Source organism: Pongo pygmaeus, chromosome 16 (assembly GCF_028885625.2).
Source record: "Pongo pygmaeus isolate AG05252 chromosome 16, NHGRI_mPonPyg2-v2.0_pri, whole genome shotgun sequence".
Taxonomy (NCBI): domain Eukaryota; kingdom Metazoa; phylum Chordata; class Mammalia; order Primates; family Hominidae; genus Pongo; species Pongo pygmaeus.
Genome location: NC_072389.2, coordinates 14,040,851 through 14,185,029, shown reverse-complemented (window position 1 = coordinate 14,185,029; position 144,179 = coordinate 14,040,851).

The window sequence follows — 144,179 nt, the reverse complement described above, 5'->3', positions numbered from 1 at the left end:
GGAACGGAAAGGAACGTGGAAAGGGAAGGAATGTAATGTAGAATGGAACCTGGATTGGAATGGAATGCAACGAGGAATGGAACATGGAATGGAACGTGGAATGGAATGGAATGGAATTGAATGGAACGGATTGTGGAATGGAAAGTGGAATGGTATGTGGAATGGAAAGTGGAATGGAACGTGGAATGGAATAGAATGGAACGTGGAAAGGGAGGGAACGGAATGTGGAATGGAACTTGGAGTGGAATGGAATGGAACGTGGAATGGAATGTGCAATGGAATGTGGAATGGAACGTGTAATGGAATGGAATGGAAAGTGGGGTGGAACGTGTAATGGAGTGGAATGGAATGTGAAATAGAATGTGGAATGTATTGAGGAAAGGAACTTGAAATGGAACATTGAATGGATTGGATTGGAATGTGGAATGGAATGTGGAATGTAATGCAAGGCAATGTGGAAAGGAAAGTGGAATGGAATAGCAAGGAATTTGGAAGGCAATGTGAAATTCAATGGAATGGAATGTGGAATGGAATGTGGTATGGAATGTAATGGAAAGTGGAATGGAACAGAATGGAATGTGGAAAGTAATGCAAGGCAATGTGGAATGGAATGTTGAATGGAACGGAATGGAATTTGGAATGGAATGCGAAATTGAATGGAATGGAATGTGGAATGGAATGTGGAATGGAATGGAATGGAATGTGGAATGGAACGGAACAGAATGTGGAATAGAAAGTGTAATGGAATGGAATGGAATGTGCAACTGAACGTGGAATGGAATGGAGTGGAACGTGGAATGGAATTTTGAATGGAAATTAGAGTGGAATGTGGAATGGAATGTGGAATGCAACATGGAATGAAATGTGAAATGGAATGTGGAATGGAATGGAATGGAATGTGGAATGGAATGAAATTGAATGAGGAATGGAATTTGTAATAGAATGTGGAATGGAAGAGAATGGAACGGAATGGATTGTGGAATGGACTGTGGAATAGAATGTGGAATGGAATGTGGAATGTATTGGAATGGACCTTGGAATGGAAAGAGGAATGGAAAGTGAAATTGAATGTGGCATGGAACGGGGAGAGGCATGGGCAATGGAATGTGGAATGGAACGTGGAATGTCATGCAATGGAAAGGGGAATGGAATGTGGAATGGAATGGAATGGAACGTGTAATGGAACGTGGAATGGAATGTGGAATGGAATGTCGAATATAATGGCATGTGGAATGGAATGCAATGGAATGCACTAAATGAATGGAATGGAATGCGGTATGGAATGGAATGGAATGTGTAATGGAATGAAATGGGGAATGGAATGGCATGGAATGGAATGTGGAATGGAATGGAATAGAATACAGTGGAATGGAATGTGGAATGGAATGGAATGTGGAATGGAATAGAATGAGGAATGGAATGAAATGGAATGGAATGAAGTGGAATGGAACGGAATGTGGAAAGGAATGGAATGGAATGGAGTGGAATGTGAAATGGAAGAGAATGGAATGTGGAATGCAATAGAATGTGGAATGGAATGGAATGGAATGGAATGGGGAATGTTATGGAATGGAAAATGGAATGGATTAGAATGGAAATTGGAATGCAATGGAAAGGAATGTGGAAAGGAATGGAATGTCCAATGGAATGTGGAATGGAAAGGAGTTGAATGTGGAAATGAACGTGGAATGGAATGGAAAGGAATGTGAAATGGAAAGAAATGGAATGTTAAATGGAATGTGTAATGGAATGTGGAATGGAACGTGGAATGTAATGGAATTGAATGTGGAATGGAACTTGGAATGCAATGGAATGGAACCTGGAATGGAATGTGGAATGGCAAGTGGAATGGAATGTAGAATGGAACTTGGAATGCAATGTACAATGGAAAGTGGAATGGAACGTGGAATGGAATGGAATGGAGGGTGGAATGGAATGTGCAATGGAATGGAACGGAACGTGGAATTTATCATGGAATGGAATGTGGAATAGAACGTGAAATGAAACGTGGAATGGAATGGAATGGAATGTGGAATGCAATGTGGAATGCAAAGCGGAATGGGATTTGGAATGGAATGGAATGGAATGGAATGTGGAATGGAAAGTGGAATTCAATGTGGAATGGAACGTGGAATGGAACGTGGAATGAAATTGAACGAAATGTGGAATGGAAAGTGGAATGGAATGGAATGGAATTTGGAATGGAATTTCTAATGGAATGGAAGGTGAAATCGAATGTGGAACACAATGGAATGGAAAGTTTAAAAGGAATGGAAGGCAATGATGAATGGAATGTGGACTGCAATGGAATACAATGTGAAATGGAATGGAATGGAATGGGGAATGCAATGAAACGGAATTTGCAATGGAATGTGGAAAGGAATGTGGAATGGGATGTGGAATGGAATGCAATGGAAAGGAATGCGGAATGGAAAGTTTAAAGGAATGTGGAATGGAACGGAAGGGAATTTGGAATGGGTGTGGAATGTAATGCGGAATGGAACGTGGAATGGAATGGAATGAAAGGTGGAATGGCATGTGGAATGGAATGTGGAATCGAATGTGGAAAGGAATGGAATGGAATGCGGAATGGAATGTGGAATGCACTGCAATGGAATGTAGAAGGGAATGTGGAATGGAATGAGGAATTGAAAGTTGAATGGAACCTGGAATAGAACGTGGAATGGAATCGAATGGAATGGAACGTGGAATGGAAAGTGGAATGGAACATGGAATACGGAATGCAACGTAGAATGCGATGTGCAATGGAATGTGGAACGGAACGTGGAATGGAATGTGGAATGGAACGTTAAAAGGAATGGAATAGGATGTGGAATGGAGCTTGGAATGGAATGGAATGGAACCTGGAATCGAATGTGGAATGGAAAGTGGAATGGAATGTGGAATGGAACTTAGAATGGAATGTACAATGGAATGTGTAATGGAACGTGGAATGGAATGGAATGGAAAGGGGAATGGAACGTGGAATGGAATGGAATGGAACATGGAATGGAACGTGGAGTGGAATGGAATGGAACGTGGAATGGAACTTGGTATGGAATGGAATGGAACGTGGAATGGAACGTGGAATAGAGCGCGGAATGGAAGAGAATCGAATGTGGAATGCAATGTGGAATGTAAAGTGGAATGGATTGTGGAATGGAATGGAATGGAATGTGGAATGAAATGTTAAATTGAATGTGGAATGGAACGTGGAATGGAACGTGGAATGGAACATGGAATGGAAGGTGGAATGGAATGGAACAGATTGGGGAATGGAATGTGGAATGGAATTGAATGCAGTGTGGAATGGAATTTGGAATGGAATGGAAGGTGAAATCGAATGCGGAACGGAATGGAATGGAAAGTTTAAATGGAATGGAATGGAATGTTGAATGGAATGGGTTCTGCAACGGAATGCAATCTGGAATGGATTGGAATCGAATGTGGAATGGAATGGGGAATGCAATGGAATGGTATTTGGAATGGAATGTGGAATGGAATGTGGAATGGAATGAGTAATGGAATGGAATGGAATTTGGAATGGAAAGTGGAAAGGAATGTGGAATGGAATGGAACGTAATGTGGAATGGAATGTGGAATGGAATGCGGAATGGAAAGTGGAATGGAACGTGGAATGGAACGGAAAGGAACGTGGAAAGGGAAGGAATGTAATGTAGAATGGAACCTGGATTGGAATGGAATGCAACGAGGAATGGAACATGGAATGGAACGTGGAATGGAATGGAATGGAATTGAATGGAACGGATTGTGGAATGGCAAGTGGAATGGTATGTGGAATGGAAAGTGGAATGGAACGTGGAATGGAATAGAATGGAACGTGGAAAGGGAGGGAACGGAATGTGGAATGGAACTTGGAGTGGAATGGAATGGAACGTGGAATGGAATGTGCAATGGAATGTGGAATGGAACGTGGAATGGAATGGAATGCAAAGTGGGGTGGAACGTGTAATGGAGTGGAATGGAATGTGAAATAGAATGTGGAATGTATTGAGGAAAGGAACTTGAAATGGAACATTGAATGGATTGGATTGGAATGTGGAATGGAATGTGGAATGTAATGCAAGGCAATGTGGAAAGGAAAGTGGAATGGAATAGCAAGGAATTTGGAAGGCAATGTGAAATTCAATGGAATGGAATGTGGAATGGAATGTGGTATGGAATGTAATGGAAAGTGGAATGGAACAGAATGGAATGTGGAAAGTAATGCAAGGCAATGTGGAATGGAATGTTGAATGGAACGGAATGGAATTTGGAATGGAATGCGAAATTGAATGGAATGGAATGTGGAATGGAATGTGGAATGGAATGGAATGGAATGTGGAATGGAACGGAACGGAATGTGGAATAGAAAGTGTAATGGAATGGAATGGAATGTGCAACTGAACGTGGAATGGAATGGAGTGGAACGTGGAATGGAATTTTGAATGGAAATTAGAGTGGAATGTGGAATGGAATGTGGAATGCAACATGGAATGAAATGTGAAATGGAATGTGGAATGGAATGGAATGGAATGTGGAATGGAATGAAATTGAATGAGGAATGGAATTTGTAATAGAATGTGGAATGGAAGAGAATGGAACGGAATGGATTGTGGAATGGACTGTGGAATAGAATGTGGAATGGAATGTGGAATGTATTGGAATGGACCTTGGAATGGAAAGAGGAATGGAAAGTGAAATTGAATGTGGCATGGAACGGGGAGAGGCATGGGCAATGGAATGTGGAATGGAACGTGGAATGTCATGCAATGGAAAGGGGAATGGAATGTGGAATGGAATGGAATGGAACGTGTAATGGAACGTGGAATGGAATGTGGAATGGAATGTCGAATATAATGGCATGTGGAATGGAATGCAATGGAATGCACTAAATGAATGGAATGGAATGCGGTATGGAATGGAATGGAATGTGTAATGGAATGAAATGGGGAATGGAATGGCATGGAATGGAATGTGGAATGGAATGGAATAGAATACAGTGGAATGGAATGTGGAATGGAATGGAATGTGGAATGGAATAGAATGAGGAATGGAATGAAATGGAATGGAATGAAGTGGAATGGAACGGAATGTGGAAAGGAATGGAATGGAATGGAGTGGAATGTGAAATGGAAGAGAATGGAATGTGGAATGCAATAGAATGTGGAATGGAATGGAATGGAATGGAATGGGGAATGTTATGGAATGGAAAATGGAATGGATTAGAATGGAAATTGGAATGCAATGGAAAGGAATGTGGAAAGGAATGGAATGGAATGTCCAATGGAATGTGGAATGGAAAGGAGTTGAATGTGGAAATGAACGTGGAATGGAATGGAAAGGAATGTGAAATGGAAAGAAATGGAATGTTAAATGGAATGTGTAATGGAATGTGGAATGGAACGTGGAATGTAATGGAATTGAATGTGGAATGGAACTTGGAATGCAATGGAATGGAACCTGGAATGGAATGTGGAATGGCAAGTGGAATGGAATGTAGAATGGAACTTGGAATGCAATGTACAATGGAAAGTGGAATGGAACGTGGAATGGAATGGAATGGAGGGTGGAATGGAATGTGCAATGGAATGGAACGGAACGTGGAATTTATCATGGAATGGAATGTGGAATAGAACGTGAAATGAAACGTGGAATGGAATGGAATGGAATGTGGAATGCAATGTGGAATGCAAAGCGGAATGGGATTTGGAATGGAATGGAATGGAATGGAATGTGGAATGGAAAGTGGAATTCAATGTGGAATGGAACGTGGAATGGAACGTGGAATGAAATTGAACGAAATGTGGAATGGAAAGTGGAATGGAATGGAATGGAATTTGGAATGGAATTTCTAATGGAATGGAAGGTGAAATCGAATGTGGAACACAATGGAATGGAAAGTTTAAAAGGAATGGAAGGCAATGATGAATGGAATGTGGACTGCAATGGAATACAATGTGAAATGGAATGGAATGGAATGGGGAATGCAATGAAACGGAATTTGCAATGGAATGTGGAAAGGAATGTGGAATGGGATGTGGAATGGAATGCAATGGAAAGGAATGCGGAATGGAAAGTTTAAAGGAATGTGGAATGGAACGGAAGGGAATTTGGAATGGGTGTGGAATGTAATGCGGAATGGAACGTGGAATGGAATGGAATGAAAGGTGGAATGGCATGTGGAATGGAATGTGGAATCGAATGTGGAAAGGAATGGAATGGAATGCGGAATGGAATGTGGAATGCACTGCAATGGAATGTAGAAGGGAATGTGGAATGGAATGAGGAATTGAAAGTTGAATGGAACCTGGAATAGAACGTGGAATGGAATCGAATGGAATGGAACGTGGAATGGAAAGTGGAATGGAACATGGAATACGGAATGCAACGTAGAATGCGATGTGCAATGGAATGTGGAATGGAACGTGGAATGGAATGTGGAATGGAACGTTAAAAGGAATGGAATAGAATGTGGAATGGAGCTTGGAATGGAATGGAAGGGAACCTGGAATCGAATGTGGAATGGAAAGTGGAATGGAATGTGGAATGGAACTTAGAATGGAATGTACAATGGAATGTGTAATGGAACGTGGAATGGAATGGAATGGAAAGGGGAATGGAAAGTGGAATGGAATGGAATGGAACATGGAATGGAACGTGGAATGGAATGGAATGGATCGTGGAATGGAACTTGGTATGGAATGGAATGGAACGTGGAATGGAACGTGGAATAGAGCGCGGAATGGAAGAGAATCGAATGTGGAATGCAATGTGGAATGTAAAGTGGAATGGATTGTGGAATGGAATGGAATGGAATGTGGAATGAAATGTTTAATTGAATGTGGAATGGAACGTGGAATGGAACGTGGAATGGAACATGGAATGGAAGGTGGAATGGAATGGAACAGATTGGGGAATGGAATGTGGAATGGAATTGAATGCAGTGTGGAATGGAATTTGGAATGGAATGGAAGGTGAAATCGAATGCAGAACGGAATGGAATGGAAAGTTTAAATGGAATGGAATGGAATGTTGAATGGAATGGTTTCTGCAACGGAATGCAATCTGGAATGGTTTGGAATCGAATGTGGAATGGAATGGGGAATGCAATGGAATGGTATTTGGAATGGAATGTGAAATGGAATGTGGAATGGAATGAGTAATGGAATGGAATGGAATTTGGAATGGAAAGTGGAAAGGAATGTGGAATGGAATGGAAGGTAATGTGGAATGGAATGTGGAATGGAATGCGGAATGGAAAGTGGAATGGAACGTAGAATGGAACGGAAAGGAACGTGGAAAGGGAAGGAATGTAATGTAGAATGGAACCTGGATTGGAATGGAATGCAACGAGGAATGGAACATGGAATGGAATGTGGAATGGAATGGAATGGAATTGAATGGAATGGATTGTGGAATGGAAAGTGGAATGGTATGTGGAATGGAAAGTGGAATGGAACGTGGAATGGAATAGAATGGAACGTGGAAAGGGAGGGAACGGAATGTGGAATGGAACTTGGAGTGGAATGGAATGGAACGTGGAATGGAATGTGCAATGGAATGTGGAATGGAACGTGGAATGGAATGGAATGGAAAGTGGGGTGGAACGTGTAATGGAGTGGAATGGAATGTGAAATAGAATGTGGAATGTATTGAGGAAAGGAACTTGAAATGGAACATTGAATGGATTGGATTGGAATGTGGAATGGAATGTGGAATGTAATGCAAGGCAATGTGGAAAGGAAAGTGGAATGGAATAGCAAGGAATTTGGAAGGCAATGTGAAATTCAATGGAATGGAATGTGGAATGGAATGTGGTATGGAATGTAATGGAAAGTGGAATGGAACAGAATGGAATGTGGAATGTAATGCAAGGCAATGTGGAATGGAATGTTGAATGGAACGGAATGGAATTTGGAATGGAATGCGAAATTGAATGGAATGGAATGTGGAATGGAATGTGGAATGGAATGTAATGGAATGTGGAATGGAACGGAACGGAATGTGGAATAGAAAGTGTAATGGAATGGAATGGAATGTGCAACTGAACGTGGAATGGAATGGAGTGGAACGTGGAATGGAATTTTGAATGGAAATTAGAGTGGAATGTGGAATGGAATGTGGAATGCAACATGGAATGAAATGTGAAATGGAATGTGGAATGGAATGGAATGGAATGTGGAATGGAATGAAATTGAATGAGGAATGGAATTTGTAATAAAATGTGGAATGGAAGAGAATGGAACGGAATGGATTGTGGAATGGACTGTGGAATAGAATGTGGAATGGAATGTGGAATGTATTGGAATGGACCTTGGAATGGAAAGAGGAATGGAAAGTGAAATTGAATGTGGCATGGAACGGGGAGAGGCATGGGCAATGGAATGTGGAATGGAACGTGGAATGTCATGCAATGGAAAGTGGAATGGAATGTGGAATGGAATGGAATGGAACGTGTAATGGAACGTGGAATGGAATGTGGAATGGAATGTCGAATATAATGGCATGTGGAATGGAATGCAATGGAATGCACTAAATGAATGGAATGGAATGCGGTATGGAATGGAATGGAATGTGTAATGGAATGAAATGGGGAATGGAATGGCATGGAATGGAATGTGGAATGGAATGGAATAGAATACAGTGGAATGGAATGTGGAATGGAATAGAATGAGGAATGGAATGAAATGGAATGGAATGAAGTGGAATGGAACGGAATGTGGAAAGGAATGGAATGGAATGGAGTGGAATGTGAAATGGAAGAGAATGGAATGTGGAATGCAATAGAATGTGGAATGGAATGGAATGGAATGGAATGGGGAATGTTATGGAATGGAAAATGGAATGGATTAGAATGGAAATTGGAATGCAATGGAAAGGAATGTGGAAAGGAATGGAATGGAATGTCCAATGGAATGTGGAATGGAAAGGAGTTGAATGTGGAAATGAACGTGGAATGGAATGGAAAGGAATGTGAAATGGAAAGAAATGGAATGTTGAATGGAATGTGGAATGGAATGTGGAATGGAACGTGGAATGTAATGGAATTGAATGTGGAATGGAACTTGGAATGCAATGGAATGGAACCTGGAATGGAATGTGGAATGGAAAGTGGAATGGAATGTGGAATGGAACTTGGAATGCAATGTACAATGGAAAGTGGAATGGAACGTGGAATGGAATGGAATGGAGGGTGGAATGGAATGTGCAATGGAATGGAACGAAACGTGGAATTTATCATGGAATGGAATGTGGAATGGAACGTGAAATGAAACGTGGAATGGAATGGAATGGAATGTGGAATGCAATGGGGAATGCAAAGCGGAATGGAATTTGGAATGGAATGGAATGGAATGTGGAATGGAAAGTGGAATTCAATGTGGAATGGAACGTGGAATGGAACGTGGAATGAAATTGAACGAAATGTGAATGGAAAGTGGAATGGAATGGAATGGAATTTGGAATGGAATTTCTAATGGAATGGAAGGTGAAATCGAATGTGGAACACAATGGAATGGAAAGTTTAAAAGGAATGGAAGGCAATGATGAATGGAATGTGGACTGCAATGGAATACAATGTGAAATGGAATGGAAAGGAATGGGGCATGCAATGAAACGGAATTTGCAAAGGAATGTGGAAAGGAATGTGGAATGGGATGTGGAATGCAATGCAATGGAAAGGAATGTGGAATGGAAAGTGGAAAGGAATGTGGAATGGAACGGAAGGGAATTTGGAATGGGTGTGGAATGTAATGCGGAATGGAACGTGGAATGGAATGGAATAAAAGGTGGAATGGCATGTGGAATGGAATGTGGAATCGAATGTGGAAAGGAATGGAATGGAATGCGGAATGGAATGTGGAATGCACTGCAATGGAATGTAGAAGGGAATGTGGAATGGAATGAGGAATTGAAAGTTGAATGGAACCAGGAATAGAACGTGGAATGGAATCGAATGGAATGGAACGTGGAATGGAAAGTGGAATGGAACATGGAATATGGAATGCAACGTAGAATGCGATGTGCAATGGAATGTGGAATGGAACGTGGAATGGAATGTGGAATGGAACATTAAAAGGAATGGAATAGAATGTGGAGTGGAGCTTGGAATGGAATGGAATGGAACCCGGAATCGAATGTGGAATGGAAAGTGGAATGGAATGTGGAATGGAACTTAGAATGGAATGTACAATGGAATGTGTAATGGAACGTGGAATGGAATGGAATGGAAGGAGGAATGGAACGTGGAATGGAATGGAATGGAACAAGGAATGGAACGTGGAATGGAATGGAATGGAACATGGAATGGAACGTGGAGTGGAATGGAATGGAACGTGGAACGGAACGTGGCATGGAATGGAATGGAACGTGGAATGGAACGTAGAATAGAGCGCGGAATGGAATAGAATCGAATGTGGAATGCAATGTGGAATGTAAAGTGGAATGGATTGTGGAATGGAATGGAATGGAATGTGGAATGAAATGTTTAATTGAATGTGGAATGGAACGTGGACTGGAACGTGGAATGGAACGTGGAATGGAAGGTGGAATGGGATGGAACAGATTGTGGAATGGAATGTGGAATGGAATTGAATGCAGTGTGGAATGGAATTTAGAATGGAATGAAAGGTGAAATCGAATGCGGAACGGAATGGAATGGAAAGTTTAAATGGAATGGAATGGAATGTTGAATGGAATGTGTTCTGCAACGGAATGCAAACTGGAATGGTTTGGAATCGAATGTGGAATGGAATGGGGAATGCAATGGAATGGTATTTGGAATGGAATGTGGAATGGAATGTGGAATGGAATGAGTAATGGAATGGAATGGAATTTGGAATGGAAAGTGGAAAGGAATGTGGAATGGAATGGAACGTAATGTGGAATGGAATGTGGAATGGAATGCGGAATGGAAAGTGGAATGGAACGTGGAATGGAACGGAAAGGAACGTGGAAAGGGAAGGAATGTAATGTAGAATGGAACCTGGAGTGGAATGGAATGCAACGAGGAATGGAACATGGAATGGAACGTGGAATGGAATGGAATGGAATTGAATGGAATGGATTGTGGAATTGAAAGTGGAATGGAATGTGGAATGGAAAGTGGAATGGAACGTGGAATGGAATAGAATGGAACGTGGAAAGGGAGGGAACGGAATGTGGAATGGAACTTGGAGTGGAATGGAATGGAACGTGGAATGGAATGTGCAATGGAATGTGGAATGGAACGTGGAATGGAATGGAATGGAAAGTGGGGTGGAACGTGTAATGGAGTGGAATGGAACGTGAAATAGAATGTGGAATGGACTGTGGAAAGGAACTTGAAATGGAACATTGAATGGATTGGATTGGAATGTGGAATGGAATGTGGAATGTAATGCAAGGCAATGTGGAAAGGAAAGTGGAATGGAATGGGATGGAATTTGGAAAGCAATGTGAAATTCAATGGAATGGAATGTGGAATGGAATGGGGAATGCAATGAAACGGAATTTGCAATGGAATGTGGAAAGGAATGTGGAATGGGATGTGGAATGGAATGCAATGGAAAGGAATGCGGAATGGAAAGTTTAAAGGAATGTGGAATGGAACGGAAGGGAATTTGGAATGGGTGTGGAATGTAATGCGGAATGGAACGTGGAATGGAATGGAATGAAAGGTGGAATGGCATGTGGAATGGAATGTGGAATCGAATGTGGAAAGGAATGGAATGGAATGCGGAATGGAATGTGGAATGCACTGCAATGGAATGTAGAAGGGAATGTGGAATGGAATGAGGAATTGAAAGTTGAATGGAACCTGGAATAGAACGTGGAATGGAATCGAATGGAATGGAACGTGGAATGGAAAGTGGAATGGAACATGGAATACGGAATGCAACGTAGAATGCGATGTGCAATGGAATGTGGAACGGAACGTGGAATGGAATGTGGAATGGAACGTTAAAAGGAATGGAATAGGATGTGGAATGGAGCTTGGAATGGAATGGAATGGAACCTGGAATCGAATGTGGAATGGAAAGTGGAATGGAATGTGGAATGGAACTTAGAATGGAATGTACAATGGAATGTGTAATGGAACGTGGAATGGAATGGAATGGAAAGGGGAATGGAACGTGGAATGGAATGGAATGGAACATGGAATGGAACGTGGAGTGGAATGGAATGGAACGTGGAATGGAACTTGGTATGGAATGGAATGGAACGTGGAATGGAACGTGGAATAGAGCGCGGAATGGAAGAGAATCGAATGTGGAATGCAATGTGGAATGTAAAGTGGAATGGATTGTGGAATGGAATGGAATGGAATGTGGAATGAAATGTTTAATTGAATGTGGAATGGAACGTGGAATGGAACGTGGAATGGAACATGGAATGGAAGGTGGAATGGAATGGAACAGATTGGGGAATGGAATGTGGAATGGAATTGAATGCAGTGTGGAATGGAATTTGGAATGGAATGGAAGGTGAAATCGAATGCGGAACGGAATGGAATGGAAAGTTTAAATGGAATGGAATGGAATGTTGAATGGAATGGGTTCTGCAACGGAATGCAATCTGGAATGGATTGGAATCGAATGTGGAATGGAATGGGGAATGCAATGGAATGGTATTTGGAATGGAATGTGGAATGGAATGTGGAATGGAATGAGTAATGGAATGGAATGGAATTTGGAATGGAAAGTGGAAAGGAATGTGGAATGGAATGGAACGTAATGTGGAATGGAATGTGGAATGGAATGCGTAATGGAAAGTGGAATGGAACGTGGAATGGAACGGAAAGGAACGTGGAAAGGGAAGGAATGTAATGTAGAATGGAACCTGGATTGGAATGGAATGCAACGAGGAATGGAACATGGAATGGAACGTGGAATGGAATGGAATGGAATTGAATGGAACGGATTGTGGAATGGCAAGTGGAATGGTATGTGGAATGGAAAGTGGAATGGAACGTGGAATGGAATAGAATGGAACGTGGAAAGGGAGGGAACGGAATGTGGAATGGAACTTGGAGTGGAATGGAATGGAACGTGGAATGGAATGTGCAATGGAATGTGGAATGGAACGTGGAATGGAATGGAATGCAAAGTGGGGTGGAACGTGTAATGGAGTGGAATGGAATGTGAAATAGAATGTGGAATGTATTGAGGAAAGGAACTTGAAATGGAACATTGAATGGATTGGATTGGAATGTGGAATGGAATGTGGAATGTAATGCAAGGCAATGTGGAAAGGAAAGTGGAATGGAATAGCAAGGAATTTGGAAGGCAATGTGAAATTCAATGGAATGGAATGTGGAATGGAATGTGGTATGGAATGTAATGGAAAGTGGAATGGAACAGAATGGAATGTGGAAAGTAATGCAAGGCAATGTGGAATGGAATGTTGAATGGAACGGAATGGAATTTGGAATGGAATGCGAAATTGAATGGAATGGAATGTGGAATGGAATGTGGAATGGAATGGAATGGAATGTGGAATGGAACGGAACGGAATGTGGAATAGAAAGTGTAATGGAATGGAATGGAATGTGCAACTGAACGTGGAATGGAATGGAGTGGAACGTGGAATGGAATTTTGAATGGAAATTAGAGTGGAATGTGGAATGGAATGTGGAATGCAACATGGAATGAAATGTGAAATGGAATGTGGAATGGAATGGAATGGAATGTGGAATGGAATGAAATTGAATGAGGAATGGAATTTGTAATAGAATGTGGAATGGAAGAGAATGGAACGGAATGGATTGTGGAATGGACTGTGGAATAGAATGTGGAATGGAATGTGGAATGTATTGGAATGGACCTTGGAATGGAAAGAGGAATGGAAAGTGAAATTGAATGTGGCATGGAACGGGGAGAGGCATGGGCAATGGAATGTGGAATGGAACGTGGAATGTCATGCAATGGAAAGGGGAATGGAATGTGGAATGGAATGGAATGGAACGTGTAATGGAACGTGGAATGGAATGTGGAATGGAATGTCGAATATAATGGCATGTGGAATGGAATGCAATGGAATGCACTAAATGAATGGAATGGAATGCGGTATGGAATGGAATGGAATGTGTAATGGAATGAAATGGGGAATGGAATGGCATGGAATGGAATGTGGAATGGAATGGAATAGAATACAGTGGAATGGAATGTGGAATGGAATGGAATGTGGAATGGAATAGAATGAGGAATGGAATGAAATGGAATGGAATGAAGTGGAATGGAACGGAATGTGGAAAGGAATGGAATGGAATGGAGTGGAATGTGAAATGGAAGAGAATGGAATGTGGAATGCAATAGAATGTGGAATGGAATGGAATGGAATGGAATGGGGAATGTTATGGAATGGAAAATGGAATGGATTAGAATGGAAATTGGAATGCAATGGAAAGGAATGTGGAAAGGAATGGAATGGAATGTCCAATGGAATGTGGAATGGAAAGGAGTTGAATGTGGAAATGAACGTGGAATGGAATGGAAAGGAATGTGAAATGGAAAGAAATGGAATGTTAAATGGAATGTGTAATGGAATGTGGAATGGAACGTGGAATGTAATGGAATTGAATGTGGAATGGAACTTGGAATGCAATGGAATGGAACCTGGAATGGAATGTGGAATGGCAAGTGGAATGGAATGTAGAATGGAACTTGGAATGCAATGTACAATGGAAAGTGGAATGGAACGTGGAATGGAATGGAATGGAGGGTGGAATGGAATGTGCAATGGAATGGAACGGAACGTGGAATTTATCATGGAATGGAATGTGGAATAGAACGTGAAATGAAACGTGGAATGGAATGGAATGGAATGTGGAATGCAATGTGGAATGCAAAGCGGAATGGGATTTGGAATGGAATGGAATGGAATGGAATGTGGAATGGAAAGTGGAATTCAATGTGGAATGGAACGTGGAATGGAACGTGGAATGAAATTGAACGAAATGTGGAATGGAAAGTGGAATGGAATGGAATGGAATTTGGAATGGAATTTCTAATGGAATGGAAGGTGAAATCGAATGTGGAACACAATGGAATGGAAAGTTTAAAAGGAATGGAAGGCAATGATGAATGGAATGTGGACTGCAATGGAATACAATGTGAAATGGAATGGAATGGAATGGGGAATGCAATGAAACGGAATTTGCAATGGAATGTGGAAAGGAATGTGGAATGGGATGTGGAATGGAATGCAATGGAAAGGAATGCGGAATGGAAAGTTTAAAGGAATGTGGAATGGAACGGAAGGGAATTTGGAATGGGTGTGGAATGTAATGCGGAATGGAACGTGGAATGGAATGGAATGAAAGGTGGAATGGCATGTGGAATGGAATGTGGAATCGAATGTGGAAAGGAATGGAATGGAATGCGGAATGGAATGTGGAATGCACTGCAATGGAATGTAGAAGGGAATGTGGAATGGAATGAGGAATTGAAAGTTGAATGGAACCTGGAATAGAACGTGGAATGGAATCGAATGGAATGGAACGTGGAATGGAAAGTGGAATGGAACATGGAATACGGAATGCAACGTAGAATGCGATGTGCAATGGAATGTGGAATGGAACGTGGAATGGAATGTGGAATGGAACGTTAAAAGGAATGGAATAGAATGTGGAATGGAGCTTGGAATGGAATGGAAGGGAACCTGGAATCGAATGTGGAATGGAAAGTGGAATGGAATGTGGAATGGAACTTAGAATGGAATGTACAATGGAATGTGTAATGGAACGTGGAATGGAATGGAATGGAAAGGGGAATGGAACGTGGAATGGAATGGAATGGAACATGGAATGGAACGTGGAATGGAATGGAATGGATCGTGGAATGGAACTTGGTATGGAATGGAATGGAACGTGGAATGGAACGTGGAATAGAGCGCGGAATGGAAGAGAATCGAATGTGGAATGCAATGTGGAATGTAAAGTGGAATGGATTGTGGAATGGAATGGAATGGAATGTGGAATGAAATGTTTAATTGAATGTGGAATGGAACGTGGAATGGAACGTGGAATGGAACATGGAATGGAAGGTGGAATGGAATGGAACAGATTGGGGAATGGAATGTGGAATGGAATTGAATGCAGTGTGGAATGGAATTTGGAATGGAATGGAAGGTGAAATCGAATGCAGAACGGAATGGAATGGAAAGTTTAAATGGAATGGAATGGAATGTTGAATGGAATGGTTTCTGCAACGGAATGCAATCTGGAATGGTTTGGAATCGAATGTGGAATGGAATGGGGAATGCAATGGAATGGTATTTGGAATGGAATGTGAAATGGAATGTGGAATGGAATGAGTAATGGAATGGAATGGAATTTGGAATGGAAAGTGGAAAGGAATGTGGAATGGAATGGAAGGTAATGTGGAATGGAATGTGGAATGGAATGCGGAATGGAAAGTGGAATGGAACGTAGAATGGAACGGAAAGGAACGTGGAAAGGGAAGGAATGTAATGTAGAATGGAACCTGGATTGGAATGGAATGCAACGAGGAATGGAACATGGAATGGAATGTGGAATGGAATGGAATGGAATTGAATGGAATGGATTGTGGAATGGAAAGTGGAATGGTATGTGGAATGGAAAGTGGAATGGAACGTGGAATGGAATAGAATGGAACGTGGAAAGGGAGGGAACGGAATGTGGAATGGAACTTGGAGTGGAATGGAATGGAACGTGGAATGGAATGTGCAATGGAATGTGGAATGGAACGTGGAATGGAATGGAATGGAAAGTGGGGTGGAACGTGTAATGGAGTGGAATGGAATGTGAAATAGAATGTGGAATGTATTGAGGAAAGGAACTTGAAATGGAACATTGAATGGATTGGATTGGAATGTGGAATGGAATGTGGAATGTAATGCAAGGCAATGTGGAAAGGAAAGTGGAATGGAATAGCAAGGAATTTGGAAGGCAATGTGAAATTCAATGGAATGGAATGTGGAATGGAATGTGGTATGGAATGTAATGGAAAGTGGAATGGAACAGAATGGAATGTGGAATGTAATGCAAGGCAATGTGGAATGGAATGTTGAATGGAACGGAATGGAATTTGGAATGGAATGCGAAATTGAATGGAATGGAATGTGGAATGGAATGTGGAATGGAATGGAATGGAATGTGGAATGGAACGGAACGGAATGTGGAATAGAAAGTGTAATGGAATGGAATGGAATGTGCAACTGAACGTGGAATGGAATGGAGTGGAACGTGGAATGGAATTTTGAATGGAAATTAGAGTGGAATGTGGAATGGAATGTGGAATGCAACATGGAATGAAATGTGAAATGGAATGTGGAATGGAATGGAATGGAATGTGGAATGGAATGAAATTGAATGAGGAATGGAATTTGTAATAAAATGTGGAATGGAAGAGAATGGAACGGAATGGATTGTGGAATGGACTGTGGAATAGAATGTGGAATGGAATGTGGAATGTATTGGAATGGACCTTGGAATGGAAAGAGGAATGGAAAGTGAAATTGAATGTGGCATGGAACGGGGAGAGGCATGGGCAATGGAATGTGGAATGGAACGTGGAATGTCATGCAATGGAAAGTGGAATGGAATGTGGAATGGAATGGAATGGAACGTGTAATGGAACGTGGAATGGAATGTGGAATGGAATGTCGAATATAATGGCATGTGGAATGGAATGCAATGGAATGCACTAAATGAATGGAATGGAATGCGGTATGGAATGGAATGGAATGTGTAATGGAATGAAATGGGGAATGGAATGGCATGGAATGGAATGTGGAATGGAATGGAATAGAATACAGTGGAATGGAATGTGGAATGGAATAGAATGAGGAATGGAATGAAATGGAATGGAATGAAGTGGAATGGAACGGAATGTGGAAAGGAATGGAATGGAATGGAGTGGAATGTGAAATGGAAGAGAATGGAATGTGGAATGCAATAGAATGTGGAATGGAATGGAATGGAATGGAATGGGGAATGTTATGGAATGGAAAATGGAATGGATTAGAATGGAAATTGGAATGCAATGGAAAGGAATGTGGAAAGGAATGGAATGGAATGTCCAATGGAATGTGGAATGGAAAGGAGTTGAATGTGGAAATGAACGTGGAATGGAATGGAAAGGAATGTGAAATGGAAAGAAATGGAATGTTGAATGGAATGTGGAATGGAATGTGGAATGGAACGTGGAATGTAATGGAATTGAATGTGGAATGGAACTTGGAATGCAATGGAATGGAACCTGGAATGGAATGTGGAATGGAAAGTGGAATGGAATGTGGAATGGAACTTGGAATGCAATGTACAATGGAAAGTGGAATGGAACGTGGAATGGAATGGAATGGAGGGTGGAATGGAATGTGCAATGGAATGGAACGAAACGTGGAATTTATCATGGAATGGAATGTGGAATGGAACGTGAAATGAAACGTGGAATGGAATGGAATGGAATGTGGAATGCAATGGGGAATGCAAAGCGGAATGGAATTTGGAATGGAATGGAATGGAATGTGGAATGGAAAGTGGAATTCAATGTGGAATGGAACGTGGAATGGAACGTGGAATGAAATTGAACGAAATGTGAATGGAAAGTGGAATGGAATGGAATGGAATTTGGAATGGAATTTCTAATGGAATGGAAGGTGAAATCGAATGTGGAACACAATGGAATGGAAAGTTTAAAAGGAATGGAAGGCAATGATGAATGGAATGTGGACTGCAATGGAATACAATGTGAAATGGAATGGAAAGGAATGGGGCATGCAATGAAACGGAATTTGCAAAGGAATGTGGAAAGGAATGTGGAATGGGATGTGGAATGCAATGCAATGGAAAGGAATGTGGAATGGAAAGTGGAAAGGAATGTGGAATGGAACGGAAGGGAATTTGGAATGGGTGTGGAATGTAATGCGGAATGGAACGTGGAATGGAATGGAATAAAAGGTGGAATGGCATGTGGAATGGAATGTGGAATCGAATGTGGAAAGGAATGGAATGGAATGCGGAATGGAATGTGGAATGCACTGCAATGGAATGTAGAAGGGAATGTGGAATGGAATGAGGAATTGAAAGTTGAATGGAACCAGGAATAGAACGTGGAATGGAATCGAATGGAATGGAACGTGGAATGGAAAGTGGAATGGAACATGGAATATGGAATGCAACGTAGAATGCGATGTGCAATGGAATGTGGAATGGAACGTGGAATGGAATGTGGAATGGAACATTAAAAGGAATGGAATAGAATGTGGAGTGGAGCTTGGAATGGAATGGAATGGAACCCGGAATCGAATGTGGAATGGAAAGTGGAATGGAATGTGGAATGGAACTTAGAATGGAATGTACAATGGAATGTGTAATGGAACGTGGAATGGAATGGAATGGAAGGAGGAATGGAACGTGGAATGGAATGGAATGGAACAAGGAATGGAACGTGGAATGGAATGGAATGGAACATGGAATGGAACGTGGAGTGGAATGGAATGGAACGTGGAACGGAACGTGGCATGGAATGGAATGGAACGTGGAATGGAACGTAGAATAGAGCGCGGAATGGAATAGAATCGAATGTGGAATGCAATGTGGAATGTAAAGTGGAATGGATTGTGGAATGGAATGGAATGGAATGTGGAATGAAATGTTTAATTGAATGTGGAATGGAACGTGGACTGGAACGTGGAATGGAACGTGGAATGGAAGGTGGAATGGGATGGAACAGATTGTGGAATGGAATGTGGAATGGAATTGAATGCAGTGTGGAATGGAATTTAGAATGGAATGAAAGGTGAAATCGAATGCGGAACGGAATGGAATGGAAAGTTTAAATGGAATGGAATGGAATGTTGAATGGAATGTGTTCTGCAACGGAATGCAAACTGGAATGGTTTGGAATCGAATGTGGAATGGAATGGGGAATGCAATGGAATGGTATTTGGAATGGAATGTGGAATGGAATGTGGAATGGAATGAGTAATGGAATGGAATGGAATTTGGAATGGAAAGTGGAAAGGAATGTGGAATGGAATGGAACGTAATGTGGAATGGAATGTGGAATGGAATGCGGAATGGAAAGTGGAATGGAACGTGGAATGGAACGGAAAGGAACGTGGAAAGGGAAGGAATGTAATGTAGAATGGAACCTGGAGTGGAATGGAATGCAACGAGGAATGGAACATGGAATGGAACGTGGAATGGAATGGAATGGAATTGAATGGAATGGATTGTGGAATTGAAAGTGGAATGGAATGTGGAATGGAAAGTGGAATGGAACGTGGAATGGAATAGAATGGAACGTGGAAAGGGAGGGAACGGAATGTGGAATGGAACTTGGAGTGGAATGGAATGGAACGTGGAATGGAATGTGCAATGGAATGTGGAATGGAACGTGGAATGGAATGGAATGGAAAGTGGGGTGGAACGTGTAATGGAGTGGAATGGAACGTGAAATAGAATGTGGAATGGACTGTGGAAAGGAACTTGAAATGGAACATTGAATGGATTGGATTGGAATGTGGAATGGAATGTGGAATGTAATGCAAGGCAATGTGGAAAGGAAAGTGGAATGGAATGGGATGGAATTTGGAAAGCAATGTGAAATTCAATGGAATGGAATGTGGAATGGAATGGGGAATGCAATGAAACGGAATTTGCAATGGAATGTGGAAAGGAATGTGGAATGGGATGTGGAATGGAATGCAATGGAAAGGAATGCGGAATGGAAAGTTTAAAGGAATGTGGAATGGAACGGAAGGGAATTTGGAATGGGTGTGGAATGTAATGCGGAATGGAACGTGGAATGGAATGGAATGAAAGGTGGAATGGCATGTGGAATGGAATGTGGAATCGAATGTGGAAAGGAATGGAATGGAATGCGGAATGGAATGTGGAATGCACTGCAATGGAATGTAGAAGGGAATGTGGAATGGAATGAGGAATTGAAAGTTGAATGGAACCTGGAATAGAACGTGGAATGGAATCGAATGGAATGGAACGTGGAATGGAAAGTGGAATGGAACATGGAATACGGAATGCAACGTAGAATGCGATGTGCAATGGAATGTGGAACGGAACGTGGAATGGAATGTGGAATGGAACGTTAAAAGGAATGGAATAGGATGTGGAATGGAGCTTGGAATGGAATGGAATGGAACCTGGAATCGAATGTGGAATGGAAAGTGGAATGGAATGTGGAATGGAACTTAGAATGGAATGTACAATGGAATGTGTAATGGAACGTGGAATGGAATGGAATGGAAAGGGGAATGGAACGTGGAATGGAATGGAATGGAACATGGAATGGAACGTGGAGTGGAATGGAATGGAACGTGGAATGGAACTTGGTATGGAATGGAATGGAACGTGGAATGGAACGTGGAATAGAGCGCGGAATGGAAGAGAATCGAATGTGGAATGCAATGTGGAATGTAAAGTGGAATGGATTGTGGAATGGAATGGAATGGAATGTGGAATGAAATGTTAAATTGAATGTGGAATGGAACGTGGAATGGAACGTGGAATGGAACATGGAATGGAAGGTGGAATGGAATGGAACAGATTGGGGAATGGAATGTGGAATGGAATTGAATGCAGTGTGGAATGGAATTTGGAATGGAATGGAAGGTGAAATCGAATGCGGAACGGAATGGAATGGAAAGTTTAAATGGAATGGAATGGAATGTTGAATGGAATGGGTTCTGCAACGGAATGCAATCTGGAATGGATTGGAATCGAATGTGGAATGGAATGGGGAATGCAATGGAATGGTATTTGGAATGGAATGTGGAATGGAATGTGGAATGGAATGAGTAATGGAATGGAATGGAATTTGGAATGGAAAGTGGAAAGGAATGTGGAATGGAATGGAACGTAATGTGGAATGGAATGTGGAATGGAATGCGTAATGGAAAGTGGAATGGAACGTGGAATGGAACGGAAAGGAACGTGGAAAGGGAAGGAATGTAATGTAGAATGGAACCTGGATTGGAATGGAATGCAACGAGGAATGGAACATGGAATGGAACGTGGAATGGAATGGAATGGAATTGAATGGAACGGATTGTGGAATGGCAAGTGGAATGGTATGTGGAATGGAAAGTGGAATGGAACGTGGAATGGAATAGAATGGAACGTGGAAAGGGAGGGAACGGAATGTGGAATGGAACTTGGAGTGGAATGGAATGGAACGTGGAATGGAATGTGCAATGGAATGTGGAATGGAACGTGGAATGGAATGGAATGCAAAGTGGGGTGGAACGTGTAATGGAGTGGAATGGAATGTGAAATAGAATGTGGAATGTATTGAGGAAAGGAACTTGAAATGGAACATTGAATGGATTGGATTGGAATGTGGAATGGAATGTGGAATGTAATGCAAGGCAATGTGGAAAGGAAAGTGGAATGGAATAGCAAGGAATTTGGAAGGCAATGTGAAATTCAATGGAATGGAATGTGGAATGGAATGTGGTATGGAATGTAATGGAAAGTGGAATGGAACAGAATGGAATGTGGAAAGTAATGCAAGGCAATGTGGAATGGAATGTTGAATGGAACGGAATGGAATTTGGAATGGAATGCGAAATTGAATGGAATGGAATGTGGAATGGAATGTGGAATGGAATGGAATGGAATGTGGAATGGAACGGAACGGAATGTGGAATAGAAAGTGTAATGGAATGGAATGGAATGTGCAACTGAACGTGGAATGGAATGGAGTGGAACGTGGAATGGAATTTTGAATGGAAATTAGAGTGGAATGTGGAATGGAATGTGGAATGCAACATGGAATGAAATGTGAAATGGAATGTGGAATGGAATGGAATGGAATGTGGAATGGAATGAAATTGAATGAGGAATGGAATTTGTAATAGAATGTGGAATGGAAGAGAATGGAACGGAATGGATTGTGGAATGGACTGTGGAATAGAATGTGGAATGGAATGTGGAATGTATTGGAATGGACCTTGGAATGGAAAGAGGAATGGAAAGTGAAATTGAATGTGGCATGGAACGGGGAGAGGCATGGGCAATGGAATGTGGAATGGAACGTGGAATGTCATGCAATGGAAAGGGGAATGGAATGTGGAATGGAATGGAATGGAACGTGTAATGGAACGTGGAATGGAATGTGGAATGGAATGTCGAATATAATGGCATGTGGAATGGAATGCAATGGAATGCACTAAATGAATGGAATGGAATGCGGTATGGAATGGAATGGAATGTGTAATGGAATGAAATGGGGAATGGAATGGCATGGAATGGAATGTGGAATGGAATGGAATAGAATACAGTGGAATGGAATGTGGAATGGAATGGAATGTGGAATGGAATAGAATGAGGAATGGAATGAAATGGAATGGAATGAAGTGGAATGGAACGGAATGTGGAAAGGAATGGAATGGAATGGAGTGGAATGTGAAATGGAAGAGAATGGAATGTGGAATGCAATAGAATGTGGAATGGAATGGAATGGAATGGAATGGGGAATGTTATGGAATGGAAAATGGAATGGATTAGAATGGAAATTGGAATGCAATGGAAAGGAATGTGGAAAGGAATGGAATGGAATGTCCAATGGAATGTGGAATGGAAAGGAGTTGAATGTGGAAATGAACGTGGAATGGAATGGAAAGGAATGTGAAATGGAAAGAAATGGAATGTTAAATGGAATGTGGAATGGAATGTGGAATGGAACGTGGAATGTAATGGAATTGAATGTGGAATGGAACTTGGAATGCAATGGAATGGAACCTGGAATGGAATGTGGAATGGCAAGTGGAATGGAATGTAGAATGGAACTTGGAATCAATGTACAATGGAAAGTGGAATGGAACGTGGAATGGAATGGAATGGAGGGTGGAATGGAATGTGCAATGGAATGGAACGGAACGTGGAATTTATCATGGAATGGAATGTGGAATAGAACGTGAAATGAAACGTGGAATGGAATGGAATGGAATGTGGAATGCAATGTGGAATGCAAAGCGGAATGGGATTTGGAATGGAATGGAATGGAATGGAATGTGGAATGGAAAGTGGAATTCAATGTGGAATGGAACGTGGAATGGAACGTGGAATGAAATTGAACGAAATGTGGAATGGAAAGTGGAATGGAATGGAATGGAATTTGGAATGGAATTTCTAATGGAATGGAAGGTGAAATCGAATGTGGAACACAATGGAATGGAAAGTTTAAAAGGAATGGAAGGCAATGATGAATGGAATGTGGACTGCAATGGAATACAATGTGAAATGGAATGGAATGGAATGGGGAATGCAATGAAACGGAATTTGCAATGGAATGTGGAAAGGAATGTGGAATGGGATGTGGAATGGAATGCAATGGAAAGGAATGCGGAATGGAAAGTTTAAAGGAATGTGGAATGGAACGGAAGGGAATTTGGAATGGGTGTGGAATGTAATGCGGAATGGAACGTGGAATGGAATGGAATGAAAGGTGGAATGGCATGTGGAATGGAATGTGGAATCGAATGTGGAAAGGAATGGAATGGAATGCGGAATGGAATGTGGAATGCACTGCAATGGAATGTAGAAGGGAATGTGGAATGGAATGAGGAATTGAAAGTTGAATGGAACCTGGAATAGAACGTGGAATGGAATCGAATGGAATGGAACGTGGAATGGAAAGTGGAATGGAACATGGAATACGGAATGCAACGTAGAATGCGATGTGCAATGGAATGTGGAATGGAACGTGGAATGGAATGTGGAATGGAACGTTAAAAGGAATGGAATAGGATGTGGAATGGAGCTTGGAATGGAATGGAATGGAACCTGGAATCGAATGTGGAATGGAAAGTGGAATGGAATGTGGAATGGAACTTAGAATGGAATGTACAATGGAATGTGTAATGGAACGTGGAATGGAATGGAATGGAAAGGGGAATGGAACGTGGAATGGAATGGAATGGAACATGGAATGGAACGTGGAGTGGAATGGAATGGAACGTGGAATGGAACTTGGTATGGAATGGAATGGAACGTGGAATGGAACGTGGAATAGAGCGTGGAATGGAAGAGAATCGAATGTGGAATGCAATGTGGAATGTAAAGTGGAATGGATTGTGGAATGGAATGGAATGGAATGTGGAATGAAATGTTTAATTGAATGTGGAATGGAACGTGGAATGGAACGTGGAATGGAACATGGAATGGAAGGTGGAATGGAATGGAACAGATTGGGGAATGGAATGTGGAATGGAATTGAATGCAGTGTGGAATGGAATTTGGAATGGAATGGAAGGTGAAATCGAATGCGGAACGGAATGGAATGGAAAGTTTAAATGGAATGGAATGGAATGTTGAATGGAATGGGTTCTGCAACGGAATGCAATCTGGAATACATTGGAATCGAATGTGGAATGGAATGGGGAATGCAATGGAATGGTATTTGGAATGGAATGTGGAATGGAATGTGGAATGGAATGAGTAATGGAATGGAATGGAATTTGGAATGGAAAGTGGAAAGGAATGTGGAATGGAATGGAACGTAATGTGGAATGGAATGTGGAATGGAATGCGGAATGGAAAGTGGAATGGAACGTGGAATGGAACGGAAAGGAACGTGGAAAGGGAAGGAATGTAATGTAGAATGGAACCTGGATTGGAATGGAATGCAACGAGGAATGGAACATGGAATGGAACGTGGAATGGAATGGAATGGAATTGAATGGAACGGATTGTGGAATGGAAAGTGGAATGGTATGTGGAATGGAAAGTGGAATGGAACGTGGAATGGAATAGAATGGAACGTGGAAAGGGAGGGAACGGAATGTGGAATGGAACTTGGAGTGGAATGGAATGGAACGTGGAATGGAATGTGCAATGGAATGTGGAATGGAACGTGGAATGGAATGGAATGGAAAGTGGGGTGGAACGTGTAATGGAGTGGAATGGAATGTGAAATAGAATGTGGAATGTATTGAGGAAAGGAACTTGAAATGGAACATTGAATGGATTGGATTGGAATGTGGAATGGAATGTGGAATGTAATGCAAGGCAATGTGGAAAGGAAAGTGGAATGGAATAGCAAGGAATTTGGAAGGCAATGTGAAATTCAATGGAATGGAATGTGGAATGGAATGTGGTATGGAATGTAATGGAAAGTGGAATGGAACAGAATGGAATGTGGAAAGTAATGCAAGGCAATGTGGAATGGAATGTTGAATGGAACGGAATGGAATTTGGAATGGAATGCGAAATTGAATGGAATGGAATGTGGAATGGAATGTGAAATGGAATGGAATGGAATGTGGAATGGAACGGAACAGAATGTGGAATAGAAAGTGTAATGGAATGGAATGGAATGTGCAACTGAACGTGGAATGGAATGGAGTGGAACGTGGAATGGAATTTTGAATGGAAATTAGAGTGGAATGTGGAATGGAATGTGGAATGCAACATGGAATGAAATGTGAAATGGAATGTGGAATGGAATGGAATGGAATGTGGAATGGAATGAAATTGAATGAGGAATGGAATTTGTAATAGAATGTGGAATGGAAGAGAATGGAACGGAATGGATTGTGGAATGGACTGTGGAATAGAATGTGGAATGGAATGTGGAATGTATTGGAATGGACCTTGGAATGGAAAGAGGAATGGAAAGTGAAATTGAATGTGGCATGGAACGGGGAGAGGCATGGGCAATGGAATGTGGAATGGAACGTGGAATGTCATGCAATGGAAAGGGGAATGGAATGTGGAATGGAATGGAATGGAACGTGTAATGGAACGTGGAATGGAATGTGGAATGGAATGTCGAATATAATGGCATGTGGAATGGAATGCAATGGAATGCACTAAATGAATGGAATGGAATGCGGTATGGAATGGAATGGAATGTGTAATGGAATGAAATGGGGAATGGAATGGCATGGAATGGAATGTGGAATGGAATGGAATAGAATACAGTGGAATGGAATGTGGAATGGAATGGAATGTGGAATGGAATAGAATGAGGAATGGAATGAAATGGAATGGAATGAAGTGGAATGGAACGGAATGTGGAAAGGAATGGAATGGAATGGAGTGGAATGTGAAATGGAAGAGAATGGAATGTGGAATGCAATAGAATGTGGAATGGAATGGAATGGAATGGAATGGGGAATGTTATGGAATGGAAAATGGAATGGATTAGAATGGAAATTGGAATGCAATGGAAAGGAATGTGGAAAGGAATGGAATGTCCAATGGAATGTGGAATGGAAAGGAGTTGAATGTGGAAATGAACGTGGAATGGAATGGAAAGGAATGTGAAATGGAAAGAAATGGAATGTTAAATGGAATGTGTAATGGAATGTGGAATGGAACGTGGAATGTAATGGAATTGAATGTGGAATGGAACTTGGAATGCAATGGAATGGAACCTGGAATGGAATGTGGAATGGCAAGTGGAATGGAATGTAGAATGGAACTTGGAATGCAATGTACAATGGAAAGTGGAATGGAACGTGGAATGGAATGGAATGGAGGGTGGAATGGAATGTGCAATGGAATGGAACGGAACGTGGAATTTATCATGGAATGGAATGTGGAATAGAACGTGAAATGAAACGTGGAATGGAATGGAATGGAATGTGGAATGCAATGTGGAATGCAAAGCGGAATGGGATTTGGAATGGAATGGAATGGAATGGAATGTGGAATGGAAAGTGGAATTCAATGTGGAATGGAACGTGGAATGGAACGTGGAATGAAATTGAACGAAATGTGGAATGGAAAGTGGAATGGAATGGAATGGAATTTGGAATGGAATTTCTAATGGAATGGAAGGTGAAATCGAATGTGGAACACAATGGAATGGAAAGTTTAAAAGGAATGGAAGGCAATGATGAATGGAATGTGGACTGCAATGGAATACAATGTGAAATGGAATGGAATGGAATGGGGAATGCAATGAAACGGAATTTGCAATGGAATGTGGAAAGGAATGTGGAATGGGATGTGGAATGGAATGCAATGGAAAGGAATGCGGAATGGAAAGTTTAAAGGAATGTGGAATGGAACGGAAGGGAATTTGGAATGGGTGTGGAATGTAATGCGGAATGGAACGTGGAATGGAATGGAATGAAAGGTGGAATGGCATGTGGAATGGAATGTGGAATCGAATGTGGAAAGGAATGGAATGGAATGCGGAATGGAATGTGGAATGCACTGCAATGGAATGTAGAAGGGAATGTGGAATGGAATGAGGAATTGAAAGTTGAATGGAACCTGGAATAGAACGTGGAATGGAATCGAATGGAATGGAACGTGGAATGGAAAGTGGAATGGAACATGGAATACGGAATGCAACGTAGAATGCGATGTGCAATGGAATGTGGAACGGAACGTGGAATGGAATGTGGAATGGAACGTTAAAAGGAATGGAATAGGATGTGGAATGGAGCTTGGAATGGAATGGAATGGAACCTGGAATCGAATGTGGAATGGAAAGTGGAATGGAATGTGGAATGGAACTTAGAATGGAATGTACAATGGAATGTGTAATGGAACGTGGAATGGAATGGAATGGAAAGGGGAATGGAACGTGGAATGGAATGGAATGGAACATGGAATGGAACGTGGAGTGGAATGGAATGGAACGTGGAATGGAACTTGGTATGGAATGGAATGGAACGTGGAATGGAACGTGGAATAGAGCGCGGAATGGAAGAGAATCGAATGTGGAATGCAATGTGGAATGTAAAGTGGAATGGATTGTGGAATGGAATGGAATGGAATGTGGAATGAAATGTTAAATTGAATGTGGAATGGAACGTGGAATGGAACGTGGAATGGAACATGGAATGGAAGGTGGAATGGAATGGAACAGATTGGGGAATGGAATGTGGAATGGAATTGAATGCAGTGTTGAATGGAATTTGGAATGGAATGGAAGGTGAAATCGAATGCGGAACGGAATGGAATGGAAAGTTTAAATGGAATGGAATGGAATGTTGAATGGAATGGGTTCTGCAACGGAATGCAATCTGGAATGGATTGGAATCGAATGTGGAATGGAATGGGGAATGCAATGGAATGGTATTTGGAATGGAATGTGGAATGGAATGTGGAATGGAATGAGTAATGGAATGGAATGGAATTTGGAATGGAAAGTGGAAAGGAATGTGGAATGGAATGGAACGTAATGTGGAATGGAATGTGGAATGGAATGCGTAATGGAAAGTGGAATGGAACGTGGAATGGAACGGAAAGGAACGTGGAAAGGGAAGGAATGTAATGTAGAATGGAACCTGGATTGGAATGGAATGCAACGAGGAATGGAACATGGAATGGAACGTGGAATGGAATGGAATGGAATTGAATGGAACGGATTGTGGAATGGCAAGTGGAATGGTATGTGGAATGGAAAGTGGAATGGAACGTGGAATGGAATAGAATGGAACGTGGAAAGGGAGGGAACGGAATGTGGAATGGAACTTGGAGTGGAATGGAATGGAACGTGGAATGGAATGTGCAATGGAATGTGGAATGGAACGTGGAATGGAATGGAATGCAAAGTGGGGTGGAACGTGTAATGGAGTGGAATGGAATGTGAAATAGAATGTGGAATGTATTGAGGAAAGGAACTTGAAATGGAACATTGAATGGATTGGATTGGAATGTGGAATGGAATGTGGAATGTAATGCAAGGCAATGTGGAAAGGAAAGTGGAATGGAATAGCAAGGAATTTGGAAGGCAATGTGAAATTCAATGGAATGGAATGTGGAATGGAATGTGGTATGGAATGTAATGGAAAGTGGAATGGAACAGAATGGAATGTGGAAAGTAATGCAAGGCAATGTGGAATGGAATGTTGAATGGAACGGAATGGAATTTGGAATGGAATGCGAAATTGAATGGAATGGAATGTGGAATGGAATGGAATGGAATGTGGAATGGAACGGAACGGAATGTGGAATAGAAAGTGTAATGGAATGGAATGGAATGTGCAACTGAACGTGGAATGGAATGGAGTGGAACGTGGAATGGAATTTTGAATGGAAATTAGAGTGGAATGTGGAATGGAATGTGGAATGCAACATGGAATGAAATGTGAAATGGAATGTGGAATGGAATGGAATGGAATGTGGAATGGAATGAAATTGAATGAGGAATGGAATTTGTAATAGAATGTGGAATGGAAGAGAATGGAACGGAATGGATTGTGGAATGGACTGTGGAATAGAATGTGGAATGGAATGTGGAATGTATTGGAATGGACCTTGGAATGGAAAGAGGAATGGAAAGTGAAATTGAATGTGGCATGGAATGGGGAGAGGCATGGGCAATGGAATGTGGAATGGGATGTGGAATGGAATGCAATGGAAAGAAATGTGGAATGGAAAGAGGAAAGGAATGTGGAATGGAACGGAAGGGAATTTGGAATGGGTGTGGAATGTAATGCGGAATGGAACGTGGAATGGAATGGAATGAAATGTGGGATGGAACGTGGAATGGAATGGAATGAAATGTGGAATGGAATGTGGAATGGAATGTGGAATCGAATGTGGAAAGGAATGGAATGGAATGCGGAATGGAATGTGGAATGCACTGCAATGGAATGTAGAAGGGAATGTGGAATGGAATGAGGAATTGAAAGTTGAATGGAACCTGGAATAGAACGTGGAATGGAATCGAATGGAATGGAACGTGGAATGGAAAGTGGAATGGAACATGGAATACGGAATGCAACGTAGAATGCGATGTGCAATGGAATGTGGAATGGAATGTGGAATGGAATGTGGAATGGAACGTTAAAAGGAATGGAATAGAATGTGGAATGGAGCTTGGAATGGAATGGAATGGAACCTGGAATCGAATGTGGAATGGAAAGTGGAATGGAATGTGGAATGGAACTTAGAATGGAATGTACAAGGGAATGCGTAATGGAACGTGGAATGGAATGCAATGGAAAGGGGAATGGAACGTGGAATGGAATGGAATGGAACATGGAATGGAACGTGGAGTGGAATGGAATGGAACGTGGAATGGAACTTGGTATGGAATGGAATGGAATGTGGAATGGAACGTGGAATAGAGCGCGGAATGGAATAGAATCGAATGTGGAATGCAATGTGGAATGTAAAGTGGAATGGATTGTGGAATGGAATGGAATGGAATGTGGAATGAAATGTTTAATTGAATGTCGAATGGAACGTGGAATGGAACGTGGAATGGAAGGTGGAATGGAATGGAACAGATTGTGGAATGGAATGTGGAATGGAATTGAATGCAGTGTGGAATGGAATTTGGAATGGAATGGAAGGTGAAATCGAATGCGGAACGGAATGGAATGGAAAGTTTAAATGGAATGGAATGGAATGTTGAATGGAATGGGTACTGCAACGGAATGCAATCTGGAATGGATTGGAATCGAATGTGGAATGGAATGGGGAATGCAATGGAATGGTATTTGGAATGGAATGTGTAATGGAAGGTGGAATGGAATGAGTAATGGAATGGAATGGAATTTGGAATGGAAAGTGGAAAGGAATGTGGAATGGAATGGAAAGTAATGTGGAATGGAATGTGGAATGGAACGGAAAGGAACGTGGAAAGGGAAGGAATGTAATGTAGAATGGAACCTGGAGTAGAATGGAATGCAACGAGGAATGGAACATGGAATGGAACGTGGAATGGAATGGAATGGAATTGAATGGAATTTATTGTGGAATGGAGAGTGGAATGGAATGTGGAATGGAAAGTGGAATGGAACGTGGAATGGTATAGAATGGAACGTGGAAAGGGAGGGAACGGAATGTGGAATGGAACTTGGAGTGGAATGGAATGGAACGTGGAATGGAATGTGCAAGGGAATGTGGAATGGAACGTGGAATAGAATGGAATGGAAAGTAGGGTGGAACGTGTAATGGAGTGGAATGGAACGTGAAATAGAATGTGGAATGGACTGTGGAAAGGAACTTGAAATGGAACATTGAATGGATTGGATTGGAATGTGGAATGGAATGTGGAATGTAATGCAAGGCAATGTGGAAAGGAAAGTGGAATGGAATGGGATGGAATTTGGAAAGCAATGTGAAATTCAATGGAATGGAATGTGGAATGGAATGTGGTATGGAATGTAATGGAAAGTGGAATGGAACAGAATGGAATGTGGAATGTAATGCAAGGCAATGTGGAATGGAAAGTAGAATGGAATGGAATGGAATTTGGAATGGAATGTGAAATTGAATGGAATGGAATGTGGAATGGAATGTGGAATGGAATGGAATGGAATGTGGAATGGAACGGAATGGAATGTGGAATAGAAAGTTTAATGGAATGGAATGGAATGTGCTACTGAACGTGGAATGGAATGGAGTGGAACGTGGAATGGAAGGGAGTGGAACGTGGAATAGAATTTTGAATGGAAATTAGAGTGGAATGTGGAATGGAATGTGGAATGCAACATGGAATGAAATGTGAAATGGAATGTGGAATGGAATGGAATGAAATTGAATGAGGAATGGAATTTGTAATAGAATGTGGAATGGAAGAGAATGGAACGGATTGGATTGTGCAATGGAATGTGGAATGGAATGTGGAATGGAAAGTGGAATGTATTGGAATGGACCTTGGAATGGAAAGTGGAATGGAACGTGAAATTGAATGTGGCATGGAACGGGGACAGGCATGGGCAATGGAATGTGGAATGGAACATGGAATGTCATGCAATGGATAGTGGAATGGAATGGAATGGAATGGATCGTGTAATGGAACGTGGAATGGAATGTGGAATGGAATGTCGAATATAATGGCATGTGGAATGGAATGGAATGGAATGCACTAAATGAATGGAATGGAATGCGGTATGGAATGGAATGGAATGTGTAAGGGAATGAAATGGGGAACGGAATGGCATGGAATGGAATGTGGAATGGAATGGAATAGAATACAGTGGAATGGAATGTGGAATGGAATGGAATGTGGAATGGAATAGAATGAGGAATGGAATGAAATGGAATGGAATGAAATGGAGTGGAAGGGAATGTTGAAAGGAATGGAATGGAATGGATTGGAATGTGAAATGGAAGAGAATGGAATGTGGAATGCAATAGAATGTGGAATGGAATGGAATGGAATGGAATGGAATGGAATGGGGAATGTTATGGAATGGAAAATGGAATGGATTAGAATGGAAATTGGAATGCAATGGAAAGGAATGTGGAATGGAATGGAATGGAAAGTCCAATGGAATGTGGAATGGAATGGAGTTGAATGTGGAAATGAATGTGGAATGGAATGGAAAGGAAAGTGAAATGGAAAGAAATGGAACGTTGAACAGAATGTGGAATGGAATGTGGAATGGAACGTGGAATGTAATGGAATTGAATGTGGAATGGAACTTGGAATGCAACGGAATGGAACCTGGAATGGAATGTGGAATGGCAAGTGGAATGGAATGTGGAATGGAACTTGGAATGCAATGTACAATGGAAAGTGGAATGGAACGTGGAATGGAATGGAATGGATTGTGGAATGGAATGTGCAATGGAATGGAACGGAACGTGGAATTTAGCATGGAATGGAATGTGGAATGCAACGTGAAATGAAACGTAGAATGGAATGGAATGGAATGTGGAATGCAATGTGGAATGCAAAGCAGAATGAAATTTGGAATGGAATGGAATGGAATGGAATGTGGAATGGAAAGTGGAATTCAATGTGAAATGGAACGCGGAATGGAACGTGGAATGAAATTGAACGAAATGTGGAAAGGAAAGTGGAATGGAATGGAATCGAATTTGGAATGGAATTTATAATGGAATGGAAGGTGAAATCGAATGTGGAACACAATGGAATGGAAAGTTTAAAAGGAATGGAAGGCAATGTTGAATGGAATGTGGACTGCAATGGAATGCAATGTGAAATGGAATGGAATGGAATGTGGAATGGAATGGGGAATGCAATGAAACGGAATTTGCAATGGAATGTGGAAAGGAATGTGGAATGGGATGTGGAACGGAATGCAGTGGAATGGAATGTGGAATGGAAAGTGGAAAGGAATTTGGAATGGAACGGAAGGGAATTTGGAATGGGTGTGGAATGTAATGCGGAATGGAACATGAAATGGAATGGAATGAAAGGTGGAATGGAATTTGGAATGGAATGTGGAATCGAAAGTGGAAAGGAATGGAATGGAATGCGGAATGGAATGTGGAATGCACTGCAATGGAATGTAGAAGGGAATGTGGAATGGAATGAGGAATTGAAAGTTGAATGGAACCTGGAATAGAACGTGGAATGGAATCGAATGGAATGGAACGTGGAATGGAAAGTGGAATGGAACATGGAATACGGAATGCAAGGTAGAATGCGATGTGCAATGGAATGTGGAATGGAACGTGGAATGGAATGTGGAATGGAACGTTAAAAGGAATGGAATAGAATGTGGAATGGAGCTTGGAATGGAATGGAATGGAACCTGGAATCGAATGTGGAATGGAAAGTGGAATGGAATGTGGAATGGAACTTAGAATGGAATGTACAATGGAATGTGTAATGGAACGTGGAATGGAATGGAATGGAAAGGGGAATGGAACGTGGAATGGAATGGAATGGAACATGGAATGGAACGTGGTGTGGAATGGAATGGAACGTGGAATGGAACTTGGTATGGAATGGAATGGAACGTGGAATAGAGCGCGGAATGAAAGAGAATCGAATGTGGAATGCAATGTGGAATGTAAAGTGGAATGGATTGTGGAATGGAATGGAATGGAATGTGGAATGAAATGTTTAATTGAATGTGGAATGGAACGTGGAATGGAACGTGGAATGGAACATGGAAGGGAAGGTGGAATGGAATGGAACAGATTGGGGAATGGAATGTGGAATGGAATTGAATGCAGTGTGGAATGGAATTTGGAATGGAATGGAAGGTGAAATCGAATGCGGAACGGAATGGAATGGAAAGTTTAAATGGAATGGAATGGAATGTTGAATGGAATGGGTTCTGCAACGGAATGCAATCTGGAATGGATTGGAATCGAATGTGGAATGGAATGGGGAATGAAATGGAATGGTATTTGGAATGGAATGTGGAATGGAAAGTGGAATGGAATGAGTAATGGAATGGAATGGAATTTGGAATGGAAAGTGGAAAGGAATGTGGAATGGAATGCAACGTAATGTGGAATGGAATGTGGAATGGAATGCGGAATGGAAAGTGGAATGGAATTGAATGGAATGGATTGTGGAATGGAAAGTGGAATGGAATGTGGAATGGAAAGTGGAATGGAACGTGGAATGGAATAGAATGGAACGTGGAAAGGGAGGGAACGGAATGTGGAATGGAACTTGGAGTGGAATGGAATGGAACGTGGAATGGAATGTGCAATGGAATGTGGAATGGAACGTGGAGTGGAATGGAATGGAAAGTGGGGTGGAACGTGTAATGGAGTGGAATGGAACGTGAAATAGAATGTGGAATGGACTGTGGAACGGAACTTGAAATGGAACATTGAATGGATTGGATTGGAATGTGGAATGGAATGTGAAATGGAATGCAAGGCAATGTGGAAAGGAAAGTGGAATGGAATGGGATGGAATTTGGAAAGCAATGTGAAATTCAATGGAATGGAATGTGGAATGGAATGTGGTATGGAATATAATGGAAAGTGGAATGGAACAGAATGGAATGTGGAATGTAATGCAAGGCAATGTGGAATGGAAAGTTGAATGGAATGGAATGGAATTTGGAATGGAATGTGAAATTGAATGGAATGGAATGTGGAATGGAATGGAATGGAATGTGGAATGGAACGGAATGGAATGTGGAATAGAAAGTTTAATGCAATGGAATGGAATGTGCAACTGAACGTGCAATGGAATGGAGTGGAACGTGGAATGGAATTTTGAATGGAAATTGGAGTGGAATGTGGAATGGAATGTGGAATGCAACATGGAATGAAATGTGAAATGGAATGTGGAATGGAATGGAATGGAATGTGGAATGGAATGAAATTGAATGAGGAATGGAATTTGTAATAGAATGTGGAATGGAAGAGAATGGAACGGAATGGATTGTGGAATGGAATGTGGAATGGAAAGTGGAATGTATTGGAATGGATCTTGGAATGGAAAGTGGAATGGAACGTGAAATTGAATGTGGCATGGAACGGGGAGAGGCATGGGCAATGGAAAGTGGAATGGAACGTGGAATGTAATGCAATGGAAAGTGGAATGGAATGTGGAATGGAATCGAATGGAATGTGTAATGGAAAGTGGAATGGAAAGTGAAATGGAATGTCGAATATAATGGCATGTGGAATGGAATGGAATGGAATGCACTAAATGAATGGAATGGAATGTGGTATGGAATGGAATGGAATGTGTAATGGAATGAAATGGGGAATGGAATGGCATGGAATGGAATGTGGAATGGAATGGAATAGAATACAGTGGAATGGAATGTGGAATGGAATGGAATGTGGAATGGAACAGAATGAGGAATGGAATGAAATGGAATGGAATGAAATAGAATGGAACGGAATGTGGAAAGGAATGGAATGCAATGGAGTGGAATGTGAAATGGAAGAGAATGGAATGTGGAATGCAATAGAATGTGGAATGGAATGGAATGGAATGGAATGGGGAATGTTATGGAATGGAAAATGGAATGGATTAGAATGGAAATTGGAATGCAATGGAAAGGAATGTGGAAAGGAATGGAATGGAATGTCCAATGGAATGTGGAATGGAAAGGAGTTGAATGTGGAAATGAATGTGGAATGGAATGGAAAGGAATGTGAAATGGAAAGAAATGGAATGTTGAATGGAATGTGGAATGGAATGTGGAATGGAACGTGGAATGTAATGGAATTGAATGTGGAATGGAACTTGGAATGCAATGGAATGGAACCTGGAATGGAATGTGGAATGGAAAGTGGAATGGAATGTGGAATGGAACTTGGAATGCAATGTACAATGGAAAGTGGAATGGAACGTGGAATGGAATGGTATGGAGAGTGGAATGGAGTGTGCAATGGAATGGAACGGAACGTGGAATTTATCATGGAATGGAATGTGCAATGGAACGTGAAATGAAACGTGGAATGGAATGGAATGGAATGTGGAATGCAATGTGGAATGCAAAGCGGAATGGAATTTGGAATGGAATGGAATGGAATGGAATGTGGAATGGAAAGTGGAATTCAATGTGGAATGGAACGTGGAATGGAACGTGGAATGAAATTGAACGAAATGTGGAATGGAAAGTGGAATGGAATGGAATGGAATTTGGAATGGAATTTCTAATGGAATGGAAGGTGAAATCGAATGTGGAACACAATGGAATGGAAAGTTTAAAAGGAATGGAAGGCAATGATGAATGGAATGTGGACTGCAATGGAATACAATGTGAAATGGAAAGGAATGGAATGGGGAATGCAATGAAACGGAATTTGCAGTGGAATGTGGAAAGGAATGTGGAATGGGATGTGGAATGGAATGCAATGGAAAGGAATGTGGAATGGAAAGTGGAAAGGAATGTGGAATGGAACGGAAGGGAATTTGGAATGGGTGTGGAATGGAATGCGGAATGGAACGTGGAATGGAATGGAATAAAAGGTGGAATGGCATGTGGAATGGAATGTGGAATCGAATGTGGAAAGGAATGGAATGGAATGCGGAATGGAATGTGGAATGCACTGCAATGGAATGTAGAAGGGAATGTGGAATGGAATGAGGAATTGAAAGTTGAATGGAACCTGGAATAGAACGTGGAATGGAATCGAATGGAATGGAACGTGGAATGGAAAGTGGAATGGAACATGGAATATGGAATGCAACGTAGAATGCGATGTGCAATGGAATGTGGAATGGAACGTGGAATGGAATGTGGAATGGAACATTAAAAGGAATGGAATAGAATGTGGAATGGAGCTTGGAATGGAATGGAATGGAACCTGGAATCGAATGTGGAATGGAAAGTGGAATGGAATGTGGAATGGAACTTAGAATGGAATGTACAATGGAATGTGTAATGGAACGTGGAATGGAATGGAATGGAAGGAGGAATGGAACGTGGAATGCAATGGAATGGAACATGGAATGGAACGTGGAATGGAATGGAATGGAACATGGAATGGAACGTGGAGTGGAATGGAATGGAACGTGGAATGGAACGTGGCATGGAATGGAATGGAACGTGGAATGGAACGTAGAATAGAGCGCGGAATGGAATAGAATCGAATGTGGAATGCAATGTGGAATGTAAAGTGGAATGGATTGTGGAATGGAATGGAATGGAATGTGGAATGAAATGTTTAATTGAATGTGGAATGGAACGTGAAATGGAACGTGGAATGGAACGTGGAATGGAAGGTGGAATGGAATGGAACAGATTGTGGAATGGAAGGTGGAATGGAATTGAATGCAGTGTGGAATGGAATTTGGAATGGAATGAAAGGTGAAATCGAATGCGGAACGGAATGGAATGGAAAGTTTAAATGGAATGGAATGGAATGTTGAATGGAATGTGTTCTGCAACGGAATGCAATCTGGAATGGATTGGAATCGAATGTGGAATGGAATGGGGATTGCAATGGAATGGTGTTTGGAATGGAATGTGGAATGGAATGTGGAATGGAATGAGTAATGGAATGGAATGGTATTTGGAATGGAAAGTGGAAAGGAATGTGGAATGGAATGGAACGTAATGTGGAATGGAATGTGGAATGGAATGCGGAATGGAAAGTGGAATGGAACGTGGAATGGAACGGAAAGGAACGTGGAAAGGGAAGGAATGTAATGTAGAATGGAACCTGGAGTGGAATGGAATGCAACGAGGAATGGAACATGGAATGGAACGTGGAATGGAATGGAATGGAATTGAATGGAATGGATTGTGGAATGGAAAGTGGAATGGAATGTGGAATGGAAAGTGGAATGGAACGTGGAATGGAATAGAATGGAACGTGGAAAGGGAGGGAACGGAATGTGGAATGGAACTTGGAGTGGAATGGAATGGAACGTGGAATGGAATGTGCAATGGAATGTGGAATGGAACGTGGAATGGAATGGAATGGAAAGTGGGGTGGAACGTGTAATGGAGTGGAATGGAACGTGAAATAGAATGTGGAATGGACTGTGGAAAGGAACTTGAAATGGAACATTGAATGGATTGGATTGGAATGTGGAATGGAATGTGGAATGTAATGCAAGGCAATGTGGAAAGGAAAGTGGAATGGAATGGGATGGAATTTGGAAAGCAATGTGAAATTCAATGGAATGGAATGTGGAATGGAATGGGGAATGCAATGAAACGGAATTTGCAATGGAATGTGGAAAGGAATGTGGAATGGGATGTGGAATGGAATGCAATGGAAAGGAATGCGGAATGGAAAGTTTAAAGGAATGTGGAATTGAACGGAAGGGAATTTGGAATGGGTGTGGAATGTAATGCGGAATGGAACGTGGAATGGAATGGAATGAAAAGTGGAATGGCATGTGGAATGGAATGTGGAATCGAATGTGGAAAGGAATGGAATGGAATGCGGAATGGAATGTGGAATGTACTGCAATGGAATGTAGAAGGGAATGTGGAATGGAATGAGGAATTGAAAGTTGAATGGAACCTGGAATAGAACGTGGAATGGAATCGAATGGAATGGAACGTGGAATGGAAAGTGGAATGGAACATGGAATACGGAATGCAACGTAGAATGCGATGTGCAATGGAATGTGGAATGGAACGTGGAATGGAATGTGGAATGGAACGTTAAAAGGAATGGAATAGGATGTGGAATGGAGCTTGGAATGGAATGGAATGGAACCTGGAATCGAATGTGGAATGGAAAGTGGAATGGAATGTGGAATGGAACTCAGAATGGAATGTACAATGGAATGTGTAATGGAACGTGGAATGGAATGGAATGGAAAGGGGAATGGAACGTGGAATGGAATATAATGGAACATGGAATGGAACATGGAGTGGAATGGAATGGAACGTGGAATGGAACTTTGTATGGAATGGAATGGAACGTGGAATGGAACGTGGAATAGAGCGCGGAATGGAAGAGAATCGAATGTGGAATGCAATGTGGAATGTAAAGTGGAATGGATTGTTGAATGGAATGGAATGGAATGTGGAATGAAATGTTTAATTGAATGTGGAATGGAACGTGGAATGGAACGTGGAATGGAACATGGAATGGAAGGTGGAATGGAATGGAACAGATTGGGGAATGGAATGTGGAATGGAATTGAATGCAGTGTGGAATGGAATTTGGAATGGAATGGAAGGTGAAATCGAATGCGGAACGGAATGGAATGGAAAGTTTAAATGGAATGGAATGGAATGTTGAATGGAATGGGTTCTGCAACGGAATGCAATCTGGAATGGATTGGAATCGAATGTGGAATGGAATGGGGAATTCAATGGAATGGTATTTGGAATGGAATGTGGAATGGAATGTGGAATGGAATGAGTAATGGAATGGAATGGAATTTGGAATGGAAAGTGGAAAGGAATGTGGAATGAAATGGAACGTAATGTGGAATGGAATGTGGAATGGAATGCGGAATGGAAAGTGGAATGGAACGTGGAATGGAACGGAAAGGAACGTGGAAAGGGAAGGAATGTAATGTAGAATGGAACCTGGATTGGAATGGAATGCAACGAGGAATGGAACATGGAATGGAACGTGGAATGGAATGGAATGGAATTGAAGGGAACGGATTGTGGAATGGAAAGTGGAATGGTATGTGGAATGGAAAGTGGAATGGAACGTGGAATGGAATAGAATGGAACGTGGAAAGGGAGGGAACGGAATGTGGAATGGAACTTGGAGTGGAATGGAATGGAACGTGGAATGGAATGTGCAATGGAATGTGGAATGGAACGTGGAATGGAATGGAATGGAAAGTGGGGTGGAACGTGTAATGGAGTGGAATGGAACGTGAAATAGAATGTGGAATGGACTGAGGAAAGGAACTTGAAATGGAACATTGAATGGATTGGATTGGAATGTGGAATGGAATGTGGAATGGAATGCAAGGCAATGTGGAAAGGAAAGTGGAATGGAATGGCAAGGAATTTGGAAGGCAATGTGAAATTCAATGGAATGGAATGTGGAATGGAATGTGGTATGGAATGTAATGGAAAGTGGAATGGAACAGAATGGAATGTGGAATGTAATGCAAGGCAATGTGGAATGGAAAGTTGAATGGAATGGAATGGAAAGGAATTTGGAATGGAATGTGAAATTGAATGGAATGGATTGTGGAATGGAATGTGGAATGGAATGGAATGGAATGTGGAATGGAACGGAATGGAATGTGGAATAGAAAGTTTAATGGAATGGAATGGAATGTGCAACTGAAAGTGGAATGGAATGGAGTGGAACATGGAATGGAATTTTGAATGGAAATTAGAGTGGAATGTGGAATGGAATGTGGAATGCAACATGGAATGAAATGTGAAATGGAATGTGGAATGGAATGGAATGTGGAATGGAATGAAATTGAATGAGGAATGGAATTTGTAATAGAATGTGGAATGGAAGAGAATGGAATGGAATGGATTGTGGAATGGGATGTGGAATGGAATGTGGAATGTATTGGAATGGACCTTGGAATGGAAAGAGGAATGGAAAGTGAAATTCAATGTGGCATGGAACGGGGAGAGGCATGGGCAATGGAATGTGGAATGGAACGTGGAATGTCATGCAATGGAAAGTGGAATGGAATGTGGAATGGAATGGAATGGAACGTGTAATGGAACGTGGAATGGAATGTGGAATGGAATGTCGAATATAATGGCATGTGGAATGGAATGGAATGGAATGCACTAAATGAATGGAATGGAATGCGGTATGGAATGGAATGGAATGTGTAATGGAATGAAATGGGGAATGGAATGGCATGGAATGGAATGTGGAATGGAATGGAATAGAGTACAGTGGAATGGAATGTGGAATGGAATGGAATGTGGAATGGAATAGAATGAGGAATGGAATGAAATGGAATGGAATGAAGTGGAATGGAACGGAATGTGGAAAGGAATGGAATGGAATGGAGTGGAATGTGAAATGGAAGAGAATGGAATGTGGAATGCAATAGAATGTGGAATGGAATGGAATGGAATGGAATGGGGAATGTTATGGAATGGAAAATGGAATGGATTAGAATGGAAATTGGAATGCAATGGAAAGGAATGTGGAAAGGAATGGAATGGAATATCCAATGGAATGTGGAATGGAAAGGAGTTGAATGTGGAAATGAACGTGGAATGGAATGGAAAGGAATGTGAAATGGAAAGAAATGGAATGTTGAATGGAATGTGGAATGGAATGTGGAATGGAACGTGGAATGGAATGGAATTGAATGTGGAATGGAACTTGGAATGCAATGGAATGGAACCTGGAATGGAATGTGGAATGGAAAGTGGAATGGAATGTGGAATGGAACTTGGAATGCAATGTACAATGGAAAGTGGAATGGAACGTGGAATGGAATGGAATGGAGGGTGGAATGGAATGTGCAATGGAATGGAACGGAACGTAGAAATTATCATGGAATGGAATGTGCAATGGAACGTGAAATGAAACGTGGAATGGAATGGAATGGAATGTGCAATGCAATGTGGAATGCAAAGCGGAATGGAATTTGGAATGGAATGGAATGGAATGGAATGTGGAATGGAAAGTGGAATTCAATGTGGAATGGAACGTGGAATGGAACATGGAATGAAATTGAACGAAATGTGGAATGGAAAGTGGAATGGAATGGAATGGAAATTGGAATGGAATTTCTAATGGAATGGAAGGTGAAATCGAATGTGGAACAAAATGGAATGGAAAGTTTAAAAGGAATGGAGGGCAATGATGAATGCAATGTGGACTGCAATGGAATACAATGTGAAATGGAATGGAATGGAATGTGGAATGGAATGGGGAATGCAATGAAACGGAATTTGCAATGGAATGTGGAAAGGAATGTGGAATGGGATGTGGAATGGAATGCAATGGAAAGGAATGTGGAATGGAAAGTGGAAAGGAATGTGGAATGGAACGGAAGGGAATTTGGAATGGGTGTGGAATGTAATGCGGAATGGAACGTGGAATGGAATGGAATGAAATGTGGAATGGAACGTGGAATGGAATGGAATGAAAGGTGGAATGGAATGTGGAATGGAATGTGGAATCGAATGTGGAAAGGAATGGAATGGAATGCGGAATGGAATGTGGAATGCACTGCAATGGAATGTAGAAGGGAACGTGGAATGGAATGAGGAATTGAAAGTTGAATGGAACCTGGAATAGAACGTGGAATGGAATCGAATGGAATGGAACGTGGAATGGAAAGTGGAATGGAACATGGAATATGGAATGCAACGTAGAATGCGATGTGCAATGGAATGTGGAATGGAACGTGGAATGGAATGTGGAATGGAACTTTAAAAGGAATGGAATAGAATGTGGAATGGAGCTTGGAATGGAATGGAATGGAACCTGGAATCGAATGTGGAATGGAAAGTGGAATGGAATGTGGAATGGAACTTAGAATGGAATGTACAATGGAATGTGTAATGGAACGTGGAATGGAATGGAATGGAAAGGGGAATAGTACGTGGAATGGAATGGAATGGAACATGGAATGGAACGTGGAGTGGAATGGAATGGAACGTGGAATGGAACTTGGTATGGAATGGAATGGAATGTGGAATGGAACGTGGAATAGAGCGCGGAATGGAATAGAATCGAATGTGGAATGCAATGTGGAATGTAAAGTGGAATGGATTGTGGAATGGAATGGAATGGAATGTGGAATGAAATGTTTAATTGAATGTGGAATGGAACGTGGAATGGAACGTGGAATGGAACGTGGAATGGAAGGTGGAATGGAATGGAACAGATTGGGGAATGGAAGGTGGAATGGAATTGAATGCAGTGTGGAATGGAATTTGAAATGGAATGGAAGGTGAAATCGAATGCGGAATGGAATGGAATGGAAAGTTTAAATGGAATGGAATGGAATGTTGAATGGAATGGGTTCTGCAACGGAATGCAATCTGGAATGGATTGGAATCGAATGTGGAATGGAATGGGGAATTCAATGGAATGGTATTTGGAATGGAATGTGGAATGGAATGTGGAATGGAATGAGTAATGCAATGAAATGGAATTTGGAATGGAAAGTGGAAAGGAATGTGGAATGGAATGGAACGTAATGTGGAATGGAATGTGGAATGGAATGCGGAATGGAAAGTGGAATGGAACGTAGAATGGAACGGAAAGGAACGCGGAAAGGGAAGGAATGTAATGTAGAATGGAACCTGGATTGGAATGGAATGCAACGAGGAATGGAACATGGAATGGAACGTGGAAAGGAATGGAATGGAATTGAATGGAATGGATTTTGGAATGGAAAGTGGAATGGTATGTGGAATGGAAAGTGGAATGGAACGTGGAATGGAATGTGGAATGGACTGTGGAAAGGAACTTGAAATGGAACATTGAATTGATTGCATTGGAATGTGGAATGGAATGTGGAATGTAATGCAAGGCAATGTGGAAAGGAAAGTGGAATGGAATGGGAACGAATTTGGAAGGCAATGTGAAATTCAATGGAATGGAATGTGGAATGGAATGTGGCATGGAATGTAATGGAAAGTGGAATGGAACAGAATGGAATGTGGAATGTAATGCAAGGCAATGTGGAATGGAAAGTTGAATGGAATGGAATGGAATTTGGAAGGCAATGTGAAATTCAATGGAATGGAATGTAGAATGGAATGTGGTATGGAATGTAATGGAAAGTGGAATGGAACAGAATGGAATGTGGAATGTAATGCAAGGCAATGTGGAATGGAAAGTTGAATGGAATGGAATGGAATTTGGAATGGAATGTGGAATGGAATGGAATGGAATGTGGAATGGAACGGAATGGAATGTGGAATAGAAAGTTTAATGGAATGGAATGGAATGTGCAACTGAACGTGGAAAGGAATGGAGTGGAACGTGGAATGGAATTTTGAATGGAAATTAGAGTGGAATGTGGAATGGTATGTGGAATGCAACATGGAATGAAATGTGAAATGGAATGTGGAATGGAATGGAATGGAATGTGGAATGGAATGAAATTGAATGAGGAATGGAATTTGTAATAGAATGTGGAATGGAAGAGAATGGAACGGAATGGATTGTGGAATGGAATGTGGAATGGAATGTGGAATGTATTGGAATGGACCTTGGAATGGAAAGTGGAATGGAACGTGAAATTGAATGTGGCATGGAACGGGGACAGGCATGGGCAATGGAATGTGGAATGGAACGTGGAATGTCATGCAATGGAAAGTGGAATGGAATGTGGAATGGAATGGAATGGAACGTGTAATGGAACGTGGAATGGAATGTGGAATGGAATGTCGAATATAATGGCATGTGGAATGGAATGGAATGGAATGCACTAAATGAGTGGAATGGAATGCGGTATGGAATGGAATGGAATGTGTAATGGAATGAAATGGGGAATGGAATGGCATGGAATGGAATGTGGAATGGAATGGAATAGAATACAGTGGAATGGAATGTGGAATGGAATGGAATGTGGAATGGAATAGAATGAGGAATGGAATGAAATGGAATGGAATGAAATGGAATGGAACGGAATGTGGAAAGGAATGGAATGGAATGGAGTGGAATGTGAAATGGAAGAGAATGGAATGTGGAATGCAATAGAATGTGGAATTGAATGAAATGGAATGGAATGGGGAATGTTATGGAATGGAAAATGGAATGGATTAGAATGGAAATTGGAATGCAATGGAAAGGAATGTGGAAAGGAATGGAATGGAATGTCCAATGGAATGTGGAATGGAATGGAGTTGAATGTGGAAATGAATGTTGAATGGAATGGAAAGGAATGTGAAATGGAAAGAAATGGAACGTTGAATGGAATGTGGAAAGGAATGTGGAATGGAACGTGGAATGCAATTTAATTGAATGTGGAATGTAACTTGGAATGCAATGGAATGGAACCTGGAATGGAATGTTTAATGGAAAGTGGAATGGAATGTGGAATGGAACTTGGAATGCAATGTACAATGGAAAGTGGAATGGAACGTGGAATGGAATGGAATGGAGGGTGGAATGGAATGTGCAATGGAATGGAACGGAACGTGGAATTTATCATGGAATGGAATGTGGAATGGAACGTGAAATGAAACGTGGAATGGAATGGAATGGAATGTGGAATGCAATGTGGAATGCAAAGCGGAATGGAATTTTGAATGGAATGGAATGGAATGGAATGTGGAATGGAAACTGGAATTCAATGTGGAATGGAACGTGGAATGGAACGTGGAATGAAATTGAACGAAATGTGGAAAGGAAAGTGGAATGGAATGGAATGGAATTTGGAATGGAATTTCTAATGGAATGGAAGGTGAAATCGAATGTGGAACACAATGGAATGGATAGTTTAAATGGAATGGAAGGCAATGTTGAATGGAATGTGGACCTCAATGGAATGCAATGTGAAATGGAATGGAATGGAATGTGGAATGGAATGGGGAATGCAATGAAACGGAATTTGCAATGGAATGTGGAAAGGAATGTGGAATGGGATGTGGAATGGAATGCAATGGAAAGGAATGCGGAATGGAAAGTTTAAAGGAATGTGGAATGGAACGGAAGGGAATTTGGAATGGGTGTGGAATGTAATGCGGAATGGAACGTGGAATGGAATGGAATGAAAGGTGGAATGGCATGTGGAATGGAATGTGGAATCGAATGTGGAAAGGAATGGAATGGAATGCGGAATGGAATGTGGAATGCACTGCAATGGAATGTAGAAGGGAATGTGGAATGGAATGAGGAATTGAAAGTTGAATGGAACCTGGAATAGAACGTGGAATGGAATCGAATGGAATGGAACGTGGAATGGAAAGTGGAATGGAACATGGAATACGGAATGCAACGTAGAATGCGATGTGCAATGGAATGTGGAATGGAACGTGGAATGGAATGTGGAATGGAACGTTAAAAGGAATGGAATAGAATGTGGAATGGAGCTTGGAATGGAATGGAATGGAACCTGGAATCGAATGTGGAATGGAAAGTGGAATGGAATGTGGAATGGAGCTTAGAATGGAATGTACAATGGAATGTGTAATGGAACGTGGAATGGAATGGAATGGAAAGGGGAATGGAACGTGGAATGGAATGGAATGGAACATGGAATGGAACGTGGAGTGGAATGGAATGGAACGTGGAATGGAACTTGGTATGGAATGGAATGGAACGTGGAATGGAACGTGGAATAGAGCGCGGAATGGAAGAGAATCGAATGTGGAATGCAATGTGGAATGTAAAGTGGCATGGATTGTGGAATGGAATGGAATGGAATGTGGAATGAAATGTTTAATTGAATGTGGAATGGAACGTGGAATGGAACGTGGAATGGAACATGGAATGGAAGGTGGAATGGAATGGAACAGATTGGGGTATGGAATGTGGAATGGAATTGAATGCAGTGTGGAATGGAATTTGGAATGGAATGGAAGGTGAAATCGAATGCGGAACGCAATGGAATGGAAAGTTTAAATGGAATGGAATGGAATGTTGAATGGAATGGTTTCTGCAACGGAATGCAATCTGGAAAGGTTTGGAATCGAATGTTGAATGGAATGGTTTCTGCAACGGAATGCAATCTGGAAAGGTTTGGAATCGAATGTGGAATGGAATGGGGAATGCAATGGAATGGTATTTGGAATGGAATGTGGAATGGAATATGGAATGGAATGAGTAATGGAATGGAATGGAATTTGGAATGGAAAGTGGAAAGGAATGTGGAATGGAATGGAAGGTAATGTGGAATGGAATGCGGAATGGAAAGTGGAATGGAACGTAGAATGGAATGGAAAGGAACATGGAAAGGGAAGGAATGTAATGTAGAATGGAACCTGGATTGGAATGGAATGCAACGAGGAATGGAACATGGAATGGAACGTGGAATGGAATGGAATGGAATTGAATGGAATGGATTGTGGAATGGAAAGTGGAATGGTATGTGGAATGGAAAGTGGAATGGAACGTGGAATAGAATAGAATGGAACGTGGAAAGGGAGGGAACGGAATGTGGAATGGAACTTGGAGTGGAATGGAATGGAACGTGGAATGGAATGTGCAATGGAATGTGGAATGGAACGTGGAATGGAATGGAATGGAAAGTGGGGTGGAACGTGTAATGGAGTGGAATGGAATGTGAAATAGAATGTGGAATGTACTGAGGAAAGGAACTTGAAATGGAACATTGAATGGATTGGATTGGAATGTGGAATGGAATGTGGAATGTAATGCAAGGCAATGTGGAAAGGAAAGTGGAATGGAATGGCAAGGAATTTGGAAGGCAAAGTGAAATTCAATGGAATGGAATGTGGAATGGAATGTGGTATGGAATGTAATGGAAAGTGGAATGGAACAGAATGGAATGTGGAATGTAATGCAAGGCAATGTGGAATGGAAAGTTGAATGGAATGGAATGGAATTTGGAATGGAATGCGAAATTGAATGGAATGGAATGTGGAATGGAATGTGGAATGGAATGGAATGGAATGTGGAATGGAACGGAACGGAATGTGGAATAGAAAGTTTAATGGAATGGAATGGAATGTGCAACTGAACGTGGAATGGAATGGAGTGGAACGTGGAATGGAATTTTGAATGGAAATTAGAGTGGAATGTGGAATGGAATGTGGAATGCAACATGGAATGAAATGTGAAATGGAATGTGGAATGGAATGGAATGGAATGTGGAATGGAATGAAATTGAATGAGGAATGGAATTTGTAATAGAATGTGGAATGGAAGAGAATGGAACGGAATGGATTGTGGAATGGAATGTGGAATAGAATGTGGAATGGAATGTGGAATGTATTGGAATGGACCTTGGAATGGAAAGAGGAATGGAAAGTGAAATTGAATGTGGCATGGAACGGGGAGAGGCATGGGCAATGGAATGTGGAATGGAACGTGGAATGTCATGCAATGGAAAGTGGAATGGAATGTGGAATGGAATGGAATGGAACGTGTAATGGAACGTGGAATGGAATGTGGAATGGAATGTCGAATATAATGGCATGTGGAATGGAATGGAATGGAATGCACTAAATAAATGGAATGGAATGCGGTATGGAATGGAATGGAATGTGTAATGGAATGAAATGGGGAATGGAATGGCGTGGAATGGAATGTGGAATGGAATGGAATAGAGTACAGTGGAATGGAATGTGGAATGGAATGGAATGTGGAATGGAATAGAATGAGGAATGGAATGAAATGGAATGGAATGAAGTGGAATGGAACGGAATGTGGAAAGGAATGGAATGGAATGGAGTGGAATGTGAAATGGAAGAGAATGGAATGTGGAATGCAATAGAATGTGGAATGGAATGGAATGGAATGGAATGGGGAATGTTATGGAATGGAAAATGGAATGGATTAGAATGGAAATTGGAATGCAATGGAAAGGAATGTGGAAAGGAATGGAATGGAATGTCCAATGGAATGTGGAATGGAAAGGAGTTGAATGTGGAAATGAATGTGGAATGGAATGGAAAGGAATGTGAAATGGAAAGAAATGGAATGTTGAATGGAATGTGGAATGGAATGTGGAATGGAACGTGGAATGGAATGGAATTGAATGTGGAATGGAACTTGGAATGCAATGGAATGGAACCTGGAATGGAATGTGGAATGGAAAGTGGAATGGAATGTGGAATGGAACTTGGAATGCAATGTACAATGGAAAGTGGAATGGAACGTGGAATGGAATGGAATGGAGAGTGGAATGGAGTGTGCAATGGAATGGAACGGAACGTGGAATTTATCATGGAATGGAATGTGGAATGGAACGTGAAATGAAACGTGGAATGGAATGGAATGGAATGTGGAATGCAATGTGGAACGCAAAGCGGAATGGAATTTGGAATGGAATGGAATGGAATGGAATGTGGAATGGAAAGTGGAATTCAATGTGGAATGGAACGTGGAATGGAACGTGGAATGAAATTGAACGAAATGTGGAATGGAAAGTGGAATGGAATGGAATGGAATTTGGAATGGAATTTCTAATGGAATGGAAGGTGAAATCGAATGTGGAACACAATGGAATGGAAAGTTTAAAAGGAATGGAAGGCAATGATGAATGGAATGTGGACTGCAATGGAATACAATGTGAAATGGAATGGAATGGAATGGGGAATGCAATGAAACGGAATTTGCAATGGAATGTGGAAAGGAATGTGGAATGGGATGTGGAATGGAATGCAATGGAAAGGAATGTGGAATGGAAAGTGGAAAGGAATGTGGAATGGAACGGAAGGGAATTTGGAATGGGTGTGGAATGTAATGCGGAATGGAACGTGGAATGGAATGGAATGAAAGGTGGAATGGCATGTGGAATGGAATGTGGAATCGAATGTGGAAAGGAATGGAATGGAATGCGGAATGGAATGTGGAATGCACTGCAATGGAATGTAGAAGGGAATGTGGAATGGAATGAGGAATTGAAAGTTGAATGGAACCTGGAATAGAACGTGGAATGGAATCGAATGGAATGGAACGTGGAATGGAAAGTGGAATGGAACATGGAATATGGAATGCAACGTAGAATGCGATGTGCAATGGAATGTGGAATGGAACGTGGAATGGAATGTGGAATGGAACATTAAAATTAATGGAATAGAATGTGGAATGGAGCTTGGAATGGAATGGAATGGAACCTGGAATCGAATGTGGAATGGAAAGTGGAATGGAATGTGGAATGGAACATAGAATGGAATGTACAATGGAATGTGTAATGGAACGTGGAATGGAATGGAATGGAAGGAGGAATGGAACGTGGAATGGAATGGAATGGAACATGGAATGGAACGTGGAATGGAATGGAATGGAACATGGAATGGAACATGGAGTGGAATGGAATGGAACGTGGAATGGAACGTGGCATGGAATGGAATGGAACGTGGAGTGGAACGTAGAATAGAGCGCGGAATGGAATAGAATCGAATGTGGAATGCAATGTGGAATGTAAAGTGGAATGGATTGTGGAATGGAATGGAATGGAATGCGGAATGAAATGTTTAATTGAATGTGGAATGGAACGTGGAATGGAACGTGGAATGGAAGGTGGAATGGAATGGAACAGATTGTGGAATGGAAGGTGGAATGGAATTGAATGCAGTGTGGAATGGAATTTGGAATGGAATGAAAGGTGAAATCGAATGCGGAACGGAATGGAATGGAAAGTTTAAACGGAATGGAATGGAATGTTGAATGGAATGTGTTCTGCAACGGAATGCAATCTGGAATGGATTGGAATCGAATGTGGAATGGAATGGGGAATGCAATGGAATGGTATTTGGAATGGAATGTGGAATGGAATGTGGAATGGAATGAGTAATGGAATGGAATGGAATTTGGAATGGAAAGTGGAAAGGAATGTGGAATGGAATGGAACGTAATGTGGAATGGAATGTGGAATGGAATGCGGAATGGAAAGTGGAATGGAACGTGGAATGGAACGGAAAGGAACGTGGAAAGGGAAGGAATGTAATGTAGAATGGAACCTGGAGTGGAATGGAATGCAACGAGGAATGGAACATGGAATGGAACGTGGAATGGAATGGAATGGAATTGAATGGAATGGATTGTGGAATGGAAAGTGGAATGGAATGTGGAATGGAAAGTGGAATGGAACGTGGAATGGAATAGAATGGAACGTGGAAAGGGAGGGAACGGAATGTGGAATGGAACTTGGAGTGGAATGGAATGGAACGTGGAATGGAATGTGCAATGGAATGTGGAATGGAACGTGGAATGGAATGGAATGGAAAGTGGGTTGGAACGTGTAAAGGAGTGGAATGGAACGTGAAATAGAATGTGGAATGGACTGTGGAAAGGAACTTGAAATGGAACATTGAATGGATTGGATTGGAATGTGGAATGGAATGTGGAATGTAATGCAAGGCAATGTGGAAAGGAAAGTGGAATGGAATGGGATGGAATTTGGAAAGCAATGTGAAATTCAATGGAATGGAATGTGGAATGGAATGGGGAATGCAATGAAACGGAATTTGCAATGGAATGTGGAAAGGAATGTGGAATGGGATGTGGAATGGAATGCAATGGAAAGGAATGCGGAATGGAAAGTTTAAAGGAATGTGGAATGGAACGGAAGGGAATTTGGAATGGGTGTGGAATGTAATGCGGAATGGAACGTGGAATGGAATGAAATGAAAGGTGGAATGACATGTGGAATGGAATGTGGAATCGAATGTGGAAAGGAATGGAATGGAATGCGGAATGGAATGTGGAATGCACTGCAATGGAATGTAGAAGGGAATGTGGAATGGAATGAGGAATTGAAAGTTGAATGGAACCTGGAATAGAACATGGAATGGAATCGAATGGATTGGAACGTGGAATGGAAAGTGGAATGGAACATGGAATACGGAATGCAACGTAGAATGCGATGTGCAATGGAATGTGGAATGGAACGTGGAATGGAATGTGGAATGGAACGTTAAAAGGAATGGAATAGAATGTGGAATGGAGCTTGGAATGGAATGGAATGGAACCTGGAATCGAATGTGGAATGGAAAGTGGAATGGAATGTGGAATGGAACTTAGAATGGAATGTACAATGGAATGTGTAATGGAAGGTGGAATGGAATGGAATGGAAAGGGGAATGGAACGTGGAATGGAATGGAATGGAACATGGAATGGAACGTGGAGTGGAATGGAATGGAACGTGGAATGGAACTTGGTATGGAATGGAATGGAACGTGGAATGGAACGTGGAATAGAGCGCGGAATGGAAGAGAATCGAATGTGGAATGCAATGTGGAATGTAAACTGGAATGGATTGTGGAATGGAATGGAATGGAATGTGGAATGAAATGTTTAATTGAATGTGGAATGGAACGTGGAATGGAACGTGGAATGGAACATGGAATGGAAGGTGGAATGGAATGGAACAGATTGGGGAATGGAATGTGGAATGGAATTGAATGCAGTGTGGAATGGAATTTGGAATGGAATGGAAGTTGAAATCGAATGGGGAACGGAATGGAATGGAAAGTTTAAATGGAATGGAATGGAATGTTGAATGGAATGGGTTCTGCAACGGAATGCAATCTGGAATGGATTGGAATCGAAAGTGGAATTGAATGGGGAATGCAATGGAATGGTATTTGGAATGGAATGTGGAATGGAATGTGGAATGGAATGAGTAATGGAATGGAATGGAATTTGGAATGGAAAGTGGAAAGGAATGCGGAATGGAATGGAACGTAATGTGGAATGGAATGTGGAATGGAATGCGGAATGGAAAGTGGAATGGAACGTGGAATGGAACGGAAAGGAACGTGGAAAGGGAAGGAATGTAATGTAGAATGGAACCTGGATTGGAATGGAATGCAACGAGGAATATAACATGGAATGGAACGTGGAATGGAATGGAATGGAATTGAATGGAACGGATTGTGGAATGGAAATTGGAATGGTATGTGGAATGGAAAGTGGAATGGAACGTGGAATGGAATAGAATGGAACGTGGAAAGGGAGGGAACGGAATGTGGAATGGAACTTGGAGTGGAATGGAATGGAACGTGGAATGGAATGTGCAATGGAATGTGGAATGGAACGTGGAATGGAATGGAATGGAAAGTGGGGTGGAACGTGTAATGGAGTGGAATGGAACGTGAAATAGAATGTGGAATGGACTGAGGAAAGGAACTTGAAATGGAACATTGAATGGATTGGATTGGAATGTGGAATGGACTGTGGAATGTAATGCAAGGCAATGTGGAAAGGAAAGTGGAATGGAATGGCAAGGAATTTGGAAGGCAATGTGAAATTCAATGGAATGGAATGTGGAATGGAATGTGGTATGGAATGTAATGGAAAGTGGAATGGAACAGAATGGAATGTGGAATGTAATGCAAGGCAATGTGGAATGGAAAGTTGAATGGAATGGAATGGAATTTGGAATGGAACGTGAAATTGAATGGAATGGAATGTGGAATGGAATGTGGAATGGAATGGAATGGAATGGAATGTGGAATGGAACGGAATGGAATGTGGAATACAAAGTTTAACGGAATGGAATGGAATGTGCAACTGAAAGTGGAATGGAATGGAGTGGAACATGGAATGGAATTTTGAATGGAAATTAGAGTGGAATGTGGAATGGAATGTGGAATGCAACATGGAATGAAATGTGAAATGGAATGTGGAATGGAATGCAATGGAATGTGGAATGGAATGAAATTGAATGAGGAATGGAATTTGTAATATAATGTGGAATGGAAGAGAATGGAATGGAATGGATTGTGGAATGGGATGTGGAATGGAATGTGGAATGTATTGGAATGGACCTTGGAATGGAAAGAGGAATGGAAAGTGAAATTGAATGTGGCATGGAACGGGGAGAGGCATGGGCAATGGAATGTGGAATGGAACGTGGAATGTCATGCAATGGAAAGTGGAATGGAATGTGGAATGGAATGGAATGGAACGTGTAATGGAACGTGGAATGGAATGTGGAATGGAATGTCGAATATAATGGCATGTGGAATGGAATGGAATGGAATGCACTAAATGAATGGAATGGAATGCGGTATGGAATGGAATGGAATGTGTAATGGAATGAAATGGGGAATGGAATGGCATGGAATGGAATGTGGAATGGAATGGAATAGAGTACAGTGGAATGGAATGTGGAATGGAATGGAATGTGGAATGGAATAGAATGAGGAATGGAATGAAATGGAATGGAATGAAGTGGAATGGAACGGAATGTGGAAAGGAATGGAATGGAATGGAGTGGAATGTGAAATGGAAGAGAATGGAATGTGGAATGCAATAGAATGTGGAATGGAATGGAATGGAATGGAATGGGGAATGTTATGGAATGGAAAATGGAATGGATTAGAATGGAAATTGGAATGCAATGGAAAGGAATGTGGAAAGGAATGGAATGGAATGTCCAATGGAATGTGGAATGGAAAGGAGTTGAATGTGGAAATGAATGTGGAATGGAATGGAAAGGAATGTGAAATGGAAAGAAATGGAATGTTGAATGGAATGTGGAATGGAATGTGGAATGGAATGTGGAATGTAATGGAATTGAATGTGGAATGGAACTTGGAATGCAATGGAATGGAACCTGGAATGGAAAGTGGAATGGAAAGTGGAATGGAATGTGGAATGGAACTTGGAATGCAATGTACAATGGAAAGCGGAATGGAACGTGGAATGGAATGGAATGGAGGGTGGAATGGAATGTGCAATGGAATGGAACGGAACGTGGAATTTATCATGGAATGGAACGTGGAATGGAACGTGGAATGGAATGGAATGGAATGTGGAATGCAATGTGGAATGCAAAGCGGAATGGAATTTGGAATGGAATGGAATGGAATGGAATGTGGAATGGAAAGTGGAATTCAATGTGGAATGGAACGTGGAATGGAACGTGGAATGAAATTGAACGAAATGTGGAATGGAAAGTGGAATGGAATGGAATGGAATTTGGAATGGAATTTCTAATGGAATGGAAGGTGAAATCGAATGTGGAACACAATGGAATGGAAAGTTTAAAAGGAATGGAAGGCAATGATGAATGGAATGTGGACTGCAATGGAATACAATGTGAAATGGAATGGAATGGAATGGGGAATGCAATGAAACGGAATTTGCAATGGAATGTGGAAAGGAATGTGGAATGGGATGTGGAATGGAATGCAATGGAAAGGAATGTGGAATGGAAAGTGGAAAGGAATGTGGAATGGAACGGAAGGGAATTTGGAATGGGTGTGGAATGGAATGCGGAATGGAACGTGGAATGGAATGGAATAAAAGGTGGAATGGCATGTGGAATGGAATGTGGAATCGAATGTGGAAAGGAATGGAATGGAATGCGGAATGGAATGTGGAATGCACTGCAATGGAATGTAGAAGGGAATGTGGAATGGAATGAGGAATTGAAAGTTGAATGGAACCTGGAATAGAACGTGGAATGGAATCGAATGGAATGGAACGTGGAATGGAAAGTGGAATGGAACATGGATTATGGAATGCAACGTAGAATGCGATGTGCAATGGAATGTGGAATGGAACGTGGAATGGAATGTGGAATGGAACATTAAAAGGAATGGAATAGAATGTGGAATGGAGCTTGGAATGGAATGGAATGGAACCTGGAATCGAATGTGGAATGGAAAGTGGAATGGAATGTGGAATGGAACTTAGAATGGAATGTACAATGGAATGTGTAATGGAACGTGGAATGGAATGGAATGGAAGGAGGAATGGAACGTGGAATGGAATGGAATGGAACATGGAATGGAACGTGGAATGGAATGGAACATGGAATGGAACGTGGAGTGGAATGGAATGGAACGTGGAATGGAACGTGGCATGGAATGGAAAGGAACGTGGAATGGAACGTAGAATAGAGCGCGGAATGGAATAGAATCGAATGTGGAATGCAATGTGGAATGTAAAGTGGAATGGATTGTGGAATGGAATGGAATGGAATGTGGAATGAAATGTTTAATTGAATGTGGAATGGAACGTGGAATGGAACGTGGAATGGAACGTGGAATGGAAGGTGGAATGGAATGGAACAGATTGTGTAATGGAAGGTGGAATGGAATTGAATGCAGTGTGGAATGGAATTTGGAATGGAATGAAAGGTGAAATCGAATGCGGAACGGAATGGAATGGAAAGTTTAAATGGAATGGAATGGAATGTTGAATGGAATGTGTTCTGCAACGGAATGCAATCTGGAATGGATTGGAATCGAACGTGGAATGGAATGGGGAATGCAATGGAATGGTATTTGGAATGGAATGTGGAATGGAATGTGGAATGGAATGAGTAATGGAATGGAATGGAATTTGGAATGGAAAGTGGAAAGGAATGTGGAATGGATTGGAACGTAATGTGGAATGGAATGTGGAATGGAATGCGGAATGGAAAGTGGAATGGAACGTGGAATGGAACGGAAAGGAACGTGGAAAGGGAAGGAATGTAATGTAGAATGGAACCTGGAGTGGAATGGAATGCAACGAGGAATGGAACATGGAATGGAACGTGGAATGGAATGGAATGGAATTGAATGGAATGGATTGTGGAATGGAAAGTGGAATGGAATGTGGAATGGAAAGTGGAATGGAACGTGGAATGGAACAGAATGGAACGTGGAAAGGGAGGGAACGGAATGTGGAATGGAACTTGGAGTGGAATGGAATGGAACGTGGAATGGAATGTGCAATGGAATGTGGAATGGAACGTGGAATGGAATGGAATGGAAAGTGGGGTGGAACGTGTAATGGAGTGGAATGGAACGTGAAATAGAATGTGGAATGGACTGTGGAAAGGAACTTGAAATGGAACATTGAATGGATTGGATTGGAATGTGGAATGGAATGTGGAATGTAATGCAAGGCAATGTGGAAAGGAAAGTGGAATGGAATGGGATGGAATTTGGAAAGCACTGTGAAATGGAATGGAATGGAATGTGGAATGGAATGGGGAATGCAATGAAACGGAATTTGCAATGGAATGTGGAAAGGAATGTGGAATGGGATGTGGAATGGAATGCAATGGAAAGGAATGCGGAATGGAAAGTTTAAAGGAATGTGGAATGGAACGGAAGGGAATTTGGAGTGAGTGTGGAATGTAATGCGGAATGGAACGTGGAATGGAATGGAATGAAAGGTGGAATGGCATGTGGAATGGAATGTGGAATCGAATGTGGAAAGGAATGGAATGGAATGTGGAATGGAATGTGGAATGCACTGCAATGGAATGTAGAAGGGAATGTGGAATGGAATGAGGAATTGAAAGTTGAATGGAACCTGGAATAGAACGTGGAATGGAATCGAATGGAATGGAACGTGGAATGGAAAGTGGAATGGAACATGGAATACGGAATGCAACGTAGAATGCGATGTGCAATGGAATGTGGAATGGAACGTGGAATGGAATGGAATGGAAAGTGGGGTGGAACGTGTAATGGAGTGGAATGGAATGTGAAATAGAATGTGGAATGTACTGAGGAAAGGAACTTGAAATGGAACATTGAATGGATTGGATTGGAATGTGGAATGGAATGTGGAATGTAATGCAAGGCAATGTGGATAGGAAAGTGGAATGGAATGGCAAGGAATTTGGAAGGCAATGTGAAATTCAATGGAATGGAATGTGGAATGGAATGTGGTATGGAATGTAATGGAAAGTGGAATGGAACAGAATGGAATGTGGAATGTAATGCAAGGCAATGTGGAATGGAAAGTTGAATGGAATGGAATGGAATTTGGAATGGAATGCGAAATTGAATGGAATGGAATGCGGAATGGAATGTGGAATGGAATGGAATGGAATGTGGAATGGAACGGAACGGAATGTGGAATAGAAAGTTTAATGGAATGGAATGGAATGTGCAACTGAACGTGGAATGGAATGGAGTGGAACGTGGAATGGAATTTTGAATGGAAATTAGAGTGGAATGTGGAATGGAATGTGGAATGCCACATGGAATGAAATGTGAAATGGAATGTGGAATGGAATGGAATGGAATGTGGAATGGAATGAAATTGAATGAGGAATGGAATTTGTAATAGAATGTGGAATGGAAGAGAATGGAACGGAATGGATTGTGGAATGGAATGTGGAATAGAATGTGGAATGGAATGTGGAATGTATTGGAATGGACCTTGGAATGGAAAGAGGAATGGAAAGTGAAATTGAATGTGGCATGGAACGGGGAGAGGCATGGGCAATGGAATGTGGAATGGAACGTGGAATGTCATGCAATGGAAAGTGGAATGGAATGTGGAATGGAATGGAATGGAACGTGTAATGGAACGTGGAATGGAATGTGGAATGGAATGTCGAATATAATGGCATGTGGAATGGAATGGAATGGAATGCACTAAATGAATGGAATGGAATGCGGTATGGAATGGAATGGAATGTGTAATGGAATGAAATGGGGAATGGAATGGCATGGAATGGAATGTGGAATGGAATGGAATAGAGTACAGTGGAATGGAATGTGGAATGGAATGGAATGTGGAATGGAATAGAATGAGGAATGGAATGAAATGGAATGGAATGAAGTGGAATGGAACGGAATGTGGAAAGGAATGGAATGGAATGGAGTGGAATGTGAAATGGAAGAGAATGGAATGTGGAATGCAATAGAATGTGGAATGGAATGGAATGGAATGGAATGGGGAATGTTATGGAATGGAAAATGGAATGGATTAGAATGGAAATTGGAATGCAATGGAAAGGAATGTGGAAAGGAATGGAATGGAATGTCCAATGGAATGTGGAATGGAAAGGAGTTGAATGTGGAAATGAATGTGGAATGGAATGGAAAGGAATGTGAAATGGAAAGAAATGGAATGTTGAATGGAATGTGGAATGGAATGTGGAATGGAACGTGGAATGTAATGGAATTGAATGTGGAATGGAACTTGGAATGCAATGGAATGGAACCTGGAATGGAAAGTGGAATGGAAAGTGGAATGGAATGTGGAATGGAACTTGGAATGCAATGTACAATGGAAAGTGGAATGGAACGTGGAATGGAATGGAATGGAGGGTGGAATGGAATGTGCAATGGAATGGAACGGAACGTGGAATTTATCATGGAATGGAATGTGGAATGGAACGTGAAATGAAACGTGGAATGGAATGGAATGGAATGTGGAATGCAATGTGGAATGCAAAGCGGAATGGAATTTGGAATGGAATGGAATGGAATGGAATGTGGAATGGAAAGTGGAATTCAATGTGGAATGGAACGTGGAATGGAACGTGGAATGAAATTGAACGAAATGTGGAATGGAAAGTGGAATGGAATGGAATGGAATTTGGAATGGAATTTCTAATGGAATGGAAGGTGAAATCGAATGTGGAACACAATGGAATGGAAAGTTTAAAAGGAACGGAAGGCAATGATGAATGGAATGTGGACTGCAATGGAATACAATGTGAAATGGAATGGAATGGAATGGGGAATGCAATGAAACGGAATTTGCAATGGAATGTGGAAAGGAATGTGGAATGGGATGTGGAATGGAATGCAATGGAAAGGAATGTGGAATGGAAAGTGGAAAGGAATGTGGAATGGAACGGAAGGGAATTTGGAATGGGTGTGGAATGGAATGCGGAATGGAACGTGGAATGGAATGGAATAAAAGGTGGAATGGCATGTGGAATGGAATGTGGAATCGAATGTGGAAAGGAATGGAATGGAATGCGGAATGGAATGTGGAATGCACTGCAATGGAATGTAGAAGGGAATGTGGAATGGAATGAGGAATTGAAAGTTGAATGGAACCTGGAATAGAACGTGGAATGGAATCGAATGGAATGGAACGTGGAATGGAAAGTGGAATGGAACATGGATTATGGAATGCAACGTAGAATGCGATGTGCAATGGAATGTGGAATGGAACGTGGAATGGAATGTGGAATGGAACATTAAAAGGAATGGAATAGAATGTGGAATGGAGCTTGGAATGGAATGGAATGGAACCTGGAATCGAATGTGGAATGGAAAGTGGAATGGAATGTGGAATGGAACTTAGAATGGAATGTACAATGGAATGTGTAATGGAACGTGGAATGGAATGGAATGGAAGGAGGAATGGAACGTGGAATGGAATGGAATGGAACATGGAATGGAACGTGGAATGGAATGGAACATGGAATGGAACGTGGAGTGGAATGGAATGGAACGTGGAATGGAACGTGGCATGGAATGGAAAGGAACGTGGAATGGAACGTAGAATAGAGCGCGGAATGGAATAGAATCGAATGTGGAATGCAATGTGGAATGTAAAGTGGAATGGATTGTGGAATGGAATGGAATGGAATGTGGAATGAAATGTTTAATTGAATGTGGAATGGAACGTGGAATGGAACGTGGAATGGAACGTGGAATGGAAGGTGGAATGGAATGGAACAGATTGTGTAATGGAAGGTGGAATGGAATTGAATGCAGTGTGGAATGGAATTTGGAATGGAATGAAAGGTGAAATCGAATGCGGAACGGAATGGAATGGAAAGTTTAAATGGAATGGAATGGAATGTTGAATGGAATGTGTTCTGCAACGGAATGCAATCTGGAATGGATTGGAATCGAACGTGGAATGGAATGGGGAATGCAATGGAATGGTATTTGGAATGGAATGTGGAATGGAATGTGGAATGGAATGAGTAATGGAATGGAATGGAATTTGGAATGGAAAGTGGAAAGGAATGTGGAATGGATTGGAACGTAATGTGGAATGGAATGTGGAATGGAATGCGGAATGGAAAGTGGAATGGAACGTGGAATGGAACGGAAAGGAACGTGGAAAGGGAAGGAATGTAATGTAGAATGGAACCTGGAGTGGAATGGAATGCAACGAGGAATGGAACATGGAATGGAACGTGGAATGGAATGGAATGGAATTGAATGGAATGGATTGTGGAATGGAAAGTGGAATGGAATGTGGAATGGAAAGTGGAATGGAACGTGGAATGGAACAGAATGGAACGTGGAAAGGGAGGGAACGGAATGTGGAATGGAACTTGGAGTGGAATGGAATGGAACGTGGAATGGAATGTGCAATGGAATGTGGAATGGAACGTGGAATGGAATGGAATGGAAAGTGGGGTGGAACGTGTAATGGAGTGGAATGGAACGTGAAATAGAATGTGGAATGGACTGTGGAAAGGAACTTGAAATGGAACATTGAATGGATTGGATTGGAATGTGGAATGGAATGTGGAATGTAATGCAAGGCAATGTGGAAAGGAAAGTGGAATGGAATGGGATGGAATTTGGAAAGCACTGTGAAATGGAATGGAATGGAATGTGGAATGGAATGGGGAATGCAATGAAACGGAATTTGCAATGGAATGTGGAAAGGAATGTGGAATGGGATGTGGAATGGAATGCAATGGAAAGGAATGCGGAATGGAAAGTTTAAAGGAATGTGGAATGGAACGGAAGGGAATTTGGAGTGAGTGTGGAATGTAATGCGGAATGGAACGTGGAATGGAATGGAATGAAAGGTGGAATGGCATGTGGAATGGAATGTGGAATCGAATGTGGAAAGGAATGGAATGGAATGTGGAATGGAATGTGGAATGCACTGCAATGGAATGTAGAAGGGAATGTGGAATGGAATGAGGAATTGAAAGTTGAATGGAACCTGGAATAGAACGTGGAATGGAATCGAATGGAATGGAACGTGGAATGGAAAGTGGAATGGAACATGGAATACGGAATGCAACGTAGAATGCGATGTGCAATGGAATGTGGAATGGAACGTGGAATGGAATGGAATGGAAAGTGGGGTGGAACGTGTAATGGAGTGGAATGGAATGTGAAATAGAATGTGGAATGTACTGAGGAAAGGAACTTGAAATGGAACATTGAATGGATTGGATTGGAATGTGGAATGGAATGTGGAATGTAATGCAAGGCAATGTGGATAGGAAAGTGGAATGGAATGGCAAGGAATTTGGAAGGCAATGTGAAATTCAATGGAATGGAATGTGGAATGGAATGTGGTATGGAATGTAATGGAAAGTGGAATGGAACAGAATGGAATGTGGAATGTAATGCAAGGCAATGTGGAATGGAAAGTTGAATGGAATGGAATGGAATTTGGAATGGAATGCGAAATTGAATGGAATGGAATGCGGAATGGAATGTGGAATGGAATGGAATGGAATGTGGAATGGAACGGAACGGAATGTGGAATAGAAAGTTTAATGGAATGGAATGGAATGTGCAACTGAACGTGGAATGGAATGGAGTGGAACGTGGAATGGAATTTTGAATGGAAATTAGAGTGGAATGTGGAATGGAATGTGGAATGCCACATGGAATGAAATGTGAAATGGAATGTGGAATGGAATGGAATGGAATGTGGAATGGAATGAAATTGAATGAGGAATGGAATTTGTAATAGAATGTGGAATGGAAGAGAATGGAACGGAATGGATTGTGGAATGGAATGTGGAATAGAATGTGGAATGGAATGTGGAATGTATTGGAATGGACCTTGGAATGGAAAGAGGAATGGAAAGTGAAATTGAATGTGGCATGGAACGGGGAGAGGCATGGGCAATGGAATGTGGAATGGAACGTGGAATGTCATGCAATGGAAAGTGGAATGGAATGTGGAATGGAATGGAATGGAACGTGTAATGGAACGTGGAATGGAATGTGGAATGGAATGTCGAATATAATGGCATGTGGAATGGAATGGAATGGAATGCACTAAATGAATGGAATGGAATGCGGTATGGAATGGAATGGAATGTGTAATGGAATGAAATGGGGAATGGAATGGCATGGAATGGAATGTGGAATGGAATGGAATAGAGTACAGTGGAATGGAATGTGGAATGGAATGGAATGTGGAATGGAATAGAATGAGGAATGGAATGAAATGGAATGGAATGAAGTGGAATGGAACGGAATGTGGAAAGGAATGGAATGGAATGGAGTGGAATGTGAAATGGAAGAGAATGGAATGTGGAATGCAATAGAATGTGGAATGGAATGGAATGGAATGGAATGGGGAATGTTATGGAATGGAAAATGGAATGGATTAGAATGGAAATTGGAATGCAATGGAAAGGAATGTGGAAAGGAATGGAATGGAATGTCCAATGGAATGTGGAATGGAAAGGAGTTGAATGTGGAAATGAATGTGGAATGGAATGGAAAGGAATGTGAAATGGAAAGAAATGGAATGTTGAATGGAATGTGGAATGGAATGTGGAATGGAACGTGGAATGTAATGGAATTGAATGTGGAATGGAACTTGGAATGCAATGGAATGGAACCTGGAATGGAAAGTGGAATGGAAAGTGGAATGGAATGTGGAATGGAACTTGGAATGCAATGTACAATGGAAAGTGGAATGGAACGTGGAATGGAATGGAATGGAGGGTGGAATGGAATGTGCAATGGAATGGAACGGAACGTGGAATTTATCATGGAATGGAATGTGGAATGGAACGTGAAATGAAACGTGGAATGGAATGGAATGGAATGTGGAATGCAATGTGGAATGCAAAGCGGAATGGAATTTGGAATGGAATGGAATGGAATGGAATGTGGAATGGAAAGTGGAATTCAATGTGGAATGGAACGTGGAATGGAACGTGGAATGAAATTGAACGAAATGTGGAATGGAAAGTGGAATGGAATGGAATGGAATTTGGAATGGAATTTCTAATGGAATGGAAGGTGAAATCGAATGTGGAACACAATGGAATGGAAAGTTTAAAAGGAACGGAAGGCAATGATGAATGGAATGTGGACTGCAATGGAATACAATGTGAAATGGAATGGAATGGAATGGGGAATGCAATGAAACGGAATTTGCAATGGAATGTGGAAAGGAATGTGGAATGGGATGTGGAATGGAATGCAATGGAAAGGAATGTGGAATGGAAAGTGGAAAGGAATGTGGAATGGAACGGAAGGGAATTTGGAATGGGTGTGGAATGGAATGCGGAATGGAACGTGGAATGGAATGGAATAAAAGGTGGAATGGCATGTGGAATGGAATGTGGAATCGAATGTGGAAAGGAATGGAATGGAATGCGGAATGGAATGTGGAATGCACTGCAATGGAATGTAGAAGGGAATGTGGAATGGAATGAGGAATTGAAAGTTGAATGGAACCTGGAATAGAACGTGGAATGGAATCGAATGGAATGGAACGTGGAATGGAAAGTGGAATGGAACATGGATTATGGAATGCAACGTAGAATGCGATGTGCAATGGAATGTGGAATGGAACGTGGAATGGAATGTGGAATGGAACATTAAATGGAATGGAATAGAATGTGGAATGGAGCTTGGAATGGAATGGAATGGAACCTGGAATCGAATGTGGAATGGAAAGTGGAATGGAATGTGGAATGGAACTTAGAATGGAATGTACAATGGAATGTGTAATGGAACGTGGAATGGAATGGAATGGAAGGAGGAATGGAACGTGGAATGGAATGGAATGGAACATGGAATGGAACGTGGAATGGAATGGAATGGAACATGGAATGGAACGTGGAGTGGAATGGAATGGAACGTGGAATGGAACGTGGCATGGAATGGAAAGGAACGTGGAATGGAACGTAGAATAGAGCGCGGAATGGAATAGAATCGAATGTGGAATGCAATGTGGAATGTAAAGTGGAATGGATTGTGGAATGGAATGGAATGGAATGTGGAATGAAATGTTTAATTGAATGTGGAATGGAACGTGGAATGGAACGTGGAATGGAACGTGGAATGGAAGGTGGAATGGAATGGAACAGATTGTGGAATGGAAGGTGGAATGGAATTGAATGCAGTGTGGAATGGAATTTGGAATGGAATGAAAGGTGAAATCGAATGCGGAACGGAATGGAATGGAAAGTTTAAATGGAATGGAATGGAATGTTGAATGGAATGTGTTCTGCAACGGAATGCAATCTGGAATGGATTGGAATCGAACGTGGAATGGAATGGGGAATGCAATGGAATGGTATTTGGAATGGAATGTGGAATGGAATGTGGAATGGAATGAGTAATGGAATGGAATGGAATTTGGAATGGAAAGTGGAAAGGAATGTGGAATGGATTGGAACGTAATGTGGAATGGAATGTGGAATGGAATGCGGAATGGAAAGTGGAATGGAACGTGGAATGGAACGGAAAGGAACGTGGAAAGGGAAGGAATGTAATGTAGAATGGAACCTGGAGTGGAATGGAATGCAATGAGGAATGGAACATGGAATGGAACGTGGAATGGAATGGAATGGAATTGAATGGAATGGATTGTGGAATGGAAAGTGGAATGGAATGTGGAATGGAAAGTGGAATGGAACGTGGAATGGAACAGAATGGAACGTGGAAAGGGAGGGAACGGAATGTGGAATGGAACTTGGAGTGGAATGGAATGGAACGTGGAATGGAATGTGCAATGGAATGTGGAATGGCACGTGGAATGGAATGGAATGGAAAGTGGGGTGGAACGTGTAATGGAGTGGAATGGAACGTGAAATAGAATGTGGAATGGACTGTGGAAAGGAACTTGAAATGGAACATTGAATGGATTGGATTGGAATGTGGAATGGAATGTGGAATGTAATGCAAGGCAATGTGGAAAGGAAAGTGGAATGGAATGGGATGGAATTTGGAAAGCACTGTGAAATGGAATGGAATGGAATGTGGAATGGAATGGGGAATGCAATGAAACGGAATTTGCAATGGAATGTGGAAAGGAATGTGGAATGGGATGTGGAATGGAATGCAATGGAAAGGAATGCGGAATTTAAAGTTTAAAGGAATGTGGAATGGAACGGAAGGGAATTTGGAATGGGTGTGGAATGTAATGCGGAATGGAACGTGGAATGGAATGGAATGAAAGGTGGAATGGCATGTGGAATGGAATGTGGAATCGAATGTGGAAAGGAATGGAATGGAATGTGGAATGGAATGTGGAATGCACTGCAATGGAATGTAGAAGGGAATGTGGAATGGAATGAGGAATTGAAAGTTGAATGGAACCTGGAATAGAACGTGGAATGGAATCGAATGGAATGGAACGTGGAATGGAAAGTGGAATGGAACATGGAATACGGAATGCAACGTAGAATGCGATGTGCAATGGAATGTGGAATGGAACGTGGAATGGAATGGAATGGAAAGTGGGGTGGAACGTGTAATGGAGTGGAATGGAATGTGAAATAGAATGTGGAATGTACTGAGGAAAGGAACTTGAAATGGAACATTGAATGGATTGGATTGGAATGTGGAATGGAATGTGGAATGTAATGCAAGGCAATGTGGATAGGAAAGTGGAATGGAATGGCAAGGAATTTGGAAGGCAATGTGAAATTCAATGGAATGGAATGTGGAATGGAATGTGGTATGGAATGTAATGGAAAGTGGAATGGAACAGAATGGAATGTGGAATGTAATGCAAGGCAATGTGGAATGGAAAGTTGAATGGAATGGAATGGAATTTGGAATGGAATGCGAAATTGAATGGAATGGAATACGGAATGGAATGTGGAATGGAATGGAATGGAATGTGGAATGGAACGGAACGGAATGTGGAATAGAAAGTTTAATGGAATGGAATGGAATGTGCAACTGAACGTGGAATGGAATGGAGTGGAACGTGGAATGGAATTTTGAATGGAAATTAGAGTGGAATGTGGAATGGAATGTGGAATGCCACATGGAATGAAATGTGAAATGGAATGTGGAATGGAATGGAATGGAATGTGGAATGGAATGAAATTGAATGAGGAATGGAATTTGTAATAGAATGTGGAATGGAAGAGAATGGAACGGAATGGATTGTGGAATGGAATGTGGAATAGAATGTGGAATGGAATGTGGAATGTATTGGAATGGACCTTGGAATGGAAAGAGGAATGGAAAGTGAAATTGAATGTGGCATGGAACGGGGAGAGGCATGGGCAATGGAATGTGGAATGGAACGTGGAATGTCATGCAATGGAAAGTGGAATGGAATGTGGAATGGAATGGAATGGAACGTGTAATGGAACGTGGAATGGAATGTGGAATGGAATGTCGAATATAATGGCATGTGGAATGGAATGGAATGGAATGCACTAAATGAATGGAATGGAATGCGTTATGGAATGGAATGGAATGTGTAATGGAATGAAATGGGGAATGGAATGGCATGGAATGGAATGTGGAATGGAATGGAATAGAATACAGTGGAATGGAATGTGGAATGGAATGGAATGTGGAATGGAATAGAATGAGGAATGGAATGAAATGGAATGGAATGAAGTGGAATGGAACAGAATGTGGAAAGGAATGGAATGGAATGGAGTGGAATGTGAAATGGAAGAGAATGGAATGTGGAATGCAATAGAATGTGGAATGGAATGGAATGGAATGGAATGGGGAATGTTATGGAATGGAAAATGGAATGGATTAGAATGGAAATTGGAATGCAATGGAAAGGAATGTGGAAAGGAATGGAATGGAATGCCAATGGAATGTGGAATGGAAAGGAGTTGAATGTGGAAATGAATGTGGAATGGAATGGAAAGGAATGTGAAATGGAAAGAAATGGAATGTTGAATGGAATGTGGAATGGAATGTGGAATGGAACGTGGAATGGAATGGAATTGAATGTGGAATGGAACTTGGAATGCAATGGAATGGAACCTGGAATGGAATGTGGAATGGAAAGTGGAATGGAATGTGGAATGGAACTTGGAATGCAATGTACAATGGAAAGTGGAATGGAACGTGGAATGGAATGGAATGGAGAGTGGAATGGAGTGTGCAATGGAATGGAACGGAACGTGGAATTTATCATGGAATGGAATGTGGAATGGAACGTGAAATGAAACGTGGAATGGAATGGAATGGAATGTGGAATGCAATGTGGAATGCAAAGCGGAATGGAATTTGGAATGGAATGGAATGGAATGGAATGTGGAATGGAAAGTGGAATTCAATGTGGAATGGAACGTGGAATGGAACGTGGAATGAAATTGAACGAAATGTGGAATGGAAAGTGGAATGGAATGGAATGGAATTTGGAATGGAATTTCTAATGGAATGGAAGGTGAAATCGAATGTGGAACACAATGGAATGGAAAGTTTAAAAGGAATGGAAGGCAATGATGAATGGAATGTGGACTGCAATGGAATACAATGTGAAATGGAATGGAATGGAATGGGGAATGAAATGAAACGGAATTTGCAATGGAATGTGGAAAGGAATGTGGAATGGGATGTGGAATGGAATGCAATGGAAAGGAATGTGGAATGGAAAGTGGAAAGGAATGTGGAATGGAACGGAAGGGAATTTGGAATGGGTGTGGAATGGAAAGCGGAATGGAACGTGGAATGGAATGGAATAAAAGGTGGAATGGCATGTGGAATGGAATGTGGAATCGAATGTGGAAAGGAATGGAATGGAATGCAGAATGGAATGTGGAATGCACTGCAATGGAATGTAGAAGGGAATGTGGAATGGAATGAGGAATTGAAAGTTGAATGGAACCTGGAATAGAACGTGGAATGGAATCGAATGGAATGGAACGTGGAATGGAAAGTGGAATGGAACATGAAATATGGAATGCAACGTAGAATGCGATGTGCAATGGAATGTGGAATGGAACGTGGAATGGAATGTGGAATGGAACATTAAAAGGAATGGAATAGAATGTGGAATGGAGCTTGGAATGGAATGGAATGGAACCTGGAATCGAATGTGGAATGGAAAGTGGAATGGAATGTGGAATGGAACTTAGAATGGAATGTACAATGGAATGTGTAATGGAACGTGGAATGGAATGGAATGGAAAGGGGAATGGAACGTGGAATGGAATGGAATGGAACATGGAATGGAACGTGGAGTGGAATGGAATGGAACGTGGAATGGAACTTGGTATGGAATGGAATGGAACGTGGAATGGAACGTGGAATAGAGCGCGGAATGGAAGAGAATCGAATGTGGAATGCAATGTGGAATGTAAAGTGGAATGGATTGTGGAATGGAATGGAATGGAATGTGGAATGAAATGTTAAATTGAATGTGGAATGGAACGTGGAATGGAACGTGGAATGGAACATGGAATGGAAGGTGGAATGGAATGGAACAGATTGGGGAATGGAATGTGGAATGGAATTGAATGCAGTGTTGAATGGAATTTGGAATGGAATGGAAGGTGAAATCGAATGCGGAACGGAATGGAATGGAAAGTTTAAATGGAATGGAATGGAATGTTGAATGGAATGGGTTCTGCAACGGAATGCAATCTGGAATGGATTGGAATCGAATGTGGAATGGAATGGGGAATGCAATGGAATGGTATTTGGAATGGAATGTGGAATGGAATGTGGAATGGAATGAGTAATGGAATGGAATGGAATTTGGAATGGAAAGTGGAAAGGAATGTGGAATGGAATGGAACGTAATGTGGAATGGAATGTGGAATGGAATGCGGAATGGAAAGTGGAATGGAACGTGGAATGGAACGGAAAGGAACGTGGAAAGGGAAGGAATGTAATGTAGAATGGAACCTGGATTGGAATGGAATGCAACGAGGAATGGAACATGGAATGGAACGTGGAATGGAATGGAATGGAATTGAATGGAACGGATTGTGGAATGGCAAGTGGAATGGTATGTGGAATGGAAAGTGGAATGGAACGTGGAATGGAATAGAATGGAACGTGGAAAGGGAGGGAACGGAATGTGGAATGGAACTTGGAGTGGAATGGAATGGAACGTGGAATGGAATGTGCAATGGAATGTGGAATGGAACGTGGAATGGAATGGAATGCAAAGTGGGGTGGAACGTGTAATGGAGTGGAATGGAATGTGAAATAGAATGTGGAATGTATTGAGGAAAGGAACTTGAAATGGAACATTGAATGGATTGGATTGGAATGTGGAATGGAATGTGGAATGTAATGCAAGGCAATGTGGAAAGGAAAGTGGAATGGAATAGCAAGGAATTTGGAAGGCAATGTGAAATTCAATGGAATGGAATGTGGAATGGAATGTGGTATGGAATGTAATGGAAAGTGGAATGGAACAGAATGGAATGTGGAAAGTAATGCAAGGCAATGTGGAATGGAATGTTGAATGGAACGGAATGGAATTTGGAATGGAATGCGAAATTGAATGGAATGGAATGTGGAATGGAATGTGGAATGGAATGGAATGGAATGTGGAATGGAACGGAACGGAATGTGGAATAGAAAGTGTAATGGAATGGAATGGAATGTGCAACTGAACGTGGAATGGAATGGAGTGGAACGTGGAATGGAATTTTGAATGGAAATTAGAGTGGAATGTGGAATGGAATGTGGAATGCAACATGGAATGAAATGTGAAATGGAATGTGGAATGGAATGGAATGGAATGTGGAATGGAATGAAATTGAATGAGGAATGGAATTTGTAATAGAATGTGGAATGGAAGAGAATGGAACGGAATGGATTGTGGAATGGACTGTGGAATAGAATGTGGAATGGAATGTGGAATGTATTGGAATGGACCTTGGAATGGAAAGAGGAATGGAAAGTGAAATTGAATGTGGCATGGAACGGGGAGAGGCATGGGCAATGGAATGTGGAATGGAACGTGGAATGTCATGCAATGGAAAGGGGAATGGAATGTGGAATGGAATGGAATGGAACGTGTAATGGAACGTGGAATGGAATGTGGAATGGAATGTCGAATATAATGGCATGTGGAATGGAATGCAATGGAATGCACTAAATGAATGGAATGGAATGCGGTATGGAATGGAATGGAATGTGTAATGGAATGAAATGGGGAATGGAATGGCATGGAATGGAATGTGGAATGGAATGGAATAGAATACAGTGGAATGGAATGTGGAATGGAATGGAATGTGGAATGGAATAGAATGAGGAATGGAATGAAATGGAATGGAATGAAGTGGAATGGAACGGAATGTGGAAAGGAATGGAATGGAATGGAGTGGAATGTGAAATGGAAGAGAATGGAATGTGGAATGCAATAGAATGTGGAATGGAATGGAATGGAATGGAATGGGGAATGTTATGGAATGGAAAATGGAATGGATTAGAATGGAAATTGGAATGCAATGGAAAGGAATGTGGAAAGGAATGGAATGTCCAATGGAATGTGGAATGGAAAGGAGTTGAATGTGGAAATGAACGTGGAATGGAATGGAAAGGAATGTGAAATGGAAAGAAATGGAATGTTAAATGGAATGTGTAATGGAATGTGGAATGGAACGTGGAATGTAATGGAATTGAATGTGGAATGGAACTTGGAATGCAATGGAATGGAACCTGGAATGGAATGTGGAATGGCAAGTGGAATGGAATGTAGAATGGAACTTGGAATGCAATGTACAATGGAAAGTGGAATGGAACGTGGAATGGAATGGAATGGAGGGTGGAATGGAATGTGCAATGGAATGGAACGGAACGTGGGATTTATCATGGAATGGAATGTGGAATAGAACGTGAAATGAAACGTGGAATGGAATGGAATGGAATGTGGAATGCAATGTGGAATGCAAAGCGGAATGGGATTTGGAATGGAATGGAATGGAATGGAATGTGGAATGGAAAGTGGAATTCAATGTGGAATGGAACGTGGAATGGAACGTGGAATGAAATTGAACGAAATGTGGAATGGAAAGTGGAATGGAATGGAATGGAATTTGGAATGGAATTTCTAATGGAATGGAAGGTGAAATCGAATGTGGAACACAATGGAATGGAAAGTTTAAAAGGAATGGAAGGCAATGATGAATGGAATGTGGACTGCAATGGAATACAATGTGAAATGGAATGGAATGGAATGGGGAATGCAATGAAACGGAATTTGCAATGGAATGTGGAAAGGAATGTGGAATGGGATGTGGAATGGAATGCAATGGAAAGGAATGCGGAATGGAAAGTTTAAAGGAATGTGGAATGGAACGGAAGGGAATTTGGAATGGGTGTGGAATGTAATGCGGAATGGAACGTGGAATGGAATGGAATGAAAGGTGGAATGGCATGTGGAATGGAATGTGGAATCGAATGTGGAAAGGAATGGAATGGAATGCGGAATGGAATGTGGAATGCACTGCAATGGAATGTAGAAGGGAATGTGGAATGGAATGAGGAATTGAAAGTTGAATGGAACCTGGAATAGAACGTGGAATGGAATCGAATGGAATGGAACGTGGAATGGAAAGTGGAATGGAACATGGAATACGGAATGCAACGTAGAATGCGATGTGCAATGGAATGTGGAATGGAACGTGGAATGGAATGTGGAATGGAACGTTAAAAGGAATGGAATAGAATGTGGAATGGAGCTTGGAATGGAATGGAAGGGAACCTGGAATCGAATGTGGAATGGAAAGTGGAATGGAATGTGGAATGGAACTTAGAATGGAATGTACAATGGAATGTGTAATGGAACGTGGAATGGAATGGAATGGAAAGGGGAATGGAAAGTGGAATGGAATGGAATGGAACATGGAATGGAACGTGGAATGGAATGGAATGGATCGTGGAATGGAACTTGGTATGGAATGGAATGGAACGTGGAATGGAACGTGGAATAGAGCGCGGAATGGAAGAGAATCGAATGTGGAATGCAATGTGGAATGTAAAGTGGAATGGATTGTGGAATGGAATGGAATGGAATGTGGAATGAAATGTTTAATTGAATGTGGAATGGAACGTGGAATGGAACGTGGAATGGAACATGGAATGGAAGGTGGAATGGAATGGAACAGATTGGGGAATGGAATGTGGAATGGAATTGAATGCAGTGTGGAATGGAATTTGGAATGGAATGGAAGGTGAAATCGAATGCAGAACGGAATGGAATGGAAAGTTTAAATGGAATGGAATGGAATGTTGAATGGAATGGTTTCTGCAACGGAATGCAATCTGGAATGGTTTGGAATCGAATGTGGAATGGAATGGGGAATGCAATGGAATGGTATTTGGAATGGAATGTGAAATGGAATGTGGAATGGAATGAGTAATGGAATGGAATGGAATTTGGAATGGAAAGTGGAAAGGAATGTGGAATGGAATGGAAGGTAATGTGGAATGGAATGTGGAATGGAATGCGGAATGGAAAGTGGAATGGAACGTAGAATGGAACGGAAAGGAACGTGGAAAGGGAAGGAATGTAATGTAGAATGGAACCTGGATTGGAATGGAATGCAACGAGGAATGGAACATGGAATGGAATGTGGAATGGAATGGAATGGAATTGAATGGAATGGATTGTGGAATGGAAAGTGGAATGGTATGTGGAATGGAAAGTGGAATGGAACGTGGAATGGAATAGAATGGAACGTGGAAAGGGAGGGAACGGAATGTGGAATGGAACTTGGAGTGGAATGGAATGGAACGTGGAATGGAATGTGCAATGGAATGTGGAATGGAACGTGGAATGGAATGGAATGGAAAGTGGGGTGGAACGTGTAATGGAGTGGAATGGAATGTGAAATAGAATGTGGAATGTATTGAGGAAAGGAACTTGAAATGGAACATTGAATGGATTGGATTGGAATGTGGAATGGAATGTGGAATGTAATGCAAGGCAATGTGGAAAGGAAAGTGGAATGGAATAGCAAGGAATTTGGAAGGCAATGTGAAATTCAATGGAATGGAATGTGGAATGGAATGTGGTATGGAATGTAATGGAAAGTGGAATGGAACAGAATGGAATGTGGAATGTAATGCAAGGCAATGTGGAATGGAATGTTGAATGGAACGGAATGGAATTTGGAATGGAATGCGAAATTGAATGGAATGGAATGTGGAATGGAATGTGGAATGGAATGTAATGGAATGTGGAATGGAACGGAACGGAATGTGGAATAGAAAGTGTAATGGAATGGAATGGAATGTGCAACTGAACGTGGAATGGAATGGAGTGGAACGTGGAATGGAATTTTGAATGGAAATTAGAGTGGAATGTGGAATGGAATGTGGAATGCAACATGGAATGAAATGTGAAATGGAATGTGGAATGGAATGGAATGGAATGTGGAATGGAATGAAATTGAATGAGGAATGGAATTTGTAATAAAATGTGGAATGGAAGAGAATGGAACGGAATGGATTGTGGAATGGACTGTGGAATAGAATGTGGAATGGAATGTGGAATGTATTGGAATGGACCTTGGAATGGAAAGAGGAATGGAAAGTGAAATTGAATGTGGCATGGAACGGGGAGAGGCATGGGCAATGGAATGTGGAATGGAACGTGGAATGTCATGCAATGGAAAGTGGAATGGAATGTGGAATGGAATGGAATGGAACGTGTAATGGAACGTGGAATGGAATGTGGAATGGAATGTCGAATATAATGGCATGTGGAATGGAATGCAATGGAATGCACTAAACGAATGGAATGGAATGCGGTATGGAATGGAATGGAATGTGTAATGGAATGAAATGGGGAATGGAATGGCATGGAATGGAATGTGGAATGGAATGGAATAGAATACAGTGGAATGGAATGTGGAATGGAATAGAATGAGGAATGGAATGAAATGGAATGGAATGAAGTGGAATGGAACGGAATGTGGAAAGGAATGGAATGGAATGGAGTGGAATGTGAAATGGAAGAGAATGGAATGTGGAATGCAATAGAATGTGGAATGGAATGGAATGGAATGGAATGGGGAATGTTATGGAATGGAAAATGGAATGGATTAGAATGGAAATTGGAATGCAATGGAAAGGAATGTGGAAAGGAATGGAATGGAATGTCCAATGGAATGTGGAATGGAAAGGAGTTGAATGTGGAAATGAACGTGGAATGGAATGGAAAGGAATGTGAAATGGAAAGAAATGGAATGTTGAATGGAATGTGGAATGGAATGTGGAATGGAACGTGGAATGTAATGGAATTGAATGTGGAATGGAACTTGGAATGCAATGGAATGGAACCTGGAATGGAATGTGGAATGGAAAGTGGAATGGAATGTGGAATGGAACTTGGAATGCAATGTACAATGGAAAGTGGAATGGAACGTGGAATGGAATGGAATGGAGGGTGGAATGGAATGTGCAATGGAATGGAACGAAACGTGGAATTTATCATGGAATGGAATGTGGAATGGAACGTGAAATGAAACGTGGAATGGAATGGAATGGAATGTGGAATGCAATGGGGAATGCAAAGCGGAATGGAATTTGGAATGGAATGGAATGGAATGTGGAATGGAAAGTGGAATTCAATGTGGAATGGAACGTGGAATGGAACGTGGAATGAAATTGAACGAAATGTGAATGGAAAGTGGAATGGAATGGAATGGAATTTGGAATGGAATTTCTAATGGAATGGAAGGTGAAATCGAATGTGGAACACAATGGAATGGAAAGTTTAAAAGGAATGGAAGGCAATGATGAATGGAATGTGGACTGCAATGGAATACAATGTGAAATGGAATGGAAAGGAATGGGGCATGCAATGAAACGGAATTTGCAAAGGAATGTGGAAAGGAATGTGGAATGGGATGTGGAATGCAATGCAATGGAAAGGAATGTGGAATGGAAAGTGGAAAGGAATGTGGAATGGAACGGAAGGGAATTTGGAATGGGTGTGGAATGTAATGCGGAATGGAACGTGGAATGGAATGGAATAAAAGGTGGAATGGCATGTGGAATGGAATGTGGAATCGAATGTGGAAAGGAATGGAATGGAATGCGGAATGGAATGTGGAATGCACTGCAATGGAATGTAGAAGGGAATGTGGAATGGAATGAGGAATTGAAAGTTGAATGGAACCAGGAATAGAACGTGGAATGGAATCGAATGGAATGGAACGTGGAATGGAAAGTGGAATGGAACATGGAATATGGAATGCAACGTAGAATGCGATGTGCAATGGAATGTGGAATGGAACGTGGAATGGAATGTGGAATGGAACATTAAAAGGAATGGAATAGAATGTGGAGTGGAGCTTGGAATGGAATGGAATGGAACCCGGAATCGAATGTGGAATGGAAAGTGGAATGGAATGTGGAATGGAACTTAGAATGGAATGTACAATGGAATGTGTAATGGAACGTGGAATGGAATGGAATGGAAGGAGGAATGGAACGTGGAATGGAATGGAATGGAACAAGGAATGGAACGTGGAATGGAATGGAATGGAACATGGAATGGAACGTGGAGTGGAATGGAATGGAACGTGGAACGGAACGTGGCATGGAATGGAATGGAACGTGGAATGGAACGTAGAATAGAGCGCGGAATGGAATAGAATCGAATGTGGAATGCAATGTGGAATGTAAAGTGGAATGGATTGTGGAATGGAATGGAATGGAATGTGGAATGAAATGTTTAATTGAATGTGGAATGGAACGTGGACTGGAACGTGGAATGGAACGTGGAATGGAAGGTGGAATGGGATGGAACAGATTGTGGAATGGAATGTGGAATGGAATTGAATGCAGTGTGGAATGGAATTTAGAATGGAATGAAAGGTGAAATCGAATGCGGAACGGAATGGAATGGAAAGTTTAAATGGAATGGAATGGAATGTTGAATGGAATGTGTTCTGCAACGGAATGCAAACTGGAATGGATTGGAATCGAATGTGGAATGGAATGGGGAATGCAATGGAATGGTATTTGGAATGGAATGTGGAATGGAATGTGGAATGGAATGAGTAATGGAATGGAATGGAATTTGGAATGGAAAGTGGAAAGGAATGTGGAATGGAATGGAACGTAATGTGGAATGGAATGTGGAATGGAATGCGGAATGGAAAGTGGAATGGAACGTGGAATGGAACGGAAAGGAACGTGGAAAGGGAAGGAATGTAATGTAGAATGGAACCTGGAGTGGAATGGAATGCAACGAGGAATGGAACATGGAATGGAACGTGGAATGGAATGGAATGGAATTGAATGGAATGGATTGTGGAATTGAAAGTGGAATGGAATGTGGAATGGAAAGTGGAATGGAACGTGGAATGGAATAGAATGGAACGTGGAAAGGGAGGGAACGGAATGTGGAATGGAACTTGGAGTGGAATGGAATGGAACGTGGAATGGAATGTGCAATGGAATGTGGAATGGAACGTGGAATGGAATGGAATGGAAAGTGGGGTGGAACGTGTAATGGAGTGGAATGGAACGTGAAATAGAATGTGGAATGGACTGTGGAAAGGAACTTGAAATGGAACATTGAATGGATTGGATTGGAATGTGGAATGGAATGTGGAATGTAATGCAAGGCAATGTGGAAAGGAAAGTGGAATGGAATGGGATGGAATTTGGAAAGCAATGTGAAATTCAATGGAATGGAATGTGGAATGGAATGGGGAATGCAATGAAACGGAATTTGCAATGGAATGTGGAAAGGAATGTGGAATGGGATGTGGAATGGAATGCAATGGAAAGGAATGCGGAATGGAAAGTTTAAAGGAATGTGGAATGGAACGGAAGGGAATTTGGAATGGGTGTGGAATGTAATGCGGAATGGAACGTGGAATGGAATGGAATGAAAGGTGGAATGGCATGTGGAATGGAATGTGGAATCGAATGTGGAAAGGAATGGAATGGAATGCGGAATGGAATGTGGAATGCACTGCAATGGAATGTAGAAGGGAATGTGGAATGGAATGAGGAATTGAAAGTTGAATGGAACCTGGAATAGAACGTGGAATGGAATCGAATGGAATGGAACGTGGAATGGAAAGTGGAATGGAACATGGAATACGGAATGCAACGTAGAATGCGATGTGCAATGGAATGTGGAACGGAACGTGGAATGGAATGTGGAATGGAACGTTAAAAGGAATGGAATAGGATGTGGAATGGAGCTTGGAATGGAATGGAATGGAACCTGGAATCGAATGTGGAATGGAAAGTGGAATGGAATGTGGAATGGAACTTAGAATGGAATGTACAATGGAATGTGTAATGGAACGTGGAATGGAATGGAATGGAAAGGGGAATGGAACGTGGAATGGAATGGAATGGAACATGGAATGGAACGTGGAGTGGAATGGAATGGAACGTGGAATGGAACTTGGTATGGAATGGAATGGAACGTGGAATGGAACGTGGAATAGAGCGCGGAATGGAAGAGAATCGAATGTGGAATGCAATGTGGAATGTAAAGTGGAATGGATTGTGGAATGGAATGGAATGGAATGTGGAATGAAATGTTTAATTGAATGTGGAATGGAACGTGGAATGGAACGTGGAATGGAACATGGAATGGAAGGTGGAATGGAATGGAACAGATTGGGGAATGGAATGTGGAATGGAATTGAATGCAGTGTGGAATGGAATTTGGAATGGAATGGAAGGTGAAATCGAATGCGGAACGGAATGGAATGGAAAGTTTAAATGGAATGGAATGGAATGTTGAATGGAATGGGTTCTGCAACGGAATGCAATCTGGAATGGATTGGAATCGAATGTGGAATGGAATGGGGAATGCAATGGAATGGTATTTGGAATGGAATGTGGAATGGAATGTGGAATGGAATGAGTAATGGAATGGAATGGAATTTGGAATGGAAAGTGGAAAGGAATGTGGAATGGAATGGAACGTAATGTGGAATGGAATGTGGAATGGAATGCGTAATGGAAAGTGGAATGGAACGTGGAATGGAACGGAAAGGAACGTGGAAAGGGAAGGAATGTAATGTAGAATGGAACCTGGATTGGAATGGAATGCAACGAGGAATGGAACATGGAATGGAACGTGGAATGGAATGGAATGGAATTGAATGGAACGGATTGTGGAATGGCAAGTGGAATGGTATGTGGAATGGAAAGTGGAATGGAACGTGGAATGGAATAGAATGGAACGTGGAAAGGGAGGGAACGGAATGTGGAATGGAACTTGGAGTGGAATGGAATGGAACGTGGAATGGAATGTGCAATGGAATGTGGAATGGAACGTGGAATGGAATGGAATGCAAAGTGGGGTGGAACGTGTAATGGAGTGGAATGGAATGTGAAATAGAATGTGGAATGTATTGAGGAAAGGAACTTGAAATGGAACATTGAATGGATTGGATTGGAATGTGGAATGGAATGTGGAATGTAATGCAAGGCAATGTGGAAAGGAAAGTGGAATGGAATAGCAAGGAATTTGGAAGGCAATGTGAAATTCAATGGAATGGAATGTGGAATGGAATGTGGTATGGAATGTAATGGAAAGTGGAATGGAACAGAATGGAATGTGGAAAGTAATGCAAGGCAATGTGGAATGGAATGTTGAATGGAACGGAATGGAATTTGGAATGGAATGCGAAATTGAATGGAATGGAATGTGGAATGGAATGTGGAATGGAATGGAATGGAATGTGGAATGGAACGGAACGGAATGTGGAATAGAAAGTGTAATGGAATGGAATGGAATGTGCAACTGAACGTGGAATGGAATGGAGTGGAACGTGGAATGGAATTTTGAATGGAAATTAGAGTGGAATGTGGAATGGAATGTGGAATGCAACATGGAATGAAATGTGAAATGGAATGTGGAATGGAATGGAATGGAATGTGGAATGGAATGAAATTGAATGAGGAATGGAATTTGTAATAGAATGTGGAATGGAAGAGAATGGAACGGAATGGATTGTGGAATGGACTGTGGAATAGAATGTGGAATGGAATGTGGAATGTATTGGAATGGACCTTGGAATGGAAAGAGGAATGGAAAGTGAAATTGAATGTGGCATGGAACGGGGAGAGGCATGGGCAATGGAATGTGGAATGGAACGTGGAATGTCATGCAATGGAAAGTGGAATGGAATGTGGAATGGAATGGAATGGAACGTGTAATGGAACGTGGAATGGAATGTGGAATGGAATGTCGAATATAATGGCATGTGGAATGGAATGCAATGGAATGCACTAAATGAATGGAATGGAATGCGGTATGGAATGGAATGGAATGTGTAATGGAATGAAATGGGGAATGGAATGGCATGGAATGGAATGTGGAATGGAATGGAATAGAATACAGTGGAATGGAATGTGGAATGGAATGGAATGTGGAATGGAATAGAATGAGGAATGGAATGAAATGGAATGGAATGAAGTGGAATGGAACGGAATGTGGAAAGGAATGGAATGGAATGGAGTGGAATGTGAAATGGAAGAGAATGGAATGTGGAATGCAATAGAATGTGGAATGGAATGGAATGGAATGGAATGGGGAATGTTATGGAATGGAAAATGGAATGGATTAGAATGGAAATTGGAATGCAATGGAAAGGAATGTGGAAAGGAATGGAATGGAATGTCCAATGGAATGTGGAATGGAAAGGAGTTGAATGTGGAAATGAACGTGGAATGGAATGGAAAGGAATGTGAAATGGAAAGAAATGGAATGTTAAATGGAATGTGGAATGGAATGTGGAATGGAACGTGGAATGTAATGGAATTGAATGTGGAATGGAACTTGGAATGCAATGGAATGGAACCTGGAATGGAATGTGGAATGGCAAGTGGAATGGAATGTAGAATGGAACTTGGAATGCAATGTACAATGGAAAGTGGAATGGAACGTGGAATGGAATGGAATGGAGGGTGGAATGGAATGTGCAATGGAATGGAACGGAACGTGGAATTTATCATGGAATGGAATGTGGAATAGAACGTGAAATGAAACGTGGAATGGAATGGAATGGAATGTGGAATGCAATGTGGAATGCAAAGCGGAATGGGATTTGGAATGGAATGGAATGGAATGGAATGTGGAATGGAAAGTGGAATTCAATGTGGAATGGAACGTGGAATGGAACGTGGAATGAAATTGAACGAAATGTGGAATGGAAAGTGGAATGGAATGGAATGGAATTTGGAATGGAATTTCTAATGGAATGGAAGGTGAAATCGAATGTGGAACACAATGGAATGGAAAGTTTAAAAGGAATGGAAGGCAATGATGAATGGAATGTGGACTGCAATGGAATACAATGTGAAATGGAATGGAATGGAATGGGGAATGCAATGAAACGGAATTTGCAATGGAATGTGGAAAGGAATGTGGAATGGGATGTGGAATGGAATGCAATGGAAAGGAATGCGGAATGGAAAGTTTAAAGGAATGTGGAATGGAACGGAAGGGAATTTGGAATGGGTGTGGAATGTAATGCGGAATGGAACGTGGAATGGAATGGAATGAAAGGTGGAATGGCATGTGGAATGGAATGTGGAATCGAATGTGGAAAGGAATGGAATGGAATGCGGAATGGAATGTGGAATGCACTGCAATGGAATGTAGAACGGAATGTGGAATGGAATGAGGAATTGAAAGTTGAATGGAACTTGGAATAGAACGTGGAATGGAATCGAATGGAATGGAACGTGGAATGGAAAGTGGAATGGAACATGGAATACGGAATGCAACGTAGAATGCGATGTGCAATGGAATGTGGAATGGAACGTGGAATGGAATGTGGAATGGAAAGTTAAAAGGAATGGAATAGGATGTGGAATGGAGCTTGGAATGGAATGGAATGGAACCTGGAATCGAATGTGGAATGGAAAGTGGAATGGAATGTGGAATGGAACTTAGAATGGAATGTACAATGGAATGTGTAATGGAACGTGGAATGGAATGGAATGGAAAGGGGAATGGAAGGTGGAATGGAATGGAATGGAACATGGAATGGAACGTGGAGTGGAATGGAATGGAACGTGGAATGGAACTTGGTATGGAATGGAATGGAACGTGGAATGGAACGTGGAATAGAGCGTGGAATGGAAGAGAATCGAATGTGGAATGCAATGTGGAATGTAAAGTGGAATGGATTGTGGAATGGAATGGAATGGAATGTGGAATGAAATGTTTAATTGAATGTGGAATGGAACGTGGAATGGAACGTGGAATGGAACATGGAATGGAAGGTGGAATGGAATGGAACAGATTGGGGAATGGAATGTGGAATGGAATTGAATGCAGTGTGGAATGGAATTTGGAATGGAATGGAAGGTGAAATCGAATGCGGAACGGAATGGAATGGAAAGTTTAAATGGAATGGAATGGAATGTTGAATGGAATGGGTTCTGCAACGGAATGCAATCTGGAATGGATTGGAATCGAATGTGGAATGGAATGGGGAATGCAATGGAATGGTATTTGGAATGGAATGTGGAATGGAATGTGGAATGGAATGAGTAATGGAATGGAATGGAATTTGGAATGGAAAGTGGAAAGGAATGTGGAATGGAATGGAACGTAATGTGGAATGGAATGTGGAATGGAATGCGGAATGGAAAGTGGAATGGAACGTGGAATGGAACGGAAAGGAACGTGGAAAGGGAAGGAATGTAATGTAGAATGGAACCTGGATTGGAATGGAATGCAACGAGGAATGGAACATGGAATGGAACGTGGAATGGAATGGAATGGAATTGAATGGAACGGATTGTGGAATGGAAAGTGGAATGGTATGTGGAATGGAAAGTGGAATGGAACGTGGAATGGAATAGAATGGAACGTGGAAAGGGAGGGAACGGAATGTGGAATGGAACTTGGAGTGGAATGGAATGGAACGTGGAATGGAATGTGCAATGGAATGTGGAATGGAACGTGGAATGGAATGGAATGGAAAGTGGGGTGGAACGTGTAATGGAGTGGAATGGAATGTGAAATAGAATGTGGAATGTATTGAGGAAAGGAACTTGAAATGGAACATTGAATGGATTGGATTGGAATGTGGAATGGAATGTGGAATGTAATGCAAGGCAATGTGGAAAGGAAAGTGGAATGGAATAGCAAGGAATTTGGAAGGCAATGTGAAATTCAATGGAATGGAATGTGGAATGGAATGTGGTATGGAATGTAATGGAAAGTGGAATGGAACAGAATGGAATGTGGAAAGTAATGCAAGGCAATGTGGAATGGAATGTTGAATGGAACGGAATGGAATTTGGAATGGAATGCGAAATTGAATGGAATGGAATGTGGAATGGAATGTGGAATGGAATGGAATGGAATGTGGAATGGAACGGAACGGAATGTGGAATAGAAAGTGTAATGGAATGGAATGGAATGTGCAACTGAACGTGGAATGGAATGGAGTGGAACGTGGAATGGAATTTTGAATGGAAATTAGAGTGGAATGTGGAATGGAATGTGGAATGCAACATGGAATGAAATGTGAAATGGAATGTGGAATGGAATGGAATGGAATGTGGAATGGAATGAAATTGAATGAGGAATGGAATTTGTAATAGAATGTGGAATGGAAGAGAATGGAACGGAATGGATTGTGGAATGGACTGTGGAATAGAATGTGGAATGGAATGTGGAATGTATTGGAATGGACCTTGGAATGGAAAGAGGAATGGAAAGTGAAATTGAATGTGGCATGGAACGGGGAGAGGCATGGGCAATGGAATGTGGAATGGAACGTGGAATGTCATGCAATGGAAAGGGGAATGGAATGTGGAATGGAATGGAATGGAACGTGTAATGGAACGTGGAATGGAATGTGGAATGGAATGTCGAATATAATGGCATGTGGAATGGAATGCAATGGAATGCACTAAATGAATGGAATGGAATGCGGTATGGAATGGAATGGAATGTGTAATGGAATGAAATGGGGAATGGAATGGCATGGAATGGAATGTGGAATGGAATGGAATAGAATACAGTGGAATGGAATGTGGAATGGAATGGAATGTGGAATGGAATAGAATGAGGAATGGAATGAAATGGAATGGAATGAAGTGGAATGGAACGGAATGTGGAAAGGAATGGAATGGAATGGAGTGGAATGTGAAATGGAAGAGAATGGAATGTGGAATGCAATAGAATGTGGAATGGAATGGAATGGAATGGAATGGGGAATGTTATGGAATGGAAAATGGAATGGATTAGAATGGAAATTGGAATGCAATGGAAAGGAATGTGGAAAGGAATGGAATGTCCAATGGAATGTGGAATGGAAAGGAGTTGAATGTGGAAATGAACGTGGAATGGAATGGAAAGGAATGTGAAATGGAAAGAAATGGAATGTTAAATGGAATGTGTAATGGAATGTGGAATGGAACGTGGAATGTAATGGAATTGAATGTGGAATGGAACTTGGAATGCAATGGAATGGAACCTGGAATGGAATGTGGAATGGCAAGTGGAATGGAATGTAGAATGGAACTTGGAATGCAATGTACAATGGAAAGTGGAATGGAACGTGGAATGGAATGGAATGGAGGGTGGAATGGAATGTGCAATGGAATGGAACGGAACGTGGAATTTATCATGGAATGGAATGTGGAATAGAACGTGAAATGAAACGTGGAATGGAATGGAATGGAATGTGGAATGCAATGTGGAATGCAAAGCGGAATGGGATTTGGAATGGAATGGAATGGAATGGAATGTGGAATGGAAAGTGGAATTCAATGTGGAATGGAACGTGGAATGGAACGTGGAATGAAATTGAACGAAATGTGGAATGGAAAGTGGAATGGAATGGAATGGAATTTGGAATGGAATTTCTAATGGAATGGAAGGTGAAATCGAATGTGGAACACAATGGAATGGAAAGTTTAAAAGGAATGGAAGGCAATGATGAATGGAATGTGGACTGCAATGGAATACAATGTGAAATGGAATGGAATGGAATGGGGAATGCAATGAAACGGAATTTGCAATGGAATGTGGAAAGGAATGTGGAATGGGATGTGGAATGGAATGCAATGGAAAGGAATGCGGAATGGAAAGTTTAAAGGAATGTGGAATGGAACGGAAGGGAATTTGGAATGGGTGTGGAATGTAATGCGGAATGGAACGTGGAATGGAATGGAATGAAAGGTGGAATGGCATGTGGAATGGAATGTGGAATCGAATGTGGAAAGGAATGGAATGGAATGCGGAATGGAATGTGGAATGCACTGCAATGGAATGTAGAAGGGAATGTGGAATGGAATGAGGAATTGAAAGTTGAATGGAACCTGGAATAGAACGTGGAATGGAATCGAATGGAATGGAACGTGGAATGGAAAGTGGAATGGAACATGGAATACGGAATGCAACGTAGAATGCGATGTGCAATGGAATGTGGAACGGAACGTGGAATGGAATGTGGAATGGAACGTTAAAAGGAATGGAATAGGATGTGGAATGGAGCTTGGAATGGAATGGAATGGAACCTGGAATCGAATGTGGAATGGAAAGTGGAATAGAATGTGGAATGGAACTTAGAATGGAATGTACAATGGAATGTGTAATGGAACGTGGAATGGAATGGAATGGAAAGGGGAATGGAACGTGGAATGGAATGGAATGGAACATGGAATGGAACGTGGAGTGGAATGGAATGGAACGTGGAATGGAACTTGGTATGGAATGGAATGGAACGTGGAATGGAACGTGGAATAGAGCGCGGAATGGAAGAGAATCGAATGTGGAATGCAATGTGGAATGTAAAGTGGAATGGATTGTGGAATGGAATGGAATGGAATGTGGAATGAAATGTTAAATTGAATGTGGAATGGAACGTGGAATGGAACGTGGAATGGAACATGGAATGGAAGGTGGAATGGAATGGAACAGATTGGGGAATGGAATGTGGAATGGAATTGAATGCAGTGTTGAATGGAATTTGGAATGGAATGGAAGGTGAAATCGAATGCGGAACGGAATGGAATGGAAAGTTTAAATGGAATGGAATGGAATGTTGAATGGAATGGGTTCTGCAACGGAATGCAATCTGGAATGGATTGGAATCGAATGTGGAATGGAATGGGGAATGCAATGGAATGGTATTTGGAATGGAATGTGGAATGGAATGTGGAATGGAATGAGTAATGGAATGGAATGGAATTTGGAATGGAAAGTGGAAAGGAATGTGGAATGGAATGGAACGTAATGTGGAATGGAATGTGGAATGGAATGCGTAATGGAAAGTGGAATGGAACGTGGAATGGAACGGAAAGGAACGTGGAAAGGGAAGGAATGTAATGTAGAATGGAACCTGGATTGGAATGGAATGCAACGAGGAATGGAACATGGAATGGAACGTGGAATGGAATGGAATGGAATTGAATGGAACGGATTGTGGAATGGCAAGTGGAATGGTATGTGGAATGGAAAGTGGAATGGAACGTGGAATGGAATAGAATGGAACGTGGAAAGGGAGGGAACGGAATGTGGAATGGAACTTGGAGTGGAATGGAATGGAACGTGGAATGGAATGTGCAATGGAATGTGGAATGGAACGTGGAATGGAATGGAATGCAAAGTGGGGTGGAACGTGTAATGGAGTGGAATGGAATGTGAAATAGAATGTGGAATGTATTGAGGAAAGGAACTTGAAATGGAACATTGAATGGATTGGATTGGAATGTGGAATGGAATGTGGAATGTAATGCAAGGCAATGTGGAAAGGAAAGTGGAATGGAATAGCAAGGAATTTGGAAGGCAATGTGAAATTCAATGGAATGGAATGTGGAATGGAATGTGGTATGGAATGTAATGGAAAGTGGAATGGAACAGAATGGAATGTGGAAAGTAATGCAAGGCAATGTGGAATGGAATGTTGAATGGAACGGAATGGAATTTGGAATGGAATGCGAAATTGAATGGAATGGAATGTGGAATGGAATGGAATGGAATGTGGAATGGAACGGAACGGAATGTGGAATAGAAAGTGTAATGGAATGGAATGGAATGTGCAACTGAACGTGGAATGGAATGGAGTGGAACGTGGAATGGAATTTTGAATGGAAATTAGAGTGGAATGTGGAATGGAATGTGGAATGCAACATGGAATGAAATGTGAAATGGAATGTGGAATGGAATGGAATGGAATGTGGAATGGAATGAAATTGAATGAGGAATGGAATTTGTAATAGAATGTGGAATGGAAGAGAATGGAACGGAATGGATTGTGGAATGGACTGTGGAATAGAATGTGGAATGGAATGTGGAATGTATTGGAATGGACCTTGGAATGGAAAGAGGAATGGAAAGTGAAATTGAATGTGGCATGGAATGGGGAGAGGCATGGGCAATGGAATGTGGAATGGGATGTGGAATGGAATGCAATGGAAAGAAATGTGGAATGGAAAGAGGAAAGGAATGTGGAATGGAACGGAAGGGAATTTGGAATGGGTGTGGAATGTAATGCGGAATGGAACGTGGAATGGAATGGAATGAAATGTGGGATGGAACGTGGAATGGAATGGAATGAAAGGTGGAATGGAATGTGGAATGGAATGTGGAATCGAATGTGGAAAGGAATGGAATGGAATGCGGAATGGAATGTGGAATGCACTGCAATGGAATGTAGAAGGGAATGTGGAATGGAATGAGGAATTGAAAGTTGAATGGAACCTGGAATAGAACGTGGAATGGAATCGAATGGAATGGAACGTGGAATGGAAAGTGGAATGGAACATGGAATACGGAATGCAACGTAGAATGCGATGTGCAATGGAATGTGGAATGGAATGTGGAATGGAATGTGGAATGGAACGTTAAAAGGAATGGAATAGAATGTGGAATGGAGCTTGGAATGGAATGGAATGGAACCTGGAATCGAATGTGGAATGGAAAGTGGAATGGAATGTGGAATGGAACTTAGAATGGAATGTACAAGGGAATGCGTAATGGAACGTGGAATGGAATGCAATGGAAAGGGGAATGGAACGTGGAATGGAATGGAATGGAACATGGAATGGAACGTGGAGTGGAATGGAATGGAACGTGGAATGGAACTTGGTATGGAATGGAATGGAATGTGGAATGGAACGTGGAATAGAGCGCGGAATGGAATAGAATCGAATGTGGAATGCAATGTGGAATGTAAAGTGGAATGGATTGTGGAATGGAATGGAATGGAATGTGGAATGAAATGTTTAATTGAATGTCGAATGGAACGTGGAATGGAACGTGGAATGGAAGGTGGAATGGAATGGAACAGATTGTGGAATGGAATGTGGAATGGAATTGAATGCAGTGTGGAATGGAATTTGGAATGGAATGGAAGGTGAAATCGAATGCGGAACGGAATGGAATGGAAAGTTTAAATGGAATGGAATGGAATGTTGAATGGAATGGGTACTGCAACGGAATGCAATCTGGAATGGATTGGAATCGAATGTGGAATGGAATGGGGAATGCAATGGAATGGTATTTGGAATGGAATGTGTAATGGAAGGTGGAATGGAATGAGTAATGGAATGGAATGGAATTTGGAATGGAAAGTGGAAAGGAATGTGGAATGGAATGGAAAGTAATGTGGAATGGAATGTGGAATGGAACGGAAAGGAACGTGGAAAGGGAAGGAATGTAATGTAGAATGGAACCTGGAGTAGAATGGAATGCAACGAGGAATGGAACATGGAATGGAACGTGGAATGGAATGGAATGGAATTGAATGGAATTTATTGTGGAATGGAGAGTGGAATGGAATGTGGAATGGAAAGTGGAATGGAACGTGGAATGGTATAGAATGGAACGTGGAAAGGGAGGGAACGGAATGTGGAATGGAACTTGGAGTGGAATGGAATGGAACGTGGAATGGAATGTGCAAGGGAATGTGGAATGGAACGTGGAATAGAATGGAATGGAAAGTAGGGTGGAACGTGTAATGGAGTGGAATGGAACGTGAAATAGAATGTGGAATGGACTGTGGAAAGGAACTTGAAATGGAACATTGAATGGATTGGATTGGAATGTGGAATGGAATGTGGAATGTAATGCAAGGCAATGTGGAAAGGAAAGTGGAATGGAATGGGATGGAATTTGGAAAGCAATGTGAAATTCAATGGAATGGAATGTGGAATGGAATGTGGTATGGAATGTAATGGAAAGTGGAATGGAACAGAATGGAATGTGGAAAGTAATGCAAGGCAATGTGGAATGGAATGTTGAATGGAACGGAATGGAATTTGGAATGGAATGCGAAATTGAATGGAATGGAATGTGGAATGGAATGGAATGGAATGTGGAATGGAACGGAACGGAATGTGGAATAGAAAGTGTAATGGAATGGAATGGAATGTGCAACTGAACGTGGAATGGAATGGAGTGGAACGTGGAATGGAATTTTGAATGGAAATTAGAGTGGAATGTGGAATGGAATGTGGAATGCAACATGGAATGAAATGTGAAATGGAATGTGGAATGGAATGGAATGGAATGTGGAATGGAATGAAATTGAATGAGGAATGGAATTTGTAATAGAATGTGGAATGGAAGAGAATGGAACGGAATGGATTGTGGAATGGACTGTGGAATAGAATGTGGAATGGAATGTGGAATGTATTGGAATGGACCTTGGAATGGAAAGAGGAATGGAAAGTGAAATTGAATGTGGCATGGAATGGGGAGAGGCATGGGAAATGGAATGTGGAATGGGATGTGGAATGGAATGCAATGGAAAGAAATGTGGAATGGAAAGAGGAAAGGAATGTGGAATGGAACGGAAGGGAATTTGGAATGGGTGTGGAATGTAATGCGGAATGGAACGTGGAATGGAATGGAATGAAATGTGGGATGGAACGTGGAATGGAATGGAATGAAATGTGGAATGGAATGTGGAATGGAATGTGGAATCGAATGTGGAAAGGAATGGAATGGAATGCGGAATGGAATGTGGAATGCACTGCAATGGAATGTAGAAGGGAATGTGGAATGGAATGAGGAATTGAAAGTTGAATGGAACCTGGAATAGAACGTGGAATGGAATCGAATGGAATGGAACGTGGAATGGAAAGTGGAATGGAACATGGAATACGGAATGCAACGTAGAATGCGATGTGCAATGGAATGTGGAATGGAATGTGGAATGGAATGTGGAATGGAACGTTAAAAGCAATGGAATAGAATGTGGAATGGAGCTTGGAATGGAATGGAATGGAACCTGGAATCGAATGTGGAATGGAAAGTGGAATGGAATGTGGAATGGAACTTAGAATGGAATGTACAAGGGAATGCGTAATGGAACGTGGAATGGAATGCAATGGAAAGGGGAATGGAACGTGGAATGGAATGGAATGGAACATGGAATGGAACGTGGAGTGGAATGGAATGGAACGTGGAATGGAACTTGGTATGGAATGGAATGGAATGTGGAATGGAACGTGGAATAGAGCGCGGAATGGAATAGAATCGAATGTGGAATGCAATGTGGAATGTAAAGTGGAATGGATTGTGGAATGGAATGGAATGGAATGTGGAATGAAATGTTTAATTGAATGTCGAATGGAACGTGGAATGGAACGTGGAATGGAAGGTGGAATGGAATGGAACAGATTGTGGAATGGAATGTGGAATGGAATTGAATGCAGTGTGGAATGGAATTTGGAATGGAATGGAAGGTGAAATCGAATGCGGAACGGAATGGAATGGAAAGTTTAAATGGAATGGAATGGAATGTTGAATGGAATGGGTACTGCAACGGAATGCAATCTGGAATGGATTGGAATCGAATGTGGAATGGAATGGGGAATGCAATGGAATGGTATTTGGAATGGAATGTGTAATGGAAGGTGGAATGGAATGAGTAATGGAATGGAATGGAATTTGGAATGGAAAGTGGAAAGGAATGTGGAATGGAATGGAAAGTAATGTGGAATGGAATGTGGAATGGAACGGAAAGGAACGTGGAAAGGGAAGGAATGTAATGTAGAATGGAACCTGGAGTAGAATGGAATGCAACGAGGAATGGAACATGGAATGGAACGTGGAATGGAATGGAATGGAATTGAATGGAATTTATTGTGGAATGGAGAGTGGAATGGAATGTGGAATGGAAAGTGGAATGGAACGTGGAATGGTATAGAATGGAACGTGGAAAGGGAGGGAACGGAATGTGGAATGGAACTTGGAGTGGAATGGAATGGAACGTGGAATGGAATGTGCAAGGGAATGTGGAATGGAACGTGGAATAGAATGGAATGGAAAGTAGGGTGGAACGTGTAATGGAGTGGAATGGAACGTGAAATAGAATGTGGAATGGACTGTGGAAAGGAACTTGAAATGGAACATTGAATGGATTGGATTGGAATGTGGAATGGAATGTGGAATGTAATGCAAGGCAATGTGGAAAGGAAAGTGGAATGGAATGGGATGGAATTTGGAAAGCAATGTGAAATTCAATGGAATGGAATGTGGAATGGAATGTGGTATGGAATGTAATGGAAAGTGGAATGGAACAGAATGGAATGTGGAATGTAATGCAAGGCAATGTGGAATGGAAAGTAGAATGGAATGGAATGGAATTTGGAATGGAATGTGAAATTGAATGGAATGGAATGTGGAATGGAATGTGGAATGGAATGGAATGGAATGTGGAATGGAACGGAATGGAATGTGGAATAGAAAGTTTAATGGAATGGAATGGAATGTGCTACTGAACGTGGAATGGAATGGAGTGGAACGTGGAATGGAAGGGAGTGGAACGTGGAATAGAATTTTGAATGGAAATTAGAGTGGAATGTGGAATGGAATGTGGAATGCAACATGGAATGAAATGTGAAATGGAATGTGGAATGGAATGGAATGAAATTGAATGAGGAATGGAATTTGTAATAGAATGTGGAATGGAAGAGAATGGAACGGATTGGATTGTGCAATGGAATGTGGAATGGAATGTGGAATGGAAAGTGGAATGTATTGGAATGGACCTTGGAATGGAAAGTGGAATGGAACGTGAAATTGAATGTGGCATGGAACGGGGACAGGCATGGGCAATGGAATGTGGAATGGAACATGGAATGTCATGCAATGGATAGTGGAATGGAATGGAATGGAATGGATCGTGTAATGGAACGTGGAATGGAATGTGGAATGGAATGTCGAATATAATGGCATGTGGAATGGAATGGAATGGAATGCACTAAATGAATGGAATGGAATGCGGTATGGAATGGAATGGAATGTGTAAGGGAATGAAATGGGGAACGGAATGGCATGGAATGGAATGTGGAATGGAATGGAATAGAATACAGTGGAATGGAATGTGGAATGGAATGGAATGTGGAATGGAATAGAATGAGGAATGGAATGAAATGGAATGGAATGAAATGGAGTGGAAGGGAATGTTGAAAGGAATGGAATGGAATGGATTGGAATGTGAAATGGAAGAGAATGGAATGTGGAATGCAATAGAATGTGGAATGGAATGGAATGGAATGGAATGGAATGGAATGGGGAATGTTATGGAATGGAAAATGGAATGGATTAGAATGGAAATTGGAATGCAATGGAAAGGAATGTGGAATGGAATGGAATGGAAAGTCCAATGGAATGTGGAATGGAATGGAGTTGAATGTGGAAATGAATGTGGAATGGAATGGAAAGGAAAGTGAAATGGAAAGAAATGGAACGTTGAACAGAATGTGGAATGGAATGTGGAATGGAACGTGGAATGTAATGGAATTGAATGTGGAATGGAACTTGGAATGCAACGGAATGGAACCTGGAATGGAATGTGGAATGGCAAGTGGAATGGAATGTGGAATGGAACTTGGAATGCAATGTACAATGGAAAGTGGAATGGAACGTGGAATGGAATGGAATGGATTGTGGAATGGAATGTGCAATGGAATGGAACGGAACGTGGAATTTAGCATGGAATGGAATGTGGAATGCAACGTGAAATGAAACGTAGAATGGAATGGAATGGAATGTGGAATGCAATGTGGAATGCAAAGCAGAATGAAATTTGGAATGGAATGGAATGGAATGGAATGTGGAATGGAAAGTGGAATTCAATGTGAAATGGAACGCGGAATGGAACGTGGAATGAAATTGAACGAAATGTGGAAAGGAAAGTGGAATGGAATGGAATCGAATTTGGAATGGAATTTATAATGGAATGGAAGGTGAAATCGAATGTGGAACACAATGGAATGGAAAGTTTAAAAGGAATGGAAGGCAATGTTGAATGGAATGTGGACTGCAATGGAATGCAATGTGAAATGGAATGGAATGGAATGTGGAATGGAATGGGGAATGCAATGAAACGGAATTTGCAATGGAATGTGGAAAGGAATGTGGAATGGGATGTGGAACGGAATGCAGTGGAATGGAATGTGGAATGGAAAGTGGAAAGGAATTTGGAATGGAACGGAAGGGAATTTGGAATGGGTGTGGAATGTAATGCGGAATGGAACATGAAATGGAATGGAATGAAAGGTGGAATGGAATTTGGAATGGAATGTGGAATCGAAAGTGGAAAGGAATGGAATGGAATGCGGAATGGAATGTGGAATGCACTGCAATGGAATGTAGAAGGGAATGTGGAATGGAATGAGGAATTGAAAGTTGAATGGAACCTGGAATAGAACGTGGAATGGAATCGAATGGAATGGAACGTGGAATGGAAAGTGGAATGGAACATGGAATACGGAATGCAAGGTAGAATGCGATGTGCAATGGAATGTGGAATGGAACGTGGAATGGAATGTGGAATGGAACGTTAAAAGGAATGGAATAGAATGTGGAATGGAGCTTGGAATGGAATGGAATGGAACCTGGAATCGAATGTGGAATGGAAAGTGGAATGGAATGTGGAATGGAACTTAGAATGGAATGTACAATGGAATGTGTAATGGAACGTGGAATGGAATGGAATGGAAAGGGGAATGGAACGTGGAATGGAATGGAATGGAACATGGAATGGAACGTGGTGTGGAATGGAATGGAACGTGGAATGGAACTTGGTATGGAATGGAATGGAACGTGGAATAGAGCGCGGAATGAAAGAGAATCGAATGTGGAATGCAATGTGGAATGTAAAGTGGAATGGATTGTGGAATGGAATGGAATGGAATGTGGAATGAAATGTTTAATTGAATGTGGAATGGAACGTGGAATGGAACGTGGAATGGAACATGGAAGGGAAGGTGGAATGGAATGGAACAGATTGGGGAATGGAATGTGGAATGGAATTGAATGCAGTGTGGAATGGAATTTGGAATGGAATGGAAGGTGAAATCGAATGCGGAACGGAATGGAATGGAAAGTTTAAATGGAATGGAATGGAATGTTGAATGGAATGGGTTCTGCAACGGAATGCAATCTGGAATGGATTGGAATCGAATGTGGAATGGAATGGGGAATGAAATGGAATGGTATTTGGAATGGAATGTGGAATGGAAAGTGGAATGGAATGAGTAATGGAATGGAATGGAATTTGGAATGGAAAGTGGAAAGGAATGTGGAATGGAATGCAACGTAATGTGGAATGGAATGTGGAATGGAATGCGGAATGGAAAGTGGAATGGAATTGAATGGAATGGATTGTGGAATGGAAAGTGGAATGGAATGTGGAATGGAAAGTGGAATGGAACGTGGAATGGAATAGAATGGAACGTGGAAAGGGAGGGAACGGAATGTGGAATGGAACTTGGAGTGGAATGGAATGGAACGTGGAATGGAATGTGCAATGGAATGTGGAATGGAACGTGGAGTGGAATGGAATGGAAAGTGGGGTGGAACGTGTAATGGAGTGGAATGGAACGTGAAATAGAATGTGGAATGGACTGTGGAACGGAACTTGAAATGGAACATTGAATGGATTGGATTGGAATGTGGAATGGAATGTGAAATGGAATGCAAGGCAATGTGGAAAGGAAAGTGGAATGGAATGGGATGGAATTTGGAAAGCAATGTGAAATTCAATGGAATGGAATGTGGAATGGAATGTGGTATGGAATATAATGGAAAGTGGAATGGAACAGAATGGAATGTGGAATGTAATGCAAGGCAATGTGGAATGGAAAGTTGAATGGAATGGAATGGAATTTGGAATGGAATGTGAAATTGAATGGAATGGAATGTGGAATGGAATGGAATGGAATGTGGAATGGAACGGAATGGAATGTGGAATAGAAAGTTTAATGCAATGGAATGGAATGTGCAACTGAACGTGCAATGGAATGGAGTGGAACGTGGAATGGAATTTTGAATGGAAATTGGAGTGGAATGTGGAATGGAATGTGGAATGCAACATGGAATGAAATGTGAAATGGAATGTGGAATGGAATGGAATGGAATGTGGAATGGAATGAAATTGAATGAGGAATGGAATTTGTAATAGAATGTGGAATGGAAGAGAATGGAACGGAATGGATTGTGGAATGGAATGTGGAATGGAAAGTGGAATGTATTGGAATGGATCTTGGAATGGAAAGTGGAATGGAACGTGAAATTGAATGTGGCATGGAACGGGGAGAGGCATGGGCAATGGAAAGTGGAATGGAACGTGGAATGTAATGCAATGGAAAGTGGAATGGAATGTGGAATGGAATCGAATGGAATGTGTAATGGAAAGTGGAATGGAAAGTGAAATGGAATGTCGAATATAATGGCATGTGGAATGGAATGGAATGGAATGCACTAAATGAATGGAATGGAATGTGGTATGGAATGGAATGGAATGTGTAATGGAATGAAATGGGGAATGGAATGGCATGGAATGGAATGTGGAATGGAATGGAATAGAATACAGTGGAATGGAATGTGGAATGGAATGGAATGTGGAATGGAACAGAATGAGGAATGGAATGAAATGGAATGGAATGAAATAGAATGGAACGGAATGTGGAAAGGAATGGAATGCAATGGAGTGGAATGTGAAATGGAAGAGAATGGAATGTGGAATGCAATAGAATGTGGAATGGAATGGAATGGAATGGAATGGGGAATGTTATGGAATGGAAAATGGAATGGATTAGAATGGAAATTGGAATGCAATGGAAAGGAATGTGGAAAGGAATGGAATGGAATGTCCAATGGAATGTGGAATGGAAAGGAGTTGAATGTGGAAATGAATGTGGAATGGAATGGAAAGGAATGTGAAATGGAAAGAAATGGAATGTTGAATGGAATGTGGAATGGAATGTGGAATGGAACGTGGAATGTAATGGAATTGAATGTGGAATGGAACTTGGAATGCAATGGAATGGAACCTGGAATGGAATGTGGAATGGAAAGTGGAATGGAATGTGGAATGGAACTTGGAATGCAATGTACAATGGAAAGTGGAATGGAACGTGGAATGGAATGGTATGGAGAGTGGAATGGAGTGTGCAATGGAATGGAACGGAACGTGGAATTTATCATGGAATGGAATGTGCAATGGAACGTGAAATGAAACGTGGAATGGAATGGAATGGAATGTGGAATGCAATGTGGAATGCAAAGCGGAATGGAATTTGGAATGGAATGGAATGGAATGGAATGTGGAATGGAAAGTGGAATTCAATGTGGAATGGAACGTGGAATGGAACGTGGAATGAAATTGAACGAAATGTGGAATGGAAAGTGGAATGGAATGGAATGGAATTTGGAATGGAATTTCTAATGGAATGGAAGGTGAAATCGAATGTGGAACACAATGGAATGGAAAGTTTAAAAGGAATGGAAGGCAATGATGAATGGAATGTGGACTGCAATGGAATACAATGTGAAATGGAAAGGAATGGAATGGGGAATGCAATGAAACGGAATTTGCAGTGGAATGTGGAAAGGAATGTGGAATGGGATGTGGAATGGAATGCAATGGAAAGGAATGTGGAATGGAAAGTGGAAAGGAATGTGGAATGGAACGGAAGGGAATTTGGAATGGGTGTGGAATGGAATGCGGAATGGAACGTGGAATGGAATGGAATAAAAGGTGGAATGGCATGTGGAATGGAATGTGGAATCGAATGTGGAAAGGAATGGAATGGAATGCGGAATGGAATGTGGAATGCACTGCAATGGAATGTAGAAGGGAATGTGGAATGGAATGAGGAATTGAAAGTTGAATGGAACCTGGAATAGAACGTGGAATGGAATCGAATGGAATGGAACGTGGAATGGAAAGTGGAATGGAACATGGAATATGGAATGCAACGTAGAATGCGATGTGCAATGGAATGTGGAATGGAACGTGGAATGGAATGTGGAATGGAACATTAAAAGGAATGGAATAGAATGTGGAATGGAGCTTGGAATGGAATGGAATGGAACCTGGAATCGAATGTGGAATGGAAAGTGGAATGGAATGTGGAATGGAACTTAGAATGGAATGTACAATGGAATGTGTAATGGAACGTGGAATGGAATGGAATGGAAGGAGGAATGGAACGTGGAATGCAATGGAATGGAACATGGAATGGAACGTGGAATGGAATGGAATGGAACATGGAATGGAACGTGGAGTGGAATGGAATGGAACGTGGAATGGAACGTGGCATGGAATGGAATGGAACGTGGAATGGAACGTAGAATAGAGCGCGGAATGGAATAGAATCGAATGTGGAATGCAATGTGGAATGTAAAGTGGAATGGATTGTGGAATGGAATGGAATGGAATGTGGAATGAAATGTTTAATTGAATGTGGAATGGAACGTGAAATGGAACGTGGAATGGAACGTGGAATGGAAGGTGGAATGGAATGGAACAGATTGTGGAATGGAAGGTGGAATGGAATTGAATGCAGTGTGGAATGGAATTTGGAATGGAATGAAAGGTGAAATCGAATGCGGAACGGAATGGAATGGAAAGTTTAAATGGAATGGAATGGAATGTTGAATGGAATGTGTTCTGCAACGGAATGCAATCTGGAATGGATTGGAATCGAATGTGGAATGGAATGGGGATTGCAATGGAATGGTGTTTGGAATGGAATGTGGAATGGAATGTGGAATGGAATGAGTAATGGAATGGAATGGTATTTGGAATGGAAAGTGGAAAGGAATGTGGAATGGAATGGAACGTAATGTGGAATGGAATGTGGAATGGAATGCGGAATGGAAAGTGGAATGGAACGTGGAATGGAACGGAAAGGAACGTGGAAAGGGAAGGAATGTAATGTAGAATGGAACCTGGAGTGGAATGGAATGCAACGAGGAATGGAACATGGAATGGAACGTGGAATGGAATGGAATGGAATTGAATGGAATGGATTGTGGAATGGAAAGTGGAATGGAATGTGGAATGGAAAGTGGAATGGAACGTGGAATGGAATAGAATGGAACGTGGAAAGGGAGGGAACGGAATGTGGAATGGAACTTGGAGTGGAATGGAATGGAACGTGGAATGGAATGTGCAATGGAATGTGGAATGGAACGTGGAATGGAATGGAATGGAAAGTGGGGTGGAACGTGTAATGGAGTGGAATGGAACGTGAAATAGAATGTGGAATGGACTGTGGAAAGGAACTTGAAATGGAACATTGAATGGATTGGATTGGAATGTGGAATGGAATGTGGAATGTAATGCAAGGCAATGTGGAAAGGAAAGTGGAATGGAATGGGATGGAATTTGGAAAGCAATGTGAAATTCAATGGAATGGAATGTGGAATGGAATGGGGAATGCAATGAAACGGAATTTGCAATGGAATGTGGAAAGGAATGTGGAATGGGATGTGGAATGGAATGCAATGGAAAGGAATGCGGAATGGAAAGTTTAAAGGAATGTGGAATTGAACGGAAGGGAATTTGGAATGGGTGTGGAATGTAATGCGGAATGGAACGTGGAATGGAATGGAATGAAAAGTGGAATGGCATGTGGAATGGAATGTGGAATCGAATGTGGAAAGGAATGGAATGGAATGCGGAATGGAATGTGGAATGTACTGCAATGGAATGTAGAAGGGAATGTGGAATGGAATGAGGAATTGAAAGTTGAATGGAACCTGGAATAGAACGTGGAATGGAATCGAATGGAATGGAACGTGGAATGGAAAGTGGAATGGAACATGGAATACGGAATGCAACGTAGAATGCGATGTGCAATGGAATGTGGAATGGAACGTGGAATGGAATGTGGAATGGAACGTTAAAAGGAATGGAATAGGATGTGGAATGGAGCTTGGAATGGAATGGAATGGAACCTGGAATCGAATGTGGAATGGAAAGTGGAATGGAATGTGGAATGGAACTCAGAATGGAATGTACAATGGAATGTGTAATGGAACGTGGAATGGAATGGAATGGAAAGGGGAATGGAACGTGGAATGGAATATAATGGAACATGGAATGGAACATGGAGTGGAATGGAATGGAACGTGGAATGGAACTTTGTATGGAATGGAATGGAACGTGGAATGGAACGTGGAATAGAGCGCGGAATGGAAGAGAATCGAATGTGGAATGCAATGTGGAATGTAAAGTGGAATGGATTGTTGAATGGAATGGAATGGAATGTGGAATGAAATGTTTAATTGAATGTGGAATGGAACGTGGAATGGAACATGGAATGGAAGGTGGAATGGAATGGAACAGATTGGGGAATGGAATGTGGAATGGAATTGAATGCAGTGTGGAATGGAATTTGGAATGGAATGGAAGGTGAAATCGAATGCGGAACGGAATGGAATGGAAAGTTTAAATGGAATGGAATGGAATGTTGAATGGAATGGGTTCTGCAACGGAATGCAATCTGGAATGGATTGGAATCGAATGTGGAATGGAATGGGGAATTCAATGGAATGGTATTTGGAATGGAATGTGGAATGGAATGTGGAATGGAATGAGTAATGGAATGGAATGGAATTTGGAATGGAAAGTGGAAAGGAATGTGGAATGAAATGGAACGTAATGTGGAATGGAATGTGGAATGGAATGCGGAATGGAAAGTGGAATGGAACGTGGAATGGAACGGAAAGGAACGTGGAAAGGGAAGGAATGTAATGTAGAATGGAACCTGGATTGGAATGGAATGCAACGAGGAATGGAACATGGAATGGAACGTGGAATGGAATGGAATGGAATTGAAGGGAACGGATTGTGGAATGGAAAGTGGAATGGTATGTGGAATGGAAAGTGGAATGGAACGTGGAATGGAATAGAATGGAACGTGGAAAGGGAGGGAACGGAATGTGGAATGGAACTTGGAGTGGAATGGAATGGAACGTGGAATGGAATGTGCAATGGAATGTGGAATGGAACGTGGAATGGAATGGAATGGAAAGTGGGGTGGAACGTGTAATGGAGTGGAATGGAACGTGAAATAGAATGTGGAATGGACTGAGGAAAGGAACTTGAAATGGAACATTGAATGGATTGGATTGGAATGTGGAATGGAATGTGGAATGGAATGCAAGGCAATGTGGAAAGGAAAGTGGAATGGAATGGCAAGGAATTTGGAAGGCAATGTGAAATTCAATGGAATGGAATGTGGAATGGAATGTGGTATGGAATGTAATGGAAAGTGGAATGGAACAGAATGGAATGTGGAATGTAATGCAAGGCAATGTGGAATGGAAAGTTGAATGGAATGGAATGGAAAGGAATTTGGAATGGAATGTGAAATTGAATGGAATGGATTGTGGAATGGAATGTGGAATGGAATGGAATGGAATGTGGAATGGAACGGAATGGAATGTGGAATAGAAAGTTTAATGGAATGGAATGGAATGTGCAACTGAAAGTGGAATGGAATGGAGTGGAACATGGAATGGAATTTTGAATGGAAATTAGAGTGGAATGTGGAATGGAATGTGGAATGCAACATGGAATGAAATGTGAAATGGAATGTGGAATGGAATGGAATGTGGAATGGAATGAAATTGAATGAGGAATGGAATTTGTAATAGAATGTGGAATGGAAGAGAATGGAATGGAATGGATTGTGGAATGGGATGTGGAATGGAATGTGGAATGTATTGGAATGGACCTTGGAATGGAAAGAGGAATGGAAAGTGAAATTGAATGTGGCATGGAACGGGGAGAGGCATGGGCAATGGAATGTGGAATGGAACGTGGAATGTCATGCAATGGAAAGTGGAATGGAATGTGGAATGGAATGGAATGGAACGTGTAATGGAACGTGGAATGGAATGTGGAATGGAATGTCGAATATAATGGCATGTGGAATGGAATGGAATGGAATGCACTAAATGAATGGAATGGAATGCGGTATGGAATGGAATGGAATGTGTAATGGAATGAAATGGGGAATGGAATGGCATGGAATGGAATGTGGAATGGAATGGAATAGAGTACAGTGGAATGGAATGTGGAATGGAATGGAATGTGGAATGGAATAGAATGAGGAATGGAATGAAATGGAATGGAATGAAGTGGAATGGAACGGAATGTGGAAAGGAATGGAATGGAATGGAGTGGAATGTGAAATGGAAGAGAATGGAATGTGGAATGCAATAGAATGTGGAATGGAATGGAATGGAATGGAATGGGGAATGTTATGGAATGGAAAATGGAATGGATTAGAATGGAAATTGGAATGCAATGGAAAGGAATGTGGAAAGGAATGGAATGGAATGTCCAATGGAATGTGGAATGGAAAGGAGTTGAATGTGGAAATGAATGTGGAATGGAATGGAAAGGAATGTGAAATGGAAAGAAATGGAATGTTGAATGGAATGTGGAATGGAATGTGGAATGGAATGTGGAATGTAATGGAATTGAATGTGGAATGGAACTTGGAATGCAATGGAATGGAACCTGGAATGGAAAGTGGAATGGAAAGTGGAATGGAATGTGGAATGGAACTTGGAATGCAATGTACAATGGAAAGCGGAATGGAACGTGGAATGGAATGGAATGGAGGGTGGAATGGAATGTGCAATGGAATGGAACGGAACGTGGAATTTATCATGGAATGGAATGTGGAATGGAACGTGAAATGAAACGTGGAATGGAATGGAATGGAATGTGGAATGCAATGTGGAATGCAAAGCGGAATGGAATTTGGAATGGAATGGAATGGAATGGAATGTGGAATGGAAAGTGGAATTCAATGTGGAATGGAACGTGGAATGGAACGTGGAATGAAATTGAACGAAATGTGGAATGGAAAGTGGAATGGAATGGAATGGAATTTGGAATGGAATTTCTAATGGAATGGAAGGTGAAATCGAATGTGGAACACAATGGAATGGAAAGTTTAAAAGGAATGGAAGGCAATGATGAATGGAATGTGGACTGCAATGGAATACAATGTGAAATGGAATGGAATGGAATGGGGAATGCAATGAAACGGAATTTGCAATGGAATGTGGAAAGGAATGTGGAATGGGATGTGGAATGGAATGCAATGGAAAGGAATGTGGAATGGAAAGTGGAAAGGAATGTGGAATGGAACGGAAGGGAATTTGGAATGGGTGTGGAATGGAATGCGGAATGGAACGTGGAATGGAATGGAATAAAAGGTGGAATGGCATGTGGAATGGAATGTGGAATCGAATGTGGAAAGGAATGGAATGGAATGCGGAATGGAATGTGGAATGCACTGCAATGGAATGTAGAAGGGAATGTGGAATGGAATGAGGAATTGAAAGTTGAATGGAACCTGGAATAGAACGTGGAATGGAATCGAATGGAATGGAACGTGGAATGGAAAGTGGAATGGAACATGGATTATGGAATGCAACGTAGAATGCGATGTGCAATGGAATGTGGAATGGAACGTGGAATGGAATGTGGAATGGAACATTAAAAGGAATGGAATAGAATGTGGAATGGAGCTTGGAATGGAATGGAATGGAACCTGGAATCGAATGTGGAATGGAAAGTGGAATGGAATGTGGAATGGAACTTAGAATGGAATGTACAATGGAATGTGTAATGGAACGTGGAATGGAATGGAATGGAAGGAGGAATGGAACGTGGAATGGAATGGAATGGAACATGGAATGGAACGTGGAATGGAATGGAACATGGAATGGAACGTGGAGTGGAATGGAATGGAACGTGGAATGGAACGTGGCATGGAATGGAAAGGAACGTGGAATGGAACGTAGAATAGAGCGCGGAATGGAATAGAATCGAATGTGGAATGCAATGTGGAATGTAAAGTGGAATGGATTGTGGAATGGAATGGAATGGAATGTGGAATGAAATGTTTAATTGAATGTGGAATGGAACGTGGAATGGAACGTGGAATGGAACGTGGAATGGAAGGTGGAATGGAATGGAACAGATTGTGTAATGGAAGGTGGAATGGAATTGAATGCAGTGTGGAATGGAATTTGGAATGGAATGAAAGGTGAAATCGAATGCGGAACGGAATGGAATGGAAAGTTTAAATGGAATGGAATGGAATGTTGAATGGAATGTGTTCTGCAACGGAATGCAATCTGGAATGGATTGGAATCGAACGTGGAATGGAATGGGGAATGCAATGGAATGGTATTTGGAATGGAATGTGGAATGGAATGTGGAATGGAATGAGTAATGGAATGGAATGGAATTTGGAATGGAAAGTGGAAAGGAATGTGGAATGGATTGGAACGTAATGTGGAATGGAATGTGGAATGGAATGCGGAATGGAAAGTGGAATGGAACGTGGAATGGAACGGAAAGGAACGTGGAAAGGGAAGGAATGTAATGTAGAATGGAACCTGGAGTGGAATGGAATGCAACGAGGAATGGAACATGGAATGGAACGTGGAATGGAATGGAATGGAATTGAATGGAATGGATTGTGGAATGGAAAGTGGAATGGAATGTGGAATGGAAAGTGGAATGGAACGTGGAATGGAACAGAATGGAACGTGGAAAGGGAGGGAACGGAATGTGGAATGGAACTTGGAGTGGAATGGAATGGAACGTGGAATGGAATGTGCAATGGAATGTGGAATGGAACGTGGAATGGAATGGAATGGAAAGTGGGGTGGAACGTGTAATGGAGTGGAATGGAACGTGAAATAGAATGTGGAATGGACTGTGGAAAGGAACTTGAAATGGAACATTGAATGGATTGGATTGGAATGTGGAATGGAATGTGGAATGTAATGCAAGGCAATGTGGAAAGGAAAGTGGAATGGAATGGGATGGAATTTGGAAAGCACTGTGAAATGGAATGGAATGGAATGTGGAATGGAATGGGGAATGCAATGAAACGGAATTTGCAATGGAATGTGGAAAGGAATGTGGAATGGGATGTGGAATGGAATGCAATGGAAAGGAATGCGGAATGGAAAGTTTAAAGGAATGTGGAATGGAAGGGAAGGGAATTTGGAGTGAGTGTGGAATGTAATGCGGAATGGAACGTGGAATGGAATGGAATGAAAGGTGGAATGGCATGTGGAATGGAATGTGGAATCGAATGTGGAAAGGAATGGAATGGAATGTGGAATGGAATGTGGAATGCACTGCAATGGAATGTAGAAGGGAATGTGGAATGGAATGAGGAATTGAAAGTTGAATGGAACCTGGAATAGAACGTGGAATGGAATCGAATGGAATGGAACGTGGAATGGAAAGTGGAATGGAACATGGAATACGGAATGCAACGTAGAATGCGATGTGCAATGGAATGTGGAATGGAACGTGGAATGGAATGGAATGGAAAGTGGGGTGGAACGTGTAATGGAGTGGAATGGAATGTGAAATAGAATGTGGAATGTACTGAGGAAAGGAACTTGAAATGGAACATTGAATGGATTGGATTGGAATGTGGAATGGAATGTGGAATGTAATGCAAGGCAATGTGGATAGGAAAGTGGAATGGAATGGCAAGGAATTTGGAAGGCAATGTGAAATTCAATGGAATGGAATGTGGAATGGAATGTGGTATGGAATGTAATGGAAAGTGGAATGGAACAGAATGGAATGTGGAATGTAATGCAAGGCAATGTGGAATGGAAAGTTGAATGGAATGGAATGGAATTTGGAATGGAATGCGAAATTGAATGGAATGGAATGCGGAATGGAATGTGGAATGGAATGGAATGGAATGTGGAATGGAACGGAACGGAATGTGGAATAGAAAGTTTAATGGAATGGAATGGAATGTGCAACTGAACGTGGAATGGAATGGAGTGGAACGTGGAATGGAATTTTGAATGGAAATTAGAGTGGAATGTGGAATGGAATGTGGAATGCCACATGGAATGAAATGTGAAATGGAATGTGGAATGGAATGGAATGGAATGTGGAATGGAATGAAATTGAATGAGGAATGGAATTTGTAATAGAATGTGGAATGGAAGAGAATGGAACGGAATGGATTGTGGAATGGAATGTGGAATAGAATGTGGAATGGAATGTGGAATGTATTGGAATGGACCTTGGAATGGAAAGAGGAATGGAAAGTGAAATTGAATGTGGCATGGAACGGGGAGAGGCATGGGCAATGGAATGTGGAATGGAACGTGGAATGTCATGCAATGGAAAGTGGAATGGAATGTGGAATGGAATGGAATGGAACGTGTAATGGAACGTGGAATGGAATGTGGAATGGAATGTCGAATATAATGGCATGTGGAATGGAATGGAATGGAATGCACTAAATGAATGGAATGGAATGCGGTATGGAATGGAATGGAATGTGTAATGGAATGAAATGGGGAATGGAATGGCATGGAATGGAATGTGGAATGGAATGGAATAGAGTACAGTGGAATGGAATGTGGAATGGAATGGAATGTGGAATGGAATAGAATGAGGAATGGAATGAAATGGAATGGAATGAAGTGGAATGGAACGGAATGTGGAAAGGAATGGAATGGAATGGAGTGGAATGTGAAATGGAAGAGAATGGAATGTGGAATGCAATAGAATGTGGAATGGAATGGAATGGAATGGAATGGGGAATGTTATGGAATGGAAAATGGAATGGATTAGAATGGAAATTGGAATGCAATGGAAAGGAATGTGGAAAGGAATGGAATGGAATGTCCAATGGAATGTGGAATGGAAAGGAGTTGAATGTGGAAATGAATGTGGAATGGAATGGAAAGGAATGTGAAATGGAAAGAAATGGAATGTTGAATGGAATGTGGAATGGAATGTGGAATGGAACGTGGAATGTAATGGAATTGAATGTGGAATGGAACTTGGAATGCAATGGAATGGAACCTGGAATGGAAAGTGGAATGGAAAGTGGAATGGAATGTGGAATGGAACTTGGAATGCAATGTACAATGGAAAGTGGAATGGAACGTGGAATGGAATGGAATGGAGGGTGGAATGGAATGTGCAATGGAATGGAACGGAACGTGGAATTTATCATGGAATGGAATGTGGAATGGAACGTGAAATGAAACGTGGAATGGAATGGAATGGAATGTGGAATGCAATGTGGAATGCAAAGCGGAATGGAATTTGGAATGGAATGGAATGGAATGGAATGTGGAATGGAAAGTGGAATTCAATGTGGAATGGAACGTGGAATGGAACGTGGAATGAAATTGAACGAAATGTGGAATGGAAAGTGGAATGGAATGGAATGGAATTTGGAATGGAATTTCTAATGGAATGGAAGGTGAAATCGAATGTGGAACACAATGGAATGGAAAGTTTAAAAGGAACGGAAGGCAATGATGAATGGAATGTGGACTGCAATGGAATACAATGTGAAATGGAATGGAATGGAATGGGGAATGCAATGAAACGGAATTTGCAATGGAATGTGGAAAGGAATGTGGAATGGGATGTGGAATGGAATGCAATGGAAAGGAATGTGGAATGGAAAGTGGAAAGGAATGTGGAATGGAACGGAAGGGAATTTGGAATGGGTGTGGAATGGAATGCGGAATGGAACGTGGAATGGAATGGAATAAAAGGTGGAATGGCATGTGGAATGGAATGTGGAATCGAATGTGGAAAGGAATGGAATGGAATGCGGAATGGAATGTGGAATGCACTGCAATGGAATGTAGAAGGGAATGTGGAATGGAATGAGGAATTGAAAGTTGAATGGAACCTGGAATAGAACGTGGAATGGAATCGAATGGAATGGAACGTGGAATGGAAAGTGGAATGGAACATGGATTATGGAATGCAACGTAGAATGCGATGTGCAATGGAATGTGGAATGGAACGTGGAATGGAATGTGGAATGGAACATTAAATGGAATGGAATAGAATGTGGAATGGAGCTTGGAATGGAATGGAATGGAACCTGGAATCGAATGTGGAATGGAAAGTGGAATGGAATGTGGAATGGAACTTAGAATGGAATGTACAATGGAATGTGTAATGGAACGTGGAATTTAATGGAATGGAAGGAGGAATGGAACGTGGAATGGAATGGAATGGAACATGGAATGGAACGTGGAATGGAATGGAATGGAACATGGAATGGAACGTGGAGTGGAATGGAATGGAACGTGGAATGGAACGTGGCATGGAATGGAAAGGAACGTGGAATGGAACGTAGAATAGAGCGCGGAATGGAATAGAATCGAATGTGGAATGCAATGTGGAATGTAAAGTGGAATGGATTGTGGAATGGAATGGAATGGAATGTGGAATGAAATGTTTAATTGAATGTGGAATGGAACGTGGAATGGAACGTGGAATGGAACGTGGAATGGAAGGTGGAATGGAATGGAACAGATTGTGGAATGGAAGGTGGAATGGAATTGAATGCAGTGTGGAATGGAATTTGGAATGGAATGAAAGGTGAAATCGAATGCGGAATGGAATGGAATGGAAAGTTTAAATGGAATGGAATGGAATGTTGAATGGAATGTGTTCTGCAACGGAATGCAATCTGGAATGGATTGGAATCGAACGTGGAATGGAATGGGGAATGCAATGGAATGGTATTTGGAATGGAATGTGGAATGGAATGTGGAATGGAATGAGTAATGGAATGGAATGGAATTTGGAATGGAAAGTGGAAAGGAATGTGGAATGGATTGGAACGTAATGTGGAATGGAATGTGGAATGGAATGCGGAATGGAAAGTGGAATGGAACGTGGAATGGAACGGAAAGGAACGTGGAAAGGGAAGGAATGTAATGTAGAATGGAACCTGGAGTGGAATGGAATGCAATGAGGAATGGAACATGGAATGGAACGTGGAATGGAATGGAATGGAATTGAATGGAATGGATTGTGGAATGGAAAGTGGAATGGAATGTGGAATGGAAAGTGGAATGGAACGTGGAATGGAACAGAATGGAACGTGGAAAGGGAGGGAACGGAATGTGGAATGGAACTTGGAGTGGAATGGAATGGAACGTGGAATGGAATGTGCAATGGAATGTGGAATGGCACGTGGAATGGAATGGAATGGAAAGTGGGGTGGAACGTGTAATGGAGTGGAATGGAACGTGAAATAGAATGTGGAATGGACTGTGGAAAGGAACTTGAAATGGAACATTGAATGGATTGGATTGGAATGTGGAATGGAATGTGGAATGTAATGCAAGGCAATGTGGAAAGGAAAGTGGAATGGAATGGGATGGAATTTGGAAAGCACTGTGAAATGGAATGGAATGGAATGTGGAATGGAATGGGGAATGCAATGAAACGGAATTTGCAATGGAATGTGGAAAGGAATGTGGAATGGGATGTGGAATGGAATGCAATGGAAAGGAATGCGGAATTTAAAGTTTAAAGGAATGTGGAATGGAACGGAAGGGAATTTGGAATGGGTGTGGAATGTAATGCGGAATGGAACGTGGAATGGAATGGAATGAAAGGTGGAATGGCATGTGGAATGGAATGTGGAATCGAATGTGGAAAGGAATGGAATGGAATGTGGAATGGAATGTGGAATGCACTGCAATGGAATGTAGAAGGGAATGTGGAATGGAATGAGGAATTGAAAGTTGAATGGAACCTGGAATAGAACGTGGAATGGAATCGAATGGAATGGAACGTGGAATGGAAAGTGGAATGGAACATGGAATACGGAATGCAACGTAGAATGCGATGTGCAATGGAATGTGGAATGGAACGTGGAATGGAATGGAATGGAAAGTGGGGTGGAACGTGTAATGGAGTGGAATGGAATGTGAAATAGAATGTGGAATGTACTGAGGAAAGGAACTTGAAATGGAACATTGAATGGATTGGATTGGAATGTGGAATGGAATGTGGAATGTAATGCAAGGCAATGTGGATAGGAAAGTGGAATGGAATGGCAAGGAATTTGGAAGGCAATGTGAAATTCAATGGAATGGAATGTGGAATGGAATGTGGTATGGAATGTAATGGAAAGTGGAATGGAACAGAATGGAATGTGGAATGTAATGCAAGGCAATGTGGAATGGAAAGTTGAATGGAATGGAATGGAATTTGGAATGGAATGCGAAATTGAATGGAATGGAATACGGAATGGAATGTGGAATGGAATGGAATGGAATGTGGAATGGAACGGAACGGAATGTGGAATAGAAAGTTTAATGGAATGGAATGGAATGTGCAACTGAACGTGGAATGGAATGGAGTGGAACGTGGAATGGAATTTTGAATGGAAATTAGAGTGGAATGTGGAATGGAATGTGGAATGCCACATGGAATGAAATGTGAAATGGAATGTGGAATGGAATGGAATGGAATGTGGAATGGAATGAAATTGAATGAGGAATGGAATTTGTAATAGAATGTGGAATGGAAGAGAATGGAACGGAATGGATTGTGGAATGGAATGTGGAATAGAATGTGGAATGGAATGTGGAATGTATTGGAATGGACCTTGGAATGGAAAGAGGAATGGAAAGTGAAATTGAATGTGGCATGGAACGGGGAGAGGCATGGGCAATGGAATGTGGAATGGAACGTGGAATGTCATGCAATGGAAAGTGGAATGGAATGTGGAATGGAATGGAATGGAACGTGTAATGGAACGTGGAATGGAATGTGGAATGGAATGTCGAATATAATGGCATGTGGAATGGAATGGAATGGAATGCACTAAATGAATGGAATGGAATGCGTTATGGAATGGAATGGAATGTGTAATGGAATGAAATGGGGAATGGAATGGCATGGAATGGAATGTGGAATGGAATGGAATAGAGTACAGTGGAATGGAATGTGGAATGGAATGGAATGTGGAATGGAATAGAATGAGGAATGGAATGAAATGGAATGGAATGAAGTGGAATGGAACAGAATGTGGAAAGGAATGGAATGGAATGGAGTGGAATGTGAAATGGAAGAGAATGGAATGTGGAATGCAATAGAATGTGGAATGGAATGGAATGGAATGGAATGGGGAATGTTATGGAATGGAAAATGGAATGGATTAGAATGGAAATTGGAATGCAATGGAAAGGAATGTGGAAAGGAATGGAATGGAATGCCAATGGAATGTGGAATGGAAAGGAGTTGAATGTGGAAATGAATGTGGAATGGAATGGAAAGGAATGTGAAATGGAAAGAAATGGAATGTTGAATGGAATGTGGAATGGAATGTGGAATGGAACGTGGAATGGAATGGAATTGAATGTGGAATGGAACTTGGAATGCAATGGAATGGAACCTGGAATGGAATGTGGAATGGAAAGTGGAATGGAATGTGGAATGGAACTTGGAATGCAATGTACAATGGAAAGTGGAATGGAACGTGGAATGGAATGGAATGGAGAGTGGAATGGAGTGTGCAATGGAATGGAACGGAACGTGGAATTTATCATGGAATGGAATGTGGAATGGAACGTGAAATGAAACGTGGAATGGAATGGAATGGAATGTGGAATGCAATGTGGAATGCAAAGCGGAATGGAATTTGGAATGGAATGGAATGGAATGGAATGTGGAATGGAAAGTGGAATTCAATGTGGAATGGAACGTGGAATGGAACGTGGAATGAAATTGAACGAAATGTGGAATGGAAAGTGGAATGGAATGGAATGGAATTTGGAATGGAATTTCTAATGGAATGGAAGGTGAAATCGAATGTGGAACACAATGGAATGGAAAGTTTAAAAGGAATGGAAGGCAATGATGAATGGAATGTGGACTGCAATGGAATACAATGTGAAATGGAATGGAATGGAATGGGGAATGAAATGAAACGGAATTTGCAATGGAATGTGGAAAGGAATGTGGAATGGGATGTGGAATGGAATGCAATGGAAAGGAATGTGGAATGGAAAGTGGAAAGGAATGTGGAATGGAACGGAAGGGAATTTGGAATGGGTGTGGAATGGAAAGCGGAATGGAACGTGGAATGGAATGGAATAAAAGGTGGAATGGCATGTGGAATGGAATGTGGAATCGAATGTGGAAAGGAATGGAATGGAATGCAGAATGGAATGTGGAATGCACTGCAATGGAATGTAGAAGGGAATGTGGAATGGAATGAGGAATTGAAAGTTGAATGGAACCTGGAATAGAACGTGGAATGGAATCGAATGGAATGGAACGTGGAATGGAAAGTGGAATGGAACATGAAATATGGAATGCAACGTAGAATGCGATGTGCAATGGAATGTGGAATGGAACGTGGAATGGAATGTGGAATGGAACATTAAAAGGAATGGAATAGAATGTGGAATGGAGCTTGGAATGGAATGGAATGGAACCTGGAATCGAATGTGGAATGGAAAGTGGAATGGAATGTGGAATGGAACTTAGAATGGAATGTACAATGGAATGTGTAATGGAACGTGGAATGGAATGGAATGGAAGGAGGAATGGAACGTGGAATGGAATGGAATGGAACATGGAATGGAACGTGGAATGGAATGGAATGGAACATGGAATGGAACGTGGAGTGGAATGGAATGGAACGTGGAATGGAACGTGGCATGGAATGGAATGGAATGTGGAATGGAACGTAGAATAGAGCGCGGAATGGAATAGAATCGAATGTGGAATGCAATGTGGAATGTAAAGTGGAATGGATTGTGGAATGGAATGGAATGGAATGCGGAATGAAATGTTTAATTGAATATGGAATGGAACGTGGAATGGAACGTGGAATGGAAGGTGGAATGGAATGGAACAGATTGTGGAATGGAAGGTGGAATGGAATTGAATGCAGTGTGGAATGGAATTTGGAATGGAATGAAAGGTGAAATCGAATGCGGAGCGGAATGGAATGGAAAGTTTAAACGGAATGGAATGGAATGTTGAATGGAATGTGTTCTGCAACGGAATGCAATCTGGAATGGATTGGAATCGAATGTGGAATGGAATGGGGAATGCAATGGAATGGTATTTGGAATGGAATGTGGAATGGAATGTGGAATGGAATGAGTAATGGAATGGAATGGAATTTGGAATGGAAAGTGGAAAGGAATGTGGAATGGAATGGAACGTAATGTGGAATGGAATGTGGAATGGAATGCGGAATGGAAAGTGGAATGGAACGTGGAATGGAACGGAAAGGAACGTGGAAAGGGAAGGAATGTAATGTAGAATGGAACCTGGAGTGGAATGGAATGCAACGAGGAATGGAACATGGAATGGAACGTGGAATGGAATGGAATGGAATTGAATGCAATGGATTGTGGAATGGAAAGTGGAATGGAATGTGGAATGGAAAGTGGAATGGAACGTGGAATGGAATAGAATGGAACGTGGAAAGGGAGGGAACGGAATGTGGAATGGAACTTGGAGTGGAATGGAATGGAACGTGGAATGGAATGTGCAATGGAATGTGGAATGGAACGTGGAATGGAATGGAATGGAAAGTGGGTTGGAACGTGTAATGGAGTGGAATGGAACGTGAAATAGAATGTGGAATGGACTGTGGAAAGGAACTTGAAATGGAACATTGAATGGATTGGATTGGAATGTGGAATGGAATGTGGAATGTAATGCAAGGCAATGTGGAAAGGAAAGTGGAATGGAATGGGATGGAATTTGGAAAGCAATGTGAAATTCAATGGAATGGAATGTGGAATGGAATGGGGAATGCAATGAAACGGAATTTGCAATGGAATGTGGAAAGGAATGTGGAATGGGATGTGGAATGGAATGCAATGGAAAGGAATGCGGAATGGAAAGTTTAAAGGAATGTGGAATGGAACGGAAGGGAATTTGGAATGGGTGTGGAATGTAATGCGGAATGGAACGTGGAATGGAATGAAATGAAAGGTGGAATGGCATGTGGAATGGAATGTGGAATCGAATGTGGAAAGGAATGGAATGGAATGCGGAATGGAATGTGGAATGCACTGCAATGGAATGTAGAAGCGAATGTGGAATGGAATGAGGAATTGAAAGTTGAATGGAACCTGGAATAGAACGTGGAATGGAATCGAATGGAATGGAACGTGGAATGGAAAGTGGAATGGAACATGGAATACGGAATGCAACGTAGAATGCGATGTGCAATGGAATGTGGAATGGAACGTGGAATGGAATGTGGAATGGAACGTTAAAAGGAATGGAATAGAGTGTGGAATGGAGCTTGGAATGGAATGGAATGGAACCTGGAATCGAATGTGGAATGGAAAGTGGAATGGAATGTGGAATGGAACTTAGAATGGAATGTACAATGGAATGTGTAATGGAACGTGGAATGGAATGGAATGGAAAGGGGAATGGAACGTGGAATGGAATGGAATGGAACATGGAATGGAACGTGGAGTGGAATGGAATGGAACGTGGAATGGAACTTGGTATGGAATGGAATGGAACGTGGAATGGAACGTGGAATACAGCGCGGAATGGAAGAGAATCGAATGTGGAATGCAATGTGGAATGTAAACTGGAATGGATTGTGGAATGGAATGGAATGGAATGTGGAATGAAATGTTTAATTGAATGTGGAATGGAACGTGGAATGGAACATGGAATTGAAGGTGGAATGGAATGGAACAGATTGGGGAATGGAATGTGGAATGGAATTGAATGCAGTGTGGAATGGAATTTGGAATGGAATGGAAGGTGAAATCGAATGCGGAACGGAATGGAATGGAAAGTTTAAATGGAATGGAATGGAATGTTGAATGGAATGGGTTCTGCAACGGAATGCAATCTGGAATGGATTGGAATCGAAAGTGGAATTGAATGGGGAATGCAATGGAATGGTATTTGGAATGGAATGTGGAATGGAATGTGGAATGGAATGAGTAATGGAATGGAATGGAATTTGGAATGGAAAGTGGAAAGGAATGCGGAATGGAATGGAACGTAATGTGGAATGGAATGTGGAATGGAATGCGGAATGGAAAGTGGAATGGAACGTGGAATGGAACGGAAAGGAACGTGGAAAGGGAAGGAATGTAATGTAGAATGGAACCTGGATTGGAATGGAATGCAACGAGGAATATAACATGGAATGGAACGTGGAATGGAATGGAATGGAATTGAATGGAACGGATTGTGGAATGGAAATTGGAATGGTATGTGGAATGGAAAGTGGAATGGAACGTGGAATGGAATAGAATGGAACGTGGAAAGGGAGGGAACGGAATGTGGAATGGAACTTGGAGTGGAATGGAATGGAACGTGGAATGGAATGTGCAATGGAATGTGGAATGGAACGTGGAATGGAATGGAATGGAAAGTGGGGTGGAACGTGTAATGGAGTGGAATGGAACGTGAAATAGAATGTGGAATGGACTGAGGAAAGGAACTTGAAATGGAACATTGAATGGATTGGATTGGAATGTGGAATGGAATGTGGAATGTAATGCAAGGCAATGTGGAAAGGAAAGTGGAATGGAATGGCAAGGAATTTGGAAGGCAATGTGAAATTCAATGGAATGGAATGTGGAATGGAATGTGGTATGGAATGTAATGGAAAGTGGAATGGAACAGAATGGAATGTGGAATGTAATGCAAGGCAATGTGGAATGGAAAGTTGAATGGAATGGAATGGAATTTGGAATGGAACGTGAAATTGAATGGAATGGAATGTGGAATGGAATGTGGAATGGAATGGAATGGAATGGAATGTGGAATGGAACGGAATGGAATGTGGAATACAAAGTTTAACGGAATGGAATGGAATGTGCAACTGAAAGTGGAATGGAATGGAGTGGAACATGGAATGGAATTTTGAATGGAAATTAGAGTGGAATGTGGAATGGAATGTGGAATGCAACATGGAATGAAATGTGAAATGGAATGTGGAATGGAATGCAATGGAATGTGGAATGGAATGAAATTGAATGAGGAATGGAATTTGTAATAGAATGTGGAATGGAAGAGAATGGAATGGAATGGATTGTGGAATGGGATGTGGAATGGAATGTGGAATGTATTGGAATGGACCTTGGAATGGAAAGAGGAATGGAAAGTGAAATTGAATGTGGCATGGAACGGGGAGAGGCATGGGCAATGGAATGTGGAATGGAACGTGGAATGTCATGCAATGGAAAGTGGAATGGAATGTGGAATGGAATGGAATGTAACGTGTAATGGAACGTGGAATGGAATGTGGAATGGAATGTCGAATATAATGGCATGTGGAATGGAATGGAATGGAATGCACTGAATGAATGCAATGGAATGCGGTATGGAATGGAATGGAATGTGTAATGGAATAAAATGGGGAATGGAATGGCATGGAATGGAATGTGGAATGGAATGGAATAGAATACAGTGGAATGGAATGTGGAATGGAAAGGAATGTGGAATGGAATAGAATGAGGAATGGAATGAAATGGAATGGGACGGAATGTGGAAAGGAATGGAATGGAATGGAGTGGAATGTGAAATGGGGAAGAGAATGGAATGTGGAATGCAATAGAATGTGGAATGGAATGGAATGGAATGGAATGGGGAATGTTATGGAATGGAAAATGGAATGGATTAGAATGGAAATTGGAATGCAATGGAAAGGAATGTGGAAAGGAATGGAATGGAATGTCCAATGGAATGTGGAATGGAAAGGAGTTGAATGTGGAAATGAATGTGGAATGGAATGGAAAGGAATGTGAAATGGAAAGAAATGGAATGTTGAATGGAATGTGGAATGGAATGTGAAATGGAACGTGGAATGGAATGGAATTGAATGTGGAATGGAACTTGGAATGCAATGAAATGGAACCTGGAATGGAATGTGGAATGGAAAGTGGAATGGAATGTGGAATGGAATTTGGAATTCAATGTAGAATGGAAAGTGGAATGGAACGTGGAATGGAATGGAATGGAGGGTGGAATGGAATGTGCAATGGAATGGAACGGAACGTGGAATTTATCATGGAATGGAATGTGCAATGGAACGTGAAAGGAAACGTAAAATGGAATGGAATGGAATGTGCAATGCAATGTGGAATGCAAAGCGGAATGGAATTTTGAATGAAATGGAATGGAATGTGGAATGGAAAGTGGAATTCAATGTGGAATGGAACGTGGAATGGAACGTGGAATGAAATTGAACGAAATTCGGAATGGAAAGTGGAATGGAATGGAATGGAATTTGGAATGGAATTTCTAATGGAATGGAAGGTGAAATCGAATGTGGAACACAATGGAATGGAAAGTTTAAAATGAATGGAAGGCAATGATGAATGGAATGTGGACTGCAATGGAATACAATGTGAAATGGAATGGAATGGAATGGGGAATGCAATGAAACGGAATTTGCAATGGAATGTGGAAAGGAATGTGGAATGGGATGTGGAATGGAATGCAATGGAAAGGAATGTGAAATGGAAAGTGGAAAGGAATGTGGAATGGAACGGAAGGGAATTTGGAATGGGTGTGGAATGTAATGCGGAATGGAACGTGGAATGGAATGGAATAAAAGGTGGAATGGCATGTGGAATGGAATGTGGAATCGAATGTGGAAAGGAATGGAAATGGAATGCGGAATGGAATGTGGAATGCACTGCAATGGAATGTAGAACGGAATGTGGAATGGAATGAGGAATTGAAAGTTGAATGGAACCTGGAATAGAATGTGGAATGCAATCGAATGGAATGGAACGTGGAATGGAAAGTGGAATGGAACATGGAATACGGAATGCAACGTAGAATGCGATGTGCAATGGAATGTGGAATGGAACGTGGAATGGAATGTGGAATGGAACGTTAAAATGAATGGAATAGAATGTGGAATGGAGCTTGGAATGGAATGGAATGGAACCTGGAATCGAATGTGGAATGGAAAGTGGAATGGAATGTGGAATGGAGCTTAGAATGGAATGTACAATGGAATGTGTAATGGAACGTGGAATGGAATGGAATGGAAAGGGGAATGGAACGTGGAATGGAATGGAATGGAACATGGAATGGAACGTGGAGTGGAATGGAATGGAACGTGGAATGGAACTTGGTATGGAATGGAATGGAACGTGGAATGGAACGTGGAATAGAGTGAGGAATGGAAGAGAATCGAATGTGGAAAGCAATGTGGAATGTAAAGTGGAATGGATTGTGGAATGGAATGGAATGGAATGTGGAATGAAATGTTTAATTGAATGTGGAATGGAACGTGGAATGGAACGTGGAATGGAACATGGAATGGAAGGTGGAATGGAATGGAACAGATTGGGGAATGGAATGTGGAATGGAATTGAATGCAGTGTGGAATGGAATTTGGAATGGAATGGAAGGTGAAATCGAATGCGGAACGGAATGGAATGGAAAGTTTAAATGAAATGGAATGGAATGTTGAATGGAATGGTTTCTGCAACGGAATGCAATCTGGAATGGTTTGGAATCGAATGTGGAATGGAATGGGGAATGCAATGGAATGGTATTTGGAATGGAATGTGGAATGGAATATGGAATGGAATGAGTAATGGAATGGAATGGAATTTGGAATGGAAAGTGGAAAGGAATGTGGAATGGAATGGAAGGTAATGTGGAATGGAATGTGGAATGGAATGCGGAATGGAAAGTGGAATGGAACGTAGAATGGAACGGAAAGGAACGTGGAAAGGGAAGGAATGTAATGTAGAATGGAACCTGGATTGGAATGGAATGCAACGAGGAATGGAACATGGAATGGAACGTGGAATGGAATGGAATGGAATTGAATGGAACGGATTGTGGAATGGAAAGTGGAATGGTATGTGGAATGGAAAGTGGAATGGAACGTGGAATGGAATAGAATGGAACATGGAAAGGGAGGGAACGGAATGTGGAATGGAACTTGGAGTGGAATGGAATGGAACGTGGAATGGAATGTGCAATGGAATGTGGAATGGAACGTGGAATGGAATGGAATGGAAAGTGGGGTGGAACGTGTAATGGAGTGGAATGGAACGTGAAATAGAATGTGGAATGTACTGAGGAAAGGAACTTGAAATGGAACATTGAATGGATTGGATTGGAATGTGGAATGGAATGTGGAATGTAATGCAAGGCAATGTGGAAAGGAAAGTGGAATGGAATGGCAAGGAATTTGGAAGGCAATGTGAAATTCATTGGAATGGAATGTGGATTGGAATGTGGTATTTAATGTAATGGAAAGTGGAATGGAACAGAATGGAATGTGGAATGTAATGCAAGGCAATGTGGAATGGAAAGTTGAATGGAATGGAATGGAATTTGGAATGGAATGCGAAATTGAATGGAATGGAATGTGGAATGGAATGTGGAATGGAATGGAATGGAATGTGGAATGGAACGGAACGGAATGTGGAATAGAAAGTTTAATGGAATGGAATGGAATGTGCAACTGAACGTGGAATGGAATGGAGTGGAACGTGGAATGGAATTTTGAATGGAAATTAGAGTGGAATGTGGAATGGAATGTGGAATGCAACATGGAATGAAATGTGAAATGGAATGTGGAATGGAATGGAATGGAATGTGGAATGGAATGAAATTGACTGAGGAATGGAATTTGTAATAGAATGTGGAATGGAAGAGAATGGAACGGAATGGATTGTGGAATGGAATGTGGAATAGAATGTGGAATGGAATGTGGAATGTATTGGAATGGACCTTGGAATGGAAAGAGGAATGGAAAGTGAAATTGAATGTGGCATGGAACGGGGAGAGGCATGGGCAATGGAATGTGGAATGGAACGTGGAATGTCATGCAATGGAAAGTGGAATGGAATGTGGAATGGAATGGAATGGAACGTGTAATGGAACGTGGAATGGAATGTCGAATGGAATGTCGAATATAATGGCATGTGGAATGGAATGGAATGGAATGCACTAAATGAATGGAATGGAATGCGGTATGGAATGGAATGGAATGTGTAATGGAATGAAATGGGGAATGGAATGGCATGGAATGGAATGTGGAATGGAATGGAATAGAGTACAGTGGAATGGAATGTGGAATGGAATGGAATGTGGAATGGAATAGAATGAGGAATGGAATGAAATGGAATGGAATGAAGTGGAATGGAACGGAATGTGGAAAGGAATGGAATGGAATGGAGTGGAATGTGAAATGGAAGAGAATGGAATGTGGAATGCAATAGAATGTGGAATGGAATGGAATGGAATGGAATGGGGAATGTTATGGAATGGAAAATGGAATGGATTAGAATGGAAATTGGAATGCAATGGAAAGGAATGTGGAAAGGAATGGAATGGAATGTCCAATGGAATGTGGAATGGAAAGGAGTTGAATGTGGAAATGAATGTGGAATGGAATGGAAAGGAATGTGAAATGGAAAGAAATGGAATGTTGAATGGAATGTGGAATGGAATGTGGAATGGAACGTGGAATGTAATGGAATTGAATGTGGAATGGAACTTGGAATGCAATGGAATGGAACCTGGAATGGAAAGTGGAATGGAAAGTGGAATGGAAGGTGGAATGGAACTTGGAATGCAATGTACAATGGAAAGTGGAATGGAACGTGGAATGGAATGGAATGGAGGGTGGAATGAAATGTGCAATGGAATGGAACGGAACGTGGAATTTATCATGGAATGGAATGTGGAATGGAACGTGAAATGAAACGTGGAATGGAATGGAATGGAATGTGGAATGCAATGTGGAATGCAAAGCGGAATGGAATTTGGAATGGAATGGAATGGAATGGAATGTGGAATGGAAAGTGGAATTCAATGTGGAATGGAACGTGGAATGGAACGTGGAATGAAATTGAACGAAATGTGGAATGGAAAGTGGAATGGAATGGAATGGAATTTGGAATGGAATTTCTAATGGAATGGAAGGTGAAATCGAATGTGGAACACAATGGAATGGAAAGTTTAAAAGGAATGGAAGGCAATGATGAATGGAATGTGGACTGCAATGGAATACAATGTGAAATGGAATGGAATGGAATGGGGAATGCAATGAAACGGAATTTGCAATGGAATGTGGAAAGGAATGTGGAATGGAATGCAATGGAAAGGAATGTGGAATGGAAAGTGGAAAGGAATGTGGAATGGAACGGAAGGGAATTTGGAATGGGTGTGGAATGGAAGGCGGAATGGAACGTGGAATGGAATGGAATAAAAGGTGGAATGGCATGTGGAATGGAATGTGGAATCGAATGTGGAAAGGAATGGAATGGAATGCGGAATGGAATGTGGAATGCACTGCAATGGAATGTAGAAGGGAATGTGGAATGGAATGAGGAATTGAAAGTTGAATGGAACCTGGAATAGAACGTGGAATGGAATCGAATGGAATGGAACGTGGAATGGAAAGTGGAATGGAACATGGATTATGGAATGCAACGTAGAATGCGATGTGCAATGGAATGTGGAATGGAACGTGGAATGGAATGTGGAATGGAACATTAAAAGGAATGGAATAGAATGTGGAATGGAGCTTGGAATGGAATGGAATGGAACCTGGAATCGAATGTGGAATGGAAAGTGGAATGGAATGTGGAATGGAACTTAGAATGGAATGTACAATGGAATGTGTAATGGAACGTGGAATGGAATGGAATGGAAGGAGGAATGGAACGTGGAATGGAATGGAATGGAACATGGAATGGAACGTGGAATGGAATGGAATGGAATGTGGAATGGAACGTGGAGTGGAATGGAATGGAACGTGGAATGGAACGTGGCATGGAATGGAAAGGAACGTGGAATGGAACGTAGAATAGAGCGCGGAATGGAATAGAATCGAATGTGGAATGCAATGTGGAATGTAAAGTGGAATGGATTGTGGAATGGAATGGAATGGAATGTGGAATGAAATGTTTAATTGAATGTGGAATGGAACGTGGAATGGAACGTGGAATGGAACGTGGAATGGAAGGTGGAATGGAATGGAACAGATTGTGGAATGGAAGGTGGAATGGAATTGAATGCAGTGTGGAATGGAATTTGGAATGGAATGAAAGGTGAAATCGAATGCGGAACGGAATGGAATGGAAAGTTTAAATGGAATGGAATGGAATGTTGAATGGAATGTGTTCTGCAACGGAATGCAATCTGGAATGGATTGGAATCGAATGTGGAATGGAATGGGGAATGCAATGGAATGGTATTTGGAATGGAATGTGGAATGGAATGTGGAATGGAATGAGTAATGGAATGGAATGGAATTTGGAATGGAAAGTGGAAAGGAATGTGGAATGGATTGGAACGTAATGTGGAATGGAATGTGGAATGGAATGCGGAATGGAAAGTGGAATGGAACGTGGAATGGAACGGAAAGGAACGTGGAAAGGGAAGGAATGTAATGTAGAATGGAACCTGGAGTGGAATGGAATGCAACGAGGAATGGAACATGGAATGGAACGTGGAATGGAATGGAATGGAATTGAATGGAATGGATTGTGGAATGGAAAGTGGAATGGAATGTGGAATGGAAAGTGGAATGGAACGTGGAATGGAACAGAATGGAACGTGGAAAGGGAGGGAACGGATTGTGGAATGGAACTTGGAGTGGAATGGAATGGAACGTGGAATGGAATGTGCAATGGAATGTGGAATGGAACGTGGAATGGAATGGAATGGAAAGTGGGGTGGAACGTGTAATGGAGTGGAATGGAACGTGAAATAGAATGTGGAATGGACTGTGGAAAGGAACTTGAAATGGAACATTGAATGGATTGGATTGGAATGTGGAATGGAATGTGGAATGTAATGCAAGGCAATGTGGAAAGGAAAGTGGAATGGAATGGGATGGAATTTGGAAAGCACTGTGAAATGGAATGGAATGGAATGTGGAATGGAATGGGGAATGCAATGAAACGGAATTTGCAATGGAATGTGGAAAGGAATGTGGAATGGGATGTGGAATGGAATGCAATGGAAAGGAATGCGGAATGGAAAGTTTAAAGGAATGTGGAATGGAACGGAAGGGAATTTGGAGTGAGTGTGGAATGTAATGCGGAATGGAACGTGGAATGGAATGGAATGAAAGGTGGAATGGCATGTGGAATGGAATGTGGAATCGAATGTGGAAAGGAATGGAATGGAATGTGAAATGGAATGTGGAATGCACTGCAATGGAATGTAGAAGGGAATGTGGAATGGAATGAGGAATTGAAAGTTGAATGGAACCTGGAATAGAACGTGGAATGGAATCGAATGGAATGGAACGTGGAATGGAAAGTGGAATGGAACATGGAATACGGAATGCAACGTAGAATGCGATGTGCAATGGAATGTGGAATGGAACGTGGAATGGAATCGAATGGAAAGTGGGGTGGAACGTGTAATGGAGTGGAATGGAATGTGAAATAGAATGTGGAATGTACTGAGGAAAGGAACTTGAAATGGAACATTGAATGGATTGGATTGGAATGTAGAATGGAATGTGGAATGTAATGCAAGGCAATGTGGATAGGAAAGTGGAATGGAATGGCAAGGAATTTGGAAGGCAATGTGAAATTCAATGGAATGGAATGTGGAATGGAATGTGGTATGGAATGTAATGGAAAGTGGAATGGAACAGAATGGAATGTGGAATGTAATGCAAGGCAATCTGGAATGGAAAGTTGAATGGAATGGAATGGAATTTGGAATGGAATGTGAAATTGAATGGAATGGAATGTGGAATGGAATGTGGAATGGAATGGAAAGGAATGTGGAATGGAACGGAACGGAATGTGGAATAGAAAGTTTAATGGAATGGAATGGAATGTGCAACTGAAAGTGGAATGGAATGGAGTGGAACGTGGAATGGAATTTTGAATGGAAATTAGAGTGGAATGTGGAATGGAATGTGGAATGCCACATGGAATGAAATGTGAAATGGAATGTGGAATGGAATGGAATGGAATGTGGAATGGAATGAAATTGAATGAGGAATGGAATTTGTAATAGAATGTGGAATGGAAGAGAATGGAACGGAATGGATTGTGGAATGGAATGTGGAATAGAATGTGGAATGGAATGTGGAATGTATTGGAATGGACCTTGGAATGGAAAGAGGAATGGAAAGTGAAATTGAATGTGGCATGGAACGGGGAGAGGCATGGGCAATGGAATGTGGAATGGAACGTGGAATGTCATGCAATGGAAAGTGGAATGGAATGTGGAATGGAATGGAATGGAACGTGTAATGGAACGTGGAATGGAATGTCGAATGGAATGTCGAATATAATGGCATGTGGAATGGAATGGAATGGAATGCACTAAATGAATGGAATGGAATGCGGTATGGAATGGAATGGAATGTGTAATGGAATGAAATGGGGAATGGAATGGCATGGAATGGAATGTGGAATGGAATGGAATAGAGTACAGTGGAATGGAATGTGGAATGGAATGGAATGTGGAATGGAATAGAATGAGGAATGGAATGAAATGGAATGGAATGAAGTGGAATGGAACGGAATGTGGAAAGGAATGGAATGGAATGGAGTGGAATGTGAAATGGAAGAGAATGGAATGTGGAATGCAATAGAATGTGGAATGGAATGGAATGGAATGGAATGGGGAATGTTATGGAATGGAAAATGGAATGGATTAGAATGGAAATTGGAATGCAATGGAAAGGAATGTGGAAAGGAATGGAATGGAATGTCCAATGGAATGTGGAATGGAAAGGAGTTGAATGTGGAAATGAATGTGGAATGGAATGGAAAGGAATGTGAAATGGAAAGAAATGGAATGTTGAATGGAATGTGGAATGGAATGTGGAATGGAACGTGGAATGTAATGGAATTGAATGTGGAATGGAACTTGGAATGCAATGGAATGGAACCTGGAATGGAAAGTGGAATGGAAAGTGGAATGGAATGTGGAATGGAACTTGGAATGCAATGTACAATGGAAAGTGGAAAGGAACGTGGAATGGAATGGAATGGAGGGTGGAATGGAATGTGCAATGGAATGGAACGGAACGTGGAATTTATCATGGAATGGAATGTGGAATGGAACGTGAAATGAAACGTGGAATGGAATGGAATGGAATGTGGAATGCAATGTGGAATGCAAAGCGGAATGGAATTTGGAATGGAATGGAATGGAATGGAATGTGGAATGGAAAGTGGAATTCAATGTGGAATGGAACGTGGAATGGAACGTGGAATGAAATTGAACGAAATGTGGAATGGAAAGTGGAATGGAATGGAATGGAATTTGGAATGGAATTTCTAATGGAATGGAAGGTGAAATCGAATGTGGAACACAATGGAATGGAAAGTTTAAAAGGAATGGAAGGCAATGATGAATGGAATGTGGACTGCAATGGAATACAATGTGAAATGGAATGGAATGGAATGGGGAATGCAATGAAACGGAATTTGCAATGGAATGTGGAAAGGAATGTGGAATGGGATGTGGAATGGAATGCAATGGAAAGGAATGTGGAATGGAAAGTGGAAAGGAATGTGGAATGGAACGGAAGGGAATTTGGAATGGGTGTGGAATGGAATGCGGAATGGAACGTGGAATGGAATGGAATAAAAGGTGGAATGGCATGTGGAATGGAATGTGGAATCGAATGTGGAAAGGAATGGAATGGAATGCGGAATGGAATGTGGAATGCACTGCAATGGAATGTAGAAGGGAATGTGGAATGGAATGAGGAATTGAAAGTTGAATGGAACCTGGAATAGAACGTGGAATGGAATCGAATGGAATGGAACGTGGAATGGAAAGTGGAATGGAACATGGATTATGGAATGCAACGTAGAATGCGATGTGCAATGGAATGTGGAATGGAACGTGGAATGGAATGTGGAATGGAACATTAAATGGAATGGAATAGAATGTGGAATGGAGCTTGGAATGGAATGGAATGGAACCTGGAATCGAATGTGGAATGGAAAGTGGAATGGAATGTGGAATGGAACTTAGAATGGAATGTACAATGGAATGTGTAATGGAACGTGGAATGGAATGGAATGGAAGGAGGAATGGAACGTGGAATGGAATGGAATGGAACATGGAATGGAACGTGGAATGGAATGGAATGGAACATGGAATGGAACGTGGAGTGGAATGGAATGGAACGTGGAATGGAACGTGGCATGGAATGGAAAGGAACGTGGAATGGAACGTAGAATAGAGCGCGGAATGGAATAGAATCGAATGTGGAATGCAATGTGGAATGTAAAGTGGAATGGATTGTGGAATGGAATGGAATGGAATGTGGAATGAAATGTTTAATTGAATGTGGAATGGAACGTGGAATGGAACGTGGAATGGAAGGTGGAATGGAATGGAACAGATTGTGGAATGGAAGGTGGAATGGAATTGAATGCAGTGTGGAATGGAATTTGGAATGGAATGAAAGGTGAAATCGAATGCGGAACGGAATGGAATGGAAAGTTTAAATGGAATGGAATGGAATGTTGAATGGAATGTGTTCTGCAACGGAATGCAATCTGGAATGGATTGGAATCGAATGTGGAATGGAATGGGGAATGCAATGGAATGGTATTTGGAATGGAATGTGGAATGGAATGTGGAATGGAATGAGTAATGGAATGGAATGGAATTTGGAATGGAAAGTGGAAAGGAATGTGGAATGGATTGGAACGTAATGTGGAATGGAATGTGGAATGGAATGCGGAATGGAAAGTGGAATGGAACGTGGAATGGAATGGAAAGGAACGTGGAAAGGGAAGGAATGTAATGTAGAATGGAACCTGGAGTGGAATGGAATGCAACGAGGAATGGAACATGGAATGTAACGTGGAATGGAATGGAATGGAATTGAATGGAATGGATTGTGGAATGGAAAGTGGAATGGAATGTGGAATGGAAAGTGGAATGGAACGTGGAATGGAACAGAATGGAACGTGGAAAGGGAGGGAACGGAATGTGGAATGGAACTTGGAGTGGAATGGAATGGAACGTGGAATGGAATGTGCAATGGAATGTGGAATGGAACGTGGAATGGAATGGAATGGAAAGTGGGGTGGAACGTGTAATGGAGTGGAATGGAACGTGAAATAGAATGTGGAATGGACTGTGGAAAGGAACTTGAAATGGAACATTGAATGGATTGGATTGGAATGTGGAATGGAATGTGGAATGTAATGCAAGGCAATGTGGAAAGGAAAGTGGAATGGAATGGGATGGAATTTGGAAAGCAATGTGAAATTCAATGGAATGGAATGTGGAATGGAATGGGGAATGCAATGAAACGGAATTTGCAATGGAATGTGGAAAGGAATGTGGAATGGGATGTGGAATGGAATGCAATGGAAAGGAATGCGGAATTTAAAGTTTAAAGGAATGTGGAATGGATCGGAAGGGAATTTGGAATGGGTGTGGAATGTAATGCGGAATGGAACGTGGAATGGAATGGAATGAAAGGTGGAATGGCATGTGGAATGGAATGTGGAATCGAATGTGGAAAGGAATGGAATGGAATGTGGAATGGAATGTGGAATGCACTGCAATGGAATGTAGAAGGGAATGTGGAATGGAATGAGGAATTGAAAGTTGAATGGAACGTGGAATAGAACGTGGAATGGAATCGAATGGAATGGAACGTGGAATGGAAAGTGGAATGGAACATGGAATACGGAATGCAACGTAGAATGCGATGTGCAATGGAATGTGGAATGGAACGTGGAATGGAATCGAATGGAAAGTGGGGTGGAACGTGTAATGGAGTGGAATGGAATGTGAAATAGAATGTGGAATGTACTGAGGAAAGGAACTTGAAATGGAACATTGAATGGATTGGATTGGAATGTGGAATGGAATGTGGAATGTAATGCAAGGCAATGTGGATAGGAAAGTGGAATGGAATGGCAAGGAATTTGGAAGGCAATGTGAAATTCAATGGAATGGAATGTGGAATGGAATGTGGTATGGAATGTAATGGAAAGTGGAATGGAACAGAATGGAATGTGGAATGTAATGCAAGGCAATGTGGAATGGAAAGTTGAATGGAATGGAATGGAATTTGGAATGGAATGCGAAATTGAATGGAATGGAATGCGGAATGGAATGTGGAATGGAATGGAATGGAATGTGGAATGGAACGGAACGGAATGTGGAATAGAAAGTTTAATGGAATGGAATGGAATGTGCAACTGAACGTGGAATGGAATGGAGTGGAACGTGGAATGGAATTTTGAATGGAAATTAGAGTGGAATGTGGAATGGAATGTGGAATGCAACATGGAATGAAATGTGAAATGGAATGTGGAATGGAATGGAATGGAATGTGGAATGGAATGAAATTGAATGAGGAATGGAATTTGTAATAGAATGTGGAATGGAAGAGAATGGAACGGAATGGATTGTGGAATGGAATGTGGAATAGAATGTGGAATGGAATGTGGAATGTATTGGAATGGACCTTGGAATGGAAAGAGGAATGGAAAGTGAAATTGAATGTGGCATGGAACGGGGAGAGGCATGGGCAATGGAATGTGGAATGGAACGTGGAATGTCATGCAATGGAAAGTGGAATGGAATGTGGAATGGAATGGAATGGAACGTGTAATGGAACGTGGAATGGAATGTGGAATGGAATGTCGAATATAATGGCATGTGGAATGGAATGGAATGGAATGCACTAAATGAATGGAATGGAATGCGGTATGGAATGGAATGGAATGTGTAATGGAATGAAATGGGGAATGGAATGGCATGGAATGGAATGTGGAATGGAATGGAATAGAGTACAGTGGAATGGAATGTGGAATGGAATGGAATGTGGAATGGAATAGAATGAGGAATGGAATGAAATGGAATGGAATGAAGTGGAATGGAACGGAATGTGGAAAGGAATGGAATGGAATGGAGTGGAATGTGAAATGGAAGAGAATGGAATGTGGAATGCAATAGAATGTGGAATGGAATGGAATGGAATGGAATGGGGAATGTTATGGAATGGAAAATGGAATGGATTAGAATGGAAATTGGAATGCAATGGAAAGGAATGTGGAAAGGAATGGAATGGAATGTCCAATGGAATGTGGAATGGAAAGGAGTTGAATGTGGAAATGAATGTGGAATGGAATGGAAAGGAATGTGAAATGGAAAGAAATGGAATGTTGAATGGAATGTGGAATGGAATGTGGAATGGAACGTGGAATGTAATGGAATTGAATGTGGAATGGAACTTGGAATGCAATGGAATGGAACCTGGAATGGAAAGTGGAATGGAAAGTGGAATGGAATGTGGAATGGAACTTGGAATGCAATGTACAATGGAAAGTGGAATGGAACGTGGAATGGAATGGAATGGAGGGTGGAATAGAATGTGCAATGGAATGGAACGGAACGTGGAATTTATCATGGAATGGAATGTGGAATGGAACGTGAAATGAAACGTGGAATGGAATGGAATGGAATGTGGAATGCAATGTGGAATGCAAAGCGGAATGGAATTTGGAATGGAATGGAATGGAATGGAATGTGGAATGGAAAGTGGAATTCAATGTGGAATGGAACGTGGAATGGAACGTGGAATGAAATTGAACGAAATGTGGAATGGAAAGTGGAATGGAATGGAATGGAATTTGGAATGGAATTTCTAATGGAATGGAAGGTGAAATCGAATGTGGAACACAATGGAATGGAAAGTTTAAAAGGAATGGAAGGCAATGATGAATGGAATGTGGACTGCAATGGAATACAATGTGAAATGGAATGGAATGGAATGGGGAATGCAATGAAACGGAATTTGCAATGGAATGTGGAAAGGAATGTGGAATGGGATGTGGAATGGAATGCAATGGAAAGGAATGTGGAATGGAAAGTGGAAAGGAATGTGGAATGGAACGGAAGGGAATTTGGAATGGGTGTGGAATGGAATGCGGAATGGAACGTGGAATGGAATGGAATAAAAGGTGGAATGGCATGTGGAATGGAATGTGGAATCGAATGTGGAAAGGAATGGAATGGAATGCGGAATGGAATGTGGAATGCACTGCAATGGAATGTAGAAGGGAATGTGGAATGGAATGAGGAATTGAAAGTTGAATGGAACCTGGAATAGAACGTGGAATGGAATCGAATGGAATGGAACGTGGAATGGAAAGTGGAATGGAACATGGATTATGGAATGCAACGTAGAATGCGATGTGCAATGGAATGTGGAATGGAACGTGGAATGGAATGTGGAATGGAACATTAAAAGGAATGGAATAGAATGTGGAATGGAGCTTGGAATGGAATGGAATGGAACCTGGAATCGAATGTGGAATGGAAAGTGGAATGGAATGTGGAATGGAACTTAGAATGGAATGTACAATGGAATGTGTAATGGAACGTGGAATGGAATGGAATGGAAGGAGGAATGGAACGTGGAATGGAATGGAATGGAACATGGAATGGAACGTGGAATGGAATGGAATGGAACATGGAATGGAACGTGGAGTGGAATGGAATGGAACGTGGAATGGAACGTGGCATGGAATGGAAAGGAACGTGGAATGGAACGTAGAATAGAGCGCGGAATGGAATAGAATCGAATGTGGAATGCAATGTGGAATGTAAAGTGGAATGGATTGTGGAATGGAATGGAATGGAATGTGGAATGAAATGTTTAATTGAATGTGGAATGGAACGTGGAATGGAACGTGGAATGGAACGTGGAATGGAAGGTGGAATGGAATGGAACAGATTGTGGAATGGAAGGTGGAATGGAATTGAATGCAGTGTGGAATGGAATTTGGAATGGAATGAAAGGTGAAATCGAATGCGGAACGGAATGGAATGGAAAGTTTAAATGGAATGGAATGGAATGTTGAATGGAATGTGTTCTGCAACGGAATGCAATCTGGAATGGATTGGAATCGAACGTGGAATGGAATGGGGAATGCAATGGAATGGTATTTGGAATGGAATGTGGAATGGAATGTGGAATGGAATGAGTAATGGAATGGAATGGAATTTGGAATGGAAAGTGGAAAGGAATGTGGAATGGATTGGAACGTAATGTGGAATGGAATGTGGAATGGAATGCGGAATGGAAAGTGGAATGGAACGTGGAATGGAACGGAAAGGAACGTGGAAAGGGAAGGAATGTAATGTAGAATGGAACCTGGAGTGGAATGGAATGCAACGAGGAATGGAACATGGAATGTAACGTGGAATGGAATGGAATGGAATTGAATGGAATGGATTGTGGAATGGAAAGTGGAATGGAATGTGGAATGGAAAGTGGAATGGAACGTGGAATGGAACAGAATGGAACGTGGAAAGGGAGGGAACGGAATGTGGAATGGAACTTGGAGTGGAATGGAATGGAACGTGGAATGGAATGTGCAATGGAATGTGGAATGGCACGTGGAATGGAATGGAATGGAAAGTGGGGTGGAACGTGTAATGGAGTGGAATGGAACGTGAAATAGAATGTGGAATGGACTGTGGAAAGGAACTTGAAATGGAACATTGAATGGATTGGATTGGAATGTGGAATGGAATGTGGAATGTAATGCAAGGCAATGTGGAAAGGAAAGTGGAATGGAATGGGATGGAATTTGGAAAGCAATGTGAAATTCAATGGAATGGAATGTGGAATGGAATGGGGAATGCAATGAAACGGAATTTGCAATGGAATGTGGAAAGGAATGTGGAATGGGATGTGGAATGGAATGCAATGGAAAGGAATGCGGAATTTAAAGTTTAAAGGAATGTGGAATGGAACGGAAGGGAATTTGGAATGGGTGTGGAATGTAATGCGGAATGGAACGTGGAATGGAATGGAATGAAAGGTGGAATGGCACGTGGAATGGAATGTGGAATCGAATGTGGAAAGGAATGGAATGGAATGTGGAATGGAATGTGGAATGCACTGCAATGGAATGTAGAAGGGAATGTGGAATGGAATGAGGAATTGAAAGTTGAATGGAACCTGGAATAGAACGTGGAATGGAATCGAATGGAATGGAACGTGGAATGGAAAGTGGAATGGAACATGGAATACGGAATGCAACGTAGAATGCGATGTGCAATGGAATGTGGAATGGAACGTGGAATGGAATGGAATGGAAAGTGGGGTGGAACGTGTAATGGAGTGGAATGGAATGTGAAATAGAATGTGGAATGTACTGAGGAAAGGAACTTGAAATGGAACATTGAATGGATTGGATTGGAATGTGGAATGGAATGTGGAATGTAATGCAAGGCAATGTGGATAGGAAAGTGGAATGGAATGGCAAGGAATTTGGAAGGCAATGTGAAATTCAATGGAATGGAATGTGGAATGGAATGTGGTATGGAATGTAATGGAAAGTGGAATGGAACAGAATGGAATGTGGAATGTAATGCAAGGCAATGTGGAATGGAAAGTTGAATGGAATGGAATGGAATTTGGAATGGAATGCGAAATTGAATGGAATGGAATGCGGAATGGAATGTGGAATGGAATGGAATGGAATGTGGAATGGAACGGAACGGAATGTGTAATAGAAAGTTTAATGGAATGGAATGGAATGTGCAACTGAACGTGGAATGGAATGGAGTGGAACGTGGAATGGAATTTTGAATGGAAATTAGAGTGGAATGTGGAATGGAATGTGGAATGCAACATGGAATGAAATGTGAAATGGAATGTGGAATGGAATGGAATGGAATGTGGAATGGAATGAAATTGAATGAGGAATGGAATTTGTAATAGAAGGTGGAATGGAAGAGAATGGAACGGAATGGATTGTGGAATGGAATGTGGAATAGAATGTGGAATGGAATGTGGAATGTATTGGAATGGACCTTGGAATGGAAAGAGGAATGGAAAGTGAAATTGAATGTGGCATGGAACGGGGAGAGGCATGGGCAATGGAATGTGGAATGGAACGTGGAATGTCATGCAATGGAAAGTGGAATGGAATGTGGAATGGAATGGAATGGAACGTGTAATGGAACGTGGAATGGAATGTGGAATGGAATGTCGAATATAATGGCATGTGGAATGGAATGGAATGGAATGCACTAAATGAATGGAATGGAATGCGGTATGGAATGGAATGGAATGTGTAATGGAATGAAATGGGGAATGGAATGGCATGGAATGGAATGTGGAATGGAATGGAATAGAGTACAGTGGAATGGAATGTGGAATGGAATGGAATGTGGAATGGAATAGAATGAGGAATGGAATGAAATGGAATGGAATGAAGTGGAATGGAACAGAATGTGGAAAGGAATGGAATGGAATGGAGTGGAATGTGAAATGGAAGAGAATGGAATGTGGAATGCAATAGAATGTGGAATGGAATGGAATAGAATGGAATGGGGAATGTTATGGAATGGAAAATGGAATGGATTAGAATGGAAATTGGAATGCAATGGAAAGGAATGTGGAAAGGAATGGAATGGAATGTCCAATGGAATGTGGAATGGAAAGGAGTTGAATGTGGAAATGAATGTGGAATGGAATGGAAAGGAATGTGAAATGGAAAGAAATGGAATGTTCAATGGAATGTGGAATGGAATGTGGAATGGAACGTCGAATGTAATGGAATTGAATGTGGAATGGAACTTGGAATGCAATGGAATGGAACCTGGAATGGAATGTGGAATGGAAAGTGGAATGGAATGTGGAATGGAACTTGTAATTCAATGTACAATGGAAAGTGGAATGGAACGTGGAATGGAATGGAATGGAGGGTGGAATGGAATGTGCAATGGAATGGAATGGAACGTGAAAATTATCATGGAATGGAATGTGCAATGGAACGTGAAATGAAACGTGGAATGGAATGGAATGGAATGTGCAATGCAATGTGGAATGCAAAGCGGAATGGAATTTGGAATGGAAGGGAATGGAATGGAATGTGGAATGGAAAGTGGAATTCAATGTGGAATGGAACGTGGAATGGAACGTGGAATGAAATTGAATGAAATGTGGAATGGAAAGTGGAATGGAATGGAATGGAATTTGGAATGGAATTTCTAATGGAATGGAAGGTGAAATCGAATGTGGAACAAAATGGAATGGAAAGTTTAAAAGGAATGGAAGGCAATGATGAATGGAATGTGGACTGCAATGGAATACAATGTGAAATGGAATGGAATGGAATGGGGAATGCAATGAAACGGAATTTGCAATGGAATGTGGAAGGGAATGTGGAATGGGATATGGAATGGAATGCAATGGAAAGGAATGTGGAATGGAAAGTGGAAAGGAATGTGGAATGGAACGGAAGGGAATTTGGAATGGGTGTGGAATGTAATGCGCAATGGAACGTGGAATGGAATGGAATAAAAGGTGGAATGGCATGTGGAATGGAATGTGGAATCGAATGTGGAAAGGAATGGAATGGAATGCGGAATGGAATGTGGAATGCACTGCAATGGAATGTAGAAGGGAATGTGGAATGGAATGAGGAATTGAAAGTTGAATGGAACCTGGAATAGAACGTGGAATGGAATCGAATGGAATGGAACGTGGAATGGAAAGTGGAATGGAACATGGAATATGGAATGCAACGTAGAATGCGATGTGCAATGGAATGTGGAATGGAACGTGGAATGGAATGTGGAATGGAACATTAAAAGGAATGGAATAGAATGTGGAATGGAGCTTGGAATGCAATGGAATGGAACCTGGAATCGAATGTGGAATGGAAAGTGGAATGGAATGTGGAATGGAACTTAGAATGGAATGTACAATGGAATGTGTAATGGAACGTGGAATGGAATGGAATGGAAGGAGGAATGGAACGTGGAATGGAATGGAATGGAACATGGAACGGAACGTGGAATGGAATGGAATGAAACATGGAATGGAACGTGGAGTGGAATGGAATGGAACGTGGAATGGAACGTGGCATGGAATGGAATGGAACGTGGAATGGAACGTAGAATAGAGCGCGGAATGGAATAGAATCGAATGTGGAATGCAATGTGGAATGTAAAGTGGAATGGATTGTGGAATGGAATGGAATGGAATGTGGAATGAAATGTTTAATTGAATGTGGAATGGAACGTGGAATGGAACGTGGAATGGAACGTGGAATGGAAGGTGGAATGGAATGGAACAGATTGTGGAATGGAATGTGGAATGGAATTGAATGCAGTGTGGAATGGAATTTGGAATGGAATGAAAGGTGAAATCGAATGCGGAACGGAATGGAATGGAAAGTTTAAATGGAATGGAATGGAATGTTGAATGGAATGTGTTCTGCAACGGAATGCTATCTGGAATGGATTGGAATCGAATGTGGAATGGAATGGGGAATGCAATGGAATGGTATTTGGAATGGAATGTGGAATGGAATGTGGAATGGAATGAGTAATGGAATGGAATGGAATTTGGAATGGAAAGTGGAAAGGAATGTGCAATGGAATGGAACGTAATGTGGAATGGAATGTGGAATGGAATGCGGAATGGAAAGTGGAATGGAACGTGGAATGGAACGGAAAGGAACGTGGAAAGGGAGGGAATGTAATGTAGAATGGAACCTGGATTGGAATGGAAAGCAACGAGGAATGGAACATGGAATGGAACTTGGAATGGAATGGAATGGAATTGAATGGAATGGATTGTGGAATGGAAAGTGGAATGGTATGTGGAATGGAAAGTGGAATGGAACGTGGAATGGAATAGAATGGAACGTGGAAAGGGAGGGAAAGGAATGTGGAATGGAACTTGGAGTGGAATGGAATGGAACGTGGAATGGAATGTGCAATGGAATGTGGAATGGAACGTGGAATGGAATGGAATGGAAAGTGGGGTGGAACGTGTAATGGAGTGGAATGGAACGTGAAATAGAATGTGGAATGGACTGTGGAAAGGAACTTGAAATGGAACATTGAATGGATTGGATTGGAATGTGGAATGGAATGTGGAATGTAATGCAAGGCAATGTGGAAAGGAAAGTGGAATGGAATGGGATGGAATTTGGAAAGCAATGTGAAATTCAATGGAATGGAATGTGGAATGGAATGGGGAATGCAATGAAACGGAATTTGCAATGGAATGCGGAAAGGAATGTGGAATGGGACGTGGAATGGAATGCAATGGAAAGGAATGCGGCATGGAAAGTTTAAAGAATGTGGAATGGAACGGAAGGGAATTTGGAATGGGTGTAGAATGTAATGCGGAATGGAACGTGGAATGGAATGGAATGAAAGGTGGAATGGCATGTGGAATGGAATGTGGAATCGAATGTGGAAAGGAATGGAATGGAATGCGGAATGGAATGTGGAATGCACTGCAATGGAATGTAGAAGGGAATGTGGAATGGAATGAGGAATTGAAAGTTGAATGGAACCTGGAATAGAACGTGGAATGGAATCGAATGGAATGGAACGTGGAATGGAAAGTGGAATGGAACATGGAATACGGAATGCGAATGCGATGTGCAATGGAATGTGGAATGGAACGTGGAATGGAATGTGGAATGGAACGTTAAAAGGAATGGAATAGAATGTGGAATGGAGCTTGGAATGGAATGGAATGGAACCTGGAATCGAATGTGGAATGGAAAGTGGAATGGAATGTGGAATGGAACTTAGAATGGAATGTACAATGGAATGTGTAATGGAACGTGGAATGGAATGGAATGGAAAGGGGAATGGAACGTGGAATGGAATGGAATGGAACATGGAATGGAACGTGGAGTGGAATGGAATGGAACGTGGAATGGAACTTGGTATGGAATGGAATGGAACGTGGAATGGAACGTAGAATAGAGCGCGGAATGGAAGAGAATCAAATGTGGAATGCAATGTGGAATGTAAAGTGGAATGGATTGTGGAATGGAATGGAATGGAATGTGGAATGAAATGTTTAATTGAATGTGGAATGGAACGTGGAATGGAACGTGGAATGGAACATGGAATGGAAGGTGGAATGGAATGGAACAGATTGGGGAATGGAATGTGGAATGGAATTGAATGCAGTGTGGAATGGAATTTGGAATGAAATGGAAGGTGAAATCGAATGCGGAACAGAATGGAATGGAAAGTTTAAATGGAATGGAATGGAATGTTGAATGGAATGGGTTCTGCAACGGAATGCAATCTGGAATGGATTGGAATCGAATGTGGAATGGATTGGGGAATGCAATGGAATGGTATTTGGAATGGAATGTGGAATGGAATGTGGAATGGAATGAGGAATGGAATGGAATGTAATTTGGAATGGAAAGTGGAAAGGAATGTGGAATGGAATGGAATGTAACGTGGAATGGAATGTGGAATGGTATGCGGAATGGAAAGTGGAATGGAACGTAGAATGGAACGGAAAGGAACGTGGAAAGGGAAGGAATGTAATGTAGAATGGAACCTGGATTGGAATGGAATGCAACGAGGAATGGAACATGGAATGGAACGTGGAATGGAATGGAATGGAATTGAATGCAATGGATTGTGGAATGGAAAGTGGAATGGAATGTGGAATGGAAAGTGGAATGGAACGTGGAATGGAATAGAATGGAACGTGGAAAGGGAGGGAACGGAATGTGGAATGGAACTTGGAGTGGAATGGAATGGAACGTGGAATGGAATGTGCAATGGAATGTGGAATGGAACGTGGAATGGAATGGAATGGAAAGTGGGGTGGAACGTGTAATGGAGTGGAATGGAACGTGAAATAGAATGTGGAATGGACTGTGGAAAGGAACTAGAAATGGAACATTGAATGGATTGGATTAGAATGTGGAATGGAATGTGGAATGTAATGCAAGGCAATGTGGAAAGGAAAGTGGAATGGAATGGCAAGGAATTTGGAAGGCAATGTGAAATTCAATGGAATGGAATGTGGAATGGAATGTGGTATGGAATGTAATGGAAAGTGGAATGGAACAGAATGGAATGTGGAATGTAATGCAAGGCAATGTGGAATGGAATGTTGAATGGAATGGAATGGAATTTGGAATGGAATGCGAAATTGAATGGAATGGAATGTGGAATGGAATGTGGAATGGAATGGAATGGAATGTGGAATGGAACGGAACGGAATGTGGAATAGAAAGTTTAATGGAATGGAATGGAATGTGCAACTGAACGTGGAATGGAATGGAGTGGAACGTGGAATGGAATTTTGAATGGAAATTAGAGTGGAATGTGGAATGGAATGTGGAATGCAACATGGAATGAAATGTGAAATGGAATGTGGAATGGAATGGAATGGAATGTGGAATGGAATGAAATTGAATGAGGAATGGAATTTGTAATAGAATGTGGAATGGAAGAGAATGGAACGGAATGGATTGTGGAATGGAATGTGGAATAGAATGTGGAATGGAATGTGGAATGTTTTGGAATGGACCTTGGAATGGAAAGAGGAATGGAAAGTGAAATTGAATGTGGCATGGAACGGGGAGAGGCATGGGCAATGGAATGTGGAATGGAACGTGGAATGTCATGCAATGGAAAGTGGAATGGAATGTGGAATGGAATGGAATGGAACGTGTAATGGAACGTGGAATGGAATGTGGAATGGAATGTCGAATATAATGGCATGTGGAATGGAATGCAATGGAATACACTAAATGAATGGAATGGAATGCGGTATGGAATGGAATGGAATGTGTAATGGAATGAAATGGGGAATGGAATGGCATGGAATGGAATGTGGAATGGAATGGAATAGAGTACAGTGGAATGGAATGTGGAATGGAATGGAATGTGGAATGGAATAGAATGAGGAATGGAATGAAATGGAATGGAATGAAGTGGAATGGAACGGAATGTGGAAAGGAATGGAATGGAATGGAGTGGAATGTGAAATGGAAGAGAATGGAATGTGGAATGCAATAGAATGTGGAATGGAATGGAATGGAATGGAATGGGGAATGTTATGGAGTGGAAAATGGAATGGATTAGAATGGAAATTGGAATGCAATGGAAAGGAATGTGGAAAGGAATGGAATGGAATGTCCAATGGAATGTGGAATGGAAAGGAGTTGAATGTGGAAATGAATGTGGAATGGAATGGAAAGGAATGTGAAATGGAAAGAAATGGAATGTTGAATGGAATGTGGAATGGAATGTGGAATGGAACGTGGAATGTAATGGAATTGAATGTGGAATGGAACTTGGAATGCAATGGAATGGAACCTGGAATGGAATGTGGAATGGAAAGTGGAATGGAATGTGGAATGGAACTTGGAATGCAATGTACAATGGAAAGTGGAATGGAACGTGGAATGGAATGGAATGGAGGGTGGAATGGAATGTGCAATGGAATGGAACGGAACGTGGAATTTATCATGGAATGGAATGTGGAATGGAACGTGAAATGAAACGTGGAATGGAATGGAATGGAATGTGGAATGCAATGTGGAATGCAAAGCGGAATGGAATTTGGAATGGAATGGAATGGAATGGAATGTGGAATGGAAAGTGGAATTCAATGTGGAATGGAACGTGGAATGGAACGTGGAATGAAATGGAACGAAATGTGGAATGGAAAGTGGAATGGAATGGAATGGAATTTGGAATGGAATTTCTAATGGAATGGAAGGTGAAATCGAATGTGGAACACAATGGAATGGAAAGTTTAAAAGGAATGGAAGGCAATGATGAATGGAATGTGGAATGCAATGGAATACAATGTGAAATGGAATGGAATGGAATGGGGAATGCAATGAAACGGAATTTGCAATGGAATGTGGAAAGGAATGTGGAATGGGATGTGGAATGGAATGCAATGGAAAGGAATGTGGAATGGAAAGTGGAAAGGAATGTGGAATGGAACGGAAGGGAATTTGGAATGGGTGTGGAATGTAATGCGGAATGGAACGTGGAATGGAATGGAATAAAAGGTGGAATGGCATGTGGAATGGAATGTGGAATCGAATGTGGAAAGGAATGGAATGGAATGCGGAATGGAATGTGGAATGCACTGCAATGGAATGTAGAAGGGAATGTGGAATGGAATGAGGAATTGAAAGTTGAATGGAACCTGGAATAGAACGTGGAATGGAATCGAATGGAATGGAACGTGGAATGGAAAGTGGAATGGAACATGGAATATGGAATGCAACGTAGAATGCGATGTGCAATGGAATGTGGAATGGAACGTGGAATGGAATGTGGAATGGAACATTAAAAGGAATGGAATAGAATGTGGACTGGAGCTTGGAATGGAATGGAATGGAACCTGGAATCGAATGTGGAATGGAAAGTGGAATGGAATGTAGAATGGGAAGTGGAATTGAATGATGAATGGAATGTGGCATGGAAAGTTATCGGATGTGGAATGGAATGGAATGGAATGTGTAATGGAATGGAATGGAATGTGGAATGGAATGAAATGAAATGTTGAATGGAATGTGGAATGGAATGGAACTTAATGTGGAATGGAATGGAATGGAATCTCGAAAGGAATGGAATGGAATGTGGAATGCAATGTTGAATGTAATGTGGAATGGAATGGAATTGAATGTGGAATGGAAAGGAATGAAATTTGGAATGGCAGAGAATAGTATGCAATGCGGAATGGAATGGAATGGAATGGGGAATGGAAAGTGGAATGGAATGTGGAATGGAAAGTAGAATGGAATGGATTGTAATGCAACGTGTAATGGAATGTGGAATGCAATGAAATGGAATGTGGAATGGAATGGAATGGAGTGTGGAACGGAATGGAAAGTGGAATGGAAAGGAATGCAATGTGGATTAGAATGGAATGGAATATGGAATGTAATGTGAAATGGAATGTATAATGGAATGTGGAATGGAAAGAAATGGATCACGGAATGGAACGAAATGGAACGTGGAATGCAAAGGAGTGGAATGTGGAATGGATCGCAGACTGGAATGGAATGGAACGTGTAATGGAATGTGAATTGGAATGTGGAATGGAACATGGACTTGTACGTGTAATGCAATGGAATGCAACGTGGAATGGAACTTGGAAAGGAACGCGGACAGGAACGTGGAATGTAAAGTGGAATGGAAAGGAAAGGAATGTGGAATGAAATGAAATGGAATGGAATGTGGAATGGAATGTGGAAGGGAATGTGGAATGAAATGTGCAATGGAATGTGCAATGGAATGTGGAATGGAATGTGGAAAGGAATGTGGAATGGAGCGGAATGGAAAGTGAAATGGAATGGATTGGAATGTGGAATGGAATGCGGATTGGAATGTGTAATGGTCGGTGGAATGCAATGTGGAAACGAATGAGGAATGGAATGGAATGGAATGTGAAATGGAATGTATTGGAATGTGGAACCGAGTGGAATGGAATGTGGAATGGAATGTGGAATGAATTGGAATGGAGTGTGGAACGGAATGGAATGGAATGTAGAACTGAATGTGGGACAGAATGTGGAATGGAATGTGGAATTTAATGTGGCACAGAATGTGGAATTCAACGGAATGGAACGTGAAATGGAATGGAATGGAAAGTGGAATGGTATGTGGAATGAAATGGAATGGAATGTGGAATGAAATGTGGAAATGAATGTGGAATGGAAAGGAATGGAACGTGGAATTGAATGTGGAAAGTGTTGTGGAATGTAATGTGGAATGGAATGTGAAATTGAATGTGGAATGGAATGTGGAATGGAATGTGAAATGTAATGGAATGGAAAGTGGAATGGAATGGAATGGAACATGGAATGGAATGGAATGGAACGTGGTATGGAACGTGGAATGAAACGTGGACAAGAACATGCAATTTAGCGTGGAATGGAAAGGAACGGAATGTGGAATGGAATGGATTGGAATGAGGAAAAGAAAGTGGAATGGAATGGAATGGAATGTGGAATGGAATGAAATGAGATGTGGAATGGAATGGGGGACGGAATCTGGAAAGGTATTTGGAATGGAAAGAATCAAATGGAATGTGGAATGGAAAGTGGAATGGAGTGTGCCATTGAATTTGGAATGGATTGTGGAATGGAATGTGCAATGGAATCTGGAATGGAATGGAATGGAATGTGGAATGGAATGGAATGGTATGAGGAATGGAATGTAGAATGTAATCTGCAAAGGAATGTGGAATGGAACGGAATGGAATGTGCAATGGAATGTGGAATGTAGTGTGGAATGGAATGCGGAATGGAATGGAATAGAATGTGGAATGGAATGTGGAATGGAGTGTGGAATTGAATGTGCAATTGACGGAAAGCAACGTGGAATAGAATGTGGAATGGAATGCAGCAAGGAAAGTGAAATGGAATGGAATTGACTGTGGAACTGAACGTGGAATGAAAAGAAATGGGACGTGGAATGGAATGTGGGATGGAACGTGGAATGGAGAGGAATGGAACGTTTAATGGAATGTGGAATGCAATGTGGAAAGGAATGGAATGGAATGTGTAATGGAATGTGAAATGGAATGTGGAATGGAATGGAATGGAATGTGGAATGGAATGTGGAATGGAATGTGGAAAGAATGTGGAATAGAACGGAATGGAATGTGAAATGGAATGTGGAATGGAATGGAATGGAATGTGGAATGAATGTGGAATGGAACGGAGTGGAATGTGAAATGGAATGTGGAATTTAATGGAATGGAACGTGGAAGTGAACGTGTAAAGGAAACTGGAATAGAATGGAATGAAATGTGGGAAGGAATGTTGAATGAAATGTGGAATGGAATGGAATAGAAAGCGGAATGGAATGTGGAATGGAAAGTGGAATGGAATGTGGAATGGAGTGGAATGGAATGTCGAATGGAAAGTTAAGCGGAATGTGGAATGGAATGGAAATGACTGTGGAATAGAACGTGGAGTGAAAGGGAATGGCACGTGGAATGGAACATGGAATGGAAACAAATGGAACGTTAAATGGAATGGGGAATGGAATGTGGAAAGGAATTGAATGGAATTTGGAATGGAATATGAAATGGAATGTTGAATGGAATATGGAATGGAATGAAACTGAATGTGGAATGGAATGGAATGGAATGTGGAATGGAATGGAATGGAATGTGGAATGCAACATCGAATTCAATGTGGAATGGAATGGAATGGAATGTGGAATGGAATGGAATGCAATGTGGAATGGCAGGGAATAATATGGAATATGGAGTGGAATGAAATGGAACGGGGAAAGGCATGTGGAAAGGAATGTGGAATGGAAATTGGAATGGAATGGATTGTAATGCAATGTGGAATGGAATTTGGAATGCAACGAAATGGAATGTGGAATGCAATGTAATGGAATGTGGAACGGAATGGAACGTGGAATGGAAAGGAATGCAATGTGGATTGGAATGCAATGGAATGTGGAATGAAATGTGTAATTGAAAGTATAATGGAATGTGGAATGGAATGAAATGGATCATGGAATGGAATGAAACAGAACGTGGAATGAAAAGGAATGGGAAGTGAAATGGAATGTGGAATGGGAAGTGGAATGGAACGTGGAATGGAATGTGCAATGTGATGATTAATGGAACGTGGAATGGAGTGGAATGGAACGTGTAATGGAATGTGAATTGGAATGTGGAATGGAACATGGAATGGAATGTGGAATGGAATGGAATGCAACATGGAATGGAACTTGGAAAGAAACGTGGACAGGAATGTGGAATGTAAGGTGCAATGGAAAGGAATGCAATGAGGAATGAAATGAAACCGAATGGAATGTGGAATGGAATGTGGAACGGATTGTGGAACGGAATGTGGAATGGAATGTGGAATGGAATTTGGAATGGAATGAGGAAAGGAAAGTGGAATGGAGGGGAATGGAATATGAAATGCAAAGGATTGGAATGTGGAATGTAATGTGAAATGGAATGTGGAATGGAATGGAATGTGAATGAAATAGAAGGGAATGTGGAATGCAATGGAATGGAATGAAATGAGGAAAGGAATGGAATGGAATCTGCTATAGAATGGAATGAAACATGGAAAAGAATGTGAAATGGAATGAGGAATGGCATGGAATGGAATGTGGAATGGAGTGGAATGGAATGGAATGTGCAAAGGAATGGAAGAGAACGTGGAATGGAATGTGGAATGGAATTCAATGGAATGTGGAATGAAATGGAATGGAACGTGGAAAAGAATGTGGAATTGAATGTGGAATGGAAAGTGGAATGGAATGGAATGGAATGTGGAATAAAACGGAATGGGATGGAATGCAATTCGGAAAGTAGTGGAATAGAATGTGGAATGCAATGGAATGGAGTGAAATGTGGAATTGAATGGAATGGAAAGTGGAATGGAATAGAATGGAAAGTGGAATGGAATGGAATGGAAAGTGCAATGGAATGTGGAATGGAATGTGGAATGGCATGTGGAATGGAATGTGGAATGGAATGGAATGTTGACTGTAATGGAATGGAATATGGAATAGAAGGTAATGGAATGGAATGTGAAATGGGATGGAATGGAATGTGGAATGGAATGCAATGGAATGTGGAATGGAATGGAATGGAACGTGGAATACAATGTGGAATGGAATGGAATGCAACATGAAATGGAATGTGGAATGTAATGTGGAATGGAAATTGGAATTGAACGTGGAATGGAAAGGAAAGGAACGTGGAATAGATTGGAATGGAACGTCGAATGTAATATGGAATGGAATGCGGAATTTGTCGTGGAACGGAATGGAAAGCAACTTGGAATGGAATGTGGTAGAATGTGGAATGGAATGGATTGGAATTTGAAATGGAATGATTTGGAAAGTGGAATGGAATGGAATGGAACGTGGAATGGAATGTGGAATGGTACGCGGAATGGATAGTTTAATGGAATAGAATGGAATGTAGAATAGAATGGAATGGAATGTAATGAAAAGTGGAATGGAATGTGGAATGGATCACGGAATGGAATGGAATGGAATGAGCAATGGAATGGAAAGGAATGTGTAATGGAATGGAAGGGAAAGGAAAGGAAAATGAAATGGAATGTGATAGGGAATGTGAAATGGAAAGTGGAATGGAATGTGGAACGGAATGAAATGGAACGTGG